Genomic DNA, 126443 nt, shown 5'->3' with positions numbered 1-126443 from the left:
TTCCTCATTTTCTAAAATATACAGGTAAGGTAATATAAATAATCTTAAATATAATACATTAATACTTGCCTTTTTAAAATGTGGAATAAAAATAAAGTTCAATTAGCCTCAAATGCAACATTGGCCACAACATCATATTTCGAGCCAAATACATCAGCAAATGTTTTAGATACATACACAAATAGAGATGATAATAGCTGCACATGTAATGGGATTTAAAACTCCAGATAAACTTGAGAGACCTTGGAATATCTCGAAGAGAATGGGCTTCCTCCAGTTCAAAAATTTGGTTACAATGCAAAGGGAATCATTTAAGGTCTTCCTAATCAACTAAAGAAAAGCAAATCGAGATGGCAGCTAAAATGCTTAAGAACCAGTTCCCTGATGATGACAATAATATTAGTTCATAATTTCATGTTATCTCTATCATAATATCGAAAATTTAAATAAATTTGGAGAATAGAATTAAATAAACATAATAAGATTTCCTAATATTCAAATTACAATTGATCATAAGATAGAATCAAGATTGGGAATAGGAAATCTATTCTATGACAAAATCCACTTAAAACCTTGTGTTCCCATTAAATTGGAAGCCCGTAACATGAATCAATTACATACCATGTAGAAGCAACTCATCAGAAGGCAAGCATGCTTTACTGTTGTATCTTTAAGAGGAAGAAGCTTTCTCTATATATGATCATTAGTAAGGCCTGTTTTTATACAAGGCATAATATAACAAATGGTTTAAATGGCCATACACAGATTTTCATATGAAAATAGATAGTCTTGATGAAGCATATTGCACTTCAGCTAAGCTACTTTGAAGAACCTTTGAACGGCTACACAATGGCCAATTTTAGGCTCTCCATGTTTTTACCAAACGTTGCTTATATGATTTCCAGACAATTTTCACTTTAGAAACCATATCATTTTAGCAATCTTCTCAACAATTGTCAACATTCCCAATCATCAAAACACCTCTAGTTGATCCTAGCTTGCTCTCCACATTGGCAAAAGTAGAAGCTCTCAGGCAGACACATCCAAATTACAACATTTTTTTAAGAGCTTTTTGGACAGGAATTTCATGGTGTCCCTATTGATGAACTTTGAAGAACCTTTGAATCTTGTTGATTCAAGTCTTGTAAAATTTAAAATTCTTTTTTTTTTTTGCAGAAACCAATTTTCATCAATAAAATGTCTCATAACACAAATATAACTAATATTATATTTTAAAGTTCAAATATCAGGTGTAAGTGGAATTTTAGAATTAAGAGTTGACAAAACAGAAATTAAATTTTGTTTATATAAATAATAAATTATAAATCATTTGATCTAATTGTATTTCTAGAAACCTTTTTAAATTGAGGATTTATTAATTGTTATAAAAATCTTTCTAGCATAGGGTCTACAGCTAATAAAAATGATTGTTTAGCATATACAATATATTTAGTTAATTCTTGTCTTATTTTTCTTAAAAATATTAAAAATTATCAAAAACCCATACCCAATTTGTGTTTGAATTTTATCATTTTTATTTTTTAATGAATAACCATATGTCTAGCCAAATAGCCAATACCCCTCTTGCTACCAAGGTTTTAAATTTTGCAATGTATCGGCCAATACGGGTCGATACGTATCGTTTTGGAAGAGTTCAGATACACGGAACATGTATAATTACATGGTTTCATATTTTTTCATCCGTATCGGCCTTGTATCAAACCATTTCCAGTATGTATCAGCCAATACAATTCGAAACGCGCCGATACATACTCGAAACAGGCCGGTACGCATTATGTATCAGCCGAATTTAATTTCCCTCTTCTTTTTAAATTTAAATTTAATTTATCTCTTCTCTTTCTCATTAATATCAATTTTAATTAAGTCTTAAAGTTTGAGATGTCACTAAATGCTAATATAATTTAATTAAATGCTCATTTAAGCTACCTTTAGTTACAACATTTAATATGTCATTAAATGTTATTTAAGTGAAATAACTTGTTAAAAATCACAAACCAAAGTTAACAAGTTTCAAACCCAAGTCATTTGCTTATAACAATAATTAATTAATCGTTATACCAACCTTAATTACTTATTAAAATGACATATTTTTTATACTTAAAGTAATCCTTATTGCTTTGGTGGAAGTTACCCAACAAATGCTATAAATTTGATTATTAATATTTATATAATAATAAGATGAATACGAGTTATATTTATTTATTAAAAATTAAGGTATATATTAACTTGTATACATAATAAATATTATCTAAATCTATATATAATAAATATTAACTAATAAATAATTTCAAAAAAAATATTAACTAATAAATATTAGTGTATATACACACACATTTTAGTTCTATTGTTTTTAAATGGTTACTAATTATATCCCAATACTTTATATAAATCATTAAAGAATGGTTTTATGTTTAAATAAATTAGTTATACTCACATAAAACTCATTTTTATTATTGTTCATATTTTTAAGGATTTTTTTTTGGATTTTCTAGTGTATCCATGCGTATCTTGATTTTTCGTCCGTATCTATATGTTTCCAAAGTGTATCTCAATATGTCTCTTAAAATTACCTTTCCAATACACCTTCCGTTTCCGGTACTTTCAACCTTACATCTTATGAAAACATTTTTTTCCCTTTCCCTCAAAGGTTTTTATGGTAAACATTTCTCAAACTTGACTGATTTTTTCTTTCCTAGTAGCAGTATTAGGCTTAGCCTCAACAACATCAATAATAGAAGCACTAGCACCCATATCAATGCTATCATATTGTAAATGTATATTCTCAAAGTCGAACATGTTGGGAAAACAAAAGGGATTTTGAGAGAACCTGAAAGCTTTCTCTTAGCTAATAGTTTCTTTAAATTCTTATTCAAAGGTTTACTCAAGTTACGCTAAAGCTGAAATAACTTTTTTAAAGACCAAAAACCCTTTTCAAGGGAATATACTAATACAAGTTCTAGTCTTTGGAGAGAAAGAATGCAACCTTTCTCGAGTAATTCTTAGAATAATATTTGAATCTTTATCAAGGTCTGACCTTTTCTCAAAAAGTACAAGCCCTTTTAAAGAAATGAATGAAAGCTTTTCAAGAATTTTACAATAAAGGTCAAGAAAGATTTCTCAAATGATTTTCCAAATGTTTATTTGAGAGACTTTTCAAAGATTTCAAAAATCTAATCTCAACAATCTTTAAAACTTAAAACCTTTCTTAAGGAAATAATCAATGATTGCACAAGCCTTTGGAAAGCAAACCAATATTTCTCAAGTGCTTCTCAATCAAATATCAATTTAAGTACAAGCTTTCTTAATCAAATATCAATTCCAATGTTTTAAAAAATGACCCAGAACTAGAACCTTTTTGGCCACCAGTTTTCGGGTCAATGGTTCGACCATCCAGTTCCAATGGATGACCCGTTCTAACAAAAAAATTAAAATAAAAATGGTCAAAACCGTTGAACGGGTCAAATGGGCCGATGGTTCAACACCACCCAGGTCAACGGATCATTGAGAAGAAACTCTGTTTAGTTAGGTTAGAAAAATGATTGCCAATAAAAGCTCTAGACCGATATAGATACCATTCTTCCTTTCTAATTTCTTCAATCAAAGCCCTCCAAGATAATTGCCAAAATAAAGCTCCTTTATTTTTGTTCAAAGTTCTCTTTCTTTTCTGTTCTTAGATTTCTCACTTTTCACTGAAAGCTTCAAATTCTATTTTCAAAATCTTTTATTTCTTTTTTCTCCAATTTTGAAAATCTATTTTCCTATTTTTATTAAAACTTTTCTTCTTCAAAATTTCAACTTAAATCCTCATTGTAGCCAAGTCAAGGAGTCTATAGAGTCATGTTTAGTTAACCAATCAAAACATGTCACCTTGGGCCTCTTTTAAATGGTTTAAAAGTGGTCAAAATAAGACCAATAAAATAAAGGATCACCAAGGGGACATCTCACACTGCATTTTTGGACTGTCTTGTCTCACATTAAAATTCAAGGATGAACCCGAGGATGAGCCCTAATAGGGTAGACTGCTATTTTTTCACATTTTGTGATATTTTAGCTTACCTAAATAAATTTTAAAATATTTCTAAGCCATTTTATCTCCAAATGGGATAACTTCAACCAACTTAAACCACTTTGAATTAAGGTTAACTATTTTTAAATGATTCATTTTCTAAATTGAGCCCAAGTAAATGTGAATGAGCTGCTTACATAAGAATCCTAGAATTCACCACTTAGTCTAAAATTGTGCAACCAATCTTGCTTGAATTCTTGTTCATTCCTTTATCTTCTTAGCCTTGAGTGAAATAAAATATGCCATGTATGAGGTAGGCTTCAAGGCTTGAGCTTCAACCAGGAGCTTGTCTGGCTTTTCATGAGTTGCAAATAAAACTTACTAGATTAGCTTGATTGAAAGACTTAGCAAACATTATTAAACTAGTGTTTCGTAATCATCCAAACACAGATAATATTAAATAAGTCAACAACTTCACAATTAAGTCATCATAAGTTCCTACATTGTTATTCTTCATTCTATTTCCAGAGTAAAAAGTTGCAATCATTACCATTCATGAAGATAAGGGAAATGCTCCCAAAAGGTTACCATTCATGGAGATACATAACTAGTGCCTAATTGTTTAAAAGATTTGATTAGCTCTAGTTACATCTTATAGATTTTCTTGATTTAATCTTCTCCACCCCTTGATTGAAGATTTTGTTATTCTTATTATTTCCAGAGTAAAAGGTCGCAATCATTCTTGAAGATAACAACTTTTTTTTATCAATTATTCTCTTTTTCAATTATGAATTAATTCCCATCTATAAAAAGGTGCCTAATTGTCTAAAGATTTTCATTTAATTAACTCTAGTTACATCTTATGGGCAAAAGGTTGGCAAATTGTCATTTATGAAGACAATAATCATCCATCAAATATTCTCTTTGTTATCATTGATTAAATTTCCATCCATGGGATGTGAGCTATGCCTCATTCGATTAGCTTTGATTGCTTTTTGTTAAAAAACAATATTAGTAAATTACCCTTCGAGAAAGTTATATTAAATGAAACATTCTGTTTCATGGCTTTCATCCTTGATTACATTTCTATCCATAGGATATGAGAGGAGCCGTGGTTGGATTTATTTCCCAATATAAAATTTGAACTTAAATTTAAATTTGACTTCAAAGTGGTTTCACATGGACTCGCCTCTCATGTTAATAGATTTGTAATGGCAAGGCCCAAGTAGGAAAATAAAACAACAAAGCTCGTGTACGAATTTGAGTTTATGGATAAAGGCCCAAATAGAAAAGACCCACGCCAAGGCCCATATATGAATTTGAATTTATGAGGCCGGGCACATTTAAAAGGACATGGAAATTTTAAAGCCTACGCGATGACATGAATTAACAATTTTCTTAATATTTCATCACGAGTTGTTTCAGTTAGAAAAGAATGAACCTAGTTGCAACTTGCAACCGTTTGCAAGTAGGTCGGTCAAGTATCAAGACAGCGGAACCTCATCATCATAAACGGGGTTCTTGCGTTGGCCCAGCATAAGTGCTTTCGTCAAAAAGGAAAACACACACACACAAACACATCCAAGTAATTTAGAGTTTAGACAACTGGTTTATCAAGACATTACAATGGCGGACCTCTTTCCATGTTCTGGCAAACTTGCTTCTATTTGGCATAGGATGGCATCAAATAGCTTTTCTCCAAAAGGTAAGTACAATTTTGAAGTTGATGTTGAAAGAGTTTTATTGAAATATCCAACACCGCATGCTGAAAATTAAAAATAATTAAAAAAAAGGAACATTGGAACTTCACCTCAAGCAATGCAGATGAGAAGAGCCATAACCCCAATAATAATCTGAAAGACGAATGCAAGGGCTTTCAATGGCTCCTAGATTCTGTAAAATAAAGTTCTGTAGTCTCCCAAATGTGATCATCGAAACTAGCTTAAAAGACCCCGCTGCTTAAAGACGTCAAGCATGGCAGCACCTATCTTTGCCGGAGATTCAACAACTGTAACCCCAGCTTCTCTGAGGGTCTTGATTTTATCTTGGGCTGTACCTTTTCCACCTGACACAATAGCTGCATACCAGAGAATAGAAGCTCCAAAATCAAACCTCTACATTTAAGTTTTTTTTTTTTTTTTTTTTTTTTTTCTGTAGACACTTGAATAGTAAAAAAAATAGCCTCCCGGAATAAAAAAAAAAAACACATTAAGGGTGGGAGAGGAAAGAAAAACGCACAACTAAATACCTATTATCTTCAACCAAGGAATAATTAAGAAACAAGTACAATAAAAAGTCTTGTATGGTTTAACACTCAGCAGTAGTTCCACTTTTTTTCCATAGAATTACCTGGTTATTTATTATCTTGTTTAACAAACAGAAGTCGTATATGGCTTTTTACTAGTTAAATATTTTATCCACAGTAATACACATCAATAAGTCATTCAGTTCATCCAACTTCAGTTGCTACCCAACAGCCCTGGCAACTCAAGGTGAAAAACCCAACCCTTGTATTCACCATGGGCAATAATTGACTTTCTGATCTGACCCACAAGGTTGAAGGTGAAAGCTGAAGCTAATCCAATCCTAAGCTAAGAACAAAAGCCTTTTCAGCTGGAATAACTGATGCATGCCGACATAAAGTTATCCAAGAGGAAATCCTTACAGATCACCCCTAATGTGTTGTTGGACACAGATGACTCCCCTATGGAGATGAGAAAATGGTTAGTGCTGTTAAAACTCTAAAGAAAAAGAATTTAGATAATATTATTATCTTGTGGTTTATCTTTTCTCTCTGTTCACCAACTCCTTTCTTCTTCTTTTTTTATCAATAACCACATTTCATTAATTAATCACAAAAATATTACAAGGATGAAGATAAACTTTCTTATCTTCTAGCTGGAGCTTGAGCTCCCAAGAACAAAAATGGAAAAAATTACACTTGTGCCCAAAACATTAACTCCCTCTCAACTCCTTTCTTCTTCTTCTTCTGTTCCCATTCTAAGCTAAGTAACCTTGATAAGAAAAGATAACTTTCTTCTTTAGATTTGAGTAAAAATTTGATTCTAATCATTTTTTATTGCTTTTACTGAATAGAGGAAAGAATTGTCAAATTTAAAAACCCTCTCTTGGTACCAATAAGCAACCCTTCTGATCCCAAGTCTGATCAATAACATATCAAAAGGAAATCAACCAACATTGGAGAGAGAGGGGAATAAATATGAAGTAACATCAGCACACTGGGAGAATCATTCAGGAATAAATAAAAAAGTCTTGCTGCAACTAGGGTTCCTCACCAAGAATCCTAGTTAGGGAACTAACCAACAATTATCCTAATATTATATAGAGACATGTATGAGAGTCTTAGTCCAATCGGGATTCCTTTACCAGAGTCATAATTGAAAATCCAACATGGATTGACTCAAGTATACTAGACCATTTAGGATTCTTGACTACAACGCTCTCGTCTTTTTTTTTGGTAAATCAATGCTCTCTTGTCTAAGGGTATGCATTCCCCACTGAACATTCTCAAAACATTAGATCCATTCCTAACCACCCAACATATAAAGAATTTACACAATATACCTCCCATTTGAGGTACTCTAATTTTCCAAAACTTATTAAATCTTACAATTGAGAATTTTAGGCTACTAATTACTCAATTTAATCACATTAGTGCATGTCCTGCACTCAATAGATAATAATCTCATACAAGTGTGCATGCACATTATGGATAAAGATCATACTTAACATTCTAAAACCAATAAAAGTTATATTCTATACAGTACCTCCAGCATGACCCATACGACGGCCAGGTGGTGCAGTAAGTCCAGCAATAAATGCAACAATAGGTTTCTCAGTCCCACTTTCCTGCGAGAGAATCAGTATGCCCAGTGAAAGAATTAGGAAATATTTAATGAAAGCAATTTTCTCATTTTCAATAGAAATACTGTGTAATAGCAGCTGCACTTTGAAAGATGTACAGTGTACATATTTGTATTCTTCCCAAACAGAGCCTTAATTTAATAACAAATAGAATAACAGCATATATGTCAACAAAATTATCTGTTCGTTACAGATCTTTATTTTTCTGTTGCCTCTCCTATTCTCTATCCACAAGGATCAAGGATAGTATGCTATTTTGACTTGTTTATCATATTTGAATCAAATTCGGATTGCAATCAGATATTAAGTAGTATAAATAAATTAAACTAAAACAATCAAAATACTTTATATTATTAAAAAAATGAAATAAAAATGACTCAGATTTAATTGGTAAAAACACAACATTAAATATAATAGGGAAAAACGATCAATTGATTTCATGAAAAACCCAATTGAAAATTACTTGTATGAAACTTGGAATGATGACAATTTAGTAAAAACAGAACATTTAAATCAAATTTATTAATAGGTATAATATAAGTTTTTATATATGAGCATATATTTAAATCGAATCGAATCAAATAGGGATGGATCCATATTTGATCCAATAATATATATATATATATATATCCATACTTGTCAAGGCAAAACGTAGGCAACTAGCACTTTTTTGGTGCTCACCCTCGCCCAATCAACTTAGCACTTTTTTTTTGTTAGGGTTTGATTGTTTGACTGGTACACAATTTAAGTACGAAAACTTTAAGGATTAGAGGTTAGAGCAATCGGAGTTGAAAACTTCTTCCCAGACAGACATAAAGGCTCAACTACTCTTCTTTTTTCTGCTTTTTTCAACTTTTTTCAAGATAGGAAACAACCATCTCTGATTGTTATATTTCTAGTTCATTTCCTTCGTTTTTTGGAACAAAAACAGGGGATCCACCCTTTCTTTTTATTATTCATTTTGTTTTTTTTTTTCTTTTCCTTCAGTTTTTGGAACAAAAGCAAGGACTCTGCCCCTTCTTCTTCTTCATTTTAAGTTTTTTTCGTCCCTTTTTTCTAAGATAAGAACAAGGCTCTGCCTCTTCTTTGAAGTTAATTTCTTTCTATTTTCTGAGACAAAAAACAGAGGATATGCCCCTAATTGTTTTAAGATATATTCTAATTCTACCACAAAACAGGGTCTCAACCCCCTTACTTTCCTTAACATAGTTTGAGACAATAGGTAACACCTAGGCAACTAGGTGACTAAGTGCTCCCCTGATGCCTAGATTTCCACGACATATTTCCACTTCAACTTCCATGGGTAGTGACATAAAATTTTACTGGAACCGACATATTCCCTAATAACTCAACTTCATATCTTTTCCTTAGCACCTCCAAAGAGTTTCTCCATCCTGCTGTCCTGATGGAGTTGATTACTCCACCCTTTCAACCACGGCACAGCTTCCTCGTGTAATAGAACCATCGCCTTCCCATCCTCTCAGATTTTTAGCAGGTTTCTACCTCTAGCCCTTCCAAGTTCGAACAGCAATCTTTTTGCTTCGATGTTCAATTCAAATTTCCACCTGTTCACCGCCTGGAAATCTTCGTCACTTTGCCCTTTCTCTCCTCTCTCCATCTTCGCTTTGTTTGGAGGTGTTTCCTCAACACCTCTCTAGGTTGTATTTGCTTTTTCTTTTTAGTGAATTTTCTTTTTTTGCTTTTCAAAAAAAAAAAAGTTTCACAGTAGGGAGTTCAAAGAGAAGGTTTTACAAGGGGAGCAAACAAAAGACAGGGATTTGGACCTGAGACTGGATTGGTGGTTCGCAGCAGTTGGGGACCTGAGACTGGATTGACAAGCCTCATCTGATAGCCCCACCTGGCTTGACTTACCGGTCTGGTTGACCCCAACACTTCCTCTACCCAACCGTTGGCCTAAGTTCAAATTCTCCCCCTATTGCGCATGTGTGTCCTCTTTAATGATATTAATCAACACCTGGACATGTGAAGAGCCGCCTGTCACTACTCTTTTGTATTTAGTGGAACTCTCTTCCTTCTGCCACTTGGCCTCCTCTACATTCCACATCTGTTGTTCCATTTTGGTGTAATTTCCATTCCCTACTGAACCAATCAACCAGCAATTGCCACGTAAGCAATCATTCTCAACCTGATCATCTTTTTCCTTCTACCTTCCTTCCACAATGAGGCTTCCATGGAGGTTGTCAACCACACAAAGTAGGATAAACCATCTGACACAAGCCCCACCTTTCTGGGTATTTCTTCTGGTTTCACACCATTGAGTTTTAAGGCAGCTGAATGAAGATCATAGGCAAAAACACTGACCAACTGGGCACTGCATATGAATGGCAGAGATTGCAAAACTTCTTTGTTCCACAGATGAAAGGGCAGCCCAATGATTCTAACGATAATGTTATCTTAACTACCAGCCTCTTTTGCATTAGACAGAGGGCACCATTTTGAAACTGTCACAGAACCAGAGCTGGAATTGATGCTTATTGCATCTAAATCTTTCTCATTATCCTGTAAATCGGTTAACGCTTACATCTTTCGAAGGGAGTAATCATAATGGATCTTTTTAAATTTGACTCCTCCAAAACTGCTTCTGCCACTAACTTCCAATCTAGTGGTTGCTGCCTAGTTTGAACCACCCACTTCCAATCATCACTGAAACATCTTTGCGGGCCGTCTGCTTCTTCTCCATGCTTGTCACTGCTGGAATAGTTCCCTTTTCTTTGTTAGAGACCTGGGCTTCTTGTTGTCCATTCTGCTTCAAAAGCTCTCTGAGAACTGTTAATATTTCATTCCATCCCTCACCTTTCCTACATCCGGGTAAGCATATCATCTGTTTTTTCCCTTTACCAAAAGATTCATGACATGCTATGAATCTTCCTTTAGCATTAAATTTTCTGTCAGCTTTAAACTCTCTATCTGCCTCAATCTTCATACTCCTGCAAGTAACTTCTCTTCTCTGAGATAAAGCTTCTCCCACAAACCCCTGAAACCATTCTCTCTCTTCTTTTCCCACTAGCAGCACCATTTACATATTCATCTCCCTTACCTTGAGGGTGCACTTACCTTGAGTTCTGAAGCTGTCCAACAGTAGAGCCTTGGCTTCCACCTTCACCAATCTCCTCCATCTCCCAGTCTTCGCAAAGTTTTCCATCTCTAAACTCATCCCTTCCACACACTTGCCCTTTGTATCCTTTAGTTCCTTTCTACAATCTAGAAATGGTGCTTCACATGATCCTTTTCCAGAGGTTCTTACCAAATTCTGGTTCAAACCCATGCATTGCATGGATTTACTTGCTAGTAATAAATTCAAACAAGAGCATAGCAGGTTTTTTATGTTGAACAAGGTTTTAAATGTCAAAACTATAATTTCCTAATTGTATTATTTTTTATTAATTTTAATAACAACCTATAATTTCAGATGAAATGTGAGACACCTCAAATTTTGAAAAACACTAAAGTTTTGGCCAAAATAGATTTACTTGAAATGTTGCATATTTCATTTAGTTGCCAAATTGATCACTGAGATTTTACAAAATTTTGCAAAAATTTAAAACCATGGTGCAGATTTCTTAGCCTAAAAGGTCAGCATATGCAAAAATCTGAATATCAAATTTATAACCTTTTTCTTTGGCCTGCTGATCATATTTAGAGAGAGAGAGAGAGAAAGAGAGAGAGAGAGAGAGAGAAGTGTATCAGATGACTAAAATATATGCTCATGATAATTCTTGGCAGAGAACCTTACAGGTGACAGAGCCTAGTATGTGCAAAAGATCCATTGAACATTGATATCTCTTGCTTAAATGGTCTTTGGTTACTCATTAGATTATGCAAATTAATTAAGAACACATTTCTACCTTAATCAGAGCAGCAGCATCCTCTTCTGCAGTCCCTCCAATCTCTCCTATTAGAATGATACCTGGAATGCAAATGGCAGGCTATAAGATAATATGAATATATAATTGCTTCTTCTGCATCAATGACAGAAACAGGAAATACAAGGTTTTATACAGACATAAATCATACCGAAGTGAGGAAAATAAAGAAGACTCTCTCAAAGGAAGCTACAAGAATTCATAACCTTAAGATGTAAGCATTTAATTTGTCCCTTGGCAGCAACAGTCTATGAATTGAAGCCTTATGGAGTCAAGATGGAATCTACTTAACACCCATAGCAATCAAGTGGTTTTTACTTTTTCCAAATGTTAAAGGCACTTTACTGAACAACTCTGTGATGTTATTCTGACCGTTGATATCATCATTCCATATCATTCGGTTATGAGGCTAACTCCAAAAGATGAGAATACGGAAATGATCAAAAACAAAAAAAAAATCCGACTTGCCAATGATATGATCATCTCATTGATGCAGGCATGGGGAAAAAGCAAAGAAACCATGAAAGGAAAAAAAAGATCAACTTTCTCCAAAGTCCTACACCAATTGCAATTTCATAATTATTGGATCATTCTAATTTTGGTAAACTTTAACATTTTGAAAGTTATTTTCTATAATCTTGTTGTTACAGGAATAGGATTAATCATCTCTGAGTGTGAAATCATTTAAGAGAGATTTTATTAGTTTTTAGAATTTTGAAAACTTGAAGCTGCAGACCAATTATGCATTTTGTTTGATTTTGGTGCCTTCAGAACTAAAATCATGTAAATTTGACATATGTTGGAAAAATTGTGGCCTCTGATGTATGCTTTTGACAGTATCTGTATTTGTCTATGTCTGACATAATGTTGGAGCAGTGTTTTAAAAGGCGTGGGAGGCATACGCCTCATACGCTTTTTTCATGAGGTGTGCTAGAGGCGTACACCTCATGCACACCTCGTATAAAAAGACAAAAAAAAAGAAAAGAAAAAAGGAAAGGAAAGGAAAAGAAAAGAAAAGGGAAGGGAAAGAAAAAGAAAGAGAAGAAAAGGAAAGGAAAGGGAAGAAAAGATAAGGAGAAAGCCCCCAACCCCTTTCGGCTGGGGAGTTTGTCTGGTTCTCCCCCCAGACCCCCCCCCCCCCTTTTCAACTAATGCTATGCACCTTTATTCTTCTTAATATAAAATATTTTTATTAAAAATAAAGAAAAAAAATGATATCCCCCCTTCCTCTTGTTCCTCCTCCCCTTCCTCCTGTTACACCTCTTACATTCTGAACTACGCCTCACACGTTTTAAAACATTGTGTTGGAATTGCCTACAATTTAGAAGGTTCAGTAAGATTAGTAATTTAAGTTATTTTAAGCACCCAAGTCCATATCTTAGTGTTTGACGGGCACACCTTATTCCTATTGCAATAAGGAGTCATTCCATTCAGTTTTCAAATTAGAATTGAATCTAAAAAGGGTGGTCCAAACCTGTTGTTGGTTGAATCTGTAAACTGAGTCCTTATACCTTTCCTTTTAGAAAAGAGATAATGGAAAGGATGTTTGGTTTGAAGTTACCTGCAAGTAAGATCTCTCCCCTCCACCCTCCACCCTCCCCCCGCCCCCTCCCCTTTTTTTGAAAGAGAAGAAAAATTCATTACAAATAAAAAGGAGAGTACACAAGGAAGGTGACAAGAAATCACCCAAGAGAATAAAGACAACGCCTACACCAAATTTCAACAGGACACAAATACATAAACTAAACCAAAATCAAAGGCCAGGCTCTTCCTGAATCACAGCACCACCTCGTAAACCCCCAACCCGAAAGCAACCACAGACCTCCAAGGCTCCAACTCCTCTGAAACAAAGAACTAACTACAGCAGCCACCCCTAATCCTTTTTTCTAGAAAACACCTTGCCACCCCAAAAGAACAAGTCAAAGTTTTTACCCACCTGAACGTTTCTTTCAACAATTTTCTCAAGGGCCATGTCACCATTCCTTTCCACCTTTTCTAAATTTCTATCAACAGCTCTCAAAATCAAATCATTCCCATCCACAGTTTTATTTTCCTCTTGAAGCAGTTCAGCCCTTTGAGTTCCTAACCTGAGTGTTGCTTGATGTCCCTCCCCCCAGGAGCCCCTAAAGTTGACTCATTCTTCTTCACTCCTTTTCTCTTGTAAACCTTTATATATCTTTTTGTAGGACCTGCCCCAACTACATCAAGTTTCAACCTTGAGAAAACCTTTGTCACGTGAACTAAATGCAACTTACTTGAGCTACGACGTTTCATAGGAACCAACTCCTCAACTGCAGCCTCATCTTTCTCCTACGCCCCACAGAACTTACTTGAGCTACAACGTTTCATAGAACCAACTCCTCAACTTCAGCCTTATCTTTCTTCAATCTTCCTCCTACGTCACTTCTCCACCCCTAGCCTACCAACCACAACCTCCTCATCTGAGAAATGGTCATCAAGAGGAATCACGCCCTAGAGACAGCCCATATCACCTACATCTTCGACTATATTCCTTCTACAACGCCTCCAACATCTTTGGTTTTTCCCACTCTGGTCTTCTGCTTTCCTGGCTTCCTTCACTCCATCACCCAACCCAAGCTCCACTCCAATAATCCTGTTGCCTCCTCTAAGACAGCAAAGAGATTAGTGAGCAAAGTAGAATCACAATCTTTAGTCGTCCTAGCTTCATCCATCTAGATTTCAGATGAAATAGAAACCTCAATTTTTCAGCATCATCTCGATCACAACAGCCTGGAGAACAATCAACTGAAACATCACTTTGAGCCTTCTTAAGATCAGAAAACTTCTCCTCATCTAACAGAACAATCCTCTTCATTCCAATCTTATTCCTTGATCAATCGGATCTGTAAACCACCGAAATCCAGCTCTCCACCTCTTAACATCTTACACGAGCCCAACCTATTTGATATTCCAATCCTTTTGGGCTGTAGACATTTAAAAGATAAACCATTTTTCTTGTTTACGTTAACTCAACCACTCAGACCTCCTTGAGAAATGGTCCCCTCAGACCTCCAGAAAGCCACATGGCCCAACTTAAGCTATTGGCTACACTTTTCGAACAAACTCCAATCCCTGCCCTGTCTATACTCTTAACTGACCTACCACATGTCCCAATGGAACGCACACCACACCAGAATTTCTATCAATTAAAACATTAGAGTCCACCCTTTTAGCTGACTTCAAAAAGGCCCCACTCCCTCCACTAAGTTCCAAAACTCTACTCTCCATTTATTCCTAAAACCATCGAGCTGCCCCGACTAAAATTAAATTTTTAATTCCAGAACTGCCCTCATCTTCAACCTCTGTTCGTTAAGCTGACCTTTTGTCTTCCTAGTTTTCTCCACAAAAGGTGATTGGGAATGGTCATGAGGCAACAGAATAAAAATGCTTGATGTTCTAGAGCAAAGCCAAGGACAACCCTTGAAAGTTGCTTTTGGATCTTCCTCTTAAGAGTCCATAAGTCATGTCATGTTCTGCTATTTTTAGCTAGGTCATGTCTTTTTCAACTTTGATTGTTTAAAGGAGTCAGTTTGTCATGTTTGCATTGTGAATCATGTGAGTTTTCAAAGCATTGTAGAAATACTTGTCCTTTAAGTAGTAAAAGACTTACTTTTCATTTCCATATTGTAAACTCTAATGCGTGGAGGCCTTACCATTTACCTTCCATGGGTGGTTATTGTAGAGAAGATGGGCCGAATGGCCCATAGGCTGTTTATCCTTTTTTATTTTTATGTTCTTTGCTGTAATGGGGGGGCCTCTCTGTAAATTATTAAAGTTTAACTTAATGAAATGGAATTAGGGGTGTAAGAGAGAGTTATGTTCAAAAAAATCTCTCTCTGAACCCTAGTTGCCGCCACCTTCTTCTTCTTCTTCTTCTCTCTTCTTGAACCTGATTTCTGCTACTTCCTTTTGATTTTCTGCAACTTTTTAAACAGTCCTTTCTTTTCAAAAGGTTGTTTTTCTTCTTGGTATCAGAGCAGGCTCAACTTTTCCCTTTTTTTTCACCTTTTTTCCCCATACATAGTGTGTATGGAGAACTGAATCGTATGAATAGGTAAAGAAACCTATTTCAGCCCAGTTGTTAGTGGTTTCTGGAGAGAAGGGGACTAGTTTTGTCGTCCTCCTGACAGATTCAAGTGTGTTGCCCGAAACCCTAATTTTCTAGAGAAATTTGATGGTGGGCCCCATAGGGAGTTTGACACGGGCGCTCAATGACTGAAAGTCTTCTCATCCTTCATCTTGAAGATCGAATCAAGTAGATTGGTGTTCTGTGAAGTCTACAAGGAGCGGCTGAGATTTCTCTGTTTCTCCCGGCTTTAGGGTTTGACGCAGGAAGCTGGTATGGCGACATAGATGTTGGCTCACAACACAATTTTTGTTCTGTCTTCATTTGTTGTTATTCGAAGTTGTTAAAAGTTATTTTCGAAGTATTTAAGAAGATGAACCCTTCAGAAGTTGAAAACAAGCATGTTGCTGAATCCGAACAAGTTCCGGGAGCCTCTGTAGACTCATTACTAGCTGTGATCACAGTCAAGTTGGATGGAACTTATTATCTGGCATGGTCACAATCAGTAAAAATTCATATCTGCAGTAGAGGCAAATGGGGTTTTATCTCCGGGAGCAAGAAGGCTCCTTCGGAAGATGATCCATCATATGAAAAATGGATGCAAGAAAATTATATTGTTATTGGACGGCTAGTGAACTCAATGCAACCGCAGATTAGTCAGCACTATTTGTGGATGAATTCAGCAAAAGAAATTTGGGATAGTGTTGCTGAAACCTATTCCCAGAAATTAAATGTGGCCAAGGTTTACAAACTGAGAAATGATGTGAAGAATTTGAGACAGAGGGAGAAACTGTTAGCTGTTTATTTCTCAATACTGAAGTCTTTATGATAGGAAATTGATTTGATAGAAGCTATAGCCTAGGACACCACTAATGATGCTAAGACCTACAGAAAACTTGTTGAGAGAAATAGGGTGTTTGAGTTTTTGACAGGGTTGAGTCCAGAGTATGACATCACAAAGCAAAATATTTTATCCAAGGATAGTATTTCACTGTTTCAAGCTTATGCCTTGGTAAGTAGTGAAGAAAGCAGGAGACTTGTCCAGGTTCAAGGGGCTGGTCTAAATGATCACTTTGCTAATATGGGAGTGAAACCCAAGGAAGTTGCAGGGACTCTAAGTAGCTCAGGGAAGAAAGAAATTATTTGTGAGTACTGTAAGAAGCCAAAACACACTGAAGACAAGTGTTGGAAATTGCATCATGAGCTTCTTCCTCTTCGGTTTCAAAAGAAGTCTGATAATATGAAGGCAGGGAGTGCCAATATTGTTGTTGGTCCAGATAGTGATAGATACCAAATTGAAGAGATGACTGCTAGTGAGCAGTTAGCAGCTATGAAGGCAGAATATGAGAAGTTTGGAAGGATGATCAGTCACCTAAAGGGTGTGGCCTCTTCTTCCAACCCTCCAGGAAATTCAACCTCTTCTTCATTTGCTCATTCAGGTATACGGGCTTCTGCCAATCATGTAACTATCTCAAGTAATCATAGGATCCCCTGGATTATTGATTCTGGTGCGTCTGATCATATGACCAACCTTTCCACTTTGTTTGTTTCTTATGAGTTACTACCTGCCCATGGCAAAATCACCCTAGCCAATGGCTCTCTTGCCCCTATCTCCGGCAAGGGAACCATCAAGGCTACAGATTCCTTGGTACTTCCTTCTGCTCTTCATGTACCCAAGCTAAATACAAATTTGTTATTTGTAAGTAGCTTAACTAAGTCATTGAACTATTGTGTAACCTTCTTTCCTTCCTACTGTGTTTTTCAAGATCTGGAGTCTCAGAAAGTGATTGGGAGTGGCCATGAGGCGAATGGAATATATTTACTGGACACTCCTGGACAAAGCCATGGACAACCTGGAAAAGCTGCTTTTGGGTCTACAAATACAGAGTCCATCAGTCGAGTCATGTTATGTCATTTTCGTTTGGGTCATCTTTCTTTTTTCTGCATTAAGTCATTTATTCCCAGAATTGTTTAAGGGAATTAGTCTGTCCAATCTTCATTGTGAGTCGTGTGAATTGTCAAAACATTGTAGAAGCAGTTATCCTCTGAGTAATAAAAGATCTTCTTCTCCATTTCATATTGTGCACTCTGATGTGTGGGGGCCTTACCACTTATCTTTTATGGGTAGCTACAAATATTTTATCTTGTTCATTGATAACTTTTCTCAATTCACTTGGATATTTTTTATGAAGTCTTGTGATGAGGTTCCCAGACTTGTGAGGCAATTCCATGAATTTTTCCTAACCCATTTTGATACCAGAATTAAAATTTTCAGATCCGACAATGCAAAAGAATATTTTGAGAAAAACCTGACCTGCTATCTCACTGATTTGGGGGTTATTCACCAAAGCTCCTGTGTTAGGACCCCATAACAAAATGGAGTTCTAAAATAAAAAATCGGCATATTGTTGAAGTTGCAAGAAGTATTCTATTTGCCTCACATGTCCCTACAAAATTTTGGGGTGATGTTCTCACTGCAACCTACCTAATCAACTGTATGCCATCCAGGGTTTTGGGGTTTAAGTCTCCCTTCAGTCTTCATCTGGGCAAGGATCTTTTTCCTATTCCTCTTCATGTCTTTGGCTGCACTTGTTATGTACATATCCCAAGTGTCTAGAGACATAAATTTGAACCAAAAGCCCACAAGTATATCTTCCTTGGAATAAGAGTTATTGTTGTTTTGATCTGAAGACTGGCACTTGGTATGTCTCAATGGATGTCACCTTTGATGAGATCTCTTTCTTTTATGATTCTTCTCAGGAGAGGCATTGTCCAAAGGGGGAGAATTTGTCACAATTGTTTGCTCTTCCCCTTCCTGTCCCAGTTGAGTCTTCTGTTGAGACTCTTCCTCCTTCAAATGAGTCAAGGGAGGATCAGTCATTCCATTCTCATTCTAGTGTTCCTTTACCTCCTTGTCCTCTTTTTAATCCCAGGTTGTACCAACAACAGAGAACCAGAAGTGAGCAGATTGTTTCCCCTTTAGCACATGAGCCTCCTGCACTTCCAGTCACAAAAGAGACAACAGGTATTGATACAACCCCTTTGGAGTCATCCTTTCCAGACCTTGATATCCCTATTGCTATTAGGAAAGGAAAAAGGAAGTGTACTGCACATTGCATTTCCAAACACCTTTCTTATAGTTTGCTCTCTCCTTCATATTTTGTCTACCTTTCTTCTATTCCTTCTAACCCAATTCCCAGGTCTGTGTCAGATGCTCTTACTATTCTAGAATGGAGGGATGCTATGAGAACAAAAATTGATGCCCTGCACAAAAATGACACTTGGGAAGTGGTTGATTTTCCTGGAGGGAATGATCCAATGGGTTGTAAGTGGGATTTTACTATCAAATATCATGCTGATGGCACCATTGAAAGGTTACAAGGCTAGGCTGGTTGCAAAAGGTTATACACAGACTTGTGGGATTGATTATCTGGAGACCTTTGCTCCTGTTACAAAGATGACTTCTGTGAGAGTTCTGCTATATCTGGCTACACACTCAGACTAGCCACTTTATCAGCTGGATGTAAAGAATGCATTTCTCAATGGGAGTTACATGAGGAGCTCTATATGTCTCTTCCTCCAGGGATGTATGAAACAGATATAAAAGGGAAGGTCTGCAGGCTGAAGAAATCTCTTTATGGACTGAAACAGTCCCCTAGAGCATGGTTTAAAAGGTTTAGGGCTGCTCTTGTTAGCTTTAGCTATGTACAGACACAATCTAATCATACCCTCTTTGTGAAGAGGAGAGGTTGTTTACCTGATTGTGTATGTTGATGATATTGTTGTGACTAGTAATGATGAATCAGGGATTAATGATCTCAAATCTTTCTTTCATACAAAGTTTGAGATCAAAGATCTGGGGGAATTGAGATACTTTCTTGGCATAGAAGTTGCTAGATCCAAGGATGGGATCCTTATCTCTCAGAGAAAGTATGTACTTGAGATACTTTCTTCGTCGCGCCATCAAGTGCCATCCATCGTGCCTACAGCCGCCACTCCAATGTCCAAGTGTGTGTCATGAGTGGGCTATGCATGTATTTTTGTACGAGGGGTTTGCCAATGGCATTCTTATAATTACTTAGTATGATTTTTCATCATTTTGATGTATCTTTATGTCACTCCCCCAAAAGCTTAACGTACTCTTTGAAGGGAAGTAGGTAGTCAAGTGAATCAAGAGCATGTAAAGGTTAAGCATGAGATCCCCTCGACACTGAACAGTGTGCTTATGCTTGCCATCCATTAATACAATACAATTTGCCTTTTGTCTAATTCGTGTGCCATCTTTGTTGCCTTTTCTTGTATTGTTGCTTGTTGCTTAGGCTTACTCGTCGCATTCGAGTGCCGCACAGGGCCTTAATGACTAGCCCCGTGACAGTTGGTATCAAAGGAGCTCCTACTTCAGCACAATGAAGAGCAACCGTGACATTGCCGATGACACACTACATGGGTTGCACCAAGCCCACGACACCAATGAGGCTCCACTCGACGATCCCACCAAGACACAAGCCCCAAAGGGCCGCACAACTAAAGCTAGCAAGCGTGACAAATCTGTCGACCAACTAGCTAGCATGGACATGCGCATCCTAAGCTGCGAGGCAATAGTAGGTGAGACTTGAGATCGGGTCGACGAACTCCATCTCAACATGGAGACGATAGAGAATGCTGTGGTGGAGCTGGAGAGCCGCTTTAACGGAGTCCTCCAAGACGTCCACAACACCTTGCAGCAGTCACAAGCCAGCTCTTCCCAAAGCAGCCTTCAAGGCATGATGAACAGCTTCCAAGCACAATTGGATGAGATGAGAGCTGAGCTGACAATCATGAAAAGAGCTATGGCCAATTCCACCGGCCCTTCATCCGCTCCATCCACCCACATCAAGGTGCGCCAACCAACTCCATACTCCGGTGCTCGTGATGCTCGAGAGCTTGAAAACTTCTTGTGGCAACATGATCAGTACTTCTCCACGACTGGCATCCATGATGACCAAACTCAGGTACATACAGCCGCCATGTATTTAAATGATATTGCAATGTTATGGTGGCGTAGATGTTGCCAAGACATTGAACGTGGCACTCGTGGACCCTCAACACCTGGGCCGATTTCAAGAGAGAGATCAAGCGACAGTTCTTCCCCGAAAATGTTGAGTACTTGGCACGAAGAAAGTTGAAGAACTTGAAGCACCAAGACTCATTGCATGACTATGTCCAAGAGTTCTCAGCCTTGACCCTTGAGATCTCCAACATGTCTGACAAAGACCTTTTGTTCAACTTCATGGATGGTTTCAAACCATGGGCGGAGCTCGAACTACAACGGCGTGGGGTGAAGGACTTAGCAACAGCCATGGCGGTGGTCGAGCAACTAGTTGATCTAAGGAAGTCAGAAGAGGAAGACCACCAACCACATAGCCCACGTACCAATAGCTTGAGTGGGGGAGATCAGAAATCAACCTCTACATAGGAGAAACAATGCCCACTAACAAGCCCAACAATTACCAACAAGGGAAGAAGCCACAAAGAGCCCAAAGCTATCAAGGCCACCGATTCACTAGGAGACCAACTACTCCTCCTGTGCCTTGTTACCATTGCAATGGGAAGCATTGGACGAGTGATTGTCCAACATGGAAAAAACTCAATGCCCTCATCGCCAAACTCAACGACTGTGAAGAGAGTGATGAGGAGAAACCCACAGCGACGCCAAGAGTAGGCGCCCTCCAACTCATCAATGCCATGGTTAAGAAAGAGGTCACATCAAAGCGGCCCACAAGGGGCGGAAATATGTAGACATCACCCTCGGCGAGAGGCCGACCCAAGCCTTGGTGCACACTGGGGCCACCCACAACTTCATCTCGCTTGCGGAGGCAAAGCGACTCGGCTTGACCACCACCAAACAGACAGGGTGGATCAAGGCTGACAACTCAAGGGCCAAAGCCGTAGAAGGCATGGCTCGTGGAGTAGAGCTCCAAGTTGGGTTATGGAAAGGACCCATCAATCTATCTGTAGTACCTTTGGATGATTTTCAAGTTGTCTTGGGAATGGAGTTTCTCGCACAGGCGGAAGCAGCTCTCATGCCACACATAGACAGTCTGCTCATCTTGGACGAGTGTTCTTGCATGGTTCCAGTGACAACAGCCTTGAAGGTACATGGGAAGCAACTTTCGGCCCTGCAATACTATCAGGAAGCAGATATCCATGAAGCCAGCGCCGTGCCTACAAGGAAAACCCCATCTCAATCATCTCACATCAGCACTGGCACGAGTTGGGAAGTCATCGCCAGGAAGAAGTCTCCCCCAAAGCCGTTCCAACATCAGCGCCAGCATCAACATCAACACCGGTGCCAGTACCAATGTCAACACCAGCACCAGCATCAACATCAACAATGGCACCAACGTCAGCGCCACGAGCCGACAACATAGAAGACTCCTGGAAGACCCAAGGCCGTCTCTAGCCACAACCAGTTCCACTATGACAATCAATGGGGAGAGCGAGTACCACTAAATCCACTTAGGTACCCTATCCGCCACCACATTGATCAAGCCAACCTTCATAGGAGCCTTGTGAGGAGCAACCCTTGGGGGAAAAATCATCAAGGGGAACAGTACTCGAAAAATCCAAACCTTCATTTTGACCTAGCCCTGGCCACAAACTTTCCAACCACCAAAGCAGAACATCCAAAATCCTACCTTGAAGCAGCCAGGCAAGGACTTAACGTAGAGATTAGCCATAGGTTTTCCCACCATCAAGAACACCCTAAAGACTTCCACCCAACCTCATGCCCGGGCCTTGGAAGAGACCAAGTTCGTGGAGTAGTTGAAGAACCCTCCTTCATCAACAGCAGATCTGAGCCTCAAGCAGAAGCCAGTATTCGAGGACGAAGACTGAATTGAGTGGGGGAGACTGTCACAAGTGTTCTCTTCGCCGCGCCATCAAGTGCCATCCATCGTGCCTACAGCCGCCACTCTAGTGTCCAAGTGTGTGTCATGGGTGGGCTATGCATGTATTTTTGTATGGGGGGATTGCCAATGGCATTCTTGTAACTACTTAGTATGATTTTTCATCCTTTTGATGTATCCTTATGTCACTCCCCCAAAAGCTTAACGTACTCTTTGAGGGGAGGTAGGTAGTCGAGTGAATCAAGAGCATGTAAAGGTTAAGCATGAGATCCCCTCGATACTGAACTATGTGCTTATGCTTGCCATCCGTTAATGCAATACAATTTGCCTTTTGTCTAATTTGTGTGCCATCTTTGTTGCCTTTTCTTGTGTTGTTGCTTGTTGCTTAGGCTTACTCGTCGCATTCGAGTGCCGCACGGGGCCTCAACGACTAGCCCCATGACAGTTGGTATCAGAGCAGGAGCTCCTACACATAGTTGGATCTTGGCACTAACCCAAACAAAGAAGCACAGGAGGAACAAGAAATTGATGCTATATCAGTATTGCCTACCAAGGATTCCAATTCAGAGGGTACTGATAAAGGGAAGGTTTCAGAATTGCTGGCTTAGGGAGTCCCTAACCCCGTTTCTCTGTGTTTACCTTTTCAGTCTGTGGGTCATTGTATACATCCCTCTAAGATTTGTTTATCGAATTGTGCAGGTACAACCAACACCACTCCTCCCTTGAATACTCTAATGGACTGTGCCACAACGCAAGATTCTGAAAACCTTTCGGACAATAGCTTAGAACAAGAGAGAGATAGAATCTGGTTCCTAATTTTAGAAAACCTTTTGGACCCAACCCTAGGAGTGGAGAATAGTGAAAATAGAGTAAACCACCCCTTCACCCAACCAAAGCCAATATCCCAAACCTTAATCCAGGAGGATGTTAGGAGGTTGAATCAGGAGGAGAAAGAAGAGTCAAAAGGAAACAGAAGACTGGGAAGGAAGAGTGAAGGAAGTAAGGTATATTTAAGGAAGAAAGGAAAGGAAAGAAGAAGAAAGTAAAGTGAGTTAGAGAAGATAAAGTGTGGAATTAATTATGAGAGGAAGGAAGAGGGGAGCCTGAAAAGGAAAAGAGGGGAACAATAGGCAACCATTGATAAGGGGTTTCAAGCAGGTTGAAATGAAGATAGTCAGGTGGAATGTAAGAGGCCTTGGATGTGCCAGAAGAGGAGAATAATCAGGAATACTCTCAAAAAAGATAGACCAGATCTGATTTTGCTTCAAGAAACCAAACTATCTGAAATGAATAGAAGGTGGATAAGAAGCATTTGGGGAGCCAGGGGTTTAAGCTGGTCGTTTGCCCCATCATGGGGAGCCTCAGGAGGGATCTTGGCCATTTGGAGAAATGAGGACATGGAGTGTGTGAAGGAATTGATTGGTAGATACTCAGTCTCCCTAAAAAATAGAAGACCCTCGGATGAGAGAGAATGGGTGGTAACAAATGTATATGGTCCCAACTCCTATAGAGACAGGGAGGCTTTTTGGGAGGAGTTATGTGCTATTAGAGAATTTGGGAGGGACCATGGTGTGTGGGAGGTGATTTCAAATTTTCAATGTTATCAGATTTTCAGGAGAAACAAACAAGCCAAACCAAGGAATCACTACCAGCATAAGGAAGTTTAATAACTTAATTGATTCCATTGAATTGTGCGAACCTCCGATGTTAAGGGTGGACTATACATGGTCAAATTTTCAATCCCCCCCAACCTGCTCCAAGCTGGATGGATTTCTCATCACTCCCGACTGGGAAGAATTGTGGGGCTCAATAGTAGTGAAAGGGCTACCTAGGGTTACCCTCTTTGTTAAGGGGAGATGTGCTTCGTTTACCTTCTAAATTGCCTATGTGGATGACATTGTAGTTACCGTTCAAAATAAGCAAGAAATTGATAGCCTGAAACACTTTCTCAATGCTAAATTTAAAATTAAAGATTTGTGATAATTGTGATACTTCTTGGGGTTTGAAATTGCTAGGTCCAAAGATGGCATGTTCATTTCCCAACATAAGTATGTGCTTAACTAGTTCACTAAAATAGGCAAACTTGGGGCCAAACCAACTACCACACCTATAAATCTAAATCATAAGCTCCCCACTTCTAATGGAGAGTTACTTGAGGATATGAGAGTGTTTCAAAGGTTGCTTGGGGAGTTGTTTTACTTGTACGTGACTCACCTTAACATTTTTTAAGTTGTTAGTGTTATTAGCCAATTTATGCATGCCCCTAGAGATACGCATATGGTTGCAACAAAGACAGTTTTGTGTTACTTGAAGGGTACGCCAGGAAAATGTATCATCTTTGGATAGCATGGTCACAGGAAACTAGAAGCATATACAGATGCAAACTGGATAGGATTTATTGATGATAGCATGTCTACCTCTGGGTTCTTGGAGGAGCAAGAAATAGCCAGTGGTGATTAGGTTTTCAGCTGAAGCGAAATATAGAACCATGGCACAAGGTGTATTTGAGCTTTTATGGATACAATGGAGGAGACAGATGTCAAATATGACAAGCGCCTAATGTTGTATTTTGACAATGAGGCGGCCATTAACATAGCACATAATCCTATCCGACATGATCGAACAAAGCATATTAAGGTGGTAAGGCATTAAGAGAGAGTGGCATCTAGAGAAGTTTGCCTACCTTTTTTTATCAATAATGTTAGTGTAGGGGTATTTCTGTCTTTATACCTTGATTGATGTTGCTGATCTGTAATGTTGTGTTGAAACGTGTGCTCTTAACTTAAGTAAGGGCACATAGGCCTTTTCAGTTATGTTTTAATAATAATATAAATACTTACTGGCCGACTGGGAGAAAGTAAGTTGACACTTTCAGTTCGAACCAGAATTCTCTCTTCTCTCTTTCTCTCTTTCTCTCTTTCTCTCTTTCTTTATCACTTTTTCTTCTTCTACATAACTGAACACAGTCAGGCCGAACTCTAAGGCAGACCTGAATTATAACATGGTATCAGAGCTAGGTTAAATCTGCCTAGATTTCTGCTTGCCTAGGGTTCATTCTCTGCGCACCCTATCTAGGGTTTTCTTCCTTTTTTTCTGTGTTCGATTGGAGATAAGGGAAAGGGCTGAAAAGGAGTGATCGCCCTCTTCCCTTGGGGGTCTCTATGCCTCCAGTCAGGTCGTATGTGGTCAGTTGCTATGATTTCAGAGATCGCCCACTCCTAGTAGAGGAAGAATAGTGGGCCGAACTGTGTGTGGCCTTTGTGTGTGGACTGCTCTCCTGCTCGCATGGGTGTTACTTCAGCGATAAGGTAAGAGATTTCAATGCATGATATCTGTTATGGATTAAATAGGAGGTGTGTTTCAGACCATTTGCTAGGGTTTCGGCCAGTAAGACCTAGGGTTTATGCAGGTTTCTTTGTGCATTTTGAAGGAAGAAATATGATCATATAGTGGTGAGATTTCAAGTAGTTGTAGGAGTAGGGTTTGTGGTGTGAGCACACTTTTCAGCAACAACAAGTGCTAAAATCAGTGTGACAAGTGTGATTTAGGGTTTGTGGTGTAAAGAGCACACATTCCAGCAACAATTAGTGCTGCAATCAGTGTGACAGGTGTGACCTAGTGGTGTGTAGTGTGCAGATCTCAGTGATAATAGAATTCAGCAAGTGTGCAGAATTGGTGATAACATAATGGGAGACAATAATGATTATAAACCTAGTGTGATGGTGCCTACAGACTACCTGAATGTTCTGATGACTTCCATTAAGTTAAATGGAGAGAATTATGTGCCTTGGGCTAAATCCATTGAAGCCTTTCTGAAGGCAAAAAAGAAGGTAAAACATATCAGAGAGGAGAAACCCTCCTTTGACTCTCACGAGTATGAAGACTGGGAGCAAGAGGATGCTCAGATCATCACATGGTTGTGGAACAGTATGGAACCCAGGATTAGTGTGAACTTCATGTTCCTTGATACTACCAAAGATGTGTGGGACCATGCGAAGAAATTGTATTCGGGGCAGGACAATACAACCAGAGTTTATCAGCTTTATCAAGAGTACTTTAATCTGCAACAGGGCAATCAGAGTCTTGAGGAGTACTATGCCAACATGAGGAACATACGTAATGAGTTGAATGTCTATCATCCTCTCACTTCTGATGTCAAGATCCAGCAACAACAGAGAGAGCAGCTTGATGTGACTAGATTTTTGGTGGGACTAAAGTCTGAATATGAACCAGTACGGGCTCAGATATTAGGGGGATCAGCTCTTCCATCCCTAGAAGAGGTATTTGCTCGACTTCGGAGGATTTCTATCAAATCTACTGAGAACTCTAATATCTCAGATAGATCTGCCTTTGCTGCATCGAGAGGCCGTGGTGGTAGAGGTGGAGCTCGGGAAGCTCAGCCTAGCCGTGGTGTTGGTAGTGGTTCTGCATATGGCCGAAGTGGCAATGGTGGGTCTACTTATAATCGTGGTGGTGGTCGTACTGGGAGCAGAGATTCAGGGGGAGCCCGTGGTAGAGGACGTAGCTCAGGCCCGAGGAAGTGCACTCATTGTGGTATGGATGGACATACCATAAACTATTGTTATGATTTACATGGTCCTCCCTCAACCTGGGCCAATCATGCCGCGACCGGTGACTCAAGTTCTAGCTTTAGACAGGAGAATCATTCATCTGACCAGTTGCCTCCTACATCCACAGATGGTCCCATGAAGGAGATGGTGAGTGTTCCCCGTGATGAATATGAGAGGTTTATCCAATCACAGCAGAACACGACGACTTTTGCTCACTCAGGTATGGCTTGTCTGGCATCTACACCCAATCCCTGGATCATTGACTCTGGAGCCTCCGATCACATGACTGGAACTCCAGGTGTGTTTTCCTCCTTATCTCATTGCTCAACATCACAATCTGTTACCCTTGCTAATGGTTCCACATCCTCAATTTGTGGTGTTGGCAATGTTGACCTAGATCCTGTATCCCTCTCATCAGTTCTGTATGTTCCTAAATTGCCTTTTAACCTTATGTCTGTTAGTAAGCTGACCAAATCACTTAACTGCTCCATTACCTTTTATCCTTCTATGTGTGTCTTTCAAGATCTCAAGACGGGGATGAAGATTGGTGGAGGGCATGAAGCAGGTGAACTGTATTATCTTGACGGTGGTGGTGGTAGAACTTCAACAGCTCTCCAGTCATCTCTTTCTCCTCTCCAGTGGCACTACCGATTTGGTCATTCGTCGCTCAAAGTCTTGAAGTCCTTAGTTTCGTCCTTGAGTCAGCTTTCTGTTTTGGATTGTGAGTCGTGTCAGTTTGGGAAACACCATCGTGTTCCTTTTAGTTCTAGGGTTGATAACCGTGTGTCAAGTCCTTTTTCTTTAGTTCATTCAGATGTTTGGGGTCCTTATAAAGTAATGTCATATAATGGATACAGATATTTTGTCATTTTTGTGGATGATTTTTCAAGGATGACGTGGCTCTATATAATGAAAGAAAGAAGTGAATTGTTTACCATTTTTCAAAAATTTTATGCTGAAATTCGTAACCAATTTGGTACCCACATCAAAGTTTTTCGTTCTGATAATGATCGCGAATATTTATCCTCATCATTTCAGGAATACCTGGACCAACACGGCATTATACATCAGACCTCGTGTACCTACACCCCACAACAAAATGGGGTGGCTGAGAGAAAGAATCACCATCTCCTTGAAACAGCAAGATCCCTAATGCATCACATGCATGTTCCCAAACCTTTTTGGAGTGATGCAGTGCTTACCTCTTGTTTTCTGATTAATCGGATGCCCACGTTCATCCTTGATGGTCAGTCTCCGTTTCAGGTCTTGTTTCCCACTTTGTCTCCGTTTCCTCTTACGCCGAGAGTTTTTGGGTGTGTCTGTTTTGTCCATAATCTGGGTCCCGGGAACGACAAGTTTGATGCTCGTTCTCTCAAGTGCATCTTCCTTGGCTATTCTCAGACCCAGAAAGGGTATAGGTGTTACCATCCTGGTTCTCAACGGTCCTTTGTGTGTGCTGATGTCAGTTTCTTTGAGTCTACTCCGTTCTTTTTGGGGTCTGGTGATGCTTCTTCCTCCCCATCACCTCCTCCTCTTCCACTTCCCGTAGTCGATCCTCCTCCCTTTGTTCCAATCGTGACCAAATCCTTGCCTTCGGTGCCACCACCTGTTGAACGCCCACCTATCCGTCATGTGTATACACATCGCCCACGTGCACCAGCTACTACTCCTCCGGCTACATCTCCGTCGACGGATCCGGCACCAGACCCCCACTTAGCATCTGAGATTGATCTACCCATTGCTTTGCGGAAAGGTAAGCGTACTTGCACCCTTCATCCCATTTCTAATTATGTTTCTCTTACTCACCTTTCCGCTTCCCATCGCCAGTTTGTTACCTTGTTATCATCAGTTATTGTTCCTAAAGATGTCCAGGAAGCCCTTGCCTCTCTAGGGTGGTGTTGTGCCATGAAAGAAGAACTCTCAGCCCTTCATCATAATCATACTTGGGACCTCACTACTCTTCCTCCTGGGAAGCAAGTTGCTGGTTGTAAGTGGGTTTATACGGTTAAGTATCTGCCTGATGGTAGTGTTGAATGCCTGAAAGCGCGATTAGTTGCAAAAGGGTACTCCCAAACCTATGGCATTGACTACACAGAGACCTTCTCACCGGTTGCTAAGATAGGGTCAGTTCATGTTGTGATCTCTCTTGCAGCCATGTATGAGTGGCCACTATATCAGCTTGATATCAAGAATGCCTTTTTGCATTGTAACTTACTCGAGGAGGTCTACATGGAGCAACCTCCAGGGTTTGTTGCTCAGGGGGAGGATGGTAAGGTGTGCAGACTAAGGAAGGCTATATATGGGTTTAAACAGTCTCCTTGAGCATGGTTTAGTAGGTTCAATGAGGTGGTAAAGAAGTTTGGCATGAAACAGTGCAAAGTTGACCATTCTGTATTTAGTCATGACTCTCCGGAAGGAAAAATACTGTTGGTGGTGTATGTAGATGATATTGTTATTACTGGGAATGATAACATTGGCATTGACAGGCTAAAGACTTATCTGCAGGATCACTTTCAGACAAAGGATCTGGGTAAACTGAAATACTTCTTGGGGATAGAGGTAGCGAGATCCAAGTATGGGATTAACCTGTGCCAAAGGAAGTATGTGCTTGATTTGCTAGAAGAAACAGGCTTGTTGGGTGCCAAACCAGCCGAAACACCCATGGACACAAATACCAAGCTAAAAAGTGATATGGGTGAAGTGTTTGAAGACCCTGGCAGATACCGACGACTTGTGGGCAAACTGAACTACCTAACCATTACCAGACCAGACATCTCATTTGCAGTTAGTGTGATAAGCCAGTTCATGCAAAACCTCTGATTCCTCATTGGAATGCGGTTCTGAGAATTGTGAAGTATCTAAAAGGGGCCCCGGGCCGCGGTCCGATATACAAGAGTGGGGGAAAACTTGAAATAGAAGGGTATTCTGATGTTGATTGGGCTGGTTCTATGTCTGATAGGCGGTCTACTACAGGCTATTGCACGTTTCTGGGAGGTAACTTGGTGACATGGAAAAGTAAGAAGCAGACGGTTGTGGCAAGAAGCAGTGCAGAAGCAGAATATAGGGCTATGGCGCATACCGCTTGTGAATTAGTGTGGCTAAGGAACCTTCTACAGGAAGTAGGGTACAACATTAACACTCCAATGAAACTCTATTGTGATAATCAGGCTGCAGTTCATATCTCCTCTAATCCAGTGTTTCATGAAAGAACCAAGCACATTGAGGTTGACTATCACTTTGTGAGGGAGAAGGTGCTGAATGGAGAGTTAGACACTACACATGTTAATACAAGAAATCAGTGGGCTGACTTATTTACAAAAGGCTTGAGTCGGGGAAGAATGGACTACATATGTAACAAGCTGGTGAGTATAGAGGGGGAGTGTTAGCGTAGGGGTATTTCTGTCTTTATACCTTGATTGATGTTGTTGATCTGTAATGTTGTGTTGAAACGTGTGCTCTTAACTTAAGTAAGGGCACATAGGTCTTTTCAGTTATGTTTTAATAATAATATAAATACTTACTGGCCGATTGGGAGAAAGTAAGTTGACACTTTCAGTTCGAAACAGAATTCTCTCCTCTCTCTCTCTTTCTTTATCACTTTTTCTTCTTCTACATAACTGAACTCAGTCAGGCCGAACTCTAAGGCAGACCTGAATTATAACAAATAACAAAATCAATTTCATCATAAGAAGAAATTGAGTATAATAAGAAAGGGAAGGGAGAAACTCTCTTCACCCTCCCCAACATAAATAATACAACAAAGCCTAGAAATAAGCCATTCCTTCCCACCCTTAACAAGTGTATCAGCAACAGCATTTGCATCTCTTTTGACCCACTTACAAGACACCTCTACCCCCTACAACTAGACCTGTTCATGGGCCGGTCGGGCTTGGTCATGTAATTAGGCCCGCGGGCCTGACCTCGGGCCTAACACAGTAAGCCCGACTGTGTTACGGGACGGGCTCAAGATTTGTCAAAAAAGCCGGGCCCGAGCCTGGCCCAGCCCGACTCAGCATTATATATTATGTATTTTATATATTATATAAAATATATAAATAATATAATGGTTATTGAAATATATATATGTATTTATAATTTAATATATACATTTTTTTATTTTTTCTTTATAATTTCTCTCTCACTCTCTCACTCTCTATTCAACCACTTCAGTAGTAGTAACAACATGGGCTAAATTTCAGGCTTGGGACTAGGCTCGGGCTTCGGGCTTTTTATGAGGATCGGGCCGGGCTCGGGCCTTAGAAAAATCTGTTAATACAGAGTGAAAGCCCGGCCCGGCCCATGAACAGGTCTACCTACAACAATTTAACAACTTTCCTCTTCTCATAAATGTAACACCACCATCCAATAAAGAGCAACCGGCTTATGCATTTACCAAGGGAGTTCCTAAAGCGAAATTGCAGCAATATCTAAGCAAGCTAGGCATGATTGACATCTATGCTCAGCTTGAGGAGTGTAGAAATACTAGGCTGGATGGATCATAGTCTTTTATGTTTTGTTGTTCATTGATTAGTTTGAGTTATGGGCCTTTAGCCTTTTTTTCCTTATAGTTATCGTCAGTCGCCCCATTAAGGGCAATCTTCTAATTGCCATATTAGTTTCTAATTATTATTAATAAAAGTGATTGGGGGCTGGAGAGAGTTGTACGACTGAATGTTCTCCTTCCTTCTTCTCTCTTCTCTTCTCTTACTCTCTTAACCTCACACTACTTGTATTTTTCTGATTAAAGGAAGAATAATTGCTAATTAGTTTTCTTCTGCGCCACTAGACTTTGCCTCCATTTGGTTGCCCACCGAGCTCTCTTTGTCATTCATCATTAGGTTTTACAATCATTATGTTTGAAACATTTCCATACCTTATGTCTTTTCATAGAATATGAAATTTTAACAAATTTTAGTCAGCACAAATGCTTCTAAAAAAAAAGAAAACTTGTTACAGTACTTTTAATATACATTAACAACATAAACATTATATCTTCCGTAACTTAATGAAGGATATTACAAGTAGCAAATTATAAACTAAGTTTTTAATATAGTTCATGATCATTAGATGATAATTTACCATGACTAAACAATGAAAGATGATATTACCATGACTAAACAATGAAAGATTTTTACCAAACACTTCCTATGAATTAAGAACAAAACACTTGATTTATTCTGATAATATTTTCAGAAGGACCTAGAGGATTCAACATTGGCAGCCATCAAATAAAGATTACATTCATCTATAAAAACAGTACACACCTTCAGTCTGAGGATCCACAAGGAATTTATTCATACAATCAACAAAGTTGGTCCCATTAAAAGGGTCACCACCAATGCCTACACAGGTTGATTGACCTAGGCCAACAGCAGTTGTTTGGAAGACCTGTAGGGAATAAAAAATTTCATCAAAATTTTCAGACAAGATGAATAACATCACACTATTACCTATACCTGCGCAGGTTTATTGACCAAGGTAAAACATGGGATATTGAGTATCCAAATCTAATGCATCCAAATACATTTTTAACGGTAAAAGAATATGGGGAACAAGATGGAAACTGGAAAGCCAGCAAAAACAGAACTAAACAAATGATATTTTATTTGATAATCTTTGTATTGGTAAAATTGGTTTCAGCATAGATGTCATAGAAAAAACAATTAAATGGATCCTGTGAAGATGCATTTTCTTTTTTTTTATGAATATCCTGTGAAGATGCAATAACACCAGAGAACAACTATTAGTCAGAGTAGCAACGTTGACCCTTGAATCAACACAAAAGAGCATCAAGAATGAGATCTTACCGCTTCATACGTCAAGGTACCAGATCGAGAAACAATCCCTACACGTCCTGGTTTGTGAATGTACCCAGGCATGATTCCAATTTTACACTCTCCTGGCTTGATAATGCCTGGGCAGTTTGGCCCAATCAACCTGGTCTTGGATTGCTTGTTTAAAGCAGCCTTCACTCGCACCTGAAATGTATAATTATTTGTCTTAAGTTCACCGCGGAGAAACAAAATCCAAACCCAACTGAGTAGTTAGCTAAAACAATATGGGGCTTGCATGTATCAAGTGAGAGAGAGTATGTGTGTGTAGGACTCAAGATCTCCCTGCACATAGTACAATCAGACTAAGAATGCTTCATGCTTGCAGTGATAAGTAGAATTAAGAGTTTTGCCTCAAGGAAAGCTACAAATATAGATGCATTATTAAATGAACAAAACTTGTTTTTTCTTTGGGAGAATATCTCGTCTATACTCCACATTTGCACATCTTTATTGACTATATGTGTCTAAATATATATGATGATGGCCAATAGTCCAATTGCATTTCCCTCATCCAATGTCATCTACCTGGCATCGAATAAATACAGCAAGTACATCCAAATCTTATGTTAACTCATCAAGAAAATATCATCCCAACCATTTACCAATTATCAATATCCTTAATGTCAACTCCCTTTTAATTCCATATTCCAACAGCCGTAAACCTCCTGGTCAAGTGCTTTAACCCAAATTTCATTGTATCAGCCTTAGGGGCTGTTTGATAATAGATGAAATGGTTGAACTGAATCACTTACTACTTTGTCTTTAAATAGATAAAATAATTAAATTATAAAATATTACCTCTAAAGCAATCAAACCCAACTTCAATTTCACTTTCAACCATTAAGGAGCTCACAACCTGCTTAACAACGAATTCACCAAAAGCAGTGCTTTAAAAGGTGTGTGAAGCGTACACCTGGAGGTGCGCCACCAAAATGCCTAGAGGCATATGCCAAAGGCATTGACATCAAGAGGCATATATTCACCTCACACACACTTCATATAAAAAAGACAGAAAAAAAAAGAATAAAGAAAAGAAAGGAAAGTAAAGTAAAGGGAAAGAAAAAGAAAGAAAAGGAAAGAGAAGGAAAGTGAAGGAAAGAGAAGAGGAAAGAGGGCCAGGGACTTCACCCCCAGATACCCCCCTAGCTAGTCTATGCATCTTCATTCTTCTTAATATAAAAGATTTTTATTAAAAATAAAGAAAAATGAGATCCTCCTCATCCCCCTCTTAAGGAGGCTTATGCCTCTTACGTTCTGAACTACGCCTCGTGTCACACCTCTACATTTTAAAACATTGACTAGAAGTAATACTACAGCAACAATTATGCTAGATATCCATGAACAATTGCAAGGAGAAAACTGGTGTTAGAGTCGGCTAAACAGATTAGTCTTGTATCTCTTTATTAAGTTGTGCTTTGTCACTTATGTCTTACTTTAAGTTGCACGTCCCAACAATTAAGTAGGGGCATATTAGTCTTTGTTTGTAATCTTAGCATATCTATATAAGCTTGAGGTTGGCTGGGATAGAATTTATTCTCTCTAGTCTAGACCATGCTCTTCTCTCTTTCTCTCTCTCTTTCTTTCCCTCTTCTATCTACAACCTATGACTGCAACATAAGGGCTGAAATATTAAAACATGGTATCAGAGCACTAAAGAGAGAAGCAAGGCTGCGATTTCACTTCCTAGGACTAGGAGATTGGAATCACTCCTTTCTTTTCTTTTCCTTTCTTTCTAGGTAGCAGAGTGAGATAAGGGACTGTAGGGCTGAATTGTGTGATGGAGAAAGTTGCAGAATGCATTCCAGGTGTTGTTCTTACATGTCTCTCCTTGCCATGTGGACTGAAAGGTGCTGTTAGAAGGTGAGTGAACTGCTGTAATGCCCAGGTAATGGCATATTTGTTTGGTGTGTAACAATCGGTTTTGTCAGTAGGTAGCACTATAATAGTGGTGGTGTCTATAGTTCTTGAGTAGACAATATTATGGCATAAGTGTGTAAATGACATCAATCGAACTTAATGGTGAGAATTATGTGTCATGGGCCAAATCGGTGGAGGTTTTTCTTAGGGCTAAGAAGCATGTGAAGGATGAGAAACCCTCAACTGAATCTCAAGGGTATAGTGAGTGGAAGCAAGAAGATGCTCAGATTATGACATGGTTGTGGAATAGTACGGAGCCCAAAATAAGTGAAACTTTATGTTCCTAGACACAAACAAGGAGATACGGTATCATGCTAAGAAACTCTACTTTGGTCCAGTGAGGCGCGCCTAGGCGCACAGGCGAGGCGTGTTTCAGGGTATGCACCTCGCCTAGGTCCTAGGCGCAGCCCTTTCAAAAGACGCACGCTTGGTGCACCTAGGCATGCGCCTGATGCGTCTTGCGCCTCAGCCCAGGCGTGCACCTTTTTTGCTTTTTTTGACGCTCCGAGGGCCCCCCCAGTTTGGTAATGTTGTTCATTCATTCATCCTAATAAAATGTCTTCTTAAAAAGCAATTAAAACTATAAAATCATTGTTTTGTGTGAAAATTAAGAATTTAAGACCTAGCGTGGACTTGTTTGGGCTTGCCTCGAGGGGCGTGGCACAAAGGCAGCTCGTAGAATCAGGAACGTAATATGTTTTACATTACATTAGCTACTTGAAGTAATGCAATTGAGTGAAAAAAGAGATTAGAGGTTTTACATGCTTGAAAATGTTTTACATGTTTGATTTTATTTTTAAATTCTCATTTGAATATGCTTTACATCTTATGTTTATGTATTTTTAATTTTAGATAATAGGTTTTTTAAAAACATTATTTTAAAATTTATGTTTATATTTTTTATTTTTATTGAATTTTTTGGCATTATTTTTTGAATTTTCTGACTTTTTTTGAGTTTTAGCATTTTTTTGTATTTTTGCACCTTGCTTCAAAAAGGCGTGCGCCTCGCCTTGCACCTTGCGCCTCAAGCGCAAATTGACCCCTACACCTTGCACTTTTAAAATACTGCTTTGGTCAGGATAACACTACAAGAGTACACTAGCTCTACTAAGAGTATTTCAACTTGCAACAAGGAAATCAAAGCCTTGAAGAATACTATGCTAGTATAAGAATCCTCATGAATTAATTCAATGTCTACCATCCCCTAACCTCAAATGTTTAGTTCAGCAACAACAGAGGGAATAGCTTGATGTGACCAGATTTCTGGTGGGTTTGAAGTCAGAATATGATCCAGTTAGAGCACAGATATTGGGTGGTTCTGTTCTCCCCTCTCTTGAGGAGGTGTTGCTCAACTTCGAAGGATTTTCCTTGGACCTATAGAAAGCACTACTACTTCTGATAGGTCAGCATTTTCTGTAGCAAGAGGAGGCTGTGGAAATCGAGGAGGTGGTCGTGGAGTTAGAGGAGGTTGTGGTGGTATTATGTTTAGCCAAGGTGGTGGAGGTCGGGATTCAAGGAGAGTTTGTGGTAGACGACAAGGTAATGGTCCTAGGAAGTGCACCTATTGTGGAATGGAGGGACATATAGTCAACATTTGCTAGGATCTACATGGACCCATAGTTGTCAAGGCGACGCTTAGGCAACAGGGCGCCCTTGGAGTCTCGCCTCGCCTAATCACCAAGCAGTTTTCTATAGCGTGTTATAATAAACTTTTATATTCTTAATTTTTTGAGGTTATAATTATAAAATAGACATTTTTAAACTAAATATTCATTTTGTGTGTTTATATACTAATTTCTTATTTGTTAGGGTTTAATCAACACAAACATTGCTAAATGCTGTATTGAACCCTCAAAGACTTCAAAACCTGAACCAACAAGTAAGAAAGAACATGAAATGTTGTCCAATCAACACTTTTTTTTTCTTCTTCTTCTTCTTCCACCTTTTCTTTTCTTCTTTTCCTATAACAGAAACAGGGGTTCAGCCCCTATATTTTTTGAATTTTCTTTTCTTCCTTCTTTTTCTTCTCATGAATATGTTGGAATATGTTGAGTTTCTATAGTTTAACATGAAGTTTATACTTTTCTTACAAAAATTATGGATATTTATTAAGGAAATATGATTATGGAACCTAAGGAACTACCCTAGGATACATGTTTTTACTTAAAATCCATTGCCTAGGCGACTACACGCCCCCATGTCGCCTAGCCTCGCCTTGGCGCCTTTAAAACTATGCATGAACCACCTTCTTCATAGGTCAATCATGTTGTGACCGGTGGTGGTGAATAAGCTCTAAGGAAAAGATAGCTAGGACCAACATTGGGTAATGGCCTTTTTTTAATATATCAATAGCCTGGCCACAGAAATAAGCTCAAAGGAAAAGATATTTCATGTGTAAAAAGGTAGAAAATGAAATATGATGATTTTGACAGGACAGAATGGTAGTAACAAGAAAATCCAACTTACCATGTCATGCTGAGGGATTCCTTCTGTGATGCATACAACTAGATCCAATTCAGCCTCCAAGGCCTCCATGATAGCTGCTGCAGCAAATGGAGGAGGAACATAAATGACTGATGCATTTGCCTTTGTTTCCGCTTTCGCTTCAGCAACTGTATTGAAGACAGGAAGTCCCAAGTGCTCAGTTCCACCCTTTTTTGGTGTCACCCCACCAACCTATATCCACAAATAACAGCAAAAAAAAAAAAAAAGTCAAATGCTAAATTAGACAAAATGAAACAAGGGGTACACAAGCAATGAGTAATTAACTAATTACTGGTGTGAACATAGTAACATACTACTCAAAAAGGAAAAAGTGCAAGAGGAAACTCTGGGCTCCTGGAAAAAAACAGATGGACCAGTTCATTAATCTAAACCACTCAAGTGGTAGGCTTACCTCTTCCTGCAGCATAACCCAGAATCACAGCTATTAAAGTGTAGAGAAAATAAGAGGCAACTTGGATGGAAAATAAACATACAGTAAAGAAAGCCCATAAATCAGTCAGGTTTGTCTATGTTGGTCTGACCTTCTGTAATGCTCGTTCAAGAAATAGCTCATCAAAAGAACATTCCAGACCTATGGCTAGTGTGCAACTGCATTGGATACAGTTGGATGAGGGCAAATGTTCAGGTTCCTTGGGAAGTTAGAACATTGGTAAGACAGGCTTACTCACTAGGTGCCATTCTGAATGCCTCGTTCAGTAGGGTACCAAGGAGCTTTAATATGCTGGCCGATTCTTTGGCAAGAGCAGGCATTGATAGGGAAAGTCTTGTATGGGGATGCCCAGCTCCAGGTGGGGAGTTGTAATTTGTATTCTTGTTTTTTCTTGTTCGTCTTGGCTGTGAGTTGCCCTTGATTGGTGAACTGCTCATGTAACTTGTTTTAATTTGGCCTTCTGCTAGTTTTTAGCAGTTTCGTGTTTCTAATGAAATACTCTCAGTTACAGATCAGGAAATAAATGAAGGCTAATCCCAGCCCAACCAGAGCCAGGTTGTCATGGGTATCAAAGTATACCTCAGGTAGGCTCAAGTTGGGTACCAAAACATGTATGTCCATCAGTGCGTATATGCAGAATCAACTCAAAAGATGGTATTTAGAGTTTGACTTTGCAACCAACTTTACCCACTGCAATAATTCAACAAGCAGTAAAGATCTTGTTTTTCTTTTTCAATCTACTTAAAAATATACTGGAAATATGCCTCTCCGGAGACATCAATAAAATTGGAACAATACAGAGAAGATTAGCATGGCCCCTGTGTAAGGATGACACAAAAATCAAGAAATTGTCCAAAAAAATATACAGGAAATATAAAAAAAACAACAATATAGGTTTGCATTAAATTAGGTTATCCAACATCAACCAACTGCAGCTCACATTATGGTTTTCTAACTTGATTCTAACCCAGCATAAGTTTGGGTGGTTGGTCAGACAGGTTAAGTGAAATTGCACCCTGGTACAGTGTGTCAGTGTTTTCAAACCATCATTGCCCTAATGGTTGAACTGTTCAACCTGTCATCCGGAGGTCAGGATAGATTGGTTTAACCCCTAACCTCTTAAATGGTAAAAAACCGTTGACTTGATCAAAACCCGTTCAATCCAGAGTCCAGACATTAACCTGTTTAACAGCTTGAGTTGTTTTCCAGTTGAACTTTATGGTTTAAGCCACAAAATATAATATTTAATCATTTCCTTGGAAAAAATAGTCACTTTTTTAATACAAATAAAATAAAACATAAAAGAACCATGTGATGGGGTGAAAAAGCGATCAGCAGGGAGAGGTGTGGAAAATGAAAGGACAATCTAGCATCCAACTCAAGAATGTTGGATCTAATATGTCTGCCATTCACCCATTTCCCCTTTAGCAGATAGTGACCAGCCAGCCAATCTTGAGAAAAATACTCATGTGAGTTCTCTCCACCACTAGTCCACCACTGTTCTTATCATGAATACATCAGCAAGCTGCTCATTAGACCAATAAAAGAATGGCATGTTTCACCCGTTTCAATTCCCTTCTGGATAAAATGCTCATCAACTTTGATGCATTTAATTTTGTCATGTTGGACAGGGTTATGAGCAATGCTTATTGCCACCCTATTGTCAAAATATAGTGGCATTGTGCTGTCCACTGAAAAACCCATTTCAGATAGTAAATTCTTTATCCACAAAATTTCAGCAACACAACATGCCATAGCACAATATTCTACTTCAACACTAGATCTAGCTCTACAACTGCTTGAATCTTATTCCTTCATGTTACTAGATTTCCACCTACAAAGGTGCAATACCCAATAATGCATCTTCTATCATCAATGGAGTCAGCCCAACCTACATCTGTAGAAACCTCAAAACAGATATGACAATGTTCAGAGAAAAGAGTACCCCTTCCAAGATGCTTCTTCAAATATCCAAGTACCCATTCAGCAACAGAGAAATGTGATGTAGTAGGAGAGTGCATATAATGACTAAATGCACCCACAACATATGAAATGTCAGATCAGATCATGGAGATAGAAGCCTACCAATCAGCCTTTGAAACTGCATTTCACAATGATATTTTTCTCCACTATCCCTGTCAAGTCATTGCTCTAGCTCCATAGGACTATCAGCTGGGCTAGACCTAGCTTCCCTATATCCTTGTTGAGATCTAGGAAGTACTTTCTTTGGGAAATAAAGAAACCTCTATTTGATATGGCACTTCAATTTCTAAGTACTTACGGGAACCTAGACCTCTACCTCAAACCAAAAAGCTGGAAACTCTTTCAACTTCCGAATTTTTGAACTCCAATTTCTTGTGATGACAATGTCATCAACATACACCATAAGGGCTGCAATCTTATCTAGTTCCCTCTTCACAAACAAACCATGACCCACCTAACATTATTTATACCCCATCTGCTGAATCACTTTCTTAAAGAGTCCAAACGATGCTCAAGGAGATTGTTTCATCCCATATAAGGATTTCTTCAAATAATATACCTTATCCTCACTGCCTGGCAGTTGTGACATGTGCACTCATTCTTCCAGGTCACCATTCAAGAAAGCATTTTTTATATCCAAATGATGAAGTGACCAGTCAAAGTTTACTCCATGAGACATCTGACTGAATCCATTTGCCACAAGGTGAAAAGTTTCAATGTACACCACACCATACATCTGACTGAATCCATTTGCTACCAATTTTGCCTAAAATCTTTTATGGATACATCTGCCCTATGTTTCATTGCAATTGCCAACTCACGACCCCGTTCATTTATACTTTCTTTCCCTTAGAAATATCTACGAATTCATGCATTATTCTTGTGAAGAGCACTAATTTCTACCATCATAGCATTGTTCCACACTACCACTCAAGTGATTATTTAGCCTCTACAACAGCTTTAGGATAGAAACACTGCAGTGGCAAGAGATGTAAGCACAGAAGAAAAGCCACAAAGCATTACAAGAAGCATTACTGTGTTCCATGGAGCTTGAAAAATTCCTTCCAAGAATGACTTGAGGAAGGTGGGATCTCAGTCTGATACAATGGATGCAGGGATCCCATGTAGTTTGGTGATGTCCTTGATAAATACTTTTCTTTTTTGATAAGTAAATTTCATTAAAACAAAAAGAGTAGTACCATCTGATGGGTGACAAGTCATCACCCAGAAACAATACAATCTTAAAATCAAAATGAGTTTTCCACATTACAGATTTGAATACCCAAAACCTCCCCTAACTTATTCCCCAGGTCCTCCTTATTGATTTGCCTAAATTTTGGGAGAACCAAGACCCAATCTGCCAAGGATCTGCTAACAGCAGCTCCCATCCTATCCATACTGCAAGCTCTGTCTCTGTCCTCGAGTGTTCTTCTGTTCCTCTCCTTCCATATGTACCAAACTACAGCAAAAGTGATGCAGCACCAAATCAGCTTAGCCTTCTTACTCCCTCTCAGCTTAGACCACAAAGAAAAATTTTCTGCAGCTGAAACTGGGTGAAATTCCAGGAACCCCGAACATAGTAGTAAGCATTCTCCACATGAAACCAGCACGCTTGCAGGTAATAAATAGATGACTGACATTTTCCTCCTGCTCTTCATATAGACAGCACCTGTTATCCAAATGGAGTCCTTGATTTCAAATGGTCCACTGTCAAAACGCTATCCATTGCCACTAGCCATGCCAAAGCTTCAACTCTCGGAGCACCGGGTTTCCCCAAATACCTTTAATTTGACTTAAATCTGTGACTCTGTGTTGAACCTGCTAAGAGCCATATAACATGATTTAACTGAATTTTTCCCATTTTTACATTCTCTCCTCCAAAGCTCAGCCCTCTGCTGCCCTGAGATTTTCACACTTTCTAATTCTCCTAGCAGAGAGAAATATTCTTCCACTTCTCTATCCAGCAGAGGCCTCTTAAATTTAAGGCTCCATACCAATTGATCCCCCCTTCATTCATAGCATTGACCGATAGATACCTCAGCCTCAGCCAGCCTATATAATCTTGGACATAAATCACTCAGCTTGCCTATCCCACACCAATCGTCCTCCCAAAATCTGATTCTTGATCCATCCCCTATTACAAAACTTGTTAGACTTCTAAACTCCTTGTTAAAACGCATAATCCCCTTCCACACACTCACCCCATATGAATCTCCCACCTCTCTAGATTCCCAGCTGAACCTCACCACCCCATACCTCCCAACCACCACCCTCCTCTCTCCCTAAACCAAATCTCCATAGCCACTTCCCCATTAAAGCCCTATTAAAGTTTCTCACTTTTCTTAGCCCCAGTCTTCCCTTCTCGTTCGGTTTACATACCTTAACCCAATTCACCAAGTGAAATTTCTTTCCCCCTCCCATAGGAAATCCCTCTGAATTTTCTCAATTCTCTCTGCCACTTTAGTTGGTATTTTCAGCAAAGGTAAATAATAGGTTAGTAAGCTTGACAAGACACTTTTAATTAAAGTTATTCTCCCCCCCAAGGATAAATATTTTGGCTTTTCACCCCATAGTTTTCAAGGTGCCAAGGTGAGGTTAGGCGACAGGGGAACGCCTTGTTGCCTAGTCGCCTAGGCAATGGATTTTTTAAGTAAAAATCACATATCCTAGGGTAGTTCCCTTGGTTCCATAACCATCTTCCTTTAATAACTATCCATAATTTTCATAAGAAAATTATAAACTTCATGTTTAAGTCTAGAAAATCAACATATTTATGAGAAGAAAAAGAAGAAAGGAAAGAAAATTCAAAAAATATAGGAGCTGAACCCCTATTTTTGTTATAGGAAAAGAAGAAAATAAAAGGTGGGGGAAGGAGAAGAAGAAGAAGAAGAAGAAGATGTGGAAGAAGAAATGTGTTGATTAGACAAAATTTTAAGTTCTTCCCTTACTTATTTGTTCAGATTTTGAAGTCATTGAGGGTTCAACAGCAGTTAGCAATGTTTGTGTTGATAAAACCCTAACAAATAAGAAAATAATAAAAAGAAATTAGTTTAAAAACACAAAAATGAATATTTTTCTTTAATAATGTCTATTTTATAATTATAATCTCAAAAAAAAATAACAATATAAAAGTAGTTTATTACATAGTATGCAAAACTGCTTGGCGACTGGGCGAGGTGAGCCTCCAAGGGTGCCTTGTTGCCTAGGCATCGCCTTGACAACTATGTTTCACCCATCCTACCTCCTTTCAACCCTCTCTAAGATTGGTTTCCATATTGTGCCAGAATTTGAAGCACCTCCTATTGGCTTCCCAAATAGGTGAAAGGGAGCTCACCATTTCTGCATTCAAGAGCATCAGCACAATCCAAAATAACATCCCTCCCCACCTCTCCAATTTCGATTATTATGCTTTTTGAGAGATTAACCTTAAGACCTGTTAATCCTTGATAAATACTTCAGCGACCATAGCAGCGGAGTATGGATGAGGTAGCGCTGAGAAATGCCCGTACTTAATAAAGTGGTCTTGTTGTAGTTGGATCTTCCTGTAGTTGCCTCTTAAGTTCTAATAACCGTGGATCTTGCCTAGCTTCCTGGCGCAGAGCTTGAATGAGAGGGAAAATGGCCTGAGAACACGTAAGTTGGGCCAGGTCCTTGCCACGAGACAATGCATCAGCAACCCTATTGATTGAACTGGGTTTATATTTTATCTGGTAATCAAAGCCACGTAGCTAACTAAGCCATTTCTGCTGCTCTAGCCTGTGAACCAACTGCTCTAGAATGTATTGAACCGGGTTTAGATCTGATTACAAATTATCGGCCAGAGGTAAATTCACCATTTGTGCGCTGCCAAAACAATAGCTATCAGTTCCTTAACATAGGTGGATAGATTCCAGTGTGTGGAAGCCAAGGCCTTGCCAAAGTAAGCAATGGGCAGCCCCTTTTGCATGAGAATTGCCCCCATGCCAATGCCTGAGGCATCACACTCCAGCTCAAAGGGCTGAGAGAAATCTAGGAGAGCCAAAACAGTAGTAGTAGTGACCATTGACTTGAGTCTGTCGAAGGTCCATTGGGCTTCTTCTGTCCAGCTGAAAGAATCCTTTTTGAGCAGCTTAGTTAGTGGTGTGGCAATGAGCCCGTAGCTTCTGACAAAATGTTTGTAGTAGTCCGTTAGCCCCAATAAACCTCTCAAAGCTTTAACAAAGGTGAGCCTGGGCCAGTTTTGGATAGCTTCACTTTGTCGGGGTCAGCCATGACCCTCCTAGCTGAGACAACTTCACCTAGGTAGTAAATTTGGTTCTGTCCAAAGGAGCATTTAGACAACTTGGCATAAAGTTTGTTGTCCCTCAATGTAGTAAGAGTGATCTGCAAATGAACACAGTGAGTGTCCCAATCGTTACTGTATACCAAGATATCGTCAAAAAATGCCAGGATGAAACGGCGTAGGAAGGGCTTTATATTGTTCATGATAGCCTGAAAAGTGGAAGGAGAATTGGTAGGGCTGTCAACGGGACATAATTCTCTGATTGCTTATTATAGATTGGAGCTCTATATATAAGGCTCAAAGATGCAATCATGCTAATCAGCTAATGATCTCAATCATGTGTTGCTGCAACGTTTCTAACATTGGATCAGCTGATGTGGCCAGCCTACTTCTATTCCTTTTAACGAACCTTTGCATCTCATGTGGGGGGGCCCTCTCGAGCTATGTTTGGGCCGTCCATGGACTGGGCTGGGTTGGATCCAGTAGGAAGTGATGAAGACTCTTGAGGAGTTTCATAAGAAGGCCTCACTAGAATGCAGCCTAAATGCCACATTTATGTCATTGATTCTAAAGGTGAGGGATGCTTCATAACTAAAATATTATAGGCCAGTAAGACTAATTGGTAATTTCTATAAAATACTAGCTAAGCTTTTGCTAATAGGATGAGAAAGGTTAAGGTTTGTGGGAATTCTAGGAGTTAAGAGTTGTATTATAATGTATTGCTACAGTCCCTATTGCATCTTATCTTTTGTTCTTTATTTCTTTCTCCTCTTCTTCTATTCAACCTGCAAGGGCATACTTGTAATTGTACATAGCTTTAATATAAAGGAGGCTCTTTAGGGTGGGGGTCGATTCATTCTAGAGACCCCATTATTCTGGCTGTTGCTTCTTTCTCACTTTCTCTGACTTTGTCTCTATCTCAATTTGGAAGATTAACATATTATCAGAGCAAAGACTTTGTACCTGTCTTTGAGGAAGTGAGAATCAAGATTGAAGGAGTATTTTGTTTATCAAAAAAAAAAAAAGATTGAAGGAGTATTTTGAGCATATATTGATCTACTGTTCAGCATCAATATTGATTATCTTTGAGGTTGTTTCAATCAACACAGGTACCCTTCATTTTCTCTAGATCAGTCTTTCTTTTTTTCCTTTTTCTCTATTGGTCCAATCAGTCTATGATTCTGGAGTTTGTGTCGAACTAGCTTATCCTGATATCCCATTGATCCAATTGAAGATCCAATCCTTTTTAGAGGAGTTTTGCTCCTTTTCTTTAGATCAGCAAGTCAGTCACTTTCCTTTATGGACTGTCATCATTAAAATCTTGTTGATTAGCGTTTTTTTCTTGAAGAATCTTACATTATTTCAGTGGTGGGATATCATCCCTGTTGTTTTGGTTAAATATTGATCAAGTCTGATTGAAGAGCTGCTTGTTTATTCTCTTCTTTATCATTACAATCATTATGGTCTTCTTCTCGGACTGTGTTTTTTTAGTGTTTATTTGCTGAAATGGCTTCTGATAAGGTTGAGGTTATTCCGGTGAATCTTGATGGAACTAACTAAACCCGAAACTAAGGCTAAAGCATTTCAGCAATGGAAAGATCGATAATGGCAAGTTAGTCTCTTGGATTCTCAATTAGACTGAATCTCATATTGTTGTACCTATGAGAAGAATGCAAGCAGCTTATCACATATATTTTTATCTGGACTTCTGGAGAAGGTTTACATCAACCCAACATATCTAGACAGTATCAAATTGAATCAGATTTTTTATAGGAAACGGTAATTTCCATTAGATTAAGAGAATACATGGATCCAGTCCCCATAAGAAAAGGGACTAAACCCCCAAAAGGATTCGATTACAATTCAGCCCAAAACAAACCACCCTGATTTGTCCCTTGTTTGGCTAGTGTATCAGCCAAACCATTTGCTGATATTCTAACCCATCAAACAGTTGCACCTAGCTCCCTTGATAAGCTTCGAGTCTCCCTTAAAGCCTGCCTATGGATCCAAATTCCCATGCTGCCTGTTTGTAACCACCATATCACCAGTTTTGAGTCCCCCCTCCACTCAATTTGTTGGAGGCCCAGTTGTTTCACCAATCTCAGCCCTTGAAGAAGAGCTAAAACTTCAGCCCTGAGAGAGTCACCTTCTCCTATCGGCCCATGTTGGTTTGGGCCTTCAATTCTATTCCTTTCTTGGAGGTTGGGTTTGGGAACTTCAACTACTTTATTATTTGAAGTATTGTCAGCCTTTGGAGGATGGGTTTCAATTCTATTCCTTACAGGAGCTAAGGTTTGAGGCCCAACTCTTGCTCCTAGTGAGTTGCTTGGTTATGCTGTAAACAGACAGAATACATTCTCATGTTTGAATTGGTATTTATGGAGTCAAAAGGTTTTGGATCCAAGTAATGCTAACGGATCTTCTTATTAGGGTAGTCGCTTGAGCAGAGGTTTGGATCCACAGGTCCTCTTGCATTATTTTCTATTCAAGACGAGGGAAGTACATAATAGTGAAAGAAAATAGTCATATAACAGCACCTCCAACAATGGCTGAATGGTAAAAAATTAATAGAAGAAAAATCCTATCGCCCACAACTTCATTAACAATTTCAAACTATAAACAAATGAAAAGACTGACAAAAGCTCTATCATCAACCATGCCAGATCAACAACAAAGCGGGAATAACAAAAATGCCAGAAAGCTAATAATACTATCATATCAGAACTAAAAAGTCGAGACTCTCAACCATACGATTATAGAAATCAACCTATTAAAAAGACGTATAAAAACAGATCTGCATCCCAATCCAAATAAAAGGTAAATTTAATGGATAAAGCACAATAAATACTGATCGAGTACAATATCCCGAATCTATAATTTTTTAGTAATATTATGAACAACTCAGTAACTAATAAATGGTATCAATCCATTACGAGATCATAAATTAGATTCAAGCTCGTCACGGTAATAACAAAAACAAAACAAAAATTAGAAGTTCTATTATTAATCATCAAAGGAAAAATGGTCAACCAAGCTTCAGTACTCAAAAACCTAGAAAGTTATGGTGCTGTAAAATGACCTACAGAACAAGCTAGAATCCAATAATAAAGACCCACGAATAGATTGAAATCCAACAAAAAGAAAAACAAAACAATAACAAATAAATGAAAATTTTACCATTTTGGTGCCATACTCGATAGCTTGTTCAGTGTGGAAGGTACCGTTCTTTCCGGTAATGCCCTGGCAAATGACCCGAGTGTTCTTGTCAACAAACACGGCAGGAGGTGGCACTGGGGCGGCGGCGAAATGGCGACACTGGGACGAAGAAAGTGAAGAAAGAGCGGACGAGAGAATGGCCTTGCTCAGGCAGAACCTTGGAGCCAAGGAGCTGAGGATCTTGCTGGTTTTTCTAGCTGATAGGTGCGCCATCCCCTTGCTTCTAGTTTTGCTTTGTTACCTCTGCGTCTGCTTTCTTTTAAAGCAAGCACGAAAATACAGATAGTCAGATCAAAGCAATAGGTCAGATAAAAAAAAAAGAACCGAAAGTCAGAGAGTTAACGGACGCCGATAATGCTCCGGTAGAAAGGCCACTTTGTAGGTTTCCGCTGGAGACGAGACGTGAATATGCTTTTGATGGAAAAAAGGGGAGAGAGCCTGTATGAAATTTTCTAATTTCCCTTCTTTTCTCCCGATATCTATTTTCTATTTTCTTTTCCTTCTCCTCGATGCCGAAATGTTTTGTTAGAGATCCTGGTGGAACACCACTCGACAGGTGTCACTCATCAGCAAGATCTAGACGAGATTTCAAATATGATTTTAATCTTGCTGAATGCATTTGAACGGTGGGGATTTATTGCAATTCTTTGGAGCATTAGGTAGGACCCTAGGGAAGAAGGGTTAATTCTTCATTCAAAAAACAAAAACGGGATTATAGTTAATAAGGACAATTTCCGAGCCCTAATATCAATAAAAATAATAATTTTAATAAAATTTTAAATATAAATTAATTTTTTAAGAATAATATCAAATAAGGGAAAAAATATTATTCATCTTCTTTCTTTTGCAAACCATTTATCAACGCCGCCACCTCCGACAACGCCTTTGCCTACCTCTGCCGCCTCTGCCCAACGCCACCACCTCTGCTTGATTTCCCTCACGTGGTGTTTTTTTATTGGAAGATTCCTAAATCTAACATCACCTGAAAAAATGCCTATGTTCTTCCTTGCTCCTCCCATATAACCAACGGTTTGCTTGACACTCTGACGACCATGAGCAGAGGAGCCCACCTGAATCCTGAAACGAACAAAGACTCTGATTTCTTCTCTATTGTTTCTTTGCCAAATTTCTAGGGTTATGTGAATTTTGCAGGATTTATTTCCTTTTAGTCTCTTATCTATCAAACTATTTTCATTTTTTTTCCTTCCTTTTCCTTACTTTGTGAATTGAGATGGAGGTTTCAGTAATTGGATGTTCTCAGGTGAAGATCGGAACTATCAATTCACCTTATCGGAAGCTTGGGTTTTTTAGTTCCAAGTAGATCTTCACCAAAAAAAAAAAAAAAGGTTTGTTTTAAACTTGCTAGGAGATGGACAACAGTTGAAATTAAAGTCTCTCTCAAGGCAACGCAATCGGAGGTCTCCTGATCGAAGAAAATTGCCAGAGAGAGAGCGATGCCGAAAGGATCGAAGCTAGTAAGTGTTATTTTTTCTTTCCTTCTATTCGTTTTGAATTCCAAAAACTAGGGTCTCGACTTTAATTCATCAGAGAAATCTACGTATATCTATAGAAATTAATTATTATTTTTTATGCAAGAGGATGGATTAAGCTTATTTGTTGGACTTCCTCTGGATGTTGTTTCCCACGGCAACACACTGAACCATGTAAGAGCAATCGAGGCAGGGCTGAAAGCTCTAAAGCTCTTGGGGGTAGAAGGGGTGGAATTTCCCATCTGGTGGGGGATAGCCGAGAAGGACGCCAGAGGAAAGTACAACTGATCGAGATATCTTGAGCTTGCAGAGATGGTCCGAGACGCGGGTCTCAAGCTTCGCGTGTCTCTCTGCTTCCATGTCGCCAAACAAGCCAAAATTGAACTCCCTGATTGGGTGTCAAAGATTGGTGAAGCACAACCAGACATCTTCACCGATAGGTCAGGACGGCGCTACAAAGAGTGTTTGTCGCTGGCGGTGGATGATTTGTCCGTGCTCGATGGGAAGACTCTGGTTCAGGTTTACCAGGAATTCTTAAGAGAGCTTCAAATCTTCATTCTCAAACTTCATAGGCTCTACAATCGTGGTAAGCTTCAAATCTTCATTCTCAAGTCTCAACTCATCTCATTTATTTATTTGTTAGAACTGGCTCTTATCAATGGTTGCTTTTTTCTGTGATCTCCTCGGGATGTTTCAGTGAGCCTAGGACCGGATGGAGAGCTCTGGTACCATTCTCGGCCATCGACGAGAGGTGGCAAGATTACAAGAGTAGGAGAACTTCAGAGCTACGACAAAAACATGCTAAAGCATCTGCAGGAACACGCCCAGGTGACCGGAAACCCCTTCTGGGGCCTCTCAAGTCCCATGACACCCCCAACTACGACCAGTCGCCCTTTGCCAACACCTTCTTCAAGGAAAACGGAGGCTCCTGGGAGACCCCATATGGCGACTTCTTCCTCACCTAGTACTCAACCCAGTAGCGGGAAGCACATACTAGGACTTTGTCATTAACTAGGGGCTTCCGCAGCGTCACTCTAAGAACCTCTAGAGGCGGAGGTGGTGACGTTGGGCAGAGGCGGAGGTATTGACGGAGGTGGCGGCGCTGATGAACGATGAAGAAGATGAATAGTATTTTTGCCCTTATTTGATATTTTTTTTAAAAATTTAACCTTTTTTTGAAATTTTATTAAAAGTATTGCTTTTGTTAATATTAGGGCCCAAAAGTTGCCCTTATCAACTATACTCCCAACAAAAAATGTAAACCTGCTCTGTCCCCACCGAGTAAGAGCGGGGCCCATGTGATGCATGGGATGGAGCACTCCTCCCATGGGATGGGGAATCCCAAATTTTCCCCACCCTAAAATCACCTAAAAATAATCAAATTTGTGGATATTTTACAAATAGGATTATGGGAATTTGGGGTATTTTATGAATTTGATTATAAAATTCTAGGGATATTTTATAAATGGAATTTTGAGATCCTAGGATTATAAGAATACTAGTGGGGACCCATGCGATGCACGGGATTTATTAAGCGAAAACTAAATAATAGAAATGACCATTTACTAAAATACCCCTTATAGTTTCATGGATTTACTAAAATCTACCCTATAGTTAGCATTTTACTAAAACTTCACTTATAATTTGTGTATACTATCACTCGAAAGCAATATTTTCTCCATTTTTTTCATCTTAAAAAAATTGCATAATGCTTGATCAATATATAATCTCTATTGTTTAATGACTTGTTCATATTTCTCGGTGTTTGTTTATTTCCACCTCAGATTCTTGTTCCTCTAGATTTTTAGTTAAATCCTTTGATTGTGACTTTCCATCCATTTTCTCAATCACTTGTATCTCTGTAAACACAGATTCATTATCTATTTGTGTCGTGACATTCCCCTGTTCTTTTGACTCAATGCTGAATTGCTCCTTTGACATAATGGTAAAACGGAGCTAAAGATGTTAACAATAAACCAACAAGTCCTCTAAATAAAATTTTGGTTTGATTATTACTGGAACTTCACACTCAGTCTGTGCTTAATTAAGTCTTAGCATGTGAGGTTGTTAGAGATGCATGTATAATTTATATCTAGTTTTCTGACATGCAAGTGAGCTTGTCCCTACACAAGATCAATTGAACAAAGCCTTTAAACTACCATTTCTTCCTATGAACTAGAAAATCAATATCAATATTTGTGGGGCAGATAGGATTATTTGATAGAAAATCAATAACATCAACAATTATGTGATTATTTGATTGAACACAATACTCTCCATTGATTCTAGCATTTGTAGGGCAAATAAGTTTGAAGTATCTTTGAGCTTAGAGGAATTCATAAATGAGAGACTTAAACATTAAAGCTTATACAGGAATACAAGATTGTTTTTGCATCAAATTTCTATAGTTCATATGGAGAAGGCTTATAGTTCATATGGAGTATTACCGACCAAACAAGTGTTTGGATGTATCTACCTATAATTCTTTGATCTTATTAGCCTTTCCTACTGGACCATTTTTAGAAAACACTTGCTAATTCCAAACTCCCTTGCAATGGCAATTGTTGTAGCCCAATTATCCACAGTTAGCATAACACTTGAGATCCTCATTAACCGAAGGTATGATACAACATCATTTGGCTCTAGTTTCACAAGTATGATACAACACCTTCTACCTTTGGTTTCATAGGATCTGTTATGGCAAAAGTCCTAACAATCCTCCCATCAATGTCTACTAGTACACATGTACGAGCTAGTTGTTAATCTTTAATCCTAGGGCCAGTGGAACATTGTAGGCTTACATGAACCTTTTGTTCCCAACCAACACTAGTTTTCCCCCAACATTTCCACTAATCCCAACCCCTGGATGCACCTCAAAGTCCTTGGGTTCTATTACATATTCCATAGCAGAGCCATACTTAACGCAACTTATTAGCATATTCAATCACAACCTTTGCTATAGGATGCTCACTATTTATCTATCAATGGAACTTCCAGAAATCTTTGGGAAAATCAAATCTATAACTTTTAATCCAGAACATAAAGTAAGCAACTCCAACAAAACTAGGTGTTAAATATTAATCCTCATCTCAACAGCAGCAGCAATCATTCCACAGAACTCATAGATGGGCACATTTGGAAAGAACGTTGCATTAACTACCATAGGTTTTCCCACTGTCAATGTACCCATTTTACCAAATATTACAGTTTGTATCTACATCTTGAGTACTTTGAGATTGAGCCCAGAAATTAGACTAATTAATTTCTAACAACAAAGCAATTCTAAAATTGGATATTTAACTGCATTTTTTACCATATAGATTATTCATGTTGTATGGTTGATTCAGATCACTTGCTTGTGTTAGATATGATTCAAACCAATAAAATTATAAGAATATTTTATAATAAAGCAAAAGAAATTAGGGAAGAAGAAGAAGACAAGAAGAAGAAGGAAGATTGGAGAAGAAAGGAGAAAGAAAAGAGGAGTTCGATAATCTCCTCTTTCTTCCACTAATCTTTTCTAATAAACTTGCTTAAGTTACATCATTTACAAGATTGCCTAGCTTACAAGAACCAATTAGAAAGACACGAAGCTGAGCATTGATATCCATCATGCTCAGCTTACTTATATAATGAGCCAAATTTCCTTTAGGAACACCTTTTGTCAAAACACCAGTCAATTGTTCTTAAGAAGCAACAAATGGTAAACAAACTTCTCCTAAGGCAATTCTCTCTCGTATAAAATGCCTATCAACTTTAATGTGCTTAGTTCTGTCATGTTGAATAGAATTATATGCAATGTTAATAGCAGTCTGGTTGTCATAATATAGCATCATTGGCTTCTCACAATCTATTTCCAATTCATCTAAAAGTGATCTCAACCACAAAAGTTCAAAAACTCCATGTTCCATTGCCCTGTACTCTGCTTTAACTGAAGATCTTGCCACTACAGATTGCTTGTTACTCCTCCATGATATGTTCCCTACTACCATAGCACAGTAACCTGACTTAGACCTCCTATCATCAATACATCTAGCCCAATCAACATCAGTGTATGCTTCCAGCTTCAAGTGTCCATGCTTAGCAAATAAAATACATTTCCCTAGAGTCCCTTATAGATAGCATAGAACTCTCCCACCAGCTGCTAAATGCGTATCTCTAGGAGAATGCATAAACTGACTGATTACACTAACTGCATAGGAAATATCTGGCTAAGTGATGCAAAGGTATAGTAACTTCCCGACCAGTCTCTGGAACACTCCCTTATCAGGCAACAGTTCACCTTCAGTCACTGACAACTTATGATTTAGGTCAATAGGAGTAAAAGTAGGTCGATCCCCCAGTTTCCCAGTCTCTGCAAAGAGATCAAGAACATACTTCTGCTGAGAAATGAATATACCATCCCTAGATCTGGCAACTTCAATTCCCAAGAAATATCTGAGTTCTCACAAGTCTTTAATTTCAAACTTAGTGTTAAGAAAGCTCTTGAAATGAACAACTTCCTGAGTATCATTACCTGTAACCACAATATCATCAACACAGACAATCAGGAGGGTCACTAAGGAATCTTTCCTCTTAACAAACAAAGTATGATCCGATTGAGTCTATGTATACCCAAAAGCAACAAGAACAACCCAAAATCTGTCAAACCAAGCTCTAGGAGATTGCTTAAGGCCATAAAGAGACTTCTTCGATTTACAGACCTTTCCTTGCATCTCCTTCCCATACACCCCTGGAGGTAGAGACATATAGACCTCTTCATTTAGGTCCCCGTTCAACAAAGCATTCTTTACATCAAACTGATGAAGAGGCCAATCAAAAGCAGTAGCTAAAGATAGCAAAACTCGAACTGAAATCATCTTGACTAGTAGGGCAAAAGTTTTTAAGTAGTTAATACCATACATCTGAGTATATCCTTTAGCAACCAAACAGGCCTTATATCTCTCAATAGTACCATTAGAATGATACTTAATAGTGAACACCCACTTATAGCTAGCCGATTTCTTTCCCTCAGGCAAATCCACAATTTCTCAGGTATTGTTCTAATGCAAAGCATCTAGTTCGGTCATCATAGCATCTCTCCATTCTGGTTTGGACAAGGCATCTGAGATAGATCTGGGAGTCAATGTGTGGAAATAGAGGCAATGAAGGAATAGTAGAAAGGGGAAAGAAGGTTGTGGGACAAGTGTTTGGAAATGTAATGAATCGTACGTTTCTGTTTGCCTTTGTGAAGGACAATAGGGAGATTATGGTTAGGAGGAGAAAGAGGGGGAGAGGGCTGACCTGTTACCTCAGTAGTGATAGGAGGAGAAAGAGGCACATCTGAAGGCGTGGAAACAACTTACATGTCTCTGAGTCTTTGTCTCTGGTACCACCTCTGGATAATAGGATGTGAAGAAAAAGTAAGGGCATGAGCAGGAGGAGGAGGGGGAGCAAGGATAGATGACTTGATTGGAGGAGACTCTATAGAAGATTCAATGGGAATTGGAAGAGGAACAGATGGTGACAATGCAAGCAACTCGTCTAAATGCTCCCCCTCAAGAGAAGTACCAAAGAAAGGAACAAACTCTACAAATGTGACATCTTTAGAAACAAAACAAGTGTCACGAACTAGATCAAAACAACAGTACCCCTTTTGTGTGGAGGCATATCCCAAAAAGACACACTTGTGTGCTTTAGGCTCAAACTTATGTCTTTGATGGCTGTGAACATAGACATAGCAAATGCATCCAAACACCTTGAGAGGAAGAGAGATGAGATCCTCATTTGGGAAAAGCAAGCTAAAGGGAGTTTTAAACCCTAGAACCCGAGAAGGTATTCAGTTTATCAAGTATATAGCTGTAAAGACAGCATCGCCCCAAAACTTAATAGAAACATGAAAAGCAAAAAAGGATGCTCCTCGCAACCACAAGCACATGTCTGTTTTTCCTCCGCCACTCCATTTTGTTGAGGAGTGTAGGAATAGGAACTCTAATGAATAACTCCAAAGGTATCAAAGTAGTAGGAGAGACTCTTCTCAAAATATTCATTTGCATTATCAGATCAAAATATTTTTATCCGTGTTAAACTGGGTAACTATAAGTTCATGAAAATTTTGCACAATATTTGGTACTTCATCCTGGGATTTCGGAAGGTAAATCCATGTGTAACGAGAGAAAATCATCAATGAAAAGAAAGAAATATTTGTAGCCCTCCATAGCAAGTAAATGATATGGCTCCCACACATAAATGTTCACGATATGGAAAGGAAAAACAAATCTTTTATTACTCATTGAAAAAGATTGTCTACAGTGTTTTGCAAGTTCACATGAATCACAATGAAGACTTGATAGGGATATTATCTTAAACATTTATGGAAACAAATGACTCAAAGCTGAAAAAGACAAATGACCAATCTGAAATGACATATCATGACTCTATTAACTCACTCTGATAAAACAGACTCCAAAGCTACTCCACTAGGTAATCCAGGACTTTGATCAAGGACATCCAACAAGTATATCCCATTCGTCTCATGGCCACTCCCAATCATCCTCTAAGACTTCAGGTCCTGAAAAACACAATAAGTAGGAAATAAGACTATGCTGCATTTCATTGATTTTGTTAAACTATTAACAAATAAAATGTTAGTGCTAAGTTTGGGAACATGAAGTATAGAGGATAATACAAGTGAGTCGGAAGCTTTAATATTCCCCTTGCTAGAGATGGGAGCAAGAGACCCATTGGCAAGAGAAATCTTCTCTCTACCCGAGAGGAGGTGGTATGAACAAAAAATGTTGAGTATGCTAGTCATATGGTCTGATGCACCAGAATCTATAATCTAATGAATTCTACGATTACATGAGACTGTAGCATGATTTGTAAAAGCACGAATACCTGAATGGGCAAAAGCGGATGTAGAGGGGGTGCTTGAGGAGGAAGATGCAATAGTAGATTCCAAGTGGTTTATCAACTTCCCATATCTCTCAAATTTAGCCTTTACTGCTACCAACTATTCCACAACAGATTTTTCTTCACATTCAGACACTATAGCAACATTTGCATTTTTGGGTTTTCTAGACTAACCACCCTTCTTAAAGTTGTTGTTGTTCCGAAACTTCTTAGGAAGAAGATCTGGATGAAGCTTCCAACAAGAATCCTTACTATGTTTTGGTTGCTTGCAGTATTCACATATCACCTCATTTTTTTCATTTAGCCCCTTTGATTTTATTCCAGCATGTGCAAAATGTTCCAAAGAAGGTGAGATTTGTAGCTGTACCTGTCGCCTACTCTCTTCACTACTCACCATAGAGTATGCCTGTGCAAGTGACACTTCATCCTTGGTCAGGATATTTTGCCTTGTAATATTAAATTTAGGATTGAGTCCTATAAGGAACTCAAACACCCTATTTCTTTCCACAAATTTCCTAAAAATTTCAGCATCTTTGGTGCTTTCCCATAGTGCCTTCAACATCGAATAATAGACAACCACACTCTTCTCCCCCTGTCTTAAATTCTTAACATCACTCTTTAGTTTGTAGGTCCTTGCAACATTTAATTTCTGAGAGTATATCTCTATCACATTATCCCAAATCTCCTTGGCTTAAGTCATCCACAGATAGTGTTGACTTATATGGGGCTACATAGAATTTACCAACCACCTAATAACTGTGTAGTTATCCTGCATCCATTTCTCATATGTAGGACTAGTCTCATCCGGCATCGCCTTACTACCCGTTAGAAACCCTAGTTTACCTCTACTACAGACATGGATCTTAATAGATTGTGCCCAAGCAAGGTAATTTGTTCCGTCAAATTTAATTGTAATAACTCCTATCAAAATGGAATCTACGAGACCAACCCCCGACACTAGGATCTGCTTCACCTCACTTCCAGATTGCTTCATCAATCAAACAAAAATAAAATAATAATGTTTTTAACCTTTATAGACCTAACTAAGGTCACTCAAGCACTCAAAAGTCCCAAAACTAGGGTTTCACCGTACCTGGCCTCTAGGGAGAAAGAAAGAAGAGGTAGCCGCTCAAACCTGAGCTATCTAAACCACTTCCAACTGCAACCGCCCACTTTTGGAGATAAAAATGAACCCTCCAAGCCTTGAGCGCCACACCCAAACAACCTCTTCAACCCGTAACTAGAAATTTTCTAGTTGGCTAAGGTTTTGGGAAAAAAAATCTGCAGTCTCATTTTCTTAGCAATCTTTAGCCAGATTCTGATTCTCCAAACCCTCTATCAACTAGGCAAACAAGATCTCTGAATAATCAGCAATTTATCTCTCCATACACCTTTCGATTAGAAAAAGTGTATAGGAAAAAGGAAAAAAAGGGAAAAAAGGGAAAAAAACGGAAGAAAAACCTGCTCTGATACCAAGATGTGATTCAAACCAATAAAATTAGAAGAATATTTTAGAATAAAGCAAAAGAAATTAGGGAAGAAAAAGAAGACAACACGAAGAAGGAAGATTGGAGAAGAAATGAGGAGTTCGATAATCTCCTCTTTCTCCCACTAATAATCCTTTTTAATAAACTTGCTTAAGTTACATAATTTACAAGATTGCCCTTAAATAGGCATCCACATCAACACTATACTTAGAAAACATAAACAAGAGTCAAAGGCCCATAAAGAAAAGGCCCAATAAGAAAACATAACAAGAAAGAACCAATTAAAAAGACACGAATGGGCTAGGGCCCATTCGGTCCAATCTCTCTACAATGTTCACAACCCTAAAAAGTCAAGGTTGCACTTATTTTTTGAAAACTCCTAGCTAGGATGCTTGTGTGCCATTTTGCATGATGTTTGTCTTACAAACTTCCAGCTTGGATAGTTGGGTACTTTGAGATTTATTCAAGTTGTTAGATTTTGTTTGTTTCACATAATCCATTCCTATCCTATTCTACAAACATATAAGGTCTCTTAGTTTGAAGTAGTGCATGAAAATAGAACCAATGAATTAATCACATGGAATGAAGTCGAAGAATGGACATTCATTGAATTGATGGTAAATCAAGTGAAGTCTCCCAATAGACCAATCTCAACATTCAATAATGATGGTTGGAAATATATTGTTGAAAAATTCAACAACAAACAATAAGTCATATACCCATAACCAATCCAAAAACAAATTCCATTGCTAAAGCCTTTCTTTCAATTCGTTTATCATATAAATTGTAAAACTTAGACATTTATGATCGACAGTGCATATTCTTCACAAATTATGAGATACATGAAATCAAAAAGTATCCACACCATGCCTACAAAAAGGCACTATAGGTGTGGATTGGTACTGTCCACACATTTTGTTCATAGTTCAAAACAATTGTAAACTATGGTGTGGTGATTGTCCCTACCACAGAATGTGGTGTGGATCAGCCCACACCCACCAATTTCTCATCGGCACTACAAAAAACCCCCTTAATAGAAAAGTATTCCTTCCGATTAGCTACAACTCCACCTGGAGTATAGGATTCAATAAAAAATAAGTATTCCTTCCAATTAGCCACGGTAAGTCTTCAGCTAACTTTGTTCAATTCGTTGCATTGTCTTATTCTGGAAGAAATAGTTTCACTCAGCTCGAAAGATTGTGTCATGTTCATGAATGTTTATTGGCAGGAGAGTTCCAAATTAATAACTTTTCCTCAATATGCAGGAAACAAATTACTTTTCTTATTTATTTATTTATTATATTGGATGGGGATTATGTACCCAAAAAGGGGGTTGAGCATTACTGAGATGACACAATCTTTGTTCAGAAATTGTCAGGTGCTGCTTCTAATTTCCACATTGAAACAAAGCACAAATACAATACCCTCAGTACAACAGGTAAAAGTGCTTGTCTCCTGTATATTTGATGAAAGAAAAACATTTCTCCTAGCACGAGAACCCAGCTATTTTCTGAACAAAGGCACTAGTTCAAGAAAATAAATAACACGAGTTAAAAGTGAAAAAGAATTTGATTAGTTATATATAGTTAAGATGAAAAATACAGATGACACTACTATCACCACATCGTTCAATGGATGATGAAAGCAGAGATTTGTTGCCCTTTTGCAATTAGACACCTCCATACAGCAACTCTCGAGTGATTCTCTCTTACCCCAAGGAGTTTGGTGGCCCCTTCGCCCGCAATTCTTTCTCCAGAGGATACAAACCACAAGATAGGGATCCCAAATGGGGAAAGGGACCCGAGAAAAGAAAAAGAATTTTCTTTTACAGTATCATACTTTATTGAATCTAACAAGAACTGGCTTATCCCCTATACCGTTCAATAAGTCCAGCCAAAAGAATCTCCTTTAAAATCATCCCTGTAAAATTGTTCCAGAAGGATTAGGAGGATCGCAGGGAGGGGATAAACGGCAATAGGAAAAAAAGCAGGGAGGATTAAAATTACATTAATATGCTCTACAAATAATGCATAATTTGTGAATTTAAGCAAGTTATTTTTACATTGGGGGGAGGTTGAGAGTGAACATTTTCATATGTTTTCTTTTATATCTTAACCTGCATTTCTAAATCCCATTTATTAGAACTAGTCATTTTCCAAACAAACCTATAACATCATGTACGCACATACATGTATGAAAACTAAAATATAGGATAGCCCCACCACTTTGGACAGAAATATATCAACGTTTGAGCGGAAAAAATATCTGATGCAGATAAAAAATAGGATTGTTCCTGTAAGCATCCGCAGCATACAAAGGATGCGATATAGAGGTTTAGATTCTCTTGGATATAGGTATGTATTCTAAAGAAAATAGATAAAATAAAAAAAAAAGGAATTACATGTCAAAACAATGCAGGTGTAACAACCTATCAAAAAAAAAAAAAATACAGGTGTAACACATAGTTGTGCAAGCTTTTCTATTTAAGAGAAGGAGAAAAGGTAAAAAGGATACCTTAGAATTGATCTAGGCAGGAAGAAGTGGTTCCTTCTCATTAGATCCAATACGATGACTAGCCTGGATAAAAGGAGGAAAAAAATAGAATATAAGTAATAGTCAGAATGAATTCCTAATGTCATTGAAAACTACAAATTAAACTGTTGTAAGAAAGAAGCAATGATCTTATGTTTATCTCACATCCTCATTTGCTCCTGCTGCCATATTTAAGAAGGATGAATCCTTTGACCTGATAAAACAAATGAACATACAAGTGATAATACGGAAAGATGAAAATGAAAATTAAATGAAATAACGAGACACATGATTGAAACAGTACACAATAAATCATGTGAGATCCTAAAGCATAATAAAGTTGCAAGTAGGGTAGCCTGTAACGAACTTAATTACATTGGGCTCAGATTGGTTCAGGTCCATTAAAATTTTAAAATGTTCTCAACCTAATCCAACCCAAGTTGCATCCATAGGGCATAGCCGATTATTCAGAGGGAGGAGGTTCCACATTACATTGGGCTCAGATTTGTTCAGGTCCATTCAAATTTTAAAATGTTCTCAACCTAATCCAACCCCAGTTGCATCCATAGGGCATAGCTGATTATTCAGAGGGAGGAGGTTCCACATAACATTGTATACTGCAACAAGTTTTTCTGGCATCATGTCTTTCCAGTATCATAGTTGAACTCTTATTTGTAAATACCATAGTGTACAGCCCGGCAGGACAATAAATTTTTCCCTAGACCAGTTTTTTAATCCCCCCACCCAAAAAAGAAAAAAGTCTGGCCCTAAATAATAAATGCACAGAAACATGTATAAAAATATAGATATAGAAATGAACTTGTTGGACATTTCCACATTCTGCCCAGATAAAAAGTATTATTGAAGATGCATCACAAATCAAGGAGGTGCTATCCATAAATAAAAGCAATGGAGACTTAAGACATACCTGTGATTTTGGATGTCCACAATTTCCAGATTTCCATTTTGCGGCTCATCCTTTACTTTTGAAAGAGGTGAAAAGAACTGAAGAAAGAAATGAGAATGATCTCAAAATAAAGGGGCAACTTTTTCTTTAGATAAATATTTGACTTCCATTACTTACCTGGTGCATTGAGATAAACACAATAGAGATTCCTAAAATAAAATTCATAGTCAGAGTATGGCCAAATAAAGCAGCAGATGCTATGCCTGTAAAAATTGTGGCAACAGTTGACGAATATTTCTTTAAAATTGTATCTGCATGCAATAAGAAAAGCTTTCAATTATAATGGGTATAACAGCAATTTAATTTTTTCTGATGGTTAACAGAAACATAACCTATTGCACAAATATTAATTTATTGCTCTTTCAGAGAACTAATGGTCCATTTGGTTGGTGGGAATAGGGGTTTGGAATTGGATTCCAGCCAATTTGGTTAAGCAAAGTGGGATTCCAATTCCCATTCTTGGCAGAATAGCAATTTGAGGGAATGGCCTTTCTGGACTCCCCCCTTGGGAATGGGAATCCCTTTAGAGAACTAATGGTCCTATTTCCCTTTAGAGGACACCAACCCTCCTTGAGAGTCGTGCATATCTTATGAAATCCGATTCTGATTCCCATCTGAACCAAAATGTACAGGGGGAATAGGCAATTCCAATTCCAATCCAACTGTGAACCAAATGGTCCCCAAGTGACAAACATAAATATAAATAAAAATGAAAAGTACAACATCTAAAATAAAACAAACCTGCATATTTAAAGAAAAATGAGGACAAAATTCCTTGTGCTGCATTATTGCATATTAAAAACATAGTTGCCTTTGAATGTCCTTGCAAGATATCAAGACTACTTGGACCTGGAAACATTAAAAGACAAGATTCAAGCATTTATTTCAAAATTCATCATATTTTATTCATACAGTAATTATGATATCCATAATGTTTCATGCACATATTTTTCCCTTGTTCAAGAATTATATTTTTTGACCAACCATATACTTTTCATTTTCCTCTGTCAAGTAACATAAAATAGAATAGCACATCAAGGAGACAATAAGAAGAAATAGAGATAACACCAAGATTTAACGTGGTTCGGCTTGGTAGCCAACATCCACGGGAGGAGAGGAAAAATATCCGCTATGAAAAGAAGAGACACAACTCTCTCTCTCTCTCTCTCTCTCTCTCTCTCTCTCTCTCACTCACTCACTCACACTCTTCCTCAAACCCTAATCTCACACAACCACTAGCTTAAATACACAAAAGACTGAAATATATCAGAATTACACAAAAACCCCATAATTTATCAATATTACAAATCAGCCCAAATACAACCAAATAAAATATATTTCTCAACATGCCCCCTCAAACTCAGGGTGGGAAAATCAGTTTGAGTTTGCAAGCAAGGATGTTAAAGCAACCTCCATGGAAATAGATTAAATATTGAAGTAACATCTATGAACCTTGAGATGTTGAAGGGACCTCTAAAGCAACAATTCACCAACACACCCAAGGGTGCTTCACACGTTCACCAATAAAGTTATCACCACACTACAAACCATTACCAACTCACAAACATCCACAACCTGAGGCATCATAACCTCTTTTCCAATTCACAAAACCACCACCAACAAACAACCACAGCTTGAGGCATCAAAGCCCCTTTTTTAACTCACAAAACCACCACCAACAAACAACCACAACTTGAGGCATCACAACCTCTTTTGCAACTCACAAAATCACAACCAACCACAACTTGAGGCATCAAAGCCCCTTTTCCATCCAACCACCAAACAAGAAACTACCACAACTTGAGGCATCATAACCACTTTTCTAACCAACCATCAAACGACCACAACTTGAGGCATCATAACTTCTTTTTCAACCAACTCACAAACAGCCACAACTTGGGGCATCAAAGCGCCCTTTTCAACTCACAAAACCATCGTAGTAGTCGACTACTACCTTAACTGAACATAAAATAGCAGAGCAATGGAACACCTCCACAGCAACCAGAACACCTTCACAACAACCAGAACACCTTCACAATAACCGGAACACCTGCTTTGATACCATATCAAGTAACATAAAATAGAATAGCACATCAAGAAGAAAACAAAAAGAAATAAAGAGAACACCAAGATTTAACGTGGTTTGGCTTGGTAGCCTACATCCACAGGAGGAGAGGAAAAATATCCATTGTGAGAATAAGAGATGCAACTCTCTCTCTCTCTCTCACACACACACTCACTCACACTCTTCCTCACACAACCACTAGCTTAAATAAGCAAAAGACTAAAATATATTAGAATTACACAGAAGCCCCTTTTTCTCCCATAAATACATACAAGTCCCTATAATTTATCAATATTACAAATCAATCCAAATACAACCAAATACAATATATTTCTCAACATCCTCTTTTCCATATTCAAGCACCGTAAATTTTCAAGACTTTGTCAAACTTCATTTTCTCAAGGACTTAACAATGTATGCAAAGAGGGTCACAAATCAATTTGAGGGCATTTAAGATTCAGTTTGAATTGGAAGGATAACTCATCAAAGCTTGGAAAAACAATTGGTATCAGCTGACTTGAGAATAATCTCAAATGATTCTATGTACCAATGATTTATGTTTTACCAGCACTGGCCTTCACATACCATGTTCTTTACAATGAAAGAATGAAAACTCTCTTACTATGCCAATTCAGTTGACTCTCCCAAAACTAATTATAAGTTTATCCATTTCTTGTCTATCATTTAACTTTTTATTTTTGAAGGGAGAATATGTGGCATTTGGTAACAAACCTAATCTGCTCTTAATAATGAAAAAAACATAAGAAAAACAGATGTGAAATAGAGAGAACAGAGAAGAAGACGTGAGAGAATAGAGAAGAAAATAAAAACAAGGGCTGTGAGTTTGGAAGAGATCATACAAGTGATCCCAACTGTTGGCTCTAAAGAATAGTAGAAATATAAACCAACTTCTAACACTCACCCTCAAGTTGGAGCATATATGTTCTAAAGCTCCAACTTACTACATATGTGATTCATCCGAGCCCGGTTTAACCACTTCATAAACAAGTCAGTAGCTGATCCTCTGACCTTACATAGGGTGTAACAATTTCTCTACTTGAGACCTTTTCCCTAACAAAGTGGCAGTCTTTCTCCATGTCACCACAAACAAATAAAGTGAAATATATGTCACATGTCCCTTATTCTAATGCAATTGGTAGTATTATGTATGTTATGGTTTGCAGACGTATTGACATTTCACATGCAGTTAGTGTTACGAGTAGATATATGTTTTGTCCTAACAAGAGACACTATCAGGCAGTGAAGTGGATTCTCAAGCACTTGAAAGAAACCTCAAATGCTTGTTTAGAGTTTGGAAGGAGTAGCCACAGTTTGATGGGTTATGTTGATTCAGACTATGCAGGTGATTTTGACAAGAGGTCACTTATAGGTTATGTGTTTTCAATTCGTGGTTGTGTTGTTAGCTAGAAAGCCACTTTACAGTCCACAGTTGCATTATCTATTACTAAGGCTGAGTATATGGCAGTCAGTGACTGAGGTGGTTAAAGAAGCTATCTATTTTTGAGGTTTGCTTGGAGAACTCAGTTTGGTATCAAAGGTTACTGTTGTTTATCTTGATGGTCACTGTTGTTCATCTAACCAAGGATCAAATTTATCATGAGAGGACGAAGCACATTGATGTCAGGTACCATTTTGTTTGTGATGTTGTTGAATAGGGAGATATTATTGTAAAGAATGGTGTTGCATACAACCTAGCTAGCATGTTGACAAAGTCTCTTTCTGTAGGCTAAATCCAAGCATTGCTTGGACTTAGTTGGTGTATGTAGTACTTGAGTTTGCCCATTAGGCCCTATGTGGAGAAGGTGGAGGGAGATTGTTATTTGTGTTGTTTGAGGGAATTCAAGCCAAGGTGGAGATTTATTGTGTTTGTGTCTTGAATTCTTTATTGCAACCCGCTTCATGACCCACTCCAAATCAAGTTGAGAAAAACCTGAAGGCAAAATTTCATATTGGTTTGTGGTGGTAGTGCACCATTGGGGGTGTATGGATCTGATCCATATTAAGCTTATGGGTCCGATCCAACTACGATATGTTATGTTGTGTTGGAATAGTTTAGTTTATTATTCTGTTTACCTTATTTTCTGTTTACTATGTTAAAATAGTTCAGTTTTATATTCAGTTCTATATTGTTTATACACTGTAAGTACCGCAGGGGCATAAGGGTCTTTTCCCCTTTTTTAAGTGACGCCCTATATATAATAAAATATTCTGGTGCCACCAGAACCGATACTCTCTCCAAAAACTCTCTCTTCTCTTCTCTCATCTATCTTCACTCTCTCTCTCTCTCCTCTCTTCTCCTTTCTATTCCTTCCATTCTTTCTGTTAATATGGTATTAGAGCGGTTCTACTGGGTTTGAGAGCAGATCGAACAAGTTTTTCTTCTAAATCCTACTATCTTTCCAGACTGAAGTAAGAAAAGACAACCTACGACTGAGACAATTTATTTTTTATTCCTTCTCCTTTTCTCTTGGTCATGTACCAAGAAAAAACCAATGAATCGAGACTTTTGAATGCTGTCAGAGAAGTTGTGAGGTTCTAACCTCTTTTTCTATGGATCGTGTGATCCTGTACCAGAAAATAGAACACCTGTAGGTCGTGGATGACCTGTTTTTAACCGTTTTGGTGTGATGGCACTGTTTTATGACCCCTCATGGTAGTCGGTGTGTTTGGGTGATCTGGAAGTTTGGTGGATTGTGACTGTTAAGGCAGTACAGCGCTGAAATCAACTTAAATTTTTTTTTCTTGGAGAATTAAAGCTGGTCTGTATTCAGACTATGTCTAGATTGCAATGTGTGCATGTGAGTTGCATCTTTGGTGTGTTTCTAGGACTGTTTTTTGGTGTCAGGAGGGATCTTAAGGTGTGTTGAGGCTGAATAGTGAATGGAACCATGTCTTCTAAGAATTCTGCAACTTCTGGGGTTCCTGGAAATCAAACTTCAATGGGTGGGGGGCTGGATATGAGTTTCCCCATGGCTGTAATTCCCTTTGATGGACTAAATTACCTTGAATGGTCCAGGGGAATTAAACTCTACATTACTGCTAGGGGGAAGATAGGGTATATTAATGGTAAATTGAAGGAACCAAAGGATGAAAGTGCTGAACATGACAGGTGGAATCAAGAGAATAGTATGGTGATGTCGTGGCTCTTAGTTTCCATGTTGCCACAAGTAAGGAAAACATTTATATGGGCTGGAACAGCTTGTGAAATATGGGAGCAAGCAAAATCTACCTATTCGGAGCAGGGGCATTATGCAAAGATATATCAATTGCAAGCTGAATCCTCCACTTGCAAGCAGGGGGAGAGGAGTCTCTCGGTGTATTACTCGAACTTGACATCAATCTGGAAGGAATTGGACCATTATCAAAGTGTGAATTGGAAATGTGATGAAGATGCAAAGACCTACAAGCCACTTGTCTCCCAACAGCGAGTATTTGCTTTTCTTTTGGGGCTGAACTCAATGTACAAGTCTATCTGGGTAAAAATCTTGGGCAGTAAAGACTTGCCTTCAGTCCAGGAGGTTTATGCCTTAGTTCAGTCTGAAGAGAGTAGGAGTGTGATGAATTGTGCAGAGGAGGAGTCGGTTGCATTGGCAGTCCAAGGAAGTACAAGTACAAATGGTGGGGGCTCTTATTTTTTTTGATAAATAAGAAGACAAGTTTCATTAATACAAAACTATGTAGTTACAAGCTTCCCACGGAGAGGCACGAGCTGCATCCTCTCCTAACAGCAGGAAGAAAGACAAATAGAAAACAAATTCAGTCTACAATTAATCCCAATACAAACTTTCCCTCTTTATCCCTTGCTTTGCAAGACCATCAGGCAGTTGAATTTTTTAATTTCATTCTTAAAACACCACACTATAGAGTCCGGGTTTTGTAGCCAGCTCACTACCACCTTGGAATCCCCTTCTATTATCAATTGTTCCATACCTATTTGCACTGCTAGCTGTACTCCCTGGATAGCGGCTGCAAGTTAGAGTTTCCAACTACTATGGGCCCCAAGTAAATAAGAACCACATTCCTGGCCTCAATCTTCAGTACCCCTCCCACCCCTGACGGACTTGGATTACCAAGACTACTGCCATTGAAGTTCAGCTTCAAGAAGCTTTTAGGAGGGGATTCCCAAGTCAAACTCACTTTAGTCTTTCTGGATGAACAATTAGCCACTGCTAACCAATTCCTCCAAATATCATTAAATGAGAATTGATGGAATAGGTCCAGTGATTTTAGCCACAGGACCACCCTATTTAGAATGCAGTCCTTCATCTCTTCTAGACTTCTCTCCTCTTGGAAAATTTTGGTATTCCTTTCTTCCCACATGGACCAGATCAGCACTGCTCTTGCACACCTCCACATAATTCTTCCTCTTCTGTGACGCCAAGGGAAGAAAGCAGGTTCAAAAATCAAACTTGCATCCGTTGGCCTAACCGACCTGTACCCAAACAATGAGAAGAGCCACTCCCATAACTTTGCAGTAAATGAACAAGATATTAGTAGATGGTTACAGTCCTCACCATGTGACCTGCAAAGAATACACCAAGAAGGTGAGAGACAGAGATAAGGTCTTCTCTTTTGTAGAATGTCTAAGGTGTTTATTTTCCCATAATGCACTTCCCAGCAAAAAGCCATAACCTTGATGGTGGGGGTTCTTTTAAGAAGGGTGATTTACAAAAGAGGGTGGATGACAAAGACAAACTATGGTGCACTCACCGTTAGAAGTCCAGGCACACTAGAGACATGTTAGGATCTCCATGGGAAGCCTAAGTGGGCTCAGGAATTAACTAAGAAATCAGCATTTGATCAGAGTAAGAAGTCGGTTCAGCAGAATCAAAAGAAAACTCAGCAAATGTGGCATCTCAAGAGACTAGTCCCAAGGCACTTCAGGAGCAACACTCTGGGTCTGATCCCAAGGAAGAGATCATAAACTCTTTTTGTGATCATCTGAAGTTATATGGTAGGACACTTCACCAGATGGATTCTAGCCCTACTCCTTGTACCTCATTTGCGTCTACATTAGGTAACTTTGCCACTGCATTCCATGTGTCATCATATACCTTTGATTCTCCTTGGGTAAACTCTGGAGCTTCAAATCACATGACTGGTAAGTCAAATTTATTTCAGGCATATAACCTCCTCTCTAGGAGAGATAAGGTGAGACTGGCTGATGGATCATTCTCCACCATAGCCAGTCAAGGAACCATCTCTCTTCCCCTTGGTCTTGCCCTTTCAAATGTGTTGCATATTCCAAAAATGCCAACCAATTTGCTTTCCATTAGCAGTATTACTCACTCTTTGAATTGTTCAGTAACTTTTTTTTCCTTCTTGTGTGTTTCGGGATTTGACCTCGAGGAGGATGATTGCATAGTTGTCAAGGCGACGCCTAGGCAACAAGGCGCCCTTTGAAGCTTGCCTCGCCTAATCGCCAAGCATTTTTCTACTCCCTACTATAAAATACTTTTTTATTCATTCTTTTTTGAGATTATAATTACAAAATATACATTATTAAACCAAAATAATCATTTTGTGTGTTTATATACTAATTTCTTTTTATTATTTTCTTATTTATTAAGGTTTAATCAACACAAACATTGCTAAATGCTGTATTGAACCCTCATAGACTTAAAAACCCGAACCAATAAGTAAGGAAGAACTTAAAATTTTATCTAATCAGCACATTCTCCTCTTCCATATATTCTTCTTCTTCTTCTTCTTCTTCTTCCTATAACAAAAATAAGGGTTCAGCCCCTATATTTTTTGAATTTTATTTTCCTTCTTCCTTTTCTTCTCATGAATATGTTGATTTTCTATACTTTAATATGAAATTTATACTTTTCTTATGAAAATCATGAATAATAATTAAAGAAATATGGTTATGGTACCTAGGGAACTACCCTAGGATCTATGTTTTTAACATAAAAAAATCCATCGCCTAGGCGACAAGGCACCTTGAAAACTATGGATGATTGGCAGAGAAAACATGGTGGATATTCTCTACGTGTTGGAGAACAAGTGGCTACAGAGTCTTTTAGTTCGCCTAGTGAGAGTCATGCCTACTTATGGCAGTCATCTTGGTCATCTTTCTTTAGAGTAATTAAAGCTTATGTTTCCAGAGTTATTTAAGTCTTTGCTTTGAATGTGTTTGTGTTACAGTGTTATACATGTCAATTGAGTAAACATTATAGAAGTTATTTTCCTTTAAGAAATAAAAGATCTAAATTTCCTTTTCACATTGTTTATTCTGATGTTTGGAGTCCTATTAGTCTACCTTCTGAGACTGGATATAAGTACTTCATTACTTTAATCAATGACTACTCTAGGTACACTTGGATTTATCCTATGCGATCTAGAGATGAAGTGCCAAAGATTGTGAAAGACTTTGAATGCATGATTTTTACTCAATTCCAGAATGAGATTCATATTTTCTAGTCAGATAACGCAAAGGAGTATTTTCACAATGATCTCACAGAGTTGTTTGCTTCCTGTGGTTCTCTTCATCAGAGCTCCTGTGCTAAGACACCTCAAAAAAACGGTGTTGTTGAGAGAAAAAATCGTCATCTTCTTGAATTTGCTCATGGATTATTACTCCATATGCATGTTTCAAAACGCTTCTAGATGGGTGTTGTTATGTGTGTTGCATATATCATTAACCATATACTGTCTCGACTGCTAGAGTATAAGGCCCCATATCAACTATTGTTTCCTAAGGCACCTTTGTCTTCTATTCTAATGTGTATCTTTGGATGTCGTTGCTTTGTTCATGACTTGTCCCCTACTCATGGTAAGCTTGATCCTCATGCTATCCCTTGTGTTTTTCTCAGTTATGATCCTGCTTCACGTAAGCACTATGTCTCCATGGATGTATCATTCTTTGAGAGTCAACCTTTTTTTTTTCGGTTTCTCCTCAGGGAGAGAGTAGGGTTAAGGAGAAGCAAACCCAAACCCAGGTTCTATTACCTCCTCTCCCTGATCCTCCTCCATTTTGTGTCTTCATTCTCCATCACAAGAACCAACAAAGTTCAAGAGCTGTGGAACCTAAAATTATGCGGCCAACATCATCAGACTCTCCAGAGGTAGGTCCTCATCAACTAGGTACACTTGTTTCCATTGATATGCCTAATCCCTTTAATATTGATCCTCCTGTTATTGATGATCTTGATGTTCCCATTGCTAAGAGAAAGGGTGTTAGATCTTGTACTACTATTCATCCTATCTCTCACTTTGTGTCTTATGATCATATCTCACCTTCATATCGTGTGTTCCTTTCCTCCATTGGCAGCATCTCTATTCCTAAGAATGTGGCAAAAGCTTTATCCAAACCTGAATGAACAGATGCAATGAAGGAAGAAATGAATGCCTTGCACAAGAATGACACTTGGGAGTTGGTGGATCTTCTTGAAGGAAAAGAACCAGTGGGGTCCAAGTGGGTGTTCACTGTGAAGCATAAGGCTGATGCTACAGTAGAAAGGTACAAATCCAAATTGGTGGCAAAGGGGTTTACTTAGGTATATGGAGTACTATGTAGAGACCTTTGCCCCAGTAGCCAAGATGAACTCTATCAGAATTCTCCTCTCAGTGACAGTTAATCTTGACTGGGAACTTCAATTAGATATTAAAAATGCATTCTTGAATGGCAACCTAGAGGAGGAGGTGTACATGACTCAACCTCCAGGTTTTTGTGCCAAACAGAAGGTGTGCGGTTAAAAAAAATCATTATATGGGTTGAAACAGTCACCTCGGGCCTGGTTTAGTAAGTTTCACTTAGCTATACAACAAATGGTATTCAAATAATGTAAGTCAGCTCATACTCTAATTGTGAAGAAAGGTAGAGGAAAAATTGCGGCTTTAATTGTGTATGTTGATGACATAGTGGTCACGGGAGATTGGAAGACTGAAATTCAGAAGTTAAAGAAATTCTTAGCCACTCAGTTCAAAGTAAAAGATCTAGGCCCCTTACGCTATTTCCTTGGGAATGAAGTTGCCCGTTCTCAAAAGGGCATCTTTATTTCTCAAAGGAAATATGTACTAAATCTATTAGAGGACACAAGCAAGTTAGGAGTGAAGCCTTCACCCATTGAACCTAATCATCAACTGGGTGACAGTCAGGGGGAGGCTCTAAGAAATGTGAAGAAGTCTCAGAGACTTGTAGGGAGACTCTTATATTGTCTATGACCAGACCTGGCATTGGCTATGTAGTGGGTGTCCTTAGTAAGTTCATGCATAGTCCTAAGAGTTGCCACTTTGAAGTTCCAGAAAGGATCCTTAGATATCTCACGAAGTTCCTAGGGGCTGGTTTGTTATTCCAAAACATGGGCATTTGAAAGTTGAAGTGTATATAGGTGCTAATTGGGTTGGGGTAGTCGATGACAGAAAGTCTACAGTGGGTATTGTACCTTCGTGGGAAGAAACCTAGTCACCTGGAGAAGTAAGAAACAAAGTGTGGTAGCTAGGTCCAGTGCTGAAGCGGAATATAGAGCTATGTCTCATGGAGTTGCTGAAATCATGTGGATAAAGAACCTATTAGGATTCATAAAAAAAAAGAACCTATTAGGCGAATTGGGTTTTGCAGTCAACAACCCAATGTCACTCTATTGTGACAATAAAGCTGCTATCAACATTGCAACCAACCCAATCCTCCATGACAGGACAAAACATATTGAAGTGGACAAGCATTTTATTAGGGAAAAACTTGTGAGTGGAGAGGTGTGCACTCCCTATGTTAGTTCAGGAGAACAACTTGCAGACATTTTCACCAAGGGCCTTTACCACATGTGGCACAGTGAACTGTGTGACAAGTCGAGCATGATTGGCATCTATGTCCCAACTTGAAGGGGAGTGTTGGAATAGTTTAGTTTATTATTCTGTTTAGCATATTTTTTGTTTACTATGTTAAAATAGTTCAGTTTTATATTTAGTTCTATATTGTTTATACACTGTAAGTACCACAGGGGCATAAGGGTCTTTTCCCCTTTTTTAAGTGATGCCCTATAAATAATAAAATATTCTGGCGCCACCAGAACTGATACTCTCTCTTCTCTTCTCCCATCTCTCTTCTCTCTCTCCTCTCTTCTTCCTATTCCTTCCATTCCATCTCTACTAATATGTTGTTTGGGGGATTTTTCTTTTATGTATCTTTGGCTTTGAAAAGTTTAATTTTGAGAGATTGGGTGTATTGGGGTTTGGGGTTTCTATGAGAGAGGATTTACACAACTCTGTAATCTCCATTGCTAATTTCTATAGTGGATTTCTGCTCCTCTGCCCGTGGACGTAGGCTAGAAGCCGAACCATGTATATCTATGTGTGCTTTGTTTCTTGCTTCTCTTTATCACTTATTTACTTCATTTTTGTGTGCCATTCGAATCTATGTTTTCTAGGTTTTACACAACAAAAACCATCTCCTTTTATTTACCAGTACGTAAGGCAGTTTAATCATCACTAGTAATATGATGATTGTCTCCAATAGAAGCATGATTAGACCATGTGGACAATGGGCCATGAAGATCATAGTAAAAATTGGTAGTGTCCATGCCCACAATGGCTGCACTAATGCACTAAGCCACGTCCTCCAAGGCTCCAACACCAAAGGTCCTCAGCCTCTAAAAGCACCACCATCTCTACCACTTCCACGGCCACCTCTCATTCCATGACCACCACCTCTGCCTCATATGCCTCCACCTCCAGTTGTGGCTAGAACAGAGTTTTCAAGTAGGGAAGAACTGCCATTCTATGGATTAGAAACCCTCCTAACTCTAGAGAAAACCTTTGATAGTGTAGGTATCTCACTACTACCCAAGATCTGTACACAAACAGGCTTGTATTTAGACCTTAGTCCTTAAAGAAATTGGGCAACATCCAATTGAAGACTCTTTTAAGACTAGCATACCAATTTCTTCACCTGTCATCTCACCTTGCTACAACTGAAAATAATCTTGATATAGTTGATAAATCCTTGTCACACTATCTTGTCCGGAGTATAATTATTTAGCATCAAGTTTACACTAATGTGGGATTCCATGCTATGCCAAAGACAAATCATGATTTGTTCATTCTCTTGTGCTCATTGTACCCTGAAGATCAGGCTTCTTATCCATAATATACTTAGTTTACCCCCTAGCAGTCAAATCTACTTGCTATAGATTTTAACCAAGGTATGTAATTTGCCCCATTGAGATCATTTGGATAGCCATACAGTCTGGCAGCACTATCACACTAGACTTAGTTTCACTCCCAGATGATGCCATAGTATCAAAAACAGTTTTGAAATATGCTTTCACTAATTTCCACCACAGCCTATTCACCAAGAAACTCTAGCTGCAACTTAGGGAAAAACAGAAAACACAGTTCAATCAACAGTCAAGTAAGGAAGAGGAAAAAGGAAGAGGAGAAGAACAAGAGGAGAAGAGAAAAGAATGAGAGCCCAAAAAAATTCCTTGCTGGCAGCACAGCTTTAGATTAAATACTAGGGCGACCGTACATAATAAAAGAAGAGGAAAAGACAAAAAACCCCTCTGTGGCATATATTATAGATTACATCACTCCCCCTCAAGTTGGGGCGTAGATGTCAATCATCCCCAACCTGTCACAAAGATCATAATGCCACAGTGAACATAATCCCTTACACCATGTTTGGTTTGAAGGAAAGAGTAGGGAAAGGAAGGGAAATGCAGGGAAACCTATACAAGATTTGTAAAGGTTTCCCTTCCTTTCCTTTCCTTTCCCTACTTTTTCCTTCAAACCAAACATAGCCTTACAGCTAGAGCAATGGTCTCCCCCTCAGGAGGATTCATAACAGACTTCCTATTCTCTTCAGACTGAACAAGTGCATATATCTCTTGGATAGACGGAAGATCCTTGCTGCCCAAAATCTGAACACGAATAGGTTCATACATGGGATTCAAACCCAGAAGGAAAGCAAACGCCCTTTGTTGTGAGACTAGTTGTCTATAGGCCTTGGCATCTTTTCACTTTCCCAATCAATGCTTTGATAATAGTCTAATTCTTTCCAAACTGAAGTGAGGGCAGAAATAATAGGTCGATAAGCTCCTTTCTCCCTACTTGTCGAAGATTCTGCTTATAGCTAATAAATTCTAGCATAGTGCCTCTGCTCTGAGTAAGTTTCCTTCACTTGGTCCCATATTTCTTTTGCTTTCTTGGCCCACATAAAATTCTGTTTGACAGATGGTAACATGGATGTCAAAAGCCAGGACATAATCATGCAATTCTCTTGGTCCCATTTATCGTATTCAGCAGTACCAACCCAAGGTTCCTTTATTTTCCCATTAATATATCCTTCCTTAACCCTAGCTGTGATATACAGCTACATCTCCTTAGACCATGCCAGGTAATTCCTACCATCCAAAGGGGTAATAGTCGTTGGAAAATTCATGGAATCATGACCACTACTCATTCCACCCTGATTCATGGTGGTTCCTGAGGTTGCAGAATTTTCAGTATTCATGATTTCAGTCCACACACCCCCACAAAAAACTACACAGACCTCACTCTAAGTGTTCTAACAGTCAGGATACAATTTCAGTTCTTGTAGTAACACACTTTGCCAGGTCAAATAGGCCTCCAAGGCTAATATTAAGCCACAAACATCAGTATTCTGCCGCTGTACTAGCCACCTGAACACTCTCACAGGTGTAGCAGATCTCCCCAAGGCTAATATTAGCCACAAACATTAGTAAACAACTGCTGTACCAGTCAGACGAACCAGGTCACTCATGACCTACAAATTACTTCACAAGAAAAATGGTTTCGGGATCATCCAACCCACCAAGGCATTAAGCCCACCTTATATCATTCGTTAAAGGCAAACCTTAACCTGTTCTTGGTATCAGCACCAAGAACCAAGAAAAAAAGGGTTTAAAAATGTCCTAGTTCAGTCTGAGAGAATTCTGGGTTTTCCAGTCCAAGACAAAGTAAGAAACAACAGAGAATAAACAACAGCCGACCTCTTAGGAAGATTCAACCAAACATCAACAACTTCTGGAATCACTTCAGTTCAGTTTCAGCTCAGAACAGACGAGAGAGATGCAGCCGAACAGTTCTCAGGTCCAAAACAAGTTTGTTTCCTTCATTCTCAGTTCACAAAAATACAGAGGAATCCTTCGACCAATGCAGAGAAGAAATTTACAGAGCACCGACCAGCTCTGGTACCATGTTTTCAGCAAGGAAGAAGAGAAAAGAATGAGAGCCCAAAAAAATCCTTGCTGGCGGCACAGCTTTAGATTAAATACAAGGGCAACCGTACATAATAAAATAAGAGGAAAAGACAAAAAAACCCCTCTGCGGCATATATTACAGATTACATCAAATTTCATAAACACCAATTGGATAAAGACTTTCTCATCTAATCACACTGTTTTCACAAATTACTCACCAAACAAACCATAGATTGGAGTTTCTAACCTGTACCATTCACTAACAGCCCCTCTCTGAATTGCCAGATAAAGAGAGTTTAGAAAACCACCAATGACTCACATTTCACCACAACCTGAGGCATCAAAGCCTCCTATACTTTGAGGGCAATCAGTCCAGTTATTTTCAAAGCAGTCCAGTTATGGCATGAAGAACAGACTAGGTCTATCACTGGTGCTCCGGTACCATGTGAACAGACCTAATCTGCTCTTAATGAAGAAAAATAAGAAACACAGATCTGAAATAGAGAGAACAGAGAAGAAGATGGGAGAGAGTATAGAAGGAAAAAAAACTAGGGCTGTGAGTCCAGAAGAGATTGTACAAAGTGATTTTATCTGCTGCCCTGTATTATTAATTTACTAATAATAAGTAAGATTACATGCATGCCCTTGTTTAAATAATAAAAGAACAACTAAACAATAGTGAACCAACTGTTGACTCTAAAGAATAACAGGAATATAAACTAACTTCTAGCAGCATTATTAAAGAAGAAAAGAGTATGCAAGTTTTGCTCATGCCTGGTATGTATGAGGATAGAATTTTTACAGTCCTCAACTCCAAAACTCCATTAATATCATGTTTACAAAGGAAAATAAATAGCAACCTGACATTGGGTCAATTCTGACACGCAACTGGATAATACTATGGGAATCATTTCGGAAGCTGACGTAGAGACCATTTGATGATGGCTTGTGTGGCTGAACCGAATGACTTATTGCTTTGTCTTGTGGTGCATAAAATGTTAAAATAATAAAATATTTCATGGCATAGTAATTGACTCAACTTTAGTTTCGTTACAACCTCTTTAATGATTTATTCACCAAAAGAGAAAGAAACAAGATATTCAATTCAACCATTCAAATGTTATCAAAAGACCCTTTAGTAGACTAAAGACAATGCATATTAACATAACTTGTCTGCTAAGTAAAACCAATAAGCCAATAAACCAAGCACTGGTTCCGACTTTAAAACATCATTTGTTCATACCAGAACTTGGGTATCCATACCTTTAAAAATAGCAGTTCCAAGAATTGCTAGGAAATTGAATATAGCACCATATCCATATAAAAATAGATTCTGCAAACCAGCCAATCATAACATCTAATTTCAGAACAAAGCCATTCAAAGTTTTCAAATATCCAGTGTCTCAGGCAAAACATAAGCAAAAAGTCAAATGATAGCAAAGGGATGCAATAGTAGATTGGTATTCATGTGATTGCCCAAGTTGAATTGAACTTAAGAAACATATTTGATCAAAGCATAATCATAATCCACTTCAGAATAGCATTATAATTCAGTGGGATTCACAAATTGGAAGTCACAAACTTCAACAGAAAACTGAATCTTTATGATGGATCATCTGGCATGTGTGGTGGAGCCAATATAAAAGGATCGTATCATGGTCCCTCTATATTTAAACATGGAATGATAATCTTGAGTAGTTAAATAATCATTTAGAAGAGAAGTGAAAAGTAAGATAACAAATCTACAAAACATGCCTGGACAATATTTTCCTTGGTAGGCACATGTTATAAATAGCAAAAATGCAACTGTACTGAGAACCAATAGTAAGTGTTTTAGAAGTGCAAGGAGCAAGAAAAGTATACAGAGAGAGGAGACAAGGGTCAAAAGTTGGAGAGGCAAAAATCATTGGTGGAAGCGCCCACTCTCTTACAATATAATAGGATAGCTAACACTGAGTAAAAAGACTAGCATGCCCCAGTGGCATGTACAGTTAGTATTACAACATTCCCCCTTCATGTGGAGTGCAACAGTAACTTTTTTTTATCAATAACTGAAAATTTTCATTGAATTAATAAAATGATTACACCAAATGAACCAGCAAGAGATGACCTCTCTTATCTCTCCCTGAAAACAGTGAAATGAAAGTATCTTCAATTACAATTGAGCCCAAAAAAGCTGAGTTTTACTCGTCCCCTGTCTAGCAAGAGTATCCACAAATGAATTTGCACTTCTTTTCACCCATTGTACTCTCACCTCTAAACTCTGTGTTAACCATTTGATCTTCTTCTTTTTGTAATTATTATATAACCAATAACTCGGTTCTTCATTTTGAAGCCAATTCACCACCAATTTTTAATCCCTTTCAATTATCAGCTTCCTAATATATAGAGACACAGTTCTTTGTACTCCTTTCACTGCTGCCAATACCTCTGCCCAAGAGAATCACCTTTTCCAGCTGGTCCAGAGTATAAAGCCACAACTCTACCAGCATCAACTCTGAAAACTCCTATTCCAGAAATTCTCGGGTTACCCAAACAACTTCCATCAAAATTTAATATGATAAATCTTCTCTCCGGTGCAGTTCAGCTAACTGTAATGTAATGACTGTTTTAACAGGATCAGATTCTGCCACGTCTTTCCAATTCAGCATGATGTCATCTACTGAGAATGACGAAAATAGATCCACGGTCCTCACCCAATGAACCACCTTGATCATGATAGTGTCTACAATATCAATCTTGCTTCTTTCTTTCTCTGAGACAATAAAGCTAGAAGAAAATAGGCCTTGCATATTAGCAGGGGGAGTCCACCTGCACCCAAACAAGGAAGAGAACCAATCCCATAATTACATGAAGAAAAAACACGAGATTAATGTCATAGCAAGTCTCACTGTTGGTTTTGCATAACACACACCATTGAGGACAGAGGGACCAATTAGGTCTCTTTATTTGAAGCAGGTCACAGGTATTGATTTTTTCCCCCAAAAAACTTCCAATAGAAGGTCTCAATCCTTGGAGGAATGGGTTGACAGAATCTCTTTGACCAGAAAAGAAGGGCCAACTAGGAGAGAAGGTTGGGATAGAGCCTTAAAGACAGAATCACAAGTAAAGGATCCGGAAGGGAAGTCCAAATTCCATGGTCATGGCTTTACGGATCCACAAAAACCCTGGAGAGGATATTGATAAGGTCAACCACCCTATTCAAGTCGCCCTCCTTAACACCCCTTCTAAATCCCATATCCCAATCCAACCCTGAAGTGAGATAGAGTGGGTACAAAAAGAAGAGACAAGCTGGTTTTTGAAGTTTGAGAGGCCGTATAGGGGAGTCCCCTACCTAAGTATGTTCCCAAATTTTGAAAAATTCCCCATTGCATACCTCATACCTGATATAAGGAAGGCAAGATTGTGTTGATATCTTTCTGAGAAGCACAGGAAGCCTTAGAAAATGTTCCAAAGTCCCATCCATTTGCTGAGAGCCCATGGATACTCTTCAAAACATTCACCCACAACATTTTTTTTAGTAGGTAGTCTCCTATTTTCCCATTAAAGTCATGTTCCTCCTCTCAATATTCCTAATTTCTAACCCTCCCAAAGATTTTATTTTACTGACCTGCCCCCTATTAACCTTGTGATCTTTCCTTCCATCACCTAGCTCCCACAGAAAATCTCTCATCATTTTCTCTTTCTAATCATCTTTCTAGGAGCCTTGAAAACTGACAACTAATAAACTGGTAAGTTTGTGAGGGCAAATCTGATTAAAGTAATCATTCCACCTAAAAACTGACAACTAGCAAGTCTCTTAGCAAACCCTTCCACCACCAGGTCCCAAAAGCTAACACTCCTAGGATTTATATCCTAGAGGTAGCCCTAGGTGTTTAAGTGGCCATTGTGACACTTCACACCCCAACATAGCTGCAAACTCCTCCAACTCCCTTACCATAAGGATAACCCCTGCAATGCAACTCTTATTAAAATTTACCTTAAGATTTAACACTTGTTCAAAGAGTTGAACAAAAAAGAATTGTATTCGGCCAGACTAGAAGAGAGAATGTGAAAAATCACTCTCCTAGCCGAAAGAAAGACAATTTTGTCCCTCATAGAAAATGGGACACATAACTTAAACTCAGATACAATAGACCTTTCACTTTCAAGAAGATACACCAGAATGACCAAAATACCCCTGACTCGAACATTCTAACACTCACTCTCCTAGCCGACCCACTTGAATTTTATTCATAAAACTTAGAGTAACAAGAAAGACAATTTTGTCCCTCATAGAAAATGGGACACATAACTTAAACTCAGATACAATAGACCTTTCACTTTCAAGAAGATACACCAGAATGACCAAAATACCCTTGACTCGAACATTCTAACACTCCCCCTCAAGCTGGAGAGTATATATCATATAGTCCCAGCTTGTTACAAATGTAATCTATTCTTCCCCGAGACAATCCTTTTGTGAAGAGATCTGCCCACTGATTTCATGAGCTCACATGAGATGTAGTTATTACCCCACTTATCACTTTCTCTCTCACAAAGTGAAAATCCACCTCAATATGTTTAGTTCTTTCATGGAAGACGGGATTGGATGAGATGTGAACAGCAGCTTGGTTATCACAGTATAGTTTCATGGGTTTGTCAATTGAGAAACCCATCTCCTGTAGTAAGTTCTTCAACCATACTAGTTCACATGTGGTATGGGCCATAGCCCTGTACTCTGCTTCTGCACTACTTCTTGCCACCACTGTTTGCTTCTTGCTCTTCCAAGTTACAAGATTGCCACCCAGGAAGGTACAATACCCTGTGGTTGACCTCCTGTCTGATATAGAGCCAGCCCAGTCAGCATCTATGTACCCTACTATCTCAAGAGTTCCTCCCTTTTGGTATAACAAACCACGACCTGGAGCACCCTTTAGGTACCTAACAATTCTCAGAACAACTTCCCAGTGAGGAACCCGGGGATGTTGCATAAACTGACTCACCACACTCACAACAAATGATATATCTGGTCGGGTAATGGTCAGGTAGTTCAACTTTCCCACCAACCTTTTGTATCTTCCAGGATCATCAAACTCTTCACCTGCATCCACACTTAACTTGGCATTGAGTTCCATAAGAGTCTCTGCTAGTTTAGCACCTAACAACCCTGTTTCTTCAAGTAGATCAAGAACATATTTTCTCTGACATAGGTTGATCCCCTGTTTTGACCTCACAACCTCTATTCCTAGGAAATACTTTAGCTTCCCTAATCTTTCGTATTGAAGTGGTCCTGTAAGAATTTTTTTAGCCTGTCAATTCCATTGTTGTCACTTCCAGTTATGACAATATCATCCACATACACGACTAGCAAGATTTTCCCATCCTTTGAGTTATAGCTGAACACATAATGATCAACCTGACACTGTTTCATCCCAAAGACCTTCACCACTTCACTGAACCTGCAAAACCATGCACGTGGAGATTGTTTCAGTCCATAGATTGCCTTTTTAAGCCTGCACACCTTTACCAGCCTCCCCCTGAGCAACAAACTCTGGTGGTTGCTCCATATACACCTCCTCAACAAGATCACCATGTAGGAAGGCATTTTTTATGTCAAGTTGTACGAGAGGCCAATCATACATAGTAGCTAATGAGATCAACACCGGGACTGAACCAATTGTAGCCACAAGAGAGAATGTCTCCATATAGTCCACACCATATAACTGAGAATAGCCCTTGGCCACTAACCGTGCCTTCAATCGTTCCACACTGCCATTAGGAAGATGCTTCATTGTATAGACCCATTTATACCCAACAGTGTGCTTATCAGGAGGAAGGGTGGTGAGTTCCCACATGTGATTATGTTGTAGAGAAGAGAGTTCTTCTCCCATGGCTTGCCGCCACCCTGGGGAGGTAAGGGCTTCCTGTACAGTCTTGGGAATGGGAACCGATGAGAGGAATGATATAAACTTGCAATGAGAAGCAGAAAGGTGAGCAGTGGAAACATAGTCTGAAATGGGATGAGAAGTACAAGTACGTTTACCTTTCCGCAAAGCAATAGGGAGATCAAGATCTGAGGGAGAAGGAGCAGTAGTGATTACACACAAGGCCTAGGGGTTCACTTTTAAGCATTTAGAATCATAGATATGTCAGCCACCACAACACAACCACCACCACACCACTGCTGTCGTGGACATCAGCAGTCTACTACTCTTCTTTCAGCACACATGCGAGCAAGAAAACAAAGGAACATGATTGATATGTGTATCAGTTTCACCTAGCACCACAACAACCAACTTTTGAAGCACAAAAATTAGCATTCACGGTCCATTTCTGAACACACGACAGCAGTGTCCATACCTGTATACGTCCAGCCCTCTTCGTACACTGAATAGAGGGTCTAGTATACCACTTCAACGACCACCACAGCACCGGCCAGAGGCATTCTCACCTCCAAGCCCTCAAAACGGCAACTCCTTTTCAGCCCTTTATCGAGTCTTCAATTAGGTCAGCTGTAGGATGATGAAACTTACTGTGAAACTGGCGGCAAACCCAGGAAGAAGACAGCAGCAAGAAAACATGAGACCTTATTGCTCTGATACCATGTGAATAAACCCTAGTTGATTCTAGGTCAAAGTAGAGAAGAAGAAAGAAGAAAGAAAAGAGAAAGAATAAGAAGAAGGAGAGAAGAAGAGTATTCGGCCAGACTAGAAGAGAGAATGTGAAAAATCACTCTCCTAGCCAACCCACTTGAATTTTATTATAAAACTTAAGAATTACAACGAAAGACAATTTTGTCCCTCATAGAAGATGGGACACATAACTTAAACTCAGATACAATAGGCCTTTCACTTTCAAGAAGATACACCAGAATGACCAAAATACCCCTGACTCAAGCATTCTAACAGAAGTGTTGTTTCCAGACTTATTCAAAGGTGTTTCAAGTCAAGAGTTAATCAGTGAAGTCTGTCAACTATCAAAGCAATGTAGAATTCTTTATTCAACTTCTAGTAATGAAATTCAAACTTCTTTTGACTTAGTCCACTCTGATGTTTGGGATCCCTCTCCCATTATTTCTGATGATGGCTTTCAATACTTTATCAGTTTTATTGATCACTATTCTCAATGCACATGGATCTACTTATTAAAAGCAAGAGATGAAGTGCCGCGGATAACCATGACATTTTGCAAAATGATTGAAACACAATTTGGCAAGAAAATCAAACAATTCAGGTCAGATAATGCTGCTGAATATTTTGAAAGGTCCCTGAATCTGTTTATGGAGGATGCTGGAATGATTCATCAGTCATCTTGTGCTAGTACTCCCCAACAGAATGGGGTTGTTGAATGCAAGAATAGACACCTATTGGAGACTGATCAAGCCTTACTATTTCAGCACAAAGTTCCAAAAAACTATTGGTCTCAAGCAATCCTTACTGCATTACATCTGATAAATCGAATGTCATCCAAGGTATTGGGGATGAAAACTCCTTTCTTTGTTCTTTGACCTCACCTTCCTGACTTTTCTCTTCCACCGAGAGTCTTTGGTTGTGTTTGCTTTGTACATGTCAAGGATCTGCAGAAGACCAAATTGGATCCTAGGGCTACGAAGGGAATTTTTTTGGGGTACTCCCCTACTCAGAAGGGGTACAAGTGTTATGATATAGTCACCAAGAAAAAATATGTCACAAAGGATGTGGTATACTTTGAGTCTCAATCCTATTTTCATTCTTCCCAGAATCCTCTTCAGGGGGAGACTAGTGGGATGGAAGAGGATCCTTCTGTTCCCTCCTTCTTTGTGCCTCTCTCTACCTTGGATCTTCCATCTTCTCCTCCTGATCCACCTAGTTGTGGTATTCCAGGTGATTCTAGTGAGGCTCCCATTGTTCCAACTACTACTAATGATGTTCCAGCTACTACTGAAGACTCCAGCAGGCAGCAAAGAGATATCAGAATCACCTACAACAAAAGGAAGAAGGGTCCTCTAACTCATGACAACAACCAATTGGACTCGGATCAACCTGTCTCAGAAACTCAAGGTAATCCTATCAATTCCTCTTACTTGGATCTTCCTATTGCCCTTCGTAAGTCTACCCGATCTTGTACTATCAGACACCCCATTGCTGATTTTGTCTTATTCAGAGGTAGTATCTGACCCAAAATGGAAAGAGGCCATGGACGAAGAAATGAAGGCCTTAATGAAAGCAGGGACTTGGGAATTAGTGGATCTACCAAAAGGGAAAGGCATTGTTGGATGCAAGTGGGTGTTCACTGTGAAGCATAGGGAGGATGGGTCCATTGAAAGGTACAAGGCTAGACTAGTAGCAAAAGGGTTTACTCAAAAAGAAGGGATTGACTACAAAGAAACCTTTGCTCCAATAGCAACACTCAACACAATCCGAGTTCTATTATCATTAGCTGCAAATTTCTCATGGGAGCTACATCAGTTGGACGTGAAGAATGCTTTCTTAAATGGTGACCTACATGAAGAGGTATTCATGGATCCTCCACCAGGTTATGGATTTGGCAAGAAGGTATGTAAACTGAGAAAAGCTCTATACGGTCTTAAGCAGTCCCCTCGTGCTTGGTTAGAGAAGCTATGTGGGGCCATGAAGAAAGGGAGCTACACTCAAAGTGGGGCAGACCATACCTTGTTCATAAGGAAGAGAAATGGCAAACTTACAACACTTATTGTCTATGTGGATGATATGGTAATTACAGGGGATGATCAAGAAGAGATTAAAAGACTAAAGGAGGTCTTGGCTACTGAATTTGAGATCAAAGACCTGGGCCAACTGAGATACTTTCTTGGGATTGAAGTTGCTAGATCCAAAGAGAGCATCTATATATGTCAGCGGAAATACATCCTTGATCTTCTACAAGAGACAAGCATGATGGGGTGTAGGCCCACAGATACTCCAATAGAACAGAACCATGGTCTACAGGAAACTGTAGGAGAGGACTACCTTGATAAGTAAAGATACCAAAAGTTGGTGGGGAAGTTGATTTACCTGTCCCTCACTCGCCCTGACATTGCTTATGTTGTACATGTTGTCAGTCAGTTCATGCACACTCCTAAAATCCCTCACATGAAAGTTGTGGAAAGGATTCTCAGATATTTGAAGTCTTGCCCGGGGAAAGGAATTCTGTTTAGAAAAAACAATAAAATTGAAGTGGAAGGATATACTGATGCAGATTGGGTTGGCTCTGTTGGGGACAGGAAGTCTACTTCCGGGTACTGCACCTTTGTTGGAGGAAATTTAGTTACATGGAGGAATAAAAAACAGAATGTGGTGGCTAGATCTAGTGTAGGGACTGAATATCGGGCTATGGCTCATGGTGTTGCTGAACTTCTATGGCTTAAGATCCTTCTTGGTGAACTTGGTATAAAGATCGAGTGCCCTCTCAGGTTGTACTGTGACTACAAGGCTGCCATCAACATTGCAAATAACCCAGTGCAACATGATAGAACGAAACATATTGAGATAGACCACCACTTTGTCAGAGAAAGAATCGTCTCAGGAGAACTCTGCATTCCTTATACTCCCCCCGAGATGCAGATTGCAGATGTTCTAACTAAAGGGCTAGCTACAGTGAAATTCTTGGACTTACTTGGCAAGCTAAACATGATTGACATCCATGCTTAGCTTGAGGGGGAGTGTTGGTTCGGCTGTCTTAATTTGTTTGTTTTGTCTTAAGACATTAGTTATTGGGCCTAATCTTATTTAGTGTTTTATTTGACTAGGTGTCCCATCACTAATCAAGGGCATTCTAGTCTATTTATGTATCATTATGTAATGCTCTTATATATAATAGATTAGGGCTGGCTGAGAGTGATTTTTGCCGCCCTTCTCATATCTTCTCCTTCTTCTTCTTCTCTTCTCATTCGGCAGCCTTATTCCAGCAAACAGTCCCAACCCTTGATATTCAAGGTGTAGAACTTGAAGCCCAAGAGGACACCAGAGCCAAACTCCCATTTGAGGCAAGGTGTCCGTAAGGGTTAGTTGAGGATTGCCAGAGACTAAACAAGGGAGATCCGGGAGAGGATAGACGATAGAGTCTCGGCAGCATTCGAAATCTTAATTCACTTACTGGAGACTTCCCAGTGGAAACCCCAACTAAGGTGATTGGTGAGCTTCAAGTTCCTGAACAAGGAAAACCAAACCACTTGTCTAGTGCGAACAGTTCCTCCCTTTATCAAGAACCAGGTACTCGTGTCAGTTCAGTCTTTGATATGACCTTTATTCTGTGGTTATAACTGTTGTACCAGGTTCCAGTACATATGCCACAAGTAGTAAGTAGGGAAGTGGAAGGTGGATGTGATGATGAGAGAGTTGTAGAAGAGGAAGCTAGGGGTAGAAGAATCTAGGAGATGATTGAGATTTTTTTTTTTTAGGATTTGAAGAGAAATGAAGTGGAGAATAGAAGTTATTGTGAGGAGGGAGAGAGTGGAAAGAATGAAAAGAGATGTTGAGGGGCATAAGGAATTTAGTGTTAGAAAAGGGAGCGCTAGACGGAATAAGTAGGAAAAGCAGGAAGAGAGGATAAGCTTGTGACAGTAGGAATAAAGGTAGTAAGAGGATTAGGGAGGGCGAGGAAAAGATGCATTACCCAAGAGGTTCTTCAGAAGAAGAAGCCGAATATCGTTATAATTCAAGAATCAAAGTTGATGAATTTTGACAAGAGATAGGCTAGGAGTGTTTGGAGAGGTAGGGGATTAGTTGGGCAAGTGCCAAATGGATTTGAATGGGTTTTGACAATGTGTATGGGCCTAGTGGGTATCGGGAAAGAAATAAGCTCCGGGAAGAACTAGAAGATATTAGGGGTTTGTGGGATGGACCTTAGTGCCTGGGGGGGAAGGGGATTTTAACATGTTAAAATTCTTGGAAGAAACCAACAACCCAAGAAGAACTAACTTGAGTATGAGGAGATTCAACCTATTCATTGATGCATTTGGGATTAAGGAAATACCTCTTTCTTATAGAAATTTTACCTGATGTAATATGCAAGCTAACCCAATCTATAATCCAAACTGGATATATTCTTATTTACAGTTGATTGGGAGGATCATTGGAGTAGTCTAACTTCTAGAGGTTTGCCAAGAGTGACCTCAGATCATTGGCCAATTTCCATATTTAAGGAGGATGTAGGGGGTAGAGGTCCAATTCTTTTTAGAATTTCAAAATATGTGGCTTTGCTCCAGTGGCTTTATTGATGGAGTCAAGTTTTGGTGGGAGGAAAGTAGTCCAAGGGTGAAATGGGAAGTAATGAAGTTTCATTGGAAACTTCTACAGGTTTGCCAAGAGTGACCTCTAATCATTGGCCATTTTCCATATTTAAGGAGGATGTAGGGGGTAGAGGTCCAACTCTTTTTAGAATTTCAAAATATGTGGCTTTGCTCCAGTGGCTTTATTGAGAGAGTGAAGGTTTGGTGGGAGGAAAGTAGTCCAAGGGTGAAATGGGAAGGAATGAAGTTTCATTGGAAACAGAAGGAACTCACAAGAAAAATCAAAGAATGGAATATTCAACTGTTTGGAAAGATTAAAAGAGCATATGAAACACATCGCAAACAATTGGGGAATTTGATCTTAAAGATGTTTTGAGCTTTACTTGCGGTGAATGATAGGAATGAGAGAAAGGAGTTGGAAGATATCTTACTTAAAAGGAGATGGAGATGACCAAAAATAAGTTTGAGGCAGAAATCAAGAAGCAAATGACTAAAGGAGATGGACAAAAATACAAAGTAATTTCATGCTATGGCAAATGGAAGGAGAAGAATTGTGTCAAAATTGGTGATTGATGTGGTTAGTATCTTCCAACAAAGTGGGATTGCTCAAGCTTTTGTGGATCATTTTAAATCTATCTTTAGAAAGCCTTTGGAGATTGATGGATTGGATTGGCCTAAGTTAGCGGATTAGTCAAAGAGGTGGTTGGAAAGAAAGTTTGACAATGATGAAATTAAAGATGCAGTCTTCTTTATGGGTAAAGCTAAAGCCCCCAACCATGATTGTTTTACTATGGCCTTCTACCAAGATTGTTGGGAGATATTAAAAGATAAGAATTAAATATGTTTTTGATGAATTTTTTGAGAAGGGAGTGATAAATCTAGGCCACAACTCAACTTTCATTGCTCTAATTCCAAAGAAAGATAAGGCCTTGCATCCCAAAGATTTCATACCGATCAGTTTGGTTAATAGTATGTAAAAAATCATTGCTAAAGTGCTATCTTGAAGGATTAGGGCAGTACTACCATCAATAATTTCTCAATCTCAAGGAGCTTTTGTCAAGGATAGGCAAATTATTGATCAAATTCTAATAGTCAATGAAAGTGTGGAGTATAGTTGTCAAGGCGATGCCTAGGCGATAAGGCGTTCTTGGAGTATCGCCTAGCCCAAACGTCTACATATTTATATGCAAGACACCACAAAATATTTTATATTTTTATTTTTTGTTAATAATGGTAGTACAATAGATATTATTAGACTAAATTATTCATATTATGGGTTTATATTATTAATTTTATTATTCTTAGACTAATTTCTTTTTGTTATTTTCTTATTTGTTTAGGGTCGACTGAGACACAAGTTAGTGACATAGTCTTGAACCCTTTAGGACTTTAAAACCTGAATTAAGTAAAAAATAACTTGAAGATTTTATCCAATTGTCACACAGGAATAATTAATAGGCCATCCCAGTGTTTTAAAAGCGCAAGGTGCAAAAAAGGCGCAAGGCGAGGTGCGTGCCATTTTGAGGCAAGGCGCACAATTTAAAAAAAAAAAAAGCTAAAAATTAAAAAAAAAATGCAAAAATTATAAAACATAATATTAATAAAAATATAAACATAAGTTTTAAAAAACCTATTATCTAAAATTAAAATACATAAACATAATATGTAAAGCATATTCAAATGAGAATTTAAAAATGAAATCAAACATATAAAACATTTTCAAGCATATAAAACCCACAATCTCTTTCTTTTCTCAATTGCATCAAGTAGCTAATGTGACATATTACTAAAGTAAATCGGGTCGGGCGGCCCAGCCGTGGCACGGCACGAAGCACGGCCTGCCTGGGAATATAGTCGTTGGGAGTCTTAGGATTGGGACTTGGGCAGTTGCCCCCCCCCCAAAGGGGCGGCTAGTTTCAGCTTTTTGGGGGCTATTTTACAGAAATACCCCCCCCCAACAGCTATAAACAGCCATATTGGGGGGTATTTGTGTATTTTGCTTATGGGGGTTGAAAAAATGACATAAATGCCCCCCCAACAGCTATATAACAACTAGTTTAGGGGGCATTTTGGGTAAAGTTATAAGTAACTTTACAGTAACCAAAATACCCCTCCCAAATAGTTTTTTGGGTAACTTTACAGTAACCAAAAAACAAATAGTTTTTTGGGTATTTTGGGCAATTGAATTATGTTCAATTCCTATAAATAGCCCTATCCTCCACCATTCTCATCACACCAATTCAACAATTCTCCTATTAAGTTATTCTCTTAATCTCTTCAATCTTTCCTCTCTCAGTCTCTTTCAATCTCTCATACATTCTCTGCCATCTGAGTGTACTCTGATAGTTTCATAGTCTGATTGGCTGATTGTCTGATTCTCCAAGTTAGCAATTTGGGAAGCTTGGAGCCTTGGGCGTTGTCACGTTGAAAGGCTTTAACTGTTGAAATCAAGTTGGGATTCTGAACCGGCAATCCGGGATTTCGGGGTAAGTCCAATTAAATTAATTTTATTTTTTTTAGAATTTGAAAAAAAAAATGGCCAGCTCTTCCCAAAACCCCAAGTTTAGGAGCCTGATTTGGAGAACATTTAAAATAGAGGATGTTGAGGGGATGGGGAAAAGAGCAGTTTGCCGAAAATGTAGAAAAGACTTTAGCTATTGTAGCAAGGGTGGTACTGGCCATTTGACCAGACATTTTCTCACACATGAGAAGGAAGAAGAAATAACCAACAATTTAAATGAATTTTTTAAATAATGGAAATTAAATTTTAAAAATATTGGGAGAAGTCGGAGTCTCGGAGAACATTTCTCGCTGCCAATCCCGCCATGACACGTGATCCGTGATCTACTAACCCCTCCGGTGTCTACAGGCTATAGTTTCATTGGAGTCTTGTTTATTTGTTTTAGTGCAGGACCTGCAGGTACCACACTACGGCACTACCACTGTACCAGCCTACCAGGTTTGGCTAGATGCAGTTAAGAATCATGATGCAGAATATAGATTACAACTTTACAATTACAAGACAAAGGAGGGCATGATACTACAGACTACTACAGTACTACATACACTGGATATTTGATTTTTCACCTGAAGGGGATGATGAAAGTGTGTGTGAATGCTTTCATCATAATGTATATGTAAATTTTGTTTAAATTGTAAATTTTAACAAATAACCCACAATTTTTTATTTTGTCAAATTATTATAAATTTTGTTTTAATTTTATATAATTTATTTGCTATTAATGTAATTTTGTATTTTCAATTTGTAACTATATAGTCTATAATTCTATATTGTATTTTTTATATTTTATTAGTTTATTCCATTTTCATATTTCATTCATCCAACTATCCAAGTATGAAGTTTATGAAGTATCCAACCATTGTATATTTCATAATTTCAATATTTGTATAATTGTATACTTTGTAATTTGTATCATTATTCATCCAAATTTAAATGAAAAAAAAATTAAATTCCTATTTGAATTGTTTTATACTTTTATTTATTTATTCTTTGGGTTATTGGGTAATCATAAATTTGTTATTAATTTATTATTTGTTTCCTGTCATGATTCCTGAATCCTGATCCAGTGATCCTGAATCCCTGATATGACATTTGATTTGACAATAATCCATTCAGTGAGTCTATCCCAGTTCGGCCCAGGCCCAAGCCCAACCCGGCACGGGCCTGGGCCATGGGCCGTGCCGGGCTGACCCCCAAAATATCCATCAGGGAGGACGACGCGGGCCGTGCCGTGCCGGCCCGACATGGCCCACTTTACACCTCTACATATTACATTCCTAATTCTACGAGCCGCCTTTCCCAACTGATAACTTTCACACGCCCCTCGCTTGTGCGCCTAGGCACGCCTTTTAGATCACAAGGCCATCCTCTTTGTCTTCTTCTTCTTCTTCCTAGCACCAAAACAAGGGATCAACCCTTATCTTTTGTATGTTTCTATCCTTTCTTATTTTTTTACTCATAAATATGTTCACTTTCTATCTATTGGCATGGGGTTTATACTTATTTCATGAGAATTATGGTGATTGTTAGTTAAAGATCACTATTTATTACTATGAAATCTAGGGATCTTGGGAGGAGAAGAAACCTGATACAGATTCCTCCTGGTGAGCTATGTAATTCTATGTTACCTCACATTGGTAAAATTTTTTTGTGGGCTAATACTGCAAAGAAGATTTGGGATGGAGTGAATGAGACCTATTCCTAGAAACAGAATATAACTAGAACCTACTAGTTAAGGAATCAAGTGATTAATATAAAACAGGGAGATAGACCACTTACTATGTAAGTCTCATGTTGAAAGCACTTTGGCAGGAGACAGATCACTTAGGGATTGTGGTTTGGGAGAGTACAAAGGATGCAACAACCTATCAGAAGTTGGTGGAGAAGAATAGGGTTTTTGAGTTCTTTGTTGGATTAAACCCTGAATTTGATATTGCCAGGCAGCACATCCCTTCTAGAGAAAGTGTAACTCTTTTTCAAGCTTATACCCTTGTGTTCGGAGAGGAGAGTAGGAGGAATGTCATGTTGAGACAATCTAGGGTTGACTAGTCAGCTATGGTTAGTACAGTCAAACCTAAGCCAAATGGAGACAGAAGGAGTAGTGAGATCAAGAGGGAGGATAAGAACTTGGTGTGTAACTACTGCAAGAAGTGTAGGAAGCTCCATCCACATCTCATACTAGCTCAGGTCAAGAACAAGAAGGGAAATGCAAATGTGGCAACTACCAGAGACTCTTCGGGACCTCTTACCCATGCTGACTTGGAGTCCATTGCAATGGCAACAGTTAAAACTAAGTTGGAAAAATATGGACAACTTATGAGTAAGAATGATTCAGCTGGTTCCAGTTCTTCAAGCGGGCAACAGAGTGTAAAAAACCCAGGAGCCAGTCACACTACTTCCTTTGCTCATACAGATAATTCATATGCGGTTGCAAATTATGCATCTACCTCATGTAAGGAAGTGGTTCTCACATTCCCATTGCTGGGAAGGGACAATTAGAGTAACTGATGGCATTACTTTGTCCTCTGTCTTACAGGTTCCCAAACTTCATACTAATCTTCTTTTTGTGAGTAGTCTGACAAAAAATTTGCACTGTTTAGTAAACTTCCTTATTGGTAATTGTGTTTTGGAGAAGCTGGAGTCAAAGAGGATGCTTGGGAGTGGTCGTGAGGAGAATGAAGTCTACCTTATAGATTAGATTCTGAGACATTAGAGCCACCATGTTAGTAGCAATGGTAGTGGGTCAAAATCAGTGAGTCAGATTATGCTCTGGCATAATCAATTGAGCCATGTTTCTTTCAATTCATTGAGATGTTTGTTTCCAAAGTTGTTTGAGGTCGTTTAGTTATCTAGTCTAGAGTGTGGAAATTATCAGTTGGGAAAGCATAATTGACATTCCTTTAAACCAAGTAATAAAATATGTTCTTCTACTTTTGATATTGTTCACACTAATGTATGGGGACCTTATCGTATTTCTTCCATTGGTGGATACCATTATTTTCTTTTATTTGTGGATGATTACATCGATATCCTTGCTCCTTGGATATATTTGATGAGAACACGTGATGAGGTAGCTATTTGGTGCGACAGTTCTACCAGATGGTTCTCACACAAATTTTTAGATCATACATTGCTACAGAATATTTTGAAAAGGATTTGGCCACATTTTTTGGAGCATGGGGTGATTCATCAGAGTAGTTGTGCTTATACACTACAACAAAATGGGGTAGCAGAGAGGAGAAATAGACACATTGTGGAGGTCGCAAGAAGTCTTATGGTGTGTGTTTCAATTCTTATTCGTTTTTTAGGGGATGCAATTCTCATAGTTGTGTACATGATTAACCGTGTACCTTACTACCTTTATGCATCCAGGGGTTTAAGGTGTCATTCAGTCTTTTTTTTTCCAAATGGGGTGATATTTCATATACCTTTGAGAGTTTTTAGGTGTGTCTGTTTTGTTCACATTCTTGGTCCTTAGCATAAGAAGTTGGATCCTAAGGCTAAATGTGTTTTTCTTGGGTATGCTCAAATTAAAAAAGGGTATTGTTGTTATGATCCAGTGTCAAGGAACGGGTTTGTCAGTATGGATGCTACTTTTTTTTAGTGTACATTCTTTTTCCTCTAGTGGTTCTCCTTAGGGTGTCTTTTGGGGAGGAGAGATCACAGTTTGTTCCTCTTCTTGTTCCTTCCTCTAATCCATCAACTCCATCATTCCCACCTGTTGCTCCACCATCAACTCTAGTTCCATTGCCTGATCCACTATGGCCTGCCTCACAATCATGGTTTAAAATGTCCCTAATTTCCCTAATATTTTCATGACATATTTCCATTTCCATAGTTAGCGACACAAAATTTTACCCAGTGATTTAAAAGGCACGCCTAGGCACACAGGCGAGGCACATTTTAGGGCAGCCACCTCGCCCATGTCCTAGGCGCACACCTGGTGAGCCTAGGCGTGTGCTTGGTGTGCCTTGCTCCTTAGCCCAGGCATGCGCCTTTTGAAAATTTGCCACTTCGAGAATCCCCTATTTGGTAATGTTGTCCATTCATTCATCCCAATAAAATATCTTCTTAAAAGCAATTAAAACTATAAAAGTATTATTTTTTTGTGTGAAAACTAAGAATTTAAGACCCTAACATGGACTTGTTTGGGCTGGCCTCAAGGGGAGTGGCACAAAGGTGGCTCGTAGAATTAGGAATGTAATATGTCACATTAGCTACTTGATGCAATTGAGAAAGAAAAAAAGAGATTGTGGATTTTATATGCTTGAAAATGTTTTATATGTTTGATTTCTGGTGGTAGCTAGGTCAAGTGCAAAGGCCGAATATAAGATCTATGGCCCGTGGTGTTTCAGAATTACATTGGGTTAGATCCTTGCTGAGTGGGAATGGGATAGATGTAGAGGAGTCCATGATGTTATATTGTGACAACCAAGCTGCAATCTTGCCCACAATCCAATTCAGCATGACAAGATAAAGCACATTGAGGTTGATAGACACTTCATAAGTGAAAAGGTGACAACAAGGGAAGTCTACTTGCCTTATGTCTCCTCTGAGCTACAGTTAGTTGATATCTTCACCAAAGAGGTTGCATAAAACAAGCTTGAACATGACTTACGCAAGTTGGGAATGTGTGACATTGACTCCCAACTTGAGGGGGAGTGTTCAGGATTTTTTGCAAATTTGTTAGTTGTTTTTGTTTATTATTTGTTTAGATAGTAAGTGAGGACCACAACACTCTTGTTCGAACCCTTTAGAGTAATGTTTTTAAGTTTTTATGCAGTCTTGAGTTAGTCACCCTATAAGGGAATGTTAGTCATTGTACTTATTTTTTACTTAAAAGTATAAATACCAATTGGAGAGGGCGGCCAGACCAGATTTGCTCTCTCTTTCTTTCTCAACTTCTTTTCTTTATTTCTCTTCTACCACAAGAAACTCTTCTTTTCTTTGCAGATTTTTTGATTCAGCAGATTTCTACTAAACCTTTCAGCCATTGAACTGTTTCTCCTATTAGGTAAATAGTGGCTCTTCCTTCTTCCCTGGACTCCAGAACCAACTGGCTTCAACTTTTACCCTCTTCTAAAACAAACTTCTTCATCTCAATCACCAACTCACTTCACCAACATCTTGCCTAAACGTCACTACCCATTTCTCTTTAGATGAGCCTTCCTCTTTAGGAGATGTAATGACAAGGGAGAGGGGGCTTGGAGTCATGTAGTACCACTCATTTTTATCCACTAACTCCACTGCTTTATTGGCTTGATTAGAATCCAACACAATTTTCTTCTTATTAACCTTCATAATTTTCTTCACCTTCTTATGAGGACCAAGCCCAAATAGATCAAATATATTATCCCATTGAGACAATGCATGAATCATAATTCATTAACTACTGGTCTAGTGGTCTAATCAAGTTGTTGCTTCACTGAAATGTAAGCGAGCAGACACATCACATCAAGGAGCAGAACTTCAGAAGCACGTTAACATTTTTATGGCTTGCAACAAGAAAATCAAAAGAGCTAGAAACAGTTAACCTACAGAATAATGCTCTTAATATTACTACACAAATGCAACCACAGATCCAAAAGCCAATGGACTACCATAAGTGTTACAAATTATACTAGAGACTATTGGAGTTTATTTCTCTTCACAAGATTAATCCATTTTCACCCAACCATACTAGTAAAATTAGTCAGCACAATCACCTGAAGATAAATGCTTGTCTCGAACTGACTCTTCAATGCATATTCATTGTAAACTGAGGCCAAAGATGGAACAGTCACCTGAAAATTTATTTTATAGGGGCAATTAGTCATTATCTAATCTTCAAAGATATCTTTTTTTATCAATAACTGAATGAGATCCATTAAATAAAACTCAAAGAAATTACAAAGAGAGGAGGGGAGATAAACTCTCTTAGCTCCCCCCAAAAGTTGAAAAAAGTTGATCTTCAAACATATCTGCCAACAAGAAAAGTTGAACAGAGACTTTCTTTTATATTTGGCAGGCAAAGCAGAGATTAAATCAAATCAAGTTGTTTGCATATGGACCGTCAACCAATTCCTCATTGAATACTATCGTATATCTGGATTTCAAATATGAGAGACTTATTGGAAGATTATTTGCAAGAAAACTACCTCCAATAAAGTGGTGGAAATCAGAATATACACCAAAATGGAAAAACTAAGGACAACTTTGATATAATTCAAAGACTGCAAAGCTTTACTGATCTTCTATAAGAGATTTAATCAAATCAACATATGCAAGAATACTATTACACAGTCACATAATCTTGGTCCACATGAAACTCATAATACCAACTGTGGTTCCCAGAAAAGATTATGCAGTAGCTTACTTACAAAGATCAATGTGTATAGATATACGCCTGTTGCAACTGGAAGACCCATAGCAGTTCTACCCTCAGGTAGTGACCGCAGCTGGTTAACACTAATTCCAATAAGCAACAGAGCCAGGGCCTCCCACTGTTACAAAACAATGCATTAGAATCATGTGAATAAGAACATTTAAAGATAAGATGATATTTTAACATAAGTTGAATTCTTTTGCATTATTTTCCCATGGAACAGTTAAAATATTAGAGTGACTGGAATAAGATCATTTAGAAGTTGAAACTAACCTGAATTACGGAAAATCTCCGCCTCATAATTATCTTTAACAGAACAGCAATTACCAAAACCTGCATATAATCATAGTTCCTAAATAAATACTCACAAAAAACATCCAGAACAAACTAAAATCAAGTAACATGAACCAAGGAAAATCAGTCTTTTAGGTTGCCAAAAAATTCAGAAATAGGAGTTTTCCATGCAATGAAATATATAGAAGTAGCACAATCTATGCATTCTATCAAAACATGGACAAGAATTTAGATGTTGTAATGGCTTTGGACATGACCCTAATTGTGCCTAGTATTAGAACAGAATCATGGATAAGGAAATGATGTACAAAAATCAGGGACAAAACAAAAATCTAACAACAAGAATGAAAGAATGGTGTCAGTCTGCATATAGAAACAAGAAGGAAAATTGTTCTCTCAATGTCCATATTCTTCAATACAACCCCAAAGTTTCTTCTTTCCTATGGTCAGCTTAACCAAGTGACATCGATGACTCAGACTGGTCCGTATAAAATGAAACTATGAATGCACATGTTTACCCCTGAGTGCATCATATAGGTAGAAATCAAGGTTCAAAGTATGGATACATATTCCACCATATCGTATGATACATATTGGTTTTCTAGGTCACTAAAATGCCATATATAAGGATTTAGGGGTTTTTGTGTCCAAATGGGCGAACCCCTTGTAACATGTTAACCGTGAAAACACAGGACATAAAAATTAAAAAAAAAAAAAAAAAGTAAGTTTTAAAGGCTCGACACTGAAATTTTCAATGAGTGTATTGATACTTCCAACTATGGTAGAAATTAACTACTGACCAAACATAATGAAATCGATACCCTCTAATGCAACCATGATTTGAATGACAAGCACAACACTATGAAGATGAGCATCATATGGCATGCCATATAACAAAATATTACACAAGACTCAAGATAAAAAGACAACCAAATATCAAATATGATCAAATTTACAAAATAAATCAAGCCAAGTTCATAGAAATTCAACTCCCACCCCAACCACCAAAGGTGTGGGAGTTGCATCATATCCATGGTTCAGCATAATGAGGTAAAGCACATTGTTCTAGTTTAAGAAGATAAACACCAGATTTGTAGCATGCTGCATAATAGAGAACATTAAGCATGACAAAGAAGTTCAAAGAAGACCTAAATTTGTGCTGACAGCTTGACACTAATGTCTGGCGAATCAAGCTCAAGTCTGACATTCTTGTAGGACTCAACTGTCAACAAGTTAGCATTAGCTTGTAAGGTATATCAATGGCACTCAAAAGTGCTGTGCAAGTATCCATCTGCTCTCTAAATGAGAGACATGGCCCTGCTAATGCTATTGGAGCATGTCCAATGAAATGGAAAAAAATGAGGGACTTTGGGAGCCTAGGGAAGAGAAAAAGGATCACTTGATAAAATGGGAAATAGTTTGTAGGAGTAAAGAAGAGGGAGGGTTGGGGATAGGGAACTTGGCTCTAAAGAATGTAGCTTTGTTAGGTAAGTGGTTGTGGAGATGGAGATGGCCTTTGGAAAGAGAGAGGTTGTAGCATGAGGTTAGCTAGTATTCATGGCTGTCTGGAGAATGGCTGGAATGCTGGAGTTTCTCGTCGGGCTACTTTGGCCACTCCTTTGAAAGCAATTCATAGTATCCTGCCCCTTTTTTTGAACTTTGTCAGGTAAGATGCTTGCTTAGGGAACTCTATTTTATTTTGGGAAGATGTTTGGGTAGGTAATTCAGCTCTCAAGGACCTGTTGGCCTTCACTATACTCCATCTCCTTGTTTAAGCATAAGGTTGTCTCCCACTTCCTTCCCTATCCTTTTCCCCCTTCGGCTTTAAATTGGAAGTTTGGCTTCCGTAGGGGTTTAAGAGATGCTGAACTTGATTGGGTGCTGATTCTCTAAGATTTCAGACAGTTAGAAAAGGAGGAGTTGGATAATAGTTAAAGGGAGGTCCTGAGTTTTCAAATATGTAATATGGAGTTTGCTCATTAGTCTTAAGTTGGTCTTTGTATTTGGGTGATGGCTTGCCACACTTTTCTGTAATCTCTTTTTTCTTTAATAAAATTTTTATTTACTTTTCAAAAAAAAAAAAAAAGAGATGCTGAACTTGATGTTGTTTTGGAACTTCTTCATGTCCTAGATGGTGTTTTTTTGGATCCTCTAAAGCCAAATAAGAGGATTTGGTCTCCCCACCCCAAAGGCCTCTTGTGCTTCATTCTTCAAGGCCCTTTGTTCTTCCCCTGTTCAGGGTGTCTGTCCGGTTAAGGAGTTTTGGACTAGACCTATTCCCCCTAAAGTTATTTTGTTCTGCTGGGAAGTGTTTCATGGAAAGATCAATACTTTACACTGTTTGCAGAAGAAAAAGCCTTTTATATGCTTATCCCCCAAGTAGTGTTCTTTGCAAAGACAATGGTGAGGATTGCTTCCACTTACTAATTTCTTGCTCTTTTGTTGTAGCTAATTGGGATTGGATTTTTGCCTTGTTTGGATGTAGGTGGAACCAGCCTTTGTAAATCTGCTTTTTGACCCGTCGACCTTTGTATGGCCCACTAAAAGAGGGAGGACTATGAGGAAATGTATTAGAGCTGCTGCACTTTTGACAATTTGGGAAGAAAGAAATGCAAGAATCTTTCAAGAAAAGGAATGAAGTCTCTTGCTTGTCAAGGAATGTATCCTAACAGGGGCAATTAACTGGCTGAAAACTTTGGATTCTTTCCGTTGTGTTTCCTTTGATGACTTTTGGAGAAACTGGTTAGCAGTGGCAAGTAGCTCCTCTAGGAAAGAAAAGGTCAATGTAGATTGGACGCCGCCACCTGAAGATTGGGTTAAACTGAATTTTGATGGTAGTAGTCAAGAAAACCTTAGTCCCTTAGGCATAGGAGGGGTTTTGAGAGATAAGGACAGCAACATCTCAGCCTTATACTATGGTCCAGTGGGAATAGGACTATAGGAGACTCAGTCAAGGCCGAATTATTGGTAACTCTACAAGGTACTCAGATAGCAAATCAAATAGGAGTGGAGCATCTCCTAATTGAAGGAAATTCTAAGGTGGTTGTGGGTTGGTTAACAGACCTGAGCTCAGTAATTTGGTGCTACAAGGATTTCCTAAAGAAGGCAAGCTGGTTAACAAGCAACATGAATGTTAGATCACGTTGGGTGAGAAGGTCAGCAAATGCTATGGATGATAGTCTCGCTACATAGGGGGTCTTGAGGGAACATCTGTACTGGGCAACCTCATGCCTCTCTTAGGGGTGTTGTAACTTAGATTACATATTGGTAATCAAGTGGCTTTTCAATTATCAAAAAAAAAAGAGAGAAAAAATGCTCCTACTAAAAAAAGTTGAGAAAAAAACAGTAAATTACAGCACTCTCGGACAAAACCAAACCATTTTAGTATAGAAACGAAACCAGACCAAACTGTCAGTCCGGTAACTAATATGGTTTGGGCCATTCTATTGGGATTAACCCAATTAGAAAGCTCAAATAATATGCATACCTACATAAATAAAAAATATAATTCAAATATCAAATTGAAATTGTAGAGAGATTGGGCTGAATGGGCCTTAGGTTCATTTGTTTTTAGTAGCTTTAATTCTGTTTTATTTCTGCAGTAATGAGACTTAATACTCATTCTTTTTATGTTCTTAAGACAGCTGCCCAACTAGGGGCACTCATGTAACTTTACAATGTTTTATTATTCAGCACATATTTAATCAAATTGAGGGACATAGAGAGAGGATTGAACAGCTCTCTTCCTCTTCCCTTTTCTTCAATTCTCTTCTCTTCCTTCTAAATCCTTTTCTAAACTTCTCTTTATTCTTCTTTTCTATCTTTATTTTATTTTTCAGAATTATTTCTGGTTTGATTTACAATTTGGTATCAGAGAAGGTTCCCATCTCCTGCAATTTCTTCTTTTAGGCCCATAAGCAATGTGTATGGAGAACTGATCAGTTGATTGATTGGCAGCTTATAGAGCCCAGTTTGGGAGGGTTTTTGGAGAGGAATTTACCCTTGTTTGAGGCCCAAGACACGTTCTTGGAGATTTTCCCAAAAACCCTAGATAACTAGAGAAATTGAGTTAAGGGTTCTAGAGACACTTCGAAGCTGGCTCTTGGGGCTTGAAGAGAAGCTTTTCGATCCTCTTTGTGATCGATCCAAGTTGGAAAGGGTTCTGAAATCCCTGGTAGGAGTGACTGGACTTTCTCTCCTTTTCCCGAGTTGTCAGGTTCTATGAAACTCTAGTTTTGGGTGGTTCAATAGTAATTTTGGGTGGTTCAATAGTAGTTTTGGTTTCAGGTCAGTGATTCTTGATTAGTAGTTCATATTTTGATTTTTGTTTGCTTCCGTTCAATCAATGGAGCAAACTGGCGGCGAAGCAAAATACCTCACAAACTCCAGGTTTGGCCATGGGGGTCTATGGAGACTCTATTAGGGGCAGTAACCACAATAAAGTTAGATGGAAGCAATTTTTTGGCAGTCTCAATTAATAAAGATTCATGTCTGTAGTAGAGGAAAATGGGGGTACATCACCAAAAACAAAAAGAAACCAACGAAGGATGACCCTACCTATGAGAGGTGGACGTAGGAAAATTACATTTTAGTAGGCTGGTTAGTAAATTCCATGCAACCTCATATTAGCCAGCAATACCTGTGGATGGATATTGCAAAGGAAGTGTGGGATAGTGTCATGGAGACCTATTCCTAGAAGTTGAATGTTGCCAAGGCCTAAAAACTATAGAATGATGTGAGCAATCTAAGACAGGGGGAGAAGCTCTTAGTTGTTTACTTCTCCATGCCAAAATCTCAGCAGGAGATTGACTTGATGGAGACTGTTGTGTGGGGGTGCACAAAAGATGTTGAGGCACATGGGAAGTTGGTGGAAAGAAATGAGGTTTTTGAGTTCCTTACTAGACTTAACTCGGAATAAGATATTGTGAGACAGAATGTTTTAGCAAAAGATGATGTGACCCCATAGTTTTCAAGGTGCAAAGGCGAGGCTAGGCAATAAGAGAGTGCCTTGTCGCCTAGGTGATGGATTTTTTTAAGTAAAAAACATATATTCTAGGGTAGTTCCCTAAGAAAAAGAAACTTCATGTTGATGTATAGAAAATCAACATATTTTAAGGGGGCTGAACCCCTATTCTGTTATAGGAAAAGAAGAAAAGAGAAAGTGGAAGAAGTGTAAGAAGATAATGTGTTGATAAGACAAAATTTTAAGTTCTTCCTTACTTATTGGTTCAGGTTTTGAAGTCTTTGAGGGTTAAATACAGCATTTAGCAATGTTTGTGTTGATTAAACCCTAGCAAATAAGAAAATAATAAAAAAAAGAAATTAGTATATAAACACACAAAGTGAATATTTTAGTTTAATAATGTCTACTTTATAATTTATAATCTCAAAAGATAAAGAATATAAAAGTATTTTATAACACAATGTACAAAACTTCTTGGCGATTAGGTAAGGCGAGCCTCAAAGGGCACCTTTTCGCCGAGGCATCGCCTTGACAAATATGGATAATCCTGTCTCAAGCCTATATGCTATAGTTAGTAGTGAGGAGAGTAGGAGACAGGTTCAATCTGTTGAACCTCGAGTTGTTTACTAGGCTAATGTTAGGATGGAGCTAAAGGTTAATGTTGGAAAGAAGGATATTGTGTGCAAATACTACAAGAAGCCCAAGCACACTAAGGACACATGTTGGATGTTGCATCTAGTTTGTTGAACCTCAAGTTGATCACTATGCTAATGTCAAGATGAAGACAAAAGTTAATGCTGGAAAGAAGAATATTGTCTATGAATACTGTAAGAAGCCCAAGCACACTAAGGACACATGTTGGGAACTGCATTTGGAGCTCATGCCTATCGGAATCAAGAATGGAAAGTGGTCAAAAGAATGAGAGTAGGAAAGGTGGAAGCAATGCAAATATAGCCACCTCCTCATAGAGTGAACAGGAGCCAAGTATTGAAAAATCTATGGGGGAACAATTTGCAACCACCAGTTATGCCATGGACCTTGAAGATAGATGGGAAAAATTGGAAAGTTGTATTTAACCCCAGACTTGATAGGTCTTGGGTTGAGATTCTTTTATTTGACAACTAGTGAGATCCTCTTAGGGTAAAATACTTGGGTATGTTGGAGCAATTCAGAATATTACCTAAGTGGGTGACCATTGTGATAGCATCAGCCCCTTTGTCAGACAAAGAGAAGATTAAGGTTTATACTCTCTAATGGAAACCTAAAACAGACGACTAGGGATTTCACCTATTTCTGAAATCTCTTTACAAAATGTATTTATATTTATATTTTATGAAAAATGTTTGCAAAAGGTTTTAATCCTAGGATCCATCTGAAGAGGGTGTCACACAACATTTAGCAGTTGGGGAAGAGACCCTTCCCTGTGAGCAATGCTTTGATCATTTAGGACTGAGGTTGAGAGCAAGAGACCATTACAAGGCTGAAACCTAATGGACTTTATCTTATGTCAATCCATTATCCTTTGGCTTCATAGGGTGGTTCAAACCAAGAATCACTTAGACCCAAGTGTTGGGCCCAGACTAAGCCCAATTCGATTGGTCTAGGGGTTCGTTGCCTTTGTTCAATGTCTAGGCTCATGTCTTTACTCACATGGGCTGAACCCATATGGACTAATATGAGACTTTTGTGGGCCCCATGCCATACATTATTCAAACCAAATAAGGCTTGCAATAGTCATGTAAATGAACCACTTGAAGAAATGGGCCTTAGCCCATTAACTAGTAAGACTAGTTAGACTAGTCATTGTCATGTCATTTGGATCGAATATGGGCATGGATATAGGTTTGGATCTCCATATTATCTAACTAAAGACCTACCCAAATCAGATTTGGATTAGTCCTATTACATTAGGAATGAGGTCTATTTAAAGAGACAAGAGGGAGAGTTCAACCACCACTAGTCTTGTTACTCTCTTAAACACACACACACTCTCTCTCTCTCTCTCTCTTCTCTCTGCTTCCCATAAACCCTAATCCAAACTAACTGAGAAGGACCTTGTTCTTTCAATATTTTTTGTTGAGTTTTGGTGAAAACATCAGATTTGAAGTGGTTCTACAGCTGCACAAATCCAAAGTTGTTGGAGAACCAATTCAACTGAAGACTAGTTGCAAGATCGACCTCCAACATCAACTGCGCCATCTTCAGTTGGGAAGCCGAATTGGGTCTGAGTTTTGGGCATGAACCACCACTCTAGGAGCTGCAATTTGTGGACTTTGTATCAGGTACACTCAATTTAATTTTGGAATTCAAATTTGGTTTAAAATCAGAGAATTTGGTTCTCGGGTTCGAACTGATTTTTTTTTAATTCAGCCATTAACCCTTGCTGGTTCGGCCATCAAAACAATTGATCCAGTCCATTCAATAGCAAGTTCCACCTACACCCAAATAATGTGAAAACCCAATTCCAAATATTTGCAGCAACGGAGCAAGATATCAGCAAGTGGTAACAGTCCTCATTCTTCACTTTACACATTGTGCACCAGTTTGGAGACAAACACATAAGGTCTCTTCTTTTGCGGGTTGCTGCTTCTTAAGTGGAAATTTTGCTATTTTAGAATATATTTGCAAGAACTAAAGCTTTAGGTTTGTAAAAGATCTTTGTTTTTGTTTATTCTAAAAGTTTATATAAACCAATACTAGTTTACAAACACCAATAAAAGGTGACTTTGAAGCTCATAAACTATTACAAAGTGTAAAAGACATAAGAATCTACAAAAAAAAAATTAAAAAATGATACATTTAAAATGATGTGCACCAGAAAAAAGATACATTTAAAATGATGTGCACCAGAGCTGAGGTGCAAGGCACACCAGGCATGCATCCTTTGGAAGGATCTGCACCTGGGTTCAGGTGGGGCACATGTCTTAAAATGTGCCTTACCTGTGCACCTATAAACACTTGAGGGCCTTGTCCTGATCATGTTTCATTTTTTCACTTAATTTCTTTATCACCCTTGTCTTGATCATGGTTTCACTTTTTTTCACTTGATTTCTTTATTATCTTTTGTTTTTTTTTTTTGATCAATAACACTTTCATTAATTCATCAGTAGAAAATTTACAAGTGGAAGACAAACACACTTATCTTCCAAGAGTCGCAAAGAACTTCAAGAAAGGAAAGAAGAAAATACAAAGATACAAGGACACTAACATTACAACTTAGCCCAAAACAAGGAAACCCTTTCTGCCCCTTGTTTTGCTAAACCGTCAGCTAGGGAATTAGCTGATCTCTTAATCCAACATGTCTTAATTTCCATCTCCCGCACCAACCATTTGAATTTCCTCTTCTCATTGTTATACTTCCAAAGATCATTTTGTTCTTTGGTCAGCCACCCTATCACCACCTCTGAATCCCCTTCAATTATAAGTTTCTTGATGTTCAATTCCTTAGCTTTCCGGGCTCCTTCCATAAATGCACATATCTCAGCTCTAAGGGAGTCACCCACTCCAATTGGGCCTGAGAACATAGCAGAGATGACCCCATTTTCATCTCTAAAAACACCCCCGATCCCTGATTGTCCCAGGTTTCCCCTACTGCATCCATCAAAGTTTAATTTCAAGAATCCACTAGGTGGGGGTGGGGGGGGGATCCAAGCCACACTCATTACTGACCTGGTCTGCGTGCAACTTGCAATTTCACCCCACTTCCTCAACATGTCATCCACAGTGTAATCTGTGAATATTTCCAGAGATTTCAGCCACGTACCGCCCTAAACTGTATGATAGCCCTTGTTAACAGGTGTATTATATGTACTGTACACAGTCTTAGTACCCGCAGGGGTATTTTCGTAATTATGTAGTCACATTGGTATGTACGGCCAGAACAGTATAAATAGAAAGCTTCACTCGACTGAAGCTATGTTTTTGATTGAGGCCTTAACTCAGCTGCCTCTTATTCTTCTTCCTCTTCTTCTTCTTTCTTTTCTTCTTCTTCTTCTTGATCTCCTGCTCATCATGGTATCAGAGCAGGTCTGTCCAGGCCTGCTGCGAAGGAGCTATAGTTGCTGAGGTCTCTCTCCACTGCTGCTGAGGAGCTATGGTTCTGATGTTTGAAGACAAGGAAGAGGAAGCTTCTCTAGTGCTGCGGTTAGTCTCCACTGCCGAGTAGGGCTCTGCTACAAGTAAGCTGACTGTTCAACTTCCTAGCACAGAAAAAGGGTTCGGCTACATGTATGTTTGCTGGTAACTGAGGTTGCTTCGGCTAAGACTGTAAAAACTATATCAGATGTTTGAAGGAAGGTTGTGTTGCCTATTGCTGAAGGGAAGTTCGAGTCATGACTGTGCTGCCTATTGCTGGTACTGAGAAATAAGGGTTCGGCTACAGTATCAGGTGCTGGTACTGAACTGTTTTTTTTCTGTTTGTGGCTTCTTGCACGACTGTTGATGTCCCAAAATCTGAGTAGGGACTGTTCACCTTCCTCACGATTGTTTGTTGCCCTAGTTTGCTCCCTAAGGGACTGTTGATGAACCCTAGAACTTGAAGTGACTGTTCGGCTGCCCTGGAAAGAGGATATCAGCCGATTAGGTGTGGTGAATCACCACTTGTATTGCTGTTCCTACTGTGTGTTTTTTTTTTTCTGAAGTTGTATCAAAGTTGTGAACTGTAGGTCATTCAGACCTGGTTGCACTGCATGTGCAGTTCGTATATTGTTCTATGGACTCCTACACAGTGTAGGTCATAAACCCTAGTACTGCAGCTGCAGTGTTTGTGCTTGGTTCTCTGTGAGGCCGAAAATCAGCAAGTGTCTAGTTGTGGACAGTTGCAGCTTCGTAAGACTGTGCATTGGTTTTGTGTACTTCTAAACTGAGAATCATGAGTAGTGAAGATTCAGCTACATCCGGAATCTCCACAATGTTGAATGGAATGAGTGGGAACAGTGACCTATCCTTCCCTTTGGCTGTTGTTCCTCTTGACGGGTTAAACTACCTAGAGTGGTCAAGGGGGATCAAACTATACATAACTGCAAGGGGAAAAGTAGGCTACATAAATGGAAGAATCAAAAAACCACCCTCTGGAAATGTAGAACATGATAGATGGGATCAGGAGAACAGTATGGTCATGTCATGGCTGTTGATCTCCATGCAACCGCAAATAAGGAAGAACTTCATGTGGGCTGAAACTGCAAATGAGATCTGGGATCAGGCAAAGTCCACATATTCTGAACTTCGACACTATGCCAAAATTTATCAACTGCAAGCAGCTTCATCAACTTGTAAACAGGGGGAGAGGAGTTTATCAGTTTATTACTCTGACCTAACAACTGTTTGGAAGGAGCTGGACCATTACCAGAATATTGAGTGGAAGTGTGAGGAAGATGCAAAATTGTATAAGAAACTTGTCTCACAGCAAAGGGTGTTTGCCTTTCTACATGGTCCCAATCCTATCTATGAACCCATCAGAGTACAAATTCTGAGTTCTAAGGATCTTCCTTCAATTCAGGAGGTCTATGCTCTTGTCCAGTCTGAAGAGGGCAGAAGGAACTTGATGAACAGCGCCGGAGGGGATGCAATTGTATTGGTGGCAAAGGGGGGTCCCTCTACTAGTGGAAGACCTTCTTTCAAGAGAGGGGATTTCCAAAAGAAAGCAGAAGATAAGGAAAAATTGTGGTGCACTAATTGTCAGAAGCCCCGGCATACCAAAGATACCTGTTAGGACCTCCATGGGAAACCAAAGTGGGCTCAGGATTTACCTAAGAAGCAAGGTTCAAATGGTAGTAGAAGACCCGGGCAACAAGGTACCAAGAAACACCACATGGCCAATATGGTTACTCGGGAGAATCAGCCCTCCACCTCCACTATGACTCAAACACCACATGGCCAACATAACTACTCTGGATCCGACCCAAGGGAGGATATTGTCAACTCCTTCCGTGACCATTTGGAGCTTTATGGTAGAACAATTCACCAGATGGATGATCCTCCCACCACCTCTTTTGCATCCACATCAGGTAATCCTGCCACAACTTTCCATGTTGCTTCTCACGACCTTGACTCTCCACGGATCATTGATTCTGGAGCGTCAAAACACATGACTGGTATGTCCTCTTTCTTCCAAACTTATCACCCTCTTTCGGGAAGAGATAAAGTGAGACTAGCTGATGGATCATACTCTCCCATAGCTGGTCAAGGAACTCTATCTCTTCCCCTTGGCCTTACTCTTTCTAATGTTCTTCATGTTCCAAAATTTCCTATGAATTTGTTTTCAGTTAGTAGTGTTACAAATTCCTTAAACTGTTTTGTGACTTTTTTCCCTTCCTATTGTGTGATTCAGGATTTGGCATCGAGGAGGACGATTGGTAGGGGTCGTATGGTTGATGGACTCTATATGCTGGAGAATACGGCTGGTCTTCTTGTTACAGAGTCTATGAGTCAATTCATGCATGCACCTAGGTCACCCCATCTTGAAGCAACGGAGAGAGTTCTACGGTATCTTAAGAAGTTCCCGGGTGCTGGTCTATTATTCCAGAAACATGGACACTTGAGGGTTGAAATTTACACAGATGCGGATTGGGCTGGATCTCAAAGTGACAGAAGGTCTACTAGTGGTTACTGCACCTTTGTAGGAGGGAACCTTGTTACTTGGAGGAGTAAGAAGCAAACCGTGGTAGCTAGATCCAGTGCTGAAGCTGAGTACCGTGCAATGGCACACGGAATAGCCGAAGGTATGTGGATAAAGAATCTATTGGGAGAGTTGGGGTTTCCAGTTGGTAAACCCATGACTCTACTCTGTGACAACAAGGCTGCTATCAGTATCGCTGCCAACCCGGTACTACATGATAGAACAAAGCACATTGAAGTGGACAAGCATTTTATCAGAGAGAAAATCATCACAGGCGAAGTATGCACTCCATACATCAGCTCTGAAGACCAACTAGCAGACTTATTTACAAAAGGGCTAAACCACTCCAGACATCAAGGTCTCTGTGACAAGTTGGGCATGATTGATATCTATACCCCAACTTGAGGGGGAGTGTTAACAGGTGTATTATATGTACTGTACACAGTCTTAGTACCCGCAGGGGTATTTTCGTAATTATGTAGTCACATTGGTATGTACGGCCAGAACAGTATAAATAGAAAGCTTCACTCGACTGAAGCTATGTTTTTGATTGAGGCCTTAACTCAGCTGCCTCTTATTCTTCTTCCTCTTCTTCTTCTTCTTCTTTCTTTTCTTCTTCTTCTTCTTGGTCTCCTGCTCAACAGCCCTCAAATCTGTTGTCCCTCTCTGAGTTTCTGAGAATATCCTGGAGTTCCTTTCTTCCCACAGTGTCCAACATACTGCAGCCCTTAGTCCTCTCCACATTGTCCTTCCCCTTTTTAATCGCCACCTGAAAAAGGAGGGGGCGAAAAGGCCCTGCATGTCTGATGGGGGATTCCAGCTGCATCCAAATAAGGAGAAAGTCCAATCCCACAATGACCTTGCGAAGTGGCACGACACCATTAGGTGAAAACCAGTCTCCCCATCTGCTTTACACAGAACACACCACTGAGGTGACAAGCAAGTATTGGGTCTCTTATTTTGGAGTAAATCACCAGTGTTGATTCTTTCCAGATAGGCTTCCCAACGAAAACTACCAACCCTAGGAGGTAAAGCTCTGCACCAAACCTCACCAACAGAAAAAGGGGACAAGGTAGGACTGGTGGACTGACTTAAGACTTTGAAGAACGAAGCACAAGAGAAAATGCCATTGGGGTTAGGTATCCAAATTCTAGAATCCGCCCTAGTGGGGTATAAGACAACGTTATCAAGAAGTGCAAGAAGGCTCGAAATACAGTTGAAGTCTGAATCCCTCAAATCCCTTCTTAGACCCAAGTTCCACCCAATCCCAGAAGTGGAAGAGGACAGGGTGGTGAAAGACGAGATCGGCTCATTTTTCAAATCAGAAAGAGCGTACAAAGACGGAAACTGATCCTTTAGAGGGGCGCTCCCCGCCCAGGTTTGTTCCCAAAATTTTATGGAGTTACCGGAATTCAAGTCATACCTGATATTAGGAATGAAAACTGGAAGCAGGTCATGAATGGCTTTCTAAGGAGAGTTGCTTGTGATCCTAGCTCTGATTCCAGCGTCCCATCCGTTGTGCTCCAGCCCATGAATACTTGCCACTATTCTAGCCCATAGCTTCTCCTTCTCCATAGGAAACCTCCACAGCCACTTCCCCATCAGAGTCATTCCTTCTCCTACAATTTGGCTAAAAACTTTAAAAGCATTCTCAAGGGAAAATGTGTGGAAAAGTCACTTTCTATACAAATTCTCTTTGGGGGGAATGGGGTGAAGAAGAATTTTAAACTTGATGTCTACCATCAAGAAAAAGAAGAGCTATAAACAAAGTCGTCGTCATCACCATTATCTAAGCCTTATCCCAACTATGTGGAGTTAGCTACATGGATCCTGCTCATCATTCTGCTCTATTTAGTGTTGTATACATTGTTAAATTATTAGTGCTTAAATCATTTCTTACTACTTCAATCCACGTCCTTTTTGGCATGTATCTAGCCCTTCTATCCCCTTCAACTTGCAACAGATCACTTCTTACAGGTGTTGCAGATGGTCTTTTATGCACATGACTCCATCTTACTCTGCTTTCTCTCATTTTATCACCAAATGCGGCTACTCCTAAGTTCCTTTAAATGACTTCATTTCTAACCCTATCCTTTTTTAGTTTTACTCATCCATCTCATCTTGTGCATCTCTGCAACTAATATTTTGGACCTGTTATATATTGACTACCCAACACTCTGATCCATACAGCATTGCTAGTCTTACAATTGTTTTATAGAATTTTCCTTTTAACTTAAGTGGCATTTACTTATCACATAATATAGACCAATGTTTTAAAACGTGGAGGCATGATGCGGGGTGTTCCACTACCTAGAGGCATGAGGCATAGTATAGAATGTAAGAGGCGTAAGCCTTCCGAACACAAGGAGGTGTAAGACTCCTTAATAGGAGGGGGATGTGAGGAAGAAGAGGCGTAAATGTTCCCTTCCCTTCCCTTCCCTTTTTCTTTTCTTTCTTTTTATTTCCCTTTTTCCTTCTTGTCCTTTCCTTTCTTTTCTTTTTTCTTTTTTTGTCTTTTTGTACAAGGTTGGCATGGGGGACATGAGACGTATCATGTACGCCTCTAGCATGCCTCATGAAAAAGGTGTATGAGGCGTATGCCTCAAAGGTATCAATGCCTCTGGCATATGCTTCAGGGTGTTTTGGGAGTGCTCCGCCTAGAGGTGCACCTCCAGGCATTTGCCTCCCACGCCTTTTAAAACACTGATATAGACACCATAGAGATGAAATTGCATGAAAAGCAAAAAAACATACATACAATTACAAGAATTTGATGATACACCATGAATTAGGGCAATATAAAGTGAGAATTTGTTTGCTTGGGTGATTGATAATAGAAGATGAGAAATTATTGGTTCAGCTAAATGTCCTTGATAACTCCTGCATAATAATTGCATCACTCACTCAAAGGCACTAATGCTTTAAAATTCCAATCCATCATTTCAAGCACCACTGCCTTTAAAAGAGGTTGAAAAGATCATTACATAAGAGTTATATCAATAAATTATTTATAAAGGAATACCTTAAGGTTGCTCAGCATCTTCACAGTTGCAGGATTAAAATAGAGCTGCACAGAGATAATGACATAGTTACACAAAAATGATGAATCAAGAACATAATTAAATAAATCATTATTTCATAAATCAAAACAGAATCTAATTGCTTTTCTTATTGAGTCAACAATAATAAAGATTGCAAATAGATGTTCTCAATAGAGCTGTCAATCATCTGGGTTGACCCGACCGAACCAAATCAATTCAACCTAATTACATAGGATCTAGATCTGTATTGTACTCCCAATTATTAATAGGGTAAGTTCTGGGATGATATTTTCAGTCCCAGCCATAACAGGATAGGAATTAAGTTTTCTTGTTCTGACCCATTTAAGACCCCAACTGATTATGTAAATACACATACATAAATACATACATACATATACACATATATATAACCAAAATAATTATACAGTTAACAATCAATAAAAAGGTACCTAGAATTAGCAGATTCACTGTCAAATTACCAGATTAAAGGCCTCTTAGTCAGAAATTGGGTCCTATGGGGTCAGACCCAATAAGCCTGATTCTGGTTCAGCTCAGGGCCTATTACTTTAAGGCCCTACATGGTCTGGATTGGAACTGAGTCCCAAGTGTTTTCTTATTGGGTTAGGACAAGGTCTAACCCTATGTCAGCCCAAATATGACCTATCGACTCAAGCAGAGAAAATGATAACCAGGAAGACTAATACCTGCATGATGAACTTTAGATAGTTGTTGATAGCATATAGAAGAGCAGGGACAGCAAGAAGAACATTGTTGCGAGCTGCCTGCAAGAAATATAGACATTTTAACACAAGTTAAACAAGGTTCTATTATTAAATATTTAGCTAATTCACTTCTCATTATTTCACAAATTAAACTGCATAAATTAACTGAATCCAATAAAACCTTGTCCTAATTATATGAAGTTGGGTACATGAATTCTGTTTCGCCATTCCACTCTATGAATGAAAACTAAGGGCCCATTTGGCATCAATTCTAGAAATTCTCATCCTCAGAATCTATCCAGAAAAAAAATGGATTCTAGATTTTCTTGATTCTCTGAGAATATGTCTAAGTGTTTGGCACACCTTTTTCTTGGAACCAGAATTCAGTTTGGCACATCTTACCCACCCTTGCTATAACACGGAATGGACCATAAAATCTGGGAGCTAACTTTTGGGATGACCGTTTGGCCAAGCTACTCTACCTGTAAGGCCTTAGCTTCAAGTAAACCCAGTCTCCTACCTCAAACTAGACATCCCAGTGTCTCTTATCATGGTGAGCCTTCATTTGCTGTTGAGCCTTTAGCAAGTTGGCCTTTAAGTCTTTAAGGACTACATCTCTGTCTGTTAGGTGTGCATCTACTTCAGCCACAGAAGTGGATCCCTTCTCATATCGTAGTATGGAAGGTGGTTCCCTTCTGTATAGAGCATGAAAAGGTGGCATGTGAATTGAAACATGAAAAGACATGTTATACCAGTATTCTGCCCATGGTAGCCACTTGACCCGCTTCCCGGGGTAATCGCTAGTAAAACACCGAAGGTAGGTCTCAAGGGAATGATTCACCACCTCTGTCTGTCCGTCGGTTTGCAGATGATAGCTGGTGGAATGGTGGAGTTTTGTTCCTTGTACCCAGAAGTATTCAGACCAGAAATGGCTCATGAAAGAGGAGTCACGATCAGAGATAATCGTCTTGGGCATGCCGTGTAAACAGGAGACCTCCTTAACAAAAGTTTTGGCCACTTGTGCTGCAGTGTATGGATGGGATAGTGGTGTGAAATGCGCATACTTGGACAGTTGATCCACAAAAATGGCAATGACTGTCTTCCCACCAGAAGGAGGTAGACCAGCAATGAAATCCATAGATACCTCGTCCCACACTTGTTCCTGGAGCAGTATGGGCTGTAACAGCCCATCTGGGGACTGATTGTCATACTTATGCCATTGACATATCGTACACGTGGCCACATACTCCCTAATCTGTTTCTTCATTCCCACCCAATAAAAATGAGAGGATATCCTATGATAAGTTCGTAGGATGCCTGAATGTCCCCCCCCTGCTGGAGAAGCATGAAAAAGCTCCAAGAGGGCCAGAATGTGGGTTGAGTTATCCGGTAACACCATTCTGCCCTTGTGCATCAGAACTTCATCACAAAGGGAAAAAGTAAGGTTTAAAATGTCGATGTCGATGGAAATGTCGCTTACCAAAATATAGGACATATGTCGGAAATGTTAGAAATGTCGAGGGGAAATATTGTAAAAATTAGAGACATTGTGGAAATATTATGAAATATGTGGAAATATGCAATGATATTTTGTAAAATGATAAAAGAAGCATTAATACATATTTCTAGACTATTATCTTATTCCCAACCATTAAATAAAGCTAAGAAACTAAGATCATGTTAGGAACTGCCTCACTCAGGGACTCTGCCTCCTGAACGAGAGAGAGAGAGAGAGAGATTGTATTCCCAAATCAATAATTCCCTCCTAGCTGCCTTTCCTTATTTATATACTGCTATTGCAATTCTGTTATACCAGCCTCTCCACTTGTCCAGTTTGTTATTTAGTTTGTTCTAATGGTTGGCTGTTAGTTACATTCTTTAAAGGCTGGCGTGGCCTTTTGTTGTACACTTGTATTCCCTTTACTTGTGTCTCAACAGTCCCTCCTCCCTTGAAAGCGACCTTGCCCTCAAGGTCAAGATGTGGAAATCTATTCTGTAAGTCCAAGTAAGGTTCCCAAGTTGCATCCTCAATTGGGAGACCTGAAATCTGGTTCGATGTGATTCCCTTTGCGTATCCACCTGAAATCTGTTATCTAGGTTGGCTCAGTTTGAACTTGGCCATCTTCCGAGAATGATGGGAGGGTGGTTGTTGTTATTGCTCCTGTTTTTGGCCATTTCTTCAATAGGAATACATGGAATACAGGGTGCAATTTTGATGTTGCTGGGAGGTCAAACCTGTATGCTACAGACCCAATGCGTTCCACAATCCGAAATGGGCCGAAGTACCTAGGGCTCAGTTTGTTCCACTTGTGGCCTGCCATTGAAACTTGCTTGTATGGTTGTAGTTTAAGGAAGACTTGCTCCCCAATTTGGTGTTGGACAGGCCTATGCCTTCTGTTGTAGGAGTCTGCCATCCATTGTTGGGCTCGATGGAGGTGGGATTTGAGATCTTGTAACACCCTATCTCGCTGGAGGAGTTGGTCTTCTACTGCTGCTACTGTTGTAGACCCTTTCTCATATGGGAGTAGGGGAGGTGGGTCCCGTCCATATAAAGCCCGGAAGGGAGTCATTCCTGCTGCACTATGATACGTGGTATTGTACCACCATTATGCCCAATGAAGCCACTTGAGCCACTTGGATCGGAATCCCTAGTTGTCTAACCAATGTTTGGGTAATGAAATTGAGTGTGCTGCCATCAGAACCGACACATGGCGCCCTTGTACCAGTCTGGTTACTCTCATAGTTTGAGAAGAAGCAAGACCGGTCAAGGCTTGCAGGGATACTTCCGGGTATTCCTTTGTCCATTGCCCCCATTCTTGGTTGTTCATTGGCTCTTCAATGTCTGTTGATTGCTCGACGTATTCGGTTTCAGGTTGAAGGAAGAAAACTTGAGGGATCTTACAGTGATGGCCCGGCCCAAAATTGCCTCCACATGCATAACAAAGGCCCTTTTCCCATTGAGCTTGCATCTCAGCCCAGGTTAACCTCTTGGCTGAGTCGGGGCCTGAACCAGAGTTGGCGTCCTTGCCTGTGATTCCTAGTCTCGGTCTGGACTCTGGTTTACCCAAGATACCTGGTTCTAGGTTCAGTATACCTGGTCTGATCGCATCTCCCAGAGATCGATTAATCCTTCTTACCCGATTCAGTTTGTCTTCATGTAGTCGAGCTAATGCTGCTGCTTCAAGAACGGTGGTGGGTTGCATGGCTTTTACCTCAAGCCGCAATTCTCCCTGAGTCCACCAACAAAACTGCCGACAAGCGCGTTTTCTGGCCAGCCTTGCACACGCACAGCTAACCTTTCGAACGCCATCTGATAATCTTGGACAGAACCAGTCTGTCGTAGCTTAGCAAGGCTTTCATCATAGTTCTCAAAAGCAAAGACTCCAAATCGCATGGTTAAGGCATCGATGAAGTCCGCCCATGTGGCTCTTGGGTGTCGTCGCCGGTACCACTGGTACCAGACGATCGCCTCTCCTTCCAGGTGTGCAGAAGCTAATGGAACACGATCAAGTCCCTGTGTGTCGTGGTAATCGAAGTATCTTTTTGTTCGCAGAAGCCAGGATGTGGGATCTCCCCTTGCGAAGATGGGAAACTCGATTCTTGTTGTTCTTGATCCGCTTCGATGACTAGTGTCATTGCGCTCTTCCTGATTCGGCACGGGTGGTGCCTGTGGCAGTCGTTCAAGCAAGGATGCGAAGCTTTCTTTGATTTTTCTGACATCAGCCGATATTCTTTGCATTTCTCCTTCCATGTTGTCGACTCTGTTCTCCATTGCAGACAACCTTGTGCTTGGCATCTTGGCTCCGATACCAACTTGTTAGGAACTGCCTAACTCAGGGACTCTTTCGAGGAAGCCTGCCTCCTGAGAGAGAGAGAGAGAGAGAGAGAGAGAGAGAGAGATTGTATTCCCAAATCAATAATTCCCTCCTAGCTTCCTTTCCTTATTTATATATTGCTGTTACAATTCTGTTATACCAGCCTCTCCACTTGTCCAGTTTGTTATTTAGTTTGTTCTAGTGGTTGGATGCTAGTTACATTCTTTAAAGGCTGGCGTGGCCTTTTCTTGTACATTGTATTCCCTTTATTTGTGTCTCAACAGATCAATAACAAATTAGTAAATGGCGATTTACTGATTTATTATGCATTTTGATGTTTTTACAAGGTTATCTGATATTTTCTTTTCTTATTTTTAATTCTGATTTATTATAAATTCTAATATATTTATTTCACACTAGTAAATAGAAATACATTTATTCTGATTTTTTTAAATAATAAAGTTATAATACATTATGTTTTATTATAAATTTAATAAACTGATTCTCCTTTTTGTAGTATTAAGATTAAGATAAATTCTGATTTCTTATAAAACTTTATGATTTTTAATACTAAATTTATAATAAATTATGATTTGGTATAAAATTTATTAAATTTATTCTAATTTTTTATATTAAATGTAGAATATGGTTTCTTATAAAATTTAATAAACATTTTCTGATTTTAATAAATATTTTAAAAAATACTAACTAGTTAATATTGTATTACTTGAAAAATATTTTATGTTTTATATTATAAAGTAATTAATTTATTCTTTTGTTTTTATATTTTGTTAATTCTTTTTATAAATATTTTATTTGAAATATTAAATAGAAATTATCAATGGAATAATCTATATTAATATACTGTATAATATTAGTATAATATACTAATATATTATATTTTTAATGTACATTAGTCGACATAATAGGAAAAACTGCATTTTTTTTTGTTATTTGGACCGATTTGGTTGACATTTCCGAAATATAGGAAATGTCAACTGACATAATGTAATTTTTATATTACCATCCATTTCCATGTCGGGGAGCCTTGACATCGACATATGTCGGGCGACATTAGCGACATTTGAAACCATGGGAAAAACCAGGTGGGACTTGTTCCCCTTCCCCATTCAAAATCTGGTTTCTGATCTTAGTGAGGCTAACATCATTAGAGGCTTCCTCCCTCAGCTGTGTCATAAATGGGTAAGTGAGCTTAGAAGCCACCAGCTGACAGAATTCATGTTGCCTTGACAAAGCATCCGCAACCAAATGGGATGGGCCTGTTTTGTACTCTATTGTGAAGTCAAAGCCCAACAGCTTATATAGCCACTTTTGCTGTACCTCATTCGGAACAGGTTGTTCTATTAGATATCTTAAGCTTCTTTGATCGGAGCGAATGGTAAAAGCTCGACCCAGCAAGTACCCCCTCCACTTTTGCACAGCCAAAACCACCACCATGATTGAGCATGTACTCTAATCTGATGGTACCCTGCCCATAAATCTAATTTGGGGAAAATATTAGCCATGACAAGCTCATCCAGCAGTTCATCAATTACGGGTATCGAGAACTGATCACGAACCGTAATCTTATTTAAGGCACGGTAGTCAATGCAAAAATGCCATGTGTCGTCTTTCTTCTTAACCAAGAGAACCAATGCTGAATGTGGACTGTTAGTAAGCTGAATCATGCCTTTCTCACTGAGTTCCTTCACCAATTTTTCTATTTCTGTTTTCTGGCAATGCGGATACCGATAGGGCCGCACATTAGCAAGTGCAGCACCCAGTTTGATTGAAATCCGATGGTCATGCGACCGCACTGGAGGTAAGCCAGAAGGTTCTTGGAAAACATCTAAGTAATCAGTGAGCAGTAAGTCACTAACTGCAATTCTATTTCCTGTGTTTCAGAAATAGTTTCAGTGTCGTTCCTGGTCAAGGTTGGGTCTGGTTGACTCACGCCCAAGTTCATTAGTATAGCTCCCTTCACACCAGTTCCCGTCTTCAAAGTAAGGTTTAACTTCTCTTGTTGAATCGGGTTGGGTTCCATGACATTAAGGTGACACCGCTTGCCCTAGCTCTAGAAACCCATCGTGAGGTGGGCCCAATCACATGTTACTGGGCCCAACTCCGTTAACCACTGAATTCCTAACAACACATCAGCACCACAAAATTCCAACGGATACAAATCCACCTGGAATTCACATCCCTGCATCTGTAACTTGAACCCTTTGCATACTCTGCCGCACCAGATACAGTAATCATCAGCTACATGGACGGAGAACGGGTTGGTCGGTTCAATCGCCAATCCCAGCTGCCTAGCCAGTATAGTGTTAATGAAGTTCAGAGTATTACTATTGTCAATTAACACTATGATCCGTCGACCCATAAGCCAGCCTATCACCCGCATTGTCTAGGTTGAATGTGACCCAGTGAGAGCTTGTAAGGAAATGGTTGGCACTTCCAGTTCCCCTATTTGGCCCGGTTCATCCTTGTCGTCGGTCCAGTTGTCTTCATAGTCTCCTTTAGAGTCGATTTGTAAGGTGAACACCTGATGTCACTTACATTTGTGTCCCAGGAAAAATTTCCCGTCGCAGTTGTAGCAAAGTCCCCATCACCTATGGGCTTGCATTTTTTACCAAGAGAGCCTCTTTAGTGGAATGGTTTGAGTTGGTGCCGTTGTTGCCCTGGCAGTCGAACCTTCGGGTCAACTGGGCAGAGTCTTCAAGATTGGTCCCACACCTCGAGACCGCCAATGAAGCATCCCACGAGCGCATTCTCCGGCCAGCCATACACTCTCATTGGCAGTCACTCAAACACAACCTAGTATTCCCGTACAATGCCAACTTGTCTCAGCTTTGATAGGGCTTCATCAAAATGTTCGAAAGACGACGGTCCAAAGCGGACACAGAGGGCTTCCGAAAATTCTTTCCATTGGAACCAATTGATTGCCTCTCCTTCTAAGTACACTGAAGCGATCAACACTCTCTGGTGGCTCGCGATCTCCTAGATATCGAAGTATCGCTCTGCTCTGTAGATCAAAAATAGAGGATCTTCTCCACTAAAAGCAAGGAAGTCCACTCTAATTTGCTGGTGATTATTTCCGTCGAATCGGTGAGCACTGTCGTGATTGAAACTCTCGTAATCATTTTCTTTGTTGCTTGGGGATGCATTTATCTTCTTACACTATGACATCACTGCTGAGATCGCTTCCTTGATCTCTCGCAGGTCGCCGAAGAATTTGTGCAGATCGACCTCAATTCGATCCACTCTCTCTTCCACTAACGCTGATCTGGTCTGCAGCATGGAGAATCAATTCACCAGATGTAGTCATTGGCTCTAATACCAGAATTGATGAGAACCTGCTCACCACAGGAGTCTTCTTCGAGGGAGATTTTGCCTCCTAAAATAAGAAATAGAGAGAGAGAGAGAAGAAAAGAGAGAAATCCGAGAAATGGCTCGATGCCTTTATGCCATGGGCTATTTATAGATGTCAATTACCCCCCTTATTAGCCATAATGGGCCATCTTGCGAGGTCCCCGAGTATACACTTGTTTAATGGGCCTAAATGGGCTATTCGCAGTTCTATCTTTATCAGCAGCTCCATGAAACTCCCACAATACAGCTTTTTTCGAAAATCATCTTAAGATTGAAAATTAGCTCAAAAAGTTGTACTATCAACTTGAGATCCCTAACCCAATTTCTATTTCCTCCTTCACAAAAAAAAAAAAAAAAAGTAAAGTATCATCTACAAACTGCAAATGTGTAATTGGAACACTGCCCCGCCCAACCTTCTAGCCCCTCACCAACTCATGTTAGTCTACCCTAGCAATAAGCATTCCAAGAACCTCAACATCATAGTGAAAAGAAAGGGAGATAGGGGGTCTCCTTCTCTAATCCCTCTTAAGGTTTGGAAGAAGTCCACCATAGTTCCATTCACCAATAAGGAGTAATGATAGGTCTTAACACATCCTCTTATCTATTTATATTATCTCTCCCCAAATCTAAATTCCTCAAAACTCCCAACAAAAAGGACCAATCCACCATATCATAAGCTTTCTCCAAATTCAACTTACAAACAAAGCCTTTCCTCCCAAATCTTTTGAAATCCTCCACACATTCATTAGTAATTAGGATTTAGTCAGTGATTTGCCTACCCCTTACAAAAGCAGCCTAATTTGGAGAGATAACAAGAGAGAGAGCAACTCTGATCCTCAAAGATAGGACCTTAGCTATAATTTTATAAAGACTGGTTACCAAGCTAATGGGTCTAAACTCACAAGGATGTGCTGAATCACTTTTCTTTGGCACCAAAGCAATGAAGGTCGAATTGAGGCCTAGATTAATTACTCCTCTTTCATAATACTCCTCAAACACTCCTAGCAAATCTTCTTCCAAAATGTCCTAGCAATCTTGGCAAAATGCCATTGTGAAACCATCTGGTCCTAGAGCTTTGCATTTATCCATGGAGTAGACAGCCTCCCTAATTTACCCTGCTCAAATCTTCTCTCCAAACAGTTCTTCATTTCATCCAGGATCGTCAGCAATCAAGCCCCTCAAGCCAAACTCTTTCCCTCAAAGGTCTTCTGTAGATTGATCTAAAATGTTCTTTAAAAGGCCCCTGCTATCTCATTCTGATGTGTTAAAGAAACCCCATCAACTACTAATATTGAGATATTATTCCTTCTCTTCCTTCCAACAGTCAAAGCATGAAAAATTTTGGTATTTCTGTCCCCTTCCTTAATCCACTTATGCCTTGATTTCTGCCTCCAACTTATTTCCTCCTTGTGAAGAATCCAGTTGCTTCGTCAAGGACTTCCTTGTTTCTTTATCTCTTTCCTCAAAGGAAACCCTCTCCAAACAGTTCTTCATTTCATCCAGGATCATCAGCAATCAAGCCCCTCAAGCCAAACTCTTTCCCTCAAAGGTCTTCTGTAGATTGATCTAAAATGTTCTTTAAAAGGCCCCTGCTATCTCATTCTGATGTGTTAAAGAAACCCCATCAACTACTAATATCGAGATATTTATTATTCCTTCTCTTCCTTCCAACAGTCAAAGCATGAAAAAATTTGGTATTTCTGTCCCCTTCCTTAATCCACTTATGCCTTGATTTCAGCCTCCAACTTATTTCCTCTTTGTGGAGAATCCAGTTGCTTCGTCAAGGACTTCCTTGTTTCTTTCTCTCTTTCCTCAAAGGAAACCCTCTCCTCCTTTTTATCTAATTCCTCAATTTGGTGAATCAAAGATTGCTTCTTCTCTTCAATCCTCCCGAACTCCAAAGTGTTCTACTCCTTGATTCTGGATTTTAAATCTTGCAACTACTTGTGAAATCTTATCTCTTCCCATTCAGCTCTTGGGTTGCTCTCCCCCACCACTCGAATCTTTTGAATGAAACCCAGATGGCACAGCCACATGTTCTCAAACCAAAAGGGAGCTGGTCCTTTTCCAACAAGATCCTCCTTACAAATGGAGAAAGGCCATGTGATACAAGGTAAGCCTAGGCAGAGTTCTAGACACTAAATCAACCGAATGTTCCACCCAATTCACTGGGAAAAGAAATCTATCTAGTTTATACCAAATTGGGCTGGCTTGGAGATTGGACCAGGTGTAACTACTATGAAGAAGAGGTAACTCTCTAAGCTCAAACACATAAATAAATTGATTGAATCTTCTCGTATCTGTTGTAATACCTTTACTCTTATTATTTATTTCTTCAATGAACCTGATCACATTAAAATCTCCACCAATACACCAAAGGTCCATCCCACAGCCCTCTTATATCTCCCAATCCCTCCCCCATTTCATTCCTCTCCCTATAACCATTCGGACCATACAAATTTGTTAATACCCATTCAAAGCCATCCTCCACTTGCCGAAATTTCACAGATACTGTAAACTTGCCCACAACCAAGCTTTGGTCAAGGATTACGGCTTAATTCGTGTGTGAACACCACGAAAGACTTCTGCACTTGTGGAAGCCAGGTTTTTACAGATATGAGCATATTTTGGCATGATTAATTAAACAAATTGGTTAGGAACTACCGTGTAGGAATTTTTCCTAGGAAAGATAATTTCTCTCTTGTGAAGAGCAAATTGAATTAAATGAATCAAATTTTAACAAAATTCAAACCTTTAATGGACAAGCTGTTAGGACAATACTGCAAACCATTTTTGAAGCCTTGCATATCTTATTCCTTCCCTGTTATTTTTTCTCAAACATTTAATTGCCATTCATCCAGGAAAAAATTACTGAAATGGAAGGGATAAAGAAGCATGAGATCAAGGATTATGGCCTAATTCGTGTGTCAACACCATGGAGGATTTCTGCACTTGTGGAAGCCAGGTTTTTACAGATATGAGAATATTTTGGCTTGATTAATTAAACAAATAGGTTAGGGACTACTGTGTAGGAATCTTTCCTAGGAAAGAAATTCTCTCTCTTGTGAAGAGCAAATTTAACTAAATGAATCAAATTTTAACAAAATTCAAACCTTCCCTGTTATTTCCTAAATTACCTTTAAATGGACAAGCTGCTAGGACAATACTTTAATATTACTCCTAACCATTTTTGAAGCCTTGCATATCTTATTCCTTCCCTGTTATTTTTTCTCAAACACTTAATTGTCATTCATCCAGGAAAAAATTACTGAAATGGAAAGGATAAAGAAACATGAGATCTTGCTAAAGGAATAAAAGAAGCAACTGAGAGGGCTGAATTTGCTTGAAAATACACAAAATTGAAAGAAAAATAAAAAATAAAAAGAAAGAAAATGAACGAAGGTTTGTATTTCCTTAAAGATGTTTGATTCACAAGAAAAGAAATTCTTTAAAAACTTGGCTGTTAGTTGGCCATATCCAGTCTACCCCTCTCAAGGCCCCAGATGGTTGGGAGCAAGTCCACCAATGACCATCTCTAACCAGCTAAACTTTTGTTCTAAGACTTTCCTGATAAACTTTGAAATTTTTCTCACATTTTCTGAGCAACCAAACATAGCCTAAAGAAAATCAGATATTCTCCCAGGCTGGCCATTCACCTGTCTTGTATAATGAAAAAGAAACTAAATTTTCAATATAACATCAAAAGAATGTCAATCCCCAAAAACAAGCATTGAAATACTAAATATACCAGTTAAAAGTTAAAACAGTTTGGAATTCTTACCTGCACAAATGTAGAAACTGAGAGAAGAGGTTTCTCTCCGACCTTCTGATGCCTTGCCTGCAGGGTTATTCAAAATCATAACAATATAAGCATCATACCTAGATTCCTAGAATATCAATAGATGCAAAAGGCAAAGTGTTTATTCAGTTAAGGCAGAATCATGACCCACTCCTAGATAATTTTCAGCACATTAATGAGGAACCAAAAAGTTTAGGAAATCCCACTCCCAACCATAAGCACACACATAGACAAGAATAAAATAAACACATTAGAAATACGTACATAACATACATCTGATGTGTATAAACATCTACTATTAAATCCACCGAATCATTTTAGAAACCAATTCATTAATGAATATCAAATTAACAGAGTAATCCCTAAAATTTCCATGTTATAGTTTACTGATAATTCATATTTTATGTGATGCATCCAAGGAATAGATAGCTATGCTTGGTCATGTGGAGTGTACTTCATGCAGTATTATGGGGGTCTAGGAGGAAAGGCCTACATGGTAGTCAACAATAAAGATAGCTCTCTTTAGAGAGCAAAAGAGATGATCAGTTCACCATCCAAGTTTGGCTGGATCTCTAGCAAGGACATGGATAACTAGAAATGAATTACTTTGGGGGACACCAGATGTGGGGTGAGGTTGCTATTCTGATTTATGTTTAAGTGATGTGCAGGATGGCCAGCCTTGGTTAAGTTTTTCTGCTGCATCTACATTGCATCTCATCTGAATGTTGGGTTATGTTTTTCCTGTGCTAATAAAATAATGTGATTTACTGTTGCCGATCAAAAAACCATCCAATTTATCCATTGAGTATTGACTCAATTTGTTCCTGAAGTAGATATATCTCCATTATTCTTCTGAATTCTGATTTTACCCAATTCATGATCATCCATGAAGAAAATTGGTAGGGAATCATAAAAAAGCAGAAAAGAACACCAGTATAAACTGCTAAATGAAAAAGAAATTAATATTACCTGAAACAAGAGCATAATGATTGCAAATAAAACCTTTGCAGCCTCTGTTAAAAAGTTAACACTGATAGGACTAAACTTGAAACTTCCATCCACTTTAGACATATAAACCAAAATAGGCTGCACAAGAACCACAACAACAATATTAATTGCTCTAAAGTGTATAAATAAGAGTTATTGGCAGCAAGATCAAGTTGTTGTGCACATAAACATAATACCAGAAAAGTCTACTAGCGCTTCTAAAATAATTTTTTTTGTATACAAAAATAATTTTGTGATCTACAGCATGACTGGTGAATTTTCCAAGTTAACCGGAAGGACAAGTTGCACAAAGTAAAACTTGGAAAAGCCAATCATTAACAATAATTGACCCACTGAGGATTTTTTTTAGAATAGCCCAAATTGTTGTCCGAATAAAATACAATTTACACAGACAGTAGGATCTTGAAAAACGAGTTTTAGAGCTATCCTCTCCCCAATGTAAGATAAAAAAAATGGGTAGACTAGCAAAAGAAAAGTTCATGTCGGTCATGGTTTACTCTATTATCTTTAATGGGAAAATAAGATGAAAAGACAATCACCTGTAGACCGACCAAGATGCAATCCCCAACAACCAAAAAGACATTGAGGGCACGGTACTTTGATGATATCTTGCTCCTGTGCCGGTCATATGCCCTTGACACGGTCCTTGTGGTTGGGGAGACCAATTTGGCGTGGCAGACACTGCATTCTATCATCCCGTTCTTCATTTGCCGAAGTCTCGAAGTTTCAAGAAGTATTAAAATTGTATCTACAATGCACGAAGGTGGACAGGTAGAACTAGAGCATCAGCACTAGGTGAACCCTAAAAACATCTTTGTAAAGAGGAAACCACCCAAATAACCTACATTTGGAAAGTTGAAATCAACCACCATTAGAAAGTCACGCCCCACAGACTATAGTTTCTTTTAACAATTTATGGAGTACATGCTTTACAGAATTAGATCTGTTTGAATTAGATAAATTAGTAGTTTCAGAAAGCTATTAGATAAAACCACAACTCCAAAAGCCTACATGTCCAGTAAGCTGCGTCCAATTGAAACATACCTCCACTGCCACAACCAAAATTCAACAAGATCTTGTCGTCAAAACAAAATATCTCGATATGCGAATCAAATAATCATATAATCCTCAAGATTTTCCTGGAAATCAAAAGATCAAATCCAAAAGGTCAAGACTTCAGTTACAAAACCGAGATCTTGCAAATTCCGAAGACAAAATTGAGCTTCCTCAACAGATTCAAAAAACTAGATGCCTAGACAGGTACAATCAAATCAAAACTCCTTTAAGCACTAAAAAAAATCTCTGTCGGCATGCCCCAACCCACAATCCAAGCACCAAACAGCCGACATTCACAGCCTCCCAGTGAGATTCAAATACCTGGGGCCATGAATTCACCAAACATCGATACGATTCGAGGAATTGGCCCGGCAAAAAAGGGACAATTCTTCGATCTGGTCCAAAACTCAAACAAAGAGAAATAACCGGTTTGGGTACTCAGGTTCAGCTATGGAGATCCAGAGATGCGAAGAATCTGCAGAGAGGGCGTTTGAGCAGTATAATAAGCCGAAACGTTTGCTTCCAGTTCCTCTTTGTATCTTTTTATTCTTGCTTCAATTTTGGAATCCAGTGTTCTTGCGCGTTTTGCATTTGGAGGGCAGATTGTATATATCTTTTTGCATTTTTCCCGTGTTTATAATTTGTAATAGTCTATTCTTGTCCCTGAAATGCCCCATATTTTCTATTGGATTTACTAATGAATCCTATAAAATTCCTTTAATCATATTTATTTTTCAATAAATGAATAATATTGATTTATTTTTATTTCTTTTGAAGAATTACACAACTGGGAGACCTTACCAACCAGTTGGTTGGCACTTTGCAATTAATAATGCTTGATTCGTGATATATGAATATCAGTTTAATTTTTTTGGCGATTGGATTATACCGTTGGTTATTAATTTCTTAAAGGTATGGTACCTTTTCGCTATCATAGTCGGATTATGGGCCTATGGGGTTTTCAGATGCTAGTCTTGTGGCCTTGATACCTGTTCTCCTAACTTCAATAGGACCCTTCCTGGTGGCGGGTCCTAATCCTTCCACCAAAACAAAAAAAAAATCCTTCCTTCTACAGTAAAAACGTCATTTGGTAAGTTAATTCCTTCGATAAATCCTTCTCGAGTCTTTTGACCTATAGGGATGCATATGGGTCGAATCTAATTCAAAGTTTGATTCTATTTTTGTCGGATTAGTATATCTTATTTTGGATCTTCAGATCGGCTAGATGAATCGGATCTCATTAGATATTGGATTGGATTTGGATTACCCTTATTCAATTTAAAAGGATTTGTTATTTATATTGTATTTTTATAACTTTTTTATATTACTAGTAAACATGTACATACATATGCACATGATAATATCTCAAAGATAAAACTATTTATAATTCATGGACGATTTTTTAACGGTTATAAGTGGACAATTTTTTAACAGTTATAAGTGGGTAGTTTCTTAACTGTTATAAGTTGACAGTTTTTTGAGTGAAAATAAATGACATATATGCCATTTTTTATGCCCGTTGTATGTTGCTTATATAAGGGGTACAAATTTATAATGAAAAGTCCAAAAAATGGGGTAATTCTCTCTTTTATGAGTAGTATAAATGGGTAAAATATAAAAACCTTCCCTAAAATTTTTGATAATAATAAAAACCTCCTCTTTAGTTTCAGTTTAACGAACAGTTCCCCTGAACTTTTAAAAAAGTCAACAAAAACCTCCCTTCCATCATTACTCCCTATAGAAAATGTATAAAATTACAAAATTACCCCTGACTAAATCGTTAGGGCATTTTTTAAGCTTCTTGCATTGGAACCTTTGGAGTTACAAACCAACACCACTCATCCGCATGTATGGTCTAAGACTATTACTTATTGATATTGAAACAGATAGATGAGGTATGAATAAAAGGCGAGAGAGACGGAGAGAGAGTTTCAGAATTTGGACGAACACAGAATGATCGATGAAAAAGCTGCAACACTAGGCTCATGCAAATGAAAGTTCAAAGAACTAAACTAACTAAACCAAAGGAAGAATCACGCTCTCAGTTAAAGAAACTCAATTCCCAATTTGTTAGAAGCAAATCATCCATCATCAAGTACATATGCTAAAAGAATATATAGAACGAATTATCATCTTTTCAACATCATCAGGATCATCTCTAAAAAGAACATTGTAACTATCTCAAACTCAAAGAAGTTTTCTCTTCACAGTGTACCCGTACTTGTAGATGTTATCTTGGTGTTTGTTGTAAACAAAACCCAAGAAGCTAAATATACAAGCGCCAATGATGAGTCCGATGGCTATTCTGGCCTTGTTTTAATTTTATAGTTGCAACTGCATGCATTGACTATAAAAAGGTGTTGATTGGTGGGTCGTGAATCTTCTCATCAACAAATCATCTCCTCTCCTAGTCCTAGTTAATCTTTGGCCTATGGTTGAGATTTGGGCTCTCAACCACTCCTCTCTCATCGACACACAACATGGCTTCCTATGTCCTGTCCCTATAGCTTTTCTGGCACGATTGTGATTGGTTTTATCATTGGTTTGATATATCTAATA

The 126443-nt window shown here is 38.9% G+C and overlaps 2 protein-coding genes, 1 non-coding gene and 1 pseudogene across 9 annotated transcripts; 2 read left to right on the top strand and 2 right to left on the bottom strand.

The window, feature by feature from the left end:
* Positions 1–5607: 5607 nt before the first annotated feature.
* LOC104586082 (succinate--CoA ligase [ADP-forming] subunit alpha, mitochondrial) lies at positions 5608–47995 on the bottom strand. 3 transcript variants are annotated; one of them, XM_010243195.3, is made up of 8 exons: positions 47835–47995; positions 47449–47743; positions 37559–37768; positions 33149–33319; positions 32606–32729; positions 11779–11840; positions 7816–7897; positions 5608–6104 (listed from the first exon to the last, which is right to left on the bottom strand). In XM_010243195.3, the coding sequence occupies exons 2-8, from the start codon at positions 47698–47700 to the stop codon at positions 5965–5967; spliced, it is 1041 nt and encodes a 346-aa protein (XP_010241497.1). In that variant the 5' UTR covers positions 47701–47743; positions 47835–47995; the 3' UTR covers positions 5608–5964. The 3 variants fall into 3 exon arrangements, with proteins under 3 accessions (XP_010241497.1, XP_010241499.1, XP_010241498.1); XM_010243197.3 differs by having other exon boundaries at positions 47449–47739; positions 47835–47987; XM_010243196.3 differs by having other exon boundaries at positions 47449–47736; positions 47835–47981.
* On the top strand, positions 38790–38889 carry LOC148802838 (U6 spliceosomal RNA). Its single transcript, XR_016081745.1, has one exon. It is a non-coding gene; the product is annotated as a U6 spliceosomal RNA (small nuclear RNA).
* An 802-nt stretch (positions 47996–48797) lies between the features above and the next one.
* On the top strand, positions 48798–49988 carry LOC104586081 (inactive beta-amylase 9 pseudogene; annotated as a pseudogene). The gene is made up of 3 exons (XR_016081150.1): positions 48798–48962; positions 49086–49588; positions 49675–49988. The product of XR_016081150.1 is annotated as an inactive beta-amylase 9 pseudogene (transcript).
* Positions 49989–58905: 8917 nt separating this feature from the next.
* Positions 58906–124514, bottom strand: LOC104586080 (CMP-sialic acid transporter 2-like). Of its 4 annotated transcripts, XM_010243193.3 has the most exons (18): positions 124206–124466; positions 123873–123967; positions 123674–123771; positions 123368–123576; positions 122790–122906; positions 121803–121859; positions 110817–110894; positions 110094–110138; positions 95472–95531; positions 95194–95316; positions 94540–94617; positions 76368–76437; positions 61596–61703; positions 60972–61105; positions 60816–60892; positions 60053–60101; positions 59870–59932; positions 58906–59275 (listed from the first exon to the last, which is right to left on the bottom strand). In XM_010243193.3, the coding sequence occupies exons 4-17, from the start codon at positions 123533–123535 to the stop codon at positions 59882–59884; spliced, it is 1215 nt and encodes a 404-aa protein (XP_010241495.1). In that variant the 5' UTR covers positions 123536–123576; positions 123674–123771; positions 123873–123967; positions 124206–124466; the 3' UTR covers positions 58906–59275; positions 59870–59881. The 4 variants fall into 4 exon arrangements, with proteins under 4 accessions (XP_010241495.1, XP_010241496.1, XP_010241494.1 ...); XM_010243194.3 differs by lacking the exon at positions 123674–123771 and having other exon boundaries at positions 124206–124514; XM_010243192.3 differs by lacking the exon at positions 123674–123771 and having other exon boundaries at positions 123368–123669; positions 124206–124498.
* Positions 124515–126443: the final 1929 nt, after the last annotated feature.

This window comes from Nelumbo nucifera, chromosome 1, assembly GCF_055504915.1.
Source record: "Nelumbo nucifera cultivar China Antique chromosome 1, China Antique-T2T, whole genome shotgun sequence".
Classification (NCBI taxonomy): Eukaryota; Viridiplantae; Streptophyta; class Magnoliopsida; order Proteales; family Nelumbonaceae; genus Nelumbo; species Nelumbo nucifera.
This window is presented reverse-complemented; position numbering and strand designations above follow the sequence as displayed.

What these genes read in the sequence shown, in the direction of transcription:
- LOC104586082 (XM_010243195.3), bottom strand. Translation starts at nt 47,700, where the DNA reads ATGGCGCACCTATCAGCTAGAAAAACCAGCAAGATCCTCAGCTCCTTG. An exon ending in TCGAGTATGGCACCAAAATG is followed by an intron (nt 37,769 to 47,448) that starts GTAAAATTTTCA and finishes TTGTGGATATAG; the next exon opens with GTTGGTGGGGTGACACCAAA. An exon ending in TCGTATGGGTCATGCTGGAG is followed by an intron (nt 6,105 to 7,815) that starts GTACTGTATAGA and finishes TCTGGTATGCAG; the next exon opens with CTATTGTGTCAGGTGGAAAA.
- LOC104586080 (XM_088894313.1), bottom strand. Translation starts at nt 124,230, where the DNA reads ATGTTTGGTGAATTCATGGCCCCAG. An exon ending in GGAGATTTTCCGTAATTCAG is followed by an intron (nt 95,317 to 95,471) that starts GTTAGTTTCAAC and finishes GTTTTGTAACAG; the next exon opens with TGGGAGGCCCTGGCTCTGTT. An exon ending in TGTTTATCTCAATGCACCAG is followed by an intron (nt 60,893 to 60,971) that starts GTAAGTAATGGA and finishes TTCTTTCTTCAG; the next exon opens with TTCTTTTCACCTCTTTCAAA.